Source organism: Coregonus clupeaformis, chromosome 6, assembly GCF_020615455.1.
Source record: "Coregonus clupeaformis isolate EN_2021a chromosome 6, ASM2061545v1, whole genome shotgun sequence".
NCBI classification, from domain to species: Eukaryota; Metazoa; Chordata; class Actinopteri; order Salmoniformes; family Salmonidae; genus Coregonus; species Coregonus clupeaformis.
Genome location: NC_059197.1, coordinates 20,177,016 through 20,284,745, shown reverse-complemented (window position 1 = coordinate 20,284,745; position 107,730 = coordinate 20,177,016). Strand labels below are relative to the sequence as shown.

General features: G+C 43.8%; 6 protein-coding genes and 1 pseudogene across 6 annotated transcripts; 4 read left to right on the top strand and 3 right to left on the bottom strand.

The window, feature by feature from the left end:
* The first annotated feature begins 885 nt into the window (after nt 1-885).
* On the top strand, nt 886-23,363 carry LOC121568106 (annotated as a pseudogene).
* Nucleotides 23,364-27,785: 4,422 nt separating this feature from the next.
* On the top strand, nt 27,786-35,200 carry LOC121568327 (glia-derived nexin-like). The gene is made up of 9 exons (XM_041878881.2): nt 27,786-28,072; nt 29,585-29,877; nt 30,256-30,483; nt 30,732-30,929; nt 31,785-31,983; nt 32,393-32,490; nt 32,813-32,899; nt 33,062-33,145; nt 34,911-35,200. Exons 2-9 carry the CDS (start codon nt 29,613-29,615, stop codon nt 34,946-34,948), a joined length of 1,197 nt encoding a protein of 398 aa, XP_041734815.1. The 5' UTR covers nt 27,786-28,072; nt 29,585-29,612; the 3' UTR covers nt 34,949-35,200.
* Nucleotides 35,201-46,414: 11,214 nt separating this feature from the next.
* Nucleotides 46,415-62,174, top strand: LOC121567716 (WD repeat and FYVE domain-containing protein 1). Its single transcript, XM_041877946.2, has 12 exons — nt 46,415-46,621; nt 48,974-49,041; nt 49,183-49,256; nt 49,472-49,526; nt 50,287-50,437; nt 50,574-50,686; nt 55,667-55,793; nt 56,179-56,284; nt 58,025-58,126; nt 58,509-58,639; nt 58,876-58,984; nt 60,039-62,174. The coding sequence occupies exons 1-12, from the start codon at nt 46,485-46,487 to the stop codon at nt 60,096-60,098; spliced, it is 1,233 nt and encodes a 410-aa protein (XP_041733880.1). The 5' UTR covers nt 46,415-46,484; the 3' UTR covers nt 60,099-62,174.
* Nucleotides 62,175-63,277: 1,103 nt separating this feature from the next.
* On the bottom strand, nt 63,278-74,855 carry LOC121567714 (dehydrogenase/reductase SDR family member 12). The gene is made up of 11 exons (XM_041877944.2): nt 74,766-74,855; nt 69,689-69,887; nt 68,201-68,334; nt 67,947-68,029; nt 67,746-67,841; nt 67,213-67,294; nt 67,072-67,133; nt 66,822-66,926; nt 66,027-66,117; nt 65,624-65,761; nt 63,278-64,632 (listed from the first exon to the last, which is right to left on the bottom strand). Exons 2-11 carry the CDS (start codon nt 69,757-69,759, stop codon nt 64,517-64,519), a joined length of 978 nt encoding a protein of 325 aa, XP_041733878.1. The 5' UTR covers nt 69,760-69,887; nt 74,766-74,855; the 3' UTR covers nt 63,278-64,516.
* On the top strand, nt 70,380-74,492 carry LOC121567715 (AP-1 complex subunit sigma-3). The gene is made up of 5 exons (XM_041877945.2): nt 70,380-70,499; nt 71,117-71,295; nt 72,440-72,548; nt 73,595-73,732; nt 73,827-74,492. The coding sequence occupies exons 1-5, from the start codon at nt 70,497-70,499 to the stop codon at nt 73,860-73,862; spliced, it is 465 nt and encodes a 154-aa protein (XP_041733879.2). The 5' UTR covers nt 70,380-70,496; the 3' UTR covers nt 73,863-74,492.
* A 50-nt stretch (nt 74,856-74,905) lies between the features above and the next one.
* On the bottom strand, nt 74,906-78,865 carry LOC121567713 (secretogranin-2). Its single transcript, XM_041877943.2, has 2 exons — nt 78,698-78,865; nt 74,906-77,338 (listed from the first exon to the last, which is right to left on the bottom strand). The coding sequence occupies exon 2, from the start codon at nt 77,324-77,326 to the stop codon at nt 75,311-75,313; it is 2,016 nt and encodes a 671-aa protein (XP_041733877.1). The 5' UTR covers nt 77,327-77,338; nt 78,698-78,865; the 3' UTR covers nt 74,906-75,310.
* Nucleotides 78,866-102,081: 23,216 nt separating this feature from the next.
* LOC121568326 (potassium voltage-gated channel subfamily E member 4-like) lies at nt 102,082-103,374 on the bottom strand. The gene is made up of 2 exons (XM_041878879.2): nt 103,298-103,374; nt 102,082-103,056 (listed from the first exon to the last, which is right to left on the bottom strand). The coding sequence occupies exon 2, from the start codon at nt 103,018-103,020 to the stop codon at nt 102,484-102,486; it is 537 nt and encodes a 178-aa protein (XP_041734813.1). The 5' UTR covers nt 103,021-103,056; nt 103,298-103,374; the 3' UTR covers nt 102,082-102,483.
* Nucleotides 103,375-107,730: the final 4,356 nt, after the last annotated feature.

Sequence of the window (107,730 nt, the reverse complement as noted above, 5' to 3'; positions counted from 1 at the left end):
TTTTACTTTTGCATGTCTGTGTGTCCTTTGTGACGTTTTAAAAAAAGTTAACAGAAAGTAAAGAGAAAGAGATACATCTTCTAATGATGGCATTAGGGAAAAGGTAAACCTGTCTTTCAGCAGCAATGGATTACCCAAAAACCAGTCGTGGAAAAAGTACACAATTGTCATACTTGAGTAAAAGTAAAGATACCTTAAAAGAAAATGACTCAAGTAAAAGTCACCCAGTAAAATACTACTTACATTTTACATTTTAGTCATTTAGCAGACGCTCTTATCCAGAGCGACTTACAGTTAGTGAATACATTTTTTTTTTTATACTGGCCCCCCGTGGGAATCGAACCCACAACCCTGGCGTTGCAAACGCCATGCTCTATCAACTGAGCTACATTTACTTGAGTAAAAGTCTAAAAGTACTTGGGTTTAAATATACTTAAGTATCACAAGTAAATGTAATTGCTAAAATATACTTCAGTATCAAAAGTAAAAGTACCAGTATAAATCATTTAAAATTCCTTATATTAAGCAAAGCACATTTTTATTATTTTTTATTTACACAAAGCCACTCCAACACTCAGTCATCATTTACAAACAAAGCATGTGTTTAGTGAGTCTGCCAGATGAGAGACAGTCGGGATGACCAGGGATGTTCTCTTGATAAGTGTGTGAATTAGACCATTTTCCTGTCCTGCTAAGCATTAAAAATGTAACGAATCCTTTTGGGTGTCAGGGAAAATGTATGGAGTAAAAATTACATAATTTTCTTTAGGAATGTAGTGAAGTAAAAGTAGTCAAAAATATAAATAGTAAAGTACAGATACCCCCCAAAACTACTTAAGTAGTACTTTAAAGTATTTTTACTTAACTACTTTACACCACTGCCAAAAACTGGCCCACTTCAAAGTTGCAGACAGTCGAGTGTGGAATCAAGTAAGTTCTGACATTTCCTTCTATTCTTATTCGCACTGCAGTAAATGGAGAGATCACTTACCTGTGAGATTTTCAGTCTACTGTCTAGGTGTGATCAAGTGTGTTAGTTCTTGCATAACACAACATACTGTTGCCAGAAATTCCTTGTAACTGAGACGTACCACAGAGCTGGAGGACCCGTGGTTTTGATGATTGGCGGAGGAACCAATCAACGACGGATAGATGGCGATTAACCCCGGGTCGGCCTGGCTTCCTTATACCAAGAAGCTCCGCGACCTCTGTCTTATGGTAGAGCACCGTTTCGATGGCGACAGTCGTCCCACGGCGTAAATTTATATTGGTTGGTTTTATGTATGTTTACATTTGTGCTAGTAATGTCTATTGCGCTTCTATCACTATATTATGGTGGCTGTTGTTCATCAAATTAACCGCTAGGTGACAGTGTTCCATTTAAATGTGAGCCCCCTGTCCAGAAGTGTCCTGTACTCTCTCAATCTGAACCTCATTAGACTGATCTGTTATTATTTGTATCTGGCTAATTCAAAGAATCAAGTGGGATGGATTGACGTGTCGTGCATGCAGACTATATAAATAGTCAACCAGGTGCTGAGTGAGGCTCTCAGACTGGCTTCCTCCTGACTTGATTAACCCCTTGTCTGTCTGGTCCCTTACAGTGACCTGAGCACAGAGAATCTGCGGTTTCTCAGCAGTCAATAAGCTCTGGCCGACCTGGCTCACTTCCGCACTGCCATCACCAAACAACGGGGCTTGACCAACAGCAAGTGGGTGGCATTAGGCGGGTCTTACCCGGGCACGCTGGCAGCCTGGCCCCGACTCAAGTACCCCCACCTGATTCATGCTGCCGTGGCAAGCAGCGCGCCTCTCCACGCCACAATCAACTTCTCAGGTAATAATAACACACACAGTAATCCTCCTTTCTCTCTGTGATCTGTCAATTCTCTCTCTAATTTTACCTGTACTCAGGCTTGTCCATCTCCCCATCTCTCTTTCTCTCCTCTCCATGACCAGTGTGGGGGAGTTTCAGGGCATTACAGGATACCTGGAGGAGGGTATCCCTTAACCATTTTAACGTTTGTCTGAAATAAACTTAAGCAAATCACTCAATAAACAGCTGAGAGGCATAACAAAAAGTTGAGCCTGGATTGGCCCGGAGTTTCCTGGACTTGCCCTTTACCTCCCGGCGAGTATTCAGGAGATCCCAATGTTCTGAATGTTTCACCTTGCTGAATATAGACCCCAGGCAGATCCTTGCTATGGAATAATGAACTGGAAATAGTCGTGCACTGACTATTAGTCGGTCACTATCAGTGAAGGCTGCTGAGGGGAGGACGACTCATAGTAATTGCTGGAAACCACGTTTGATACCATTCCAGCCATTATTATCAGCCGTCCTCCCCTCAGCAACCTCCACTGGTCACTATGTATATTTGAGTTGAGGATAATGGCCAGTATGAAAAATGTATGCACTCACTAACTGTAAGTCGCTCTGGATAAGAGCGTCTGCTAAATGACTAAAATGTAAAATATACCCTGGAGGGCAGATAGAGGAATAGGTGAGGATGGGGAAGAGTGAAGGGTGCTCTCTAGGTTGTTGTCTTTGACTTTCTCTTCTCTTGTCTCACTGGTTTCTTGAGGAAGACTACAAGGGTGTCACCAAGGCAACAGTGTCTTAGAACATGGACATCTATAACAACACACACTAATCCCTTTTGATGAGACTGGGAACATTTAGAGATCAACCAACACACACAAACACAGAAGCTCAGTTGGGAATACTGCAATGATGTCAGATACCGTCATATTTCTCCCAGTCCACGCAAGTTTCTATTTCCCAACAAGCAGCAGGTCATTGTGGTTTAGTGAGTGTTTTCACTTGCTTGTCTAAACAAGGCCTACTTTCCCCACTGTAAAGATGATCATTTTTTAGAAAGTCATAAAAGGTTATTATTGTGGTAACCACACATGGAGCTGGCCTGTGTCCGTACTGAGATGGAGACACTGCAACATGTTTGGAAAACTCTTCTAACTCTGAACACTGTATGACATTCTAAATAAGATTCAGGTTATTTGAATGATACTCCTACGCACTGTTTAAGTATAACATTGGGAGGCACTTAGAGACTGGAGGTGGAAACTGTCCTCTTAGGCCTCACTCCCTCCTATCTGAGATACCTACTGCAGCCCTTATCCTCCACATACAACACCCGTTCTGCCAGTCACATTCTATTAAAAGGTCCCCAAAGCACACATCCCTGGGTCGCTCCTCTTTTCAGTTCGCTGAAGCTAGCGACTGGAACAAGCTGCAAATAACACTCAAACTGGACAGTTTTATATCCATCTCTTCATTCAAAGACTCAATCATGGACACTCTTACGGACACTTGTGGCTGCTTCGCATGATGTATTGTTGTCTCTCCCTTCTTACCCTTTGTGCTGTTGTCTGTGCCCAATAATGTTTGTACTATGTTGTGCTGCTGCCATGTTGTGTTGCTACCGTGTTGTTGTCATGTAGTGTTGCTACCATGTCGTGTTGTCAGGTGTTGCTGCCATGCTATGTTGTTGTGTTAGGTCTCTCTTTATGTAGTATTGTGGTGTCTCTCTTGTCTTGATGTGTATTTTGTCCTATATTTTTATTTTATTTTTAATTTTTAATCCCAGCCCCCGTCCCCACAAGAGGCCTTTTGCTTTTTGGTAGGCCGTCATTGTAAATAAGAATTTGTTCTTAACTGACTTGCCTAGTTAAATAAAGGTTAAATAAATACAAATAAAAACTCCCTCATTCAGTCATTCACATCTACTGGTTTAGTAGAGAATAGAGTTACAGTAAGAAGAATAACTATATAGTAGAGATTGACAAAGAATACCACAGAACAGGTGTGTGGTGTGGCTGAGGACAAACAAGTGTGTTATTTAATTGGGGTCAATTGCCAGGACATCATCCAGTCACTCCTCTCCTAACTGTCCTGTCCTAAGAGTGTATGTGTGTTGATGGTGCTGGTCTGAGATGGGTCTGGCAGCTTCAGATATCGGAATGTCGGACACGCTCTAGAATCCGTCGGAATGCCATGGCATCCGCTCCGGTCTCTTTGAGTCTCTCGGACAAAGGAATCACTCTCCACCTCTTAATTCAGTCCCTCTCCCTCTTATCCTTCCCTCGCCCTCTTATCCTTCCCTCACCCTCTTATCCTCCCCTCTCCCTCTTATCCTTCCCTCTCCCTCTTATCCTTCCCTCTCCCTCTTATCCTTCCCTCTCCCTCTTATCCTTCCCTCTCCCTCTTAATTCAGTCCCTCTCCCTCTTATCCTTCCCTCGCCCTCTTATCCTTCCCTCTTATCCTTCCCTCTCCCTCTTATCCTTCCATCTCCCTCTTATCCTTCCATCTCCCTCTTATCCTTCCCTCTCCCTCTTATCCTTCCCTGTTATCCTTCCCTCTCCCTCTTATCCTTCCCTCTCCCTCTTATCCTTCCCTCCCTCTTAATTCAGTCCCTCTCCCTCTTATCCTTCCCTCACCCTCTTATCCTTCCCTCTTATCCTCCCCTCTCCCTCTTATCCTTCCCTCTCCCTCTTATCCTTCCCCTTCCCTTTCCCTCTTATCCTTCCCTCTTATACTTCCCTCTCCCTCTTATCCTTCCCTCTATTATTATTATTGGTGTGTTTGTAGACTTGGCAGTGAAAGGGTTTTAATTAAGTTTGTTTGTGTGTGGGTGTGTGTATGCTGTCCTTGGGCACATTGGTCTTTGGCTTTATGGGCAGTCGCTTATTACTGCATGTTCTCTATGTGCTTGTTCCAGGTTGTCATAGTGACTGTATGGTCATTTTATTTGGTGAACGGGTGGGCTGAGACTGCTTTATTAGTCTGGCTACTGCTACTGATGTCAGACTGACACATACACCATACATTTGTCTGGGCAGCACCCTGACCACACTGTACAAGCGCATACACACACAGAAATGTACACACATGTAGGCCATGTCTCCGTCTGTCCAGTTTTCTAACCACCAGATACCTCTGAGAAACAGTGTCTGTGTCACAGTTCTGTCCTGAGGCGCTCTGTCATGGGTCACCTCCAAAGTCAACATGTGACCTCAAAACTAGAGGGTGGGACCGGACCCTCTGTGACTTGGACAACAGTACCTCACACTAGGGCTTTTGGATGACTGTAATTGGCCAGCCAAATGACCATGGTCACCAAAATAACTGTTAGAATAGCAAAAAAAATTTATTATAATAATTAAGACGCACATTTTCTCTTCCTCTGCTCCTGACTGCATGTGCTGCCATAGAAATAGAATGAATAGAACGGGTGTCCCCATTCAAGACAATGATGGCTTCCTCTGTAGCTCAGCTGGTAGAGCACAGCGCTTGTAACGCCAAGGTAGTGGGTTCGATCCCCGGGACCATACACAAAAATGTATGCACGCATGACTGTAAGTCGCTTTGGATAAAAGCGTCTGCTAAATGGCATATTATTATTATTATTATTATTAATGGGTGAACTAGTGGCCATTGCGGGAAGTAAAAGCAGGAAGTAAAAGTAGGAAGTAAAAGCAGGAAGTGTACCCATCAATATGTGCTGTGATGTGTTGATTCAACTCAACTGACATTACAAAAATTACATTCCATTGCGTGAGCCTCATCAGTTAACATCATTTGAATGAACATTTCACCATGGAAATTCTTACATCACAATACCAGGCAGCCATTTTTTATTTTTTATTTTTATTTAACCTTTATTTAACCAGGTAAGCCAGTTGAGAACAAGTTCTCATTTACAACTGCGACCTGGCCAAGATAAAGCAAAGCAGTGCGATAAAATCAACAACACAGAGTTACATATGGGATAAAACAAAACAAGTCAAAAATACAACAGAAAATACATATATATACAGTTTGTTCAAATGTAGCAAGTTATGGAGGTAAGGCAATAAATAGGCCATAGTGCAAAATAATTACAATTAGTATTAACACTGGAATGATAGATGTGCAAGAGATGATGTGCAAATAGAGATACTGGGGTGCAAATTAGCAAAATAAATAACAATATGGGGATGAGGTAGTTGGGTGGGCTAATTTCAGATGGGCTGTGTACAGGTGCAGTGATCGGTAAGGTGCTCTGACAACTGATGCTTAAAGTTAGTGAGGGAGATAAGAGTCTCCAGCTTCAGAGATTTTTGCAATTCGTTCCAGTCATTGGCAGCAGAGAACTGGAAGGAATGGCGGCCAAAGGAGGTGTTGGCTTTGGAGATGACCAGTGAGATATATTGCAAGTGTACCCATGAGTTTACCTGTCACATTGCCTGGGTTAGGGTGTAATATGAATAGAATGACAGTAAAACAGTTATGCTATGTATTTGCTGAGTAGTTAGCTGAAATTCAATGTGATTGTGTTCATTTTTCACTTTGATGGCAACATTTCTGTACTGCTACCATTCACTCCCAGTCATTTTTGCTCCGTCCCTGGTCCAATGAATTTGTTTATTTTCAAATGCTTCTGCATGGAATTATTACGTGGTCTTAAACTTTTATCTTCAACCTAGCTGACGGGATGGGTCAAGTGTTTCTTTATGTCAGTCTGTTGCAACATAGCACTTATATCAATGGAGTGCATTCAGTACCACCAAATACAGTGGGGGAAAAAAGTATTTAGTCAGCCACCAATTGTGCAAGTTCTCCCACTTAAAAAGATGAGAGAGGCCTGTAATTTTCATCATAGGTACACGTCAACTATGACAGACAAAATGAGAAAAAAAATTCCAGAAAATCACATTGTAGGATTTTTAATGAATTTATTTGCAAATTATGGTGGAAAATAAGTATTTGGTCAATAACAAAAGTTTCTCAATACTTTGTTATATACCCTTTGTTGGCAATGATACAGGTCAAACGTTTTCTGTAAGTCTTCACAAGGTTTTCACACACTGTAGCTGGTATTTTGGCCCATTCCTCCATGCAGATCTCCTCTAGAGCAGTGATGTTTTGGGGCTGTCGCTGGGCAACACAGACTTTCAACTCCCTCCAAAGATTTTCTATGGGGTTGAGATCTGGAGACTGGCTAGGCCACTCCAGGACCTTGAAATGCTTCTTACGAAGCCACTCCTTCGTTCCCCGGGCGGTGTGTTTGGGATCATTGTCATGCTGAAAGACCCAGCCACGTTTCATCTTCAATGCCCTTGCTGATGGAAGGAGGTTTTCACTCAAAATCTCACGATACATGGCCCCATTCATTCTTTCCTTTACACGGATCAGTCGTCCTGGTCCCTTTGCAGAAAAACAGCCCCAAAGCATGATGTTTCCACCCCCATGCTTCACAGTAGGTATGGTGTTCTTTGGATGCAACTCAGCATTCTTTGTCCTCCAAACACGACGAGTTGAGTTTTTACCAAAAAAGTTCTATTTTGGTTTCATCTGACCATATGACATTCTCCCAATCCTCTTCTGGATCATCCAAATGCACTCTAGCAAACTTCAGACGGGCCTGGACATGTACTGGCTTAAGCAGGGGGACACGTCTGGCACTGCAGGATTTGAGTCCCTGGCGGCATAGTGTGTTACTGATGGTAGGCTTTGTTACTTTGGTCCCAGCTCTCTGCAGGTCATTCACTAGGTCCCCCCGTGTGGTTCTGGGATTTTTGCTCACCGTTCTTGTGATCATTTTGACCCCACGGGGTGAGATCTTGCGTGGAGCCCCAGATCGAGGGAGATTATCAGTGGTCTTGTATGTCTTCCATTTCCTAATAATTGCTCCCACAGTTGATTTCTTCAAACCAAGCTGCTTACCTATTGCAGATTCAGTCTTCCCGGCCTGGTGCAGGTCTACAATTTTGTTTCTGGTGTCCTTTGACAGCTCTTTGGTCTTGGCCATAGTGGAGTTTGGAGTGTGACTGTTTGAGGTTGTGGACAGGTGTCTTTTATACTGATAACAAGTTCAAACAGGTGCCATTAATACAGGTAACGAGTGGAGGACAGAGGAGCCTCTTAAAGAAGAAGTTACAGGTCTGTGTGTCAGGTGGCGATGGTGAAATGCGGTATTCGAAGTCAAACGCAGGACACAGAGCTTACTGGAAACGTACTTTACTTTACAGTAACCAGGAAAGAAAACCATCTCCATACAAGGAGGAAAACAACCCGCACACTAACACTGCCGAAGACGAATACAATAACACACAACACACAATGCACGACAGAGGGTTAAATAGGGGAAACAATACAACATTATTGGGAACAGGTGTACACAATCAGGACAAAACAAATCAAACACCGAAACATAGATCGGTGGCAGCTAGTACTCCGGGGACGACGAACGTCGAAACCTGCCCGAGCAAGGAGGAGGAGCAGCCTCGGCTGATTCCGTGACAGTACCCCCTTGACGCGGCGGCTCCAGCCCGCGCCGACCCCGGCCTCGGGGACGGCCAGGAGGACACGGAGCAGGGCGAGTCGGATGACTCCGGTGGAAGTCCCTCAACATGGAGGGATCTAGAATGTCCCTCCTGGGGACCCAGCACCGTTCCTCCGGACCGTACCCCTCCCACTCCACGAGATACTGCAGGCCCCCCGTCCGACGCCTTGAATCCAAGATGGAACGGACTGAGTACGCCGGAGCCCCCTCGATGTCCAACGGGGGCGGAGGAGCCTCTCGTACCTCATTCTCCTGGAGTGGACCAGCCACCACCGGCCTGAGGAGAGACACATGGAACGAGGGGTTAATGCGATAATACCTGGGCAGTTGTAACCTATAACATACCTCGTTCAATCTCCTCAGGACTTTAAAGGGCCCCACAAACCGCCGACCCAGCTTCCGGCAGGGCAGGCGAAGGGGCAGGTTTCGGGTCGAGAGCCAGACCCGGTCTCCCGGTGCATACACCGGAGCCTCACTGCGGTGGTGATCGGCGCTCGCCTTTTGACGTCTGATGGCCCGCTGCAGATGGACGTGCACAGCGTTCCACGTTTCTTCCGAGCGCCGAAACCACTCGTCCACCGCAGGGGCTTTGGTCTGGCTCTGATGCCAAGGTGCCAGAACCGGCTGATACCCTAACACACACTGGAAAGGCGTAAGGTTAGTGGACGAATGGCGGAGGGAGTTTTGGGCTATCTCTGCCCAGGGAATATATCCCGACCACTCCTCTTGCCGGTCCTGGCAATATGACCTCAGAAACCTACCCACATCCTGGTTAACTCTTTCCACCTGCCCATTACTCTCAGGGTGAAAACCTGAGGTAAGGCTAATCGAGACCCCCCAGACGTTCCATAAATGCCCTCCAGACTCTAGAGGTGAACTGGGGACCCCGATCAGACACTATATCCTCAGGCACCCCATAGTGCCGGAAGACGTGTGTAAACAGGGCCTCAGCAGTTTGTAGGGCAGTAGGGAGACCTGGCAGGGGAATGAGACGGCAGGCTTTAGAAAACCGATCCACAACGACCAAGATCGTAGTGTTCCCCTGGGAGGGGGGAAGGTCCGTGACAAAATCTACCGATAGGTGAGACCACGGCCGTTGTGGAACGGGTAGGGGTTGTAACTTCCCCCTGGGCAGGTGTCTAGGTGCCTTACACTGGGCGCACACCGAGCAGGAGGAAACATAAACCCTCACGTCCTTAGCTAAGGCTGGCCACCAGTACTTCTCACTAAGGCAGTGCACTGTCCGACCAATACCCGGATGACCAGAGGAGGGTGACGTGTGAGCCCAGTATATCAAACGGTCGCGAACCTCGAGCGGCACGTACCTCCGACCCTCTGGACACTGTGGAGGAGTAGGGTCGGAACGTAACGCCCGCTCGATTTCCGCATCCACCTCCCACACCACCGGTGCCACTAAGCAAGACTCCGGGAGTATGGGAGTGGGCTCAATGGACCTCTCCTCTGTGTCATATAGTCGGGACAGGGCGTCTGCCTTAGCGTTCTGGGACCCTGGTATATAGGTGAGCTTAAATACAAAACGGGAAAGAAACATTGACCACCTTGCCTGGCGAGGATTCAGCCTCCCCGCTGCCCGGATGTACTCCAGGTTACGATGGTCAGTCAGAATGAGAAAAGGGTGTTTAGCCCCCTCAAGCCAATGTCTCCACACCTTCAGGGCTTGAACCACAGCCAGCAGCTCCCTATCCCCCACGTCATAATTGCGCTCCGCCGGACTGAGCTTCTTAGAATAGAAAGCACAGGGGCGGAGTTTAGGTGGCGTACCCGAGCGCTCAGAAGCGCCCACCTCCACCTGGAATGCGCCGAGGTAAACAGGTCCTTCAGACGTTTAAACGCCCTGTCCGCCTCAGCTGACCACTGCAGGCGCACCGGACCCCCCTTTAGCAGAGAGGTAATGGGAGCTGATACCTGTCCAAAGCCCCGGATAAACCTCCGGTAGTAATTGGCAAAACCCAAGAAGTGCTGCACCTCCTTTACCGTGGTGGGAGTCTGCCAATTACGCACGGCAGAAACGCGGTCAATCTCCATCTCTACCCCTGACGCGGACAACCGATGTTCCAGAAAGGAGATGGACTCCTGGAAGAACAGACATTTCTCCGCCTTCGCATACAGGTCATGCTCCAACAGTCTACCAAGCACTCGACGCACCAGGGACACATGCTCGGCTCGTGTAGCGGAATATATTAGAATGTCATCAATATATACATTTTACATTTACATTTTAGTCATTTAGCAGACGCTCTTATCCAGAGCGACTTACAGGAGCAATTAGGGTTAAGTGCCTTGCTCAAGGGCACATCAACAGATTTTTCACCTAGTCGGCTCGGGGATTAGAACCAGAGACCTTTCGGTTACTGGCACAACGCTCTTAACCACTAAGCTACCTGCCGCCTCATACCACAACACCCTGTCCATGCAAGTCCCGGAAAATCTCGTCCACAAATGATTGGAAGACTGAAGGAGCATTCATTAACCCGTATGGCATGACGAGGTACTCATAGTGACCCGAGGTGGTACTGAATGCTGTCTTCCACTCATCTCCCTCCCTAATGCGCACCAGGTTGTACGCGCTCCTAAGATCCAATTTTGTGAAGAATCGCGCCCCGTGTAATGACTCCGTCATACTAGCAATCAGAGGGAGAGGATAGCTGTATTTGATGGTGATCTGATTTAGACCACGGTAATCAATACACGGGCGTAAACCCCCATCCTTCTTCTTCACACAAAAAGAAACTTGAGGAAGCAGGGAAAGTAGACGGCCGTATGTAACCCTGTCTCAAAGATTCGGTGACGTAGGTTTCCATAGCGGCCGTCTCCTCCTGAGACAGAGGATACACATGACTACGTGGAAGCGCAGCGCCTACCTGGAGGTCTATCGCACAATCCCCCTGTTGATGAGGTGGTAATTGAGTCGCCTTCTTCTTACTGAAGGCGAGAGCCAAATCGGCATACTCAGGTGGAATATGTAAGGCGGGAACTTGGTTCGGGCTTTCCACTGTCGTTGCCCCTACGGAAACGCCTACACACCGCCCAGTACACTGATCAGACCATCACTGGAGAGCTCTCTGCTGCCATGAAATGTTGGGGTCATGAGCTGTTAACCAGGGAAGCCCCAACACCACGGGAAACGCAGAAGAATCAATCAAATACAAATCTCCTCATGACCCTCCTGCGTTTTCATCCGGAGAGGCGCCGTGACCTCCCTAATCAACCCAGACCCCAACGGGCGGCTATCTAGGGCATGAATGGGGAAGGGCACATCAACAGGTACGATAGGAATCCCTAACTTATAGGTGAACTGGCGATCAATGAAATTCCCAGCTGTGCCTGAATCTACTAGCGCCTTATGCTGGGAGTGAGGAGAAACCTCGGGAAACACCACTTTAATACACATATGATCAGCAGAGAGCTCTGGGTGAGTTGGGTGCCTACTCACCTGGAATGACTCATCAGTGCGTCGCCCACTGCCTCGATTCCTAGGAGACCCTCCCCAGCACCGACCAGCAGTGTGTCCTCTGCGGCCACAGTTGGTGCAGGGGACGGCCTCCCCTCCTGGTCTCCCTCCTGGTCTCCCTAGCACCAGCACCCCCGAGCTCCATAGGGGTCGGCTCGGAAGTGCTGGGGGATGGAATGGACGGCCCCGAATCCGGACGTCCGCGGGTAGCCAACAGGGTATCCAGGCGAATCGACATGTCCACCAGTTGGTCAAAGCTGAGGTTGGTGTCCCTGCAGGCCAATTCCCGACGCACGTCCTCCCTCAGGCTGCATCTGTAGTGGTCGATGAGGGCCCTCTCATTCCATCCCGTGTTGGCTGCTAGCGTCCGGAAGTCCAGCGCAAACTCCTGCGCGCTCCTCCTCCCCTGTCTAAGATGGAATAGACGCTCACCCGCCGCTTTACCCTCTGGGGGATGATCGAATAATGCCCGGAAGCGGCGGGTGAACTCTGCATAGCTGACCATAGCGGCGTCTATCCCACCCCATTCGGCGTTGGCCCATTCCAGCACCTTGCCGGACAGACAGGAGATGAGGGCGGAAACGCTCTCGTATCCCGAGGGCGCCAGGTGAATGGTTGCTAGGTAGAGTTCTACTTGGAGCAGGAAACCCTGACACCCGGCCGCGGTGCCATCATAAGCCCTCGGGAGCGAGAGCCGAATCCCACTGGACTCCGGAGATGGAACGATGGGTATGGCTGAGGGTGGTGGTATTGTTGGAGGAGGTGTGGGCCAACCTCCTCTCTCCCATCGGCTCAAGGTGTTCATCACATCTTGCATGGCGGTGCCCAGTTTCTGGATCATGGCGTCTTGGTGGATTACGCGCTCCTCCAGTGACCCCGTTGGCACCGCTGATCCTGCTGACTCCATGGGAAGGTGTGTTATTCTGTCAGGTGGCGACGGTGAAATGAGGTAGGCGAAGTCAAACGCAGGACACAGAGCTTACTGGAAACGTACTTTACTTTACAGTAACCAGGAAAGAAAACCATCTCCATACAAGGAGGAAAACAACCCGCACACTAACACTGCCGAAGACGAATACAATAACACACAACACACAATGCACGACAGAGGGTTAAATAGGGGAAACAATACAACATAATGGGGAACAGGTGTACACAATCAGGACAAAACAAATCAAACACCGAAACATAGATCGGTGGCAGCTAGTACTCCGGGGACGACGAACGCCGAAACCTGCCCGAGCAAGGAGGAGGAGCAGCCTCGGCTGATTCCGTGACACTGTGAGAGCCAGAAATCTTGCTTGTTTGTAGGTGACCAAATACTTATTTTCCACCATAATTTGCAAATAAATTCATTAAAAATCCTACAATGTGATTTTCTGGATTTTTTCCCTCAATTTGTCTGTCATAGTTGACGTGTACCTATCATGAAAATTACAGGCCTCTCTCATCTTTTTAAGTGGGAGAACTTGCACAATTGGTGGCTGACTAAATACTTTTTTCCCCCACTGTATGTATTCTGCTTACACTTCCAGGTAGTTTTATGTTTAATGTGTGTATGTTTCCCCTTGCACAAAAAGGAGTAGATAGAAAGCAGCGAGCTAGTGTCAAATTGACTCTAAAACAGAACAATAGTGTCCTAGTGTAGAAGATGAGGTTGTTTAGACAAAGATAAATACTATTGTACCATGCCTCTAGAGATACTATCTCTTTCATTGTGTCACGCTCTGGCTCCGGGACTTTGTATGTTGAGCCAGGGTGTGTTCGTTTTGTTGTGTTTTGGTTGGTTGTCTTTGGGTGTGTTGTCTTGGTTGTTCGTGTGACTCCCAATCAGTGGTAACGAGTGTCAGCTGTCGGCTCGTTATCTCTGATTGGGAGCCATATTTAAACTGTGTGTTTTCACCTTGGGGTTGTGGGTTTTTGTTCCATGTTCTGTCAGTGTCACAGAGGACTTCACGTATCGTCATTTGTTTTGTTGTTTCGTGGTTGCTTTAATTGAATAAAGTCAACATGTTCGCTCAACACGCTGCGCCTTGGTCCGTTTCCTTAGACGATCGTGACAGAAAAACCCACCACAAAAGGACCAAGCAGCGTATACAGGAACACCCGCAGGAGAGAACGCTGGTGGATGTCCTCCTCGGCTGGGGACATATTACGCAGGAGGAGGCCGTCCGGTACCGGAGGGCGATGAAGGGGGAGAACCTGGCAGGAGAGGAGCAACGGCGTCAGCAGGGCCATCGTCGGAAGGACGAGAGGCAACCCCAAAAAGTTTTTTGGGGGGGGCACATGGCTTGGGCGGCTGGGCAGCAGGAGGCTGCCACAGGGAGACGTGGAGAGAAGGCTACCGGATTACGGGAGCCATTGGCGAGTAGAGGGAGGGAAGTTGTTGTGGCACGGCGTGAGAGACTGAGGTGTGTTACCAGTCCGGTCCGGCCCGTTCCTGATCCCCGGTTAAGGCCAGTGGTGTGTGTTCCCAGTACGGACCGGCCTGTTCCTACTCCACGCACCAAGCCCACGGTGTGCGTCGCCAGTCCAGCCCGGCCGGTTCCTGCTCCACGTACTAAGCCTACGGTGTACGTCGCCAGCCCAGCCCGGCCTGTTCCTGCTTCTCGCATCAAGCCTACGGTGTGCGTCGCCAGCCCAGCCCGGCCTGTTCCTGCTCCACGCACAGAACCTACGGTGTGCGTCGACAGCCCTGCCCGGCCTGTTCCTGCTCCACGCACCAGGTCTACGGTGTGCGTCGCCAGCCCTGCCCGGCCTGTTCCTGCTCCACGCGCCAAACCTACGGTGTGCGTCGACAGCCCTGCCCGGCCTGTTCCTGCTCTACGCACCAAGTCTACGGTGTGCGTCGACAGCCCTGCCCGGCCTGTTCCTGCTCTACGCACCAAGTCTACGGTGTGCGTCGACAGCCCTGCCCGGCCTGTTCCTGCTCTACGCATCAAGTCTACGGTGTGCGTCGACAGCCCTGCCCGGCCTGTTCCTGCTCTACGCACCAAGTCTACGGTGTGCGTCGCCAGCCCAGCCCGGCCTGTTCCTGCTCCACGCACTAAACCTACGGTGTACGTCGCCAGCCCAGCCCGGCCTGTTCCTGCTCTACGCATCAAGTCTACGGTGTGCGTCGACAGCCCTGCCCGGCCTGTTCCTGCTCTACGCACCAAGTCTACGGTGTACGTCGACAGCCCTGCCCGGCCTGTTCCTGCTCTACGCACCAAGTCTACGGTGTGCGTCGACAGCCCTGCCCGGCCTGTTCCTGCTCTACGCATCAAGTCTACGGTGTGCGTCGACAGCCCTGCCCGGCCTGTTCCTGCTCTACGCACCAAGTCTACGGTGTGCGTCGACAGCCCTGCCCGGCCTGTTCCTGCTCCACGCACGAAGCCTACGGGGTGCGTCGTCGGCCTGGTCCAGCCCGTTCCTGCTACTCGCACCAAGCCAGGGGGTGCGAGTCGTCAGCCTGGTTCAGCTCGTCCCTGCTATTCGCACCAAGCCAAGGGTGCGAGCCGTCAGCCTGATCCAGCCCATTCCTGCTACTCGCACCAAGCCAGGGATGCGAGTCGTCAGCCTGGTGAGGCCCGTTCGGCTCCACGCATCAAGCCTAGGGTGCGATCGTCAGCCAGGTCCGGTCCGTTTCTGCCTCACGCGCCAAGCCAGGGTGCGGTCGTCAGTCCAGATCCTACCAGCTGGGTCGGATCGGACCGGGGCGCTACGGGGGATTGAGGAAGGGTGGTGGTCAAGCCCGGAGCCGGAGCCGCCTCGAGGAGCAACACCCACCCAGCCCTCCCCTGTTTGGGGTTTTGAGGCGCGGTCGCAGTCCGCGCCTTTAGGGGGTACTGTCACGCTCTGGCTCCGGGACTTTGTATGTTGAGCCAGGGTGTGTTCGTTTTGTTGTGTTTTGGTTGGTTGTCTTTGGGTGTGTTGTCTTGGTTGTTCGTGTGACTCCCAATCAGTGGTAACGAGTGTCAGCTGTCGGCTCGTTATCTCTGATTGGGAGCCATATTTAAACTGTGTGTTTTCACCTTGGGGTTGTGGGTTTTTGTTCCATGTTCTGTCAGTGTCACAGAGGACTTCACGTATCGTCATTTGTTTTGTTGTTTCGTGGTTGCTTTAATTGAATAAAGTCAACATGTTCGCTCAACACGCTGCGCCTTGGTCCGTTTCCTTAGACGATCGTGACACATTGTTACCCAACGCTTAGGTTTACCTCCACTTTACTCATATCCTTCCATATCCTTGTCTGTACATAATGCCCTGAATCTTTTCTATAACACCCGGAAATCTGCCCCCTTTATTCTATGTACCCAACGCACTAGAAGACCAGTTCTTAAAGCCTTTAGCCGTATCCTTATTCTAGTCCTCCTCTGTTCCTCTGGTGATGTAGTGGCTAACCCAGGCCCTGTAGCCCCCAGTATCACTCCTACTCCCCAGGAGCTATCATTTGATGACTTCTGTAATCGCAAAAGTCTTGGTTTCTTGCACATAAATATCAGAAGTCTACTTCCTAAGTTTGAGTTATTCACTGCGTTAGCACACTCTGCCAACCCTGATGTTCTAGCAGTGTCTGAATCCTGGCTCAGGAAGGCCACCAAAAATTCTGAAATTTCCATCCCCAACTATAACATTTTCCGTCTAGATAGAACTGCCAAAGGGGGTGGAGTTGCAATCTACTGTAGAGATAGCCTGCAGAGCTCTATCATACTATCCAGGTCTGTGCCCAAACAGTTTGAGCTTCTACTTCTAAAAATCCACCTTTCCAGAAATAAGTCTCTCACTGTTGCCGCTTGCTACAGACCCCCTCAGCCCCCAGCTGTGCCCTGGACACCATATGTGAATTGATTGCCCCCATTTATCCTCTGAGTTTGTACTGCTTGGTGACCTAAATTGGGATATGCTTAATACCCCAGCCATCCTACAATCCAAGCTAGATGCCCTCAACCTCACGCAAATTATCAACGAACCTACCAGGTACAACCCTAAATCCTTAAACATGGGTACCCTCATAGATATCATCCTGACTAACATACCCTCTAAATACACCTCAGCTGTCTTCAACCAGGATCTCAGCGATCACTGCCTTATTGCCTGCGTCCGTAACGGGTCCGCGGTCAAACGACCACCCCTCATCACTGTCAAACGCTCCCTAAAACACTTTAGCGAGGAGGCCTTCCTAATTGACCTGGCCCAGTTATCCTGGATGGATATAGATCTCATTCCGTCAGTAGAGGATGCCTGGTTGTTCCTTAAAAGTAATTTCCTCTCAATCTTAAATAAACATGCCCCATTCAAAAAATACAGAACTAAGAACCGATATAGCCCCTGGTTCTCCTCAGACTTGACTGCCCTTGACCAGCACAAAAACATCCTGTGGCGTACAGCATTAGCATCAAATAGCCCCCGCGATATGCAACTTTTCAGGGAAGTTAGGAACCAATATACACAAGCAGTCAGGAAAGCAAAGGCTAACTTTTTCAAACAGAAATTTGCATCCTGTAGCACTAACTCCAAAAAAGTTTTGGGACACTGTAAAGTCCATGGAGAATAAGAGCACTTCCTCCCAGCTGCCCACTGCACTGAGGCTAGGAAACACTATCACCACCGATAAATCTACAATAATCGAGAATTTCAACAAGCATTTTGCTACAGCTGGCCATGCTTTCCATCTGGCTACCACTAACCCGGCCACCAACTCTGCACCCTCTGCTGCAACTTGCCCATGCCCCCCCCGCTTCTCCTTCACACAAATTCAGACAGCTGATGTTTTGAAAGCGCTGCAAAATCTGGACCCCCTACAAATCAGCTGGGCTAGACAATCTGGACCCTTTCTTTCTAAAACTAGCCGCCGAAATTGTCGCAACCCCTATTACTAGTCTGTTCAACCTCTCTTTCATAACGTCTGAGATCCCCAGAGATTGAAAGCTGCCGCGGTCATCCCCCTCTTCAAAGGGGGTGACACTCTAGATCCAAACTGCTACAGACCTATATCCATCCTGCCCTGCCTTTCGAAAGTATTCGAAAGCCAAGTTAACAAACAGATCATCGACCATTTCGAATACCACCGTACCTTCTCTGCTATGCAATCCGGTTTCCGAGCTGGTCACGGGTGCACTTCAGCCACGCTCAAGGTCCTAAACGATATTATAACCACGATTGATAATAGACAGTACTGTGCAGCCGTCTTCATCGACCTGGCCAAGGCGTTCGACTCTGTCAACCACCGCATTCTTATTGGCAGACTAAATAGCCTTGGTTTCTCAAATGACTGCCTCGCCTGGTTCACCAACTACTTCTCAGATAGAGTTCAGTGTGTCAAATCGGAGGGCCTGTTGTCTGGACCTATGGCAGTCTCTATGGGGGTGCCACAGGGTTCAATTCTTGGGCCGACTCTTTTCTCCGTGTATATCAATGATGTCGCTCTTGCTGCTGGTGACTCTCAGATCCACCTCTACGCAGACGACACCATTTTGTATACATCTGGCCCTTCATTGGACACTGTGTTAACAAACCTCCAAACGAGCTTCAATGCCATACAACAATCCTTCAGTAGCCTTCAACTGCTCTTAAACACTAGTAAAACTAAATGCATGCTTTTCAATCGAACGCTGCTAGCACCCGCCCACCCGACTAGAATCACCACTCTCGACGGGTCTGACCTAGAGTATGTGGACAACTACAAATATCTAGGTGTCTGGTTAGACTGTAAACTCAACTTCCAGACTCACATAAAGAATCTCCAATCCAAAGTTAAATCTAGAATCGGCTTCCTATTTCGCAACAAAGCCTCCTTCACTCATGCTGCCAAACATGCCCTCGTAAAACTGACTATCCTACCGATCCTTGACTTCGGCGATGTCATTTACAAAATAGCCTCCAACACTCTACTCAGCAAATTGGATGTAGTCTATCACAGTGCCATCCGTTTTGTCTCCAAAGCCCCATACACTACCCACCACTGTGACCTGTACGCTCTTGTTGGCTGGTCCTCACTACATGTTCGTCGTCAAACCCACTGGCTCCAGGCCATCTATAAATCACTGCTAGGCAAATCCCCGCCTTATCTTAGCTCATTGGTCACCATAGCAGCACCCACCCGTAGTCTGCGCTCCAGCAGGTATATCTCACTGGTCATTCCCAAAGCCAACACCTCCTTTGGCCGCCATTCCTTCCAGTTCTCTGCTGCCAATGACTGGAACGAATTGCAAAAATCTCTGAAGCTGGAGACTCTTATCTCCCTCAATAACTTTAAGCATCAGTTGTCAGAGCACCTTACCGATCACTGCACCTGTACACAGCCCATCTGAAATTTAGCCCACCCAACTACCTCATCCCTATATTGTTATTTATTTTGCTCTTTTGCACCCCAGTATCTCTATTTGCACATCATCTCTTGCACATCTAGCATTCCAGTGTTAATACTATTGTAATTATTCTGCACTATAGCCTATTTATTGCCTTACCTCCATAACTTGCTACATTTGCACACACTGTATATATATTTTCTGTTGTATTTCTGACTTTATGTTTTTTTTACCCCATATGTAACTCTGTGTTGTTTTTATTGCACTACTTTGCTTTATCTTGGCCAGGTCGCAGTTGTAAATGAGAACCTGTTCTCAACTGGCTTACCTGGTTAAATAAAGGTGAAATAAAAAAAATAAAAAAAATAAAAAATAGCATGCCAGGCTTACTTATACAGAGGTCTAGTTCCATGAATGCCTATACTGTCATCAGCAGTGGCCCTCAGTCTCTGTAACGCAGCACTCTCTCTGTCTCTCACTCACTCTGTCTCTCAGCTTATGTTCAAAACTGCAGATCTAGTCAGAGAAGGATCGGGCATATATCCTAGATGCCCTGGCAGACAACATTATGAACACAGTCCAATACAACAATAACAATAGAGAATTTGAGGTAAGAGAGGTTTGTGGACAGTAAATCATTTCAGGGTATAAGGAGCCTGGTTGACCTAGGAGAGGAACCATTTTGAGTGAGAGTTAGGGTAGTTTGGGGGTGAAATGGGGTTGGGGAAGAAGAGACAGGTAGCTCAAAGCTGAAGCCCAAGGTAGGAAATTTAACCGCCATTGTTCAAATGCGAGACGCCCAGGGTTGTGGCCCAGAAAAGAGGCTCTCCTGGGGGTTCACTGGGCTTTCATGCACCCCTATTCGAAAACCGTGCCCCCTCTCATAACCAAGTAGTGTCTGTCTTTCCCTCAGGGAGGGGGGCCAGGGAGGGGGGTCCGAGCTTAGAGATGGGGTATCTGACCATTTTCCCAGAGGTCTGTTGTGGTCACCATGGTGATTCTCTCTGTGGCCTGTTGCCAGTGGAGATGTGAGTGCATTTACCAATAAGCTGATGTGGAAATGGCACAAAAGAGTCTTTAGATTCATACAGGCTCCAGTTTCCTTCCCTCAGAGCAGAGAGCTGCTTTAAAAGGAGTGGTGTTGTATGACCTCTACAGAACAACACACTAATAGAATGATTGGTAGGCTCCAGCGCCCAGAGGGATGGATAGGGGCTGGCTACACTGGGGGTTCAGGTACCACTGAGGAATTTGAATAGGGATTAAAACAGATAGGGGTGTGTAATCTAACCAGATAATCTAATACCCTGCATGGTTGAGCAACGTGTGGCTCACAAAATAGGAAGGAAACTTAATATAGCTGTCACGACTTCCGCCGAGGCCTCCTGGTTCGGGCAGGCTTCGGCGTTCGTTGTCACCGGAGTACTAGCTACTGCCGATCCCATTCTCATCACTCCACTTGTCATGTCTTGTCAATCACACACACCTGGTGCTCATTCCCCTAATTAGTATGTGTATAAGTGTTCCCTCTGTTCCCCTTGTCTTTGTGAGTGATTGTTTGTTGTGAGAGCGTGTAGCTCGGTTGAGCTACTATTCACTGTGTTTATGCCAAGGTGGATGTTTTCCCTTGTAATAGTTTAGTTTGACGCTTTGGGCGTTTGATTTATGTAAACGGAATAAACTCTGGACTTCGGTATTTTACCTCCTGCGCCTGACTCCTTCATTCACACCTCGTCACAATAGCAGAGATACAAATATGGACTTCTTGTGATGGTCACAGGTGGGGTTAATTAATACAGGTCTGTGTAGAACCCAGTTGTAGTAAATATGTAACTAACTAAATATCTCATGTGTACCTTAGCTGTTTAGCATACTAAGTATTGCTCTGTATGATGCCAGTGAAGGAGAGACACAGCGGTAGTCAATGAGATTCTACAGACTTCCACCCACAGTTGTAGTAAGTAACCATTATGTTTGTGTCATTGCAGCATGTGTTGGACACCAACTGCACCATTAAGACTGTGTGTGGGGTGATGTTCAAGGCCTCTCTGGGAGACCCCTACCACCACTTCACTTATTTTGTTCGCCTCAGAACCAGGACCACCTTCTTAAGCCCTGTTTTAAAGGCCTCACCTACAACGTCAACCTTCAGGACCTCAGGAACACATATTATAGCGAACCCCACAGCGGGGAGGGTGAAAGGGGGAGAGGGGCAAAGGGGCAAAGGATCCCACTGCGGGGGAGGTGAGGAGGGAGAGGGGCTGGAGTGGTGTTTGGGGGAGAAGGGGTGTGGAGAGTTGAGGGGGAAGGGGTATAGCCTGTCTCTGGGGATGTATGTCAATATCCACAATAAAACCAATTCTGTACAATGCCAAGGGACAGAAGAATCCAAACCTGCTTTATCAGCAGTTAACACCCTGATGAACACACAGGCCGTCACTCAATAACACCTAGGCCGTCACTCAATACTGGTCCAGGGGACCCTTGTCCATAAGGCTTTTATTTGCATTGTTATTTTCACAATTATTTGCTTTGCTAAATTTGAATGGTGATCACTATTTGAATGGATTACCTCTTGCTATATCTTTTGTCAAGAAAGAGATGAAAATGAAGAGTATAAGTGATGGCCTGTAGCTAGAGCATCTTCGGCTCCTTTTGCCTCTGCATCATGCAAAGTGTGTTTTATAGACTTGTAATAGTGTTATTCAGCAGTAAAGAAAGATCCCTCCTTGTTATACTGCTCGATGGTAGAGTTGTGTGTGCGCGTGTGTTTGTGTGCATGTGCGTGCATGCATTTGGAAAGGCAGTGCTAAGACAGGCGTTTTACACATCTTCCTTTTAGTTTACAGTGGAAAGTGAGTCTCTCTATATCCTCTGATCCAGAACTTTGGTTAGAGCCCTGTCGTAGGTTGTGTTCGGTTAGTAATAATGACTTTGCATGTTCAACCAGTTTCCATGTTGTGCTCTGACCTTTGGCTGTGGCCGTGGTTCCCAGGGCTAGTTTCCTAGACTGGGAGGGTGTATTGGTTTAGTGGGGATCATAGGAAGTGGGCTTTTAAAGAGCCGCCCGGAGTGTCTATAAACCACCCACTCCTCTCTCTCTCTCTCTCTCTCTCTCTCTCTCTCTTTCCTTTCTTTGTCTTTGCTCAAAGGCACAAAAAGGAACAGTAAATCGTTTTTTACTCAAACTATTTTTGACTGATTGTTGACCTAACCTGTGTCATTCAAGTCTTGTGGTATTAATATGTAATTTAAGCAATGAAGTTGAAAGTTAATATTTGTTCTAGTGAGACACATATTTGCTCTAGTGAATCAGACGAGATGAAGTCACCAGAGACGTACATACAGATGATGATTGTCCCTACTGTGTGTCTGTACGGTATGTATCTTTGTATCCAGGGAGACAGTGGACGTACCAGACCTGCACTGAGTTTGGCTACTTCCAGACCACTGACTCTCCTAACCAGCCCTTTGGTGGCTTTGGCCTCCATTGAGTACTTATTTAATGCTGACAAGTATTCTCCTCCAGGTGTGTGTGTGTGTGTGTGTGTGTGTGTGTGTGTGTGTGTATTAGTGAAGGAATGTCTATCTGTGGTATGACTGGATCAATGGGCCTCTCTCCTCTCTCATCCCCCTCTCCCTCCTCTCTTTCCATCCCTTCCCTCTCTGGCAGGTACCATGTGGAACAGTGTCAGGACAATTTCAACATCAGCGCTAAGACACTACTCTGGAATAGACCAGACCAAAAAGAATTACAGCAGCTACAACATCCGTGCCACCAGAATAGTCTTCCCCAACAGTTCCATCGACCCCTGGCATGCCCTGGGCATCACCTCTAGCATCTCAGATGACCTCCCTGCCATCTTCATAAAGGGTGAGGGTTCAACGTTGGTCCTTCTATCCTTCAACTGATGTCTATGGTGTCTTGTGACTACATTCAGGTCCTTTCAGCATCTGACAAACGCTTTGCAGATAGTTATTCTTCCATACTGTATGTACAGGAAGAGGTCAAGAGAGCAGCTGTGTCATATCACTGTATAACAACAATGCTGTATAACAATAATCTCTATCTCACTCACGCGCTCTGATCCAGGAACAGCCCACTGTGCCAACATGTACCCTGCAAGAGCTGAGGACCACCCCCAGTTGACCCTGGCTCGGGAACACGTCTTCCAGCGCCTACAAACGTGGCTGAAGGAGAAGTGATAGACAGCCACGGTGGCCAATCAGGCTAGGCTGAAGGAGAAGTGATAGACAGTGAGATGATTTTACTTGGATCTTACAGTACATTCATTAAAAATAAAAAGTGTATTTCCCAATATATCTGAATTGTTTTTTTCCAGACAGTCAGTGCACTTCACAATGTCTGACTGTCTTCTCTTGTGAAATATTGGCAGGAAAATGCATAAATGATGCTCTCTCTCTTGGCACTATGACAGTAGGAGAACTATGATTATGTCCTACAAAAAGACCAGAAGATGACGTGTCAAACACAAACATTCTGGAAATACAGTCACTCTACAGCAGAGGAGCTGTGTTACAGTATATCATCCAGACCATATACAGTTGAAGTCGGAAGTTTACATACACTTTAGCCAAATACATTTAAACTCAGTTTTTCACAATTCCTGACATTTAATCCTAGTAAAAATTCCCTGTCTTAGGTCAGTTAGGATCACCACTTTATTTTAAGAATGTGAAATGTCAGAATAATAGTAGAGTGATTTATTTAAGCTTTTATTTATTTAATCACATTCCCAGTGGGTCAGAAATTTACATATACTCAATTAGTATTTGGTAGCATTGCCTTTAAATTGTTTAACTTGGGTCAAACGTTTCGGGTAGCCTTCCACAAGCTTCCCACAATAAGTTGGGTGAATTTTGGCCCATTCCTCCTGACAGAGCTGGTGTAACTGAGTCAGGTTTGTAGGCCTCCTTGTTCACACACGCTTTTTCAGTTCTGCCCACAAATATTCTATAGGATTGAGGTCAGGGCTTTGTGATGGCCACTCCAATACCTTGACTTTGTTGTCCTTAAGCCATTTTGCCACAACTTTGGAAGTATGTTGGGGTCATTGTCCATTTGGAAGACTAATTTGCAACCAAGCTTTAACTTCCTGACTGATGTCTTGAGATGTTGCTTCAATATATCCACATAATTTTCCTTCCTCATGATGCCATCTATTTTGTGAAGTGCACCAGTCCCTCCTGCTGAAAAGCACCCCCACAGAATGATGCTGCCACCCCCGTGCTTCATGGTTGGGATGGTGTTCTTCGGCTTGCAAGCAACCCCCCTTTTCCTCCAAACCTAACAATGGTCATTATGGCCAAATGGTTCTATTTTTGTTTCATCAGACCAGAGGACATTTCTCCAAAAAGTACGATCTTTGTCCCCTTGTGCAATTGCAAACCGTAGTCTGGCTTTTTTATGGCGGTTTTGGAGCAGTGGCTTCTTCCTTGCTGAGCGGCATTTCAGGTTATGTCGATATAGGACTTGTTTTACTGTGGATATAGATACTTTTGTACCCGTTTCCTCCAGCATCTTCACAAGGTCCTTTGCTGTTGTTCTGGGATTGATCTCTAGGAGACAGAACGTGTCTCCTAGAGATTAACGTACTTTGGTGCAAAAAGTGCAAATCAATTTTTTTATTTTTCCTATTTATTTTATTTTCTTGACCATTGCTGGCCGTGATGGGTTCATATTCCTGAAGTGGCCATACAACAAATGACCATGCACATCATTTATTTAAACCTAGTAAATAGAAATGCTATATGTATTTCAAGTTTTGCAATCCCATAGGCAGCGCAGTTTATAATATACAGTCAAGTTTAACAGGTGAACAGTTGATATTTTACATTGAAGTAGGCCTATGTATGCTACTATAACTAGGCTACCCTATTCCCAGTGGGCACACACTGGTTAAATAAATAAAAAATCCACATCATTTCAATGACATTACATTGAACCAATGTGGAATAGACGTTGATTGACGTCTGTGCCCAGTGGGTGTAATTGTATTTCTTTACAATGTTTCAGAATTCACAGGGAAATGTTGATATAAACCATTGTTGAGTTCAAACATTCTGCTGACAGGCCACAACAATTTACCATTGTTTTCTCCTATAGAAACTGAAACAGTCCTTTTGAAGATACAGCATAAATTACTGCTAAAGATTAAAACATCCTGCCAACACAGTAAATAGACCGGTAGTTTATGCTAAATATTTGACAGTATGGGTAATCTACGGCATTGCTATGCGATAAGAGCAGGACATCATTGCCTATTTCATCTCAGAGCCTATACCAAGGCAGGACATAGAAACCCAATAATCTATTGATAGACAACAATTTATCTTTTGCATAGAAGTGTGGGCTGTAGCGTTTATCCTACTTTTAAATTGTTTCGAATATACAATCAATCTTGCAGAATGCACGAACAGGCACTCGCTATATAGGCAGCATGCATGTTTAGTTTGGAAAAAGTCACTACAAAATATCAAAACATTCTGCCCACACCTCTACAGAAATGTGATTAAAATTGCCATTGCTCTTTCTTTTAGAAACTGCTGTGGCCTAATTCCAATAGTTTTAAAATGATACAGCAAATAAAGGGCGTTATTAGCACCATAAAAGGTGAATGGAGGGCGTTTTCCAGGCGGGGTTTTAATGCTCGTTCATGCACGCACAGTCTCCAACTGGGCAGAGGAGCAAAGGCTATGTCCGCGGGGTCTATTAAAGGGAAGGACAGAGAGGGCTCCAATATCTACTGTAGATATAGAGTAAGGGTCTATTAAAGGGAAGGACAGAGAGGGCTCCAATATCTACTGTAGATATAGAGTAAGGGTCTATTAAAGGGAAGGACAGAGCGGGCTCCAATATCTACTGTAGATATAGAGTAAGGGTCTATTAAATGGAAGGACAGAGAGGGCTCCAATATCTACTGTAGATATAGAGTAAGGGTCTATTAAAGGGAAGGACCGAGAGGGCTCCAATATCTACTGTAGATATAGAGTAAGGGTCTATTAAAGGGAAGGACCGAGAGGGCTCCAATATCTACTGTAGATATAGAGTAAGGGTCTATTAAAGGGAAGGACAAAGAGGGCTCCAATATCTACTGTAGATATAGAGTAAGGGTCTATTAAAGGGAAGGACAGAGAGGGCTCCAATATCTACTGTAGATATAGAGTAAGGGTCTATTAAAGGGAAGGACCGAGAGGGCTCCAATATCTACTGTAGATATAGAGTAAGGGTCTATTAAAGGGAAGGACAGAGAGGGCTCCAATATCTACTGTAGATATAGAGTAAGGGTCTATTAAAGGGAAGGACAGAGAGGGCTCCAATATCTACTGTAGATATAGAGTAAGGGTCTATTAAAGGGAAGGACAGAGAGGGCTCCAATATCTACTGTAGATATAGAGTAAGGGTCTATTAAAGGGAAGGACCGAGAGGGCTCCAATATCTACTGTAGATATAGAGTAAGGGTCTATTAAAGGGAAGGACAGAGAGGGCTCCAATATCTACTGTAGATATAGAGTAAGGGTCTATTAAAGGGAAGGACAGAGAGGGCTCCAATATCTACTGTAGATATAGAGTAAGGGTCTATTAAAGGGAAGGACAGAGCGGGCTCCAATATCTACTGTAGATATAGAGTAAGGGTCTATTAAAGGGAAGGACAGAGAGGGCTCCAATATCTACTGTAGATATAGAGTAAGGGTCTATTAAAGGGAAGGACATAGAGGGCTCCAATATCTACTGTAGATATAGAGAAAGGGTCTATTAAAGGGAAGGACAGAGCGGGCTCCAATATCTACTGTAGATATAGAGTAAGGGTCTATTAAAGGGAAGGACAGAGAGGGCTCCAATATCTCCTGTAGATATAACCTACAGTTGAGCATCTGTTATTAGCGTACATGACTCTGCAGTCTGCAGGATCTGCTCTGCTTCTAGTTTCAGCAGCCTTTTGAGCAGGACATTTAAAAAAAAAGATGCCTCCCTCACCTGCTTACATAACCAAATCCCCCCTTATTGAGCACACTGCCTCTTGATTACATGTACCTTCCCTCTTATTTAATCTCCTGTAACTCAATCCCCCATACATCCACTAACTCTTAAATAATCATGTATTTTTATTATGGCAGAGGGGGTGTAACTGAGGCAGGGCCCCTCCTGTATGTGTGTGTGTGTGTGTTTGGGCAGCACACAGGTGAACAGAGGCACCAGGTGGTCCTTTTGTCCTGCCAACAGTTATCTGGGGGACCCATACAGGGGCCACAGGGGGCAATTGACTTACAATACAAGCTTTCTTACAATGTCTCCATAGTGAGTGGGGGAGAGGTGAAGTTTGAGTAGGCTACTTATAACTTTATGTTACAAACACTCTCTTCTGGGTCTGACATGTCATTGCTGGGTGAGAACACACCACTCCCTTGTGTTAGCATTAATAAAAATGAGTAAAAGCAATTAAGCAAATGTTTAAAATAGGACACCCACCACTATCACATACACAAAGCTAAATTAAATAAATGAACCATTTTGAATCCCAAATGGTAGGCTAGCAGTTAAGACAATTATTTTTAACCGTGAAATAACAAGGACTATTCAATGTTGCGCGACATGTTCATTGTCACTTCCTGTTGACAGCAGCCTACTAATTTAATAGTAGTATTAAACATTTGCAAGTTGTCACTTTATGCGTTGTTTTTTTCTTCTCTCATCAACCGATCTCCGATTCGAGTTTCACTCTCGGGAGGGCGGAGTTCAACTCACCAAAACCCTCCATATTATAAACTAAGTGTCAGACAGAATCTTTACCTTTGGGACAAACGTCGACGGAGACCTTGTGCCTTGCTATTCACTCTTCTGGTAACTCGAGAGAGGCTGGTGTCGTATTTGTATTGAGTTACTAACCGGAACAGTTGTATGCTCAAATAACGTTTTTGGACCGTTTACATCCAAACTATTCAAGTAAGGATCTATTATCTCCACATGGAGACGCGATATACACTTTAAAAATGTATGTAGGATATGGCAATGTAACTATGTTTCAGGCTAGCCTATGTCTTATGTTCTTTGTAGAGTTCGAGAGAGATGAATGATGTGAGGCTGCATTTTGCCAGCCAGGATGGACGAATTTTAAACTTCAAGTGCGACTCTTCAAAGTGTAGCTATTCTAATTAGCTACATCGTAAACAATGATCATCATTGGTAAACACTTGGGTCATATTCTCATTTGTCTCGACTTCACGGTTAAACGTCATGTACTGTTAGCAAAGCCTACTCGATTTCCATAACTGAAATGCAGAATTATACGGCTGTTGTTTTTTTGTTTCAGCCATGGATAGTGTTTCTCAAAGTAGATGTCAAGGTGATTTAGTAGGCTGCTTGTCAACTAATTTCTTTATTCACATTTCCAGACTGGCGTCCTTCACTTTTGTAACCAATTTTAATGAATAATGAACAGTAGGGTAGGCTTTAGCCTACGATTTCCTAGCCAAACACACACAGCTCTGAAGGAGCTCTGTTTACAGTCTGTCCGTACATGTCTGAACTGGAGTTAGTTTAATTAACTTGTGGAGGAGACTCAGGAGAGGCAGGGGCAGGTTGTCACCACCTTTAAATACCTTGGCTGCAGGAGTCTATGACTGAGCACTATGACTGAGTGTTGTTGATAGTTGGGCTATCTTGTTCAATATCTCAGTCAGTAGCCTACTGTTCCAAGGGCTTTTTCTTTTACTAACAGTTTCAGAATAAAGTAACTGTGATGAGGATTAAACATCCCAAGGAATGTCCGAGAATTCCAATGATTAGCTTGGTAACTTAGTTGATATACTGTAGGCCATTGTGTAGAGACAAACGCCTTACTTATATTATTTAATATTTTTTATAATATAATTAACCCACCCCATCTGTTTCTCAATCTGCACTGAGACAATGGCTGTCTGGGTTTATTGCAAGCATAATTGAATTCATAAAGCCAGTATTTCCACAGGAAGGAGGATAGATATGATGTAGTCTCCTAAAAATGTTATGACTTTATATGAACTATAGAAATACTGGTAATGAGGTGCCAATAACAGGATAAGTAGTGCACTACTTGGTGCTGGTTTTGGGGGCTGACAGTATCCATTAGTCATGTTTAGACAGCATGACTAACCTTACATTTTAGTCATTTAGCAGACGCTCTTATCCAGAGCGACTTACAGTTAGTGAGTGCATACATTTTTCATACTGACCCCCCGTTGGAAACGAACCCACAACCCTGGCGTTGCAAGCGCCATGCTCTACCAACTGAGCTACAGGGGACTTCATTTGACAATGGCGATACTGAAGCCAGTGCCATAGGGGCACAGCACCTTTCAGCTCCTGTCAAAACCATTCGGAACAAGGACATGCTTGGATTATGGTGAACCACAGTGAGTCATAATCCTACATGCAAATTACTTCCATGACTCTCTCTCCCCCTCAACCCTCTTCCAGGTGTGTCAGTCAGTGAGTGAGACCTGAGATGGGCCTCCCCTCGTTACTGTGCCTGCTGGTGACACTGGGTGTCCACCGGGGGGTGCTCTCCCAGGCCCCCTCCACCCGCTCCTATGGCGAACGGGGCTCCGACCTGGGGCTCCAGGTGTTCCAGCAGGTGGCCCGCTCCAGACCCCAGGAGAACGTGGTGCTCTCCCCTCACGGCGTGGCCTCTATCCTGGGCATGCTGCTGCCAGGCGCCCATGGAGAGACCCGCAGGCAGCTCCTCACAGCACTCCGCTACAAGAAGAATGGTAAGACTCCCTTAATAATAGTCCTTTCATAGCCTCATCCAGTGTCTCTCATTAAAGGGATACTGCGAGATTCTGGCTTACCCAGAGTCCGATGAACTCGTGGATACCATTTTTGTGTCTCTGCGTGCAATATGAAGGAAGTTGTAGGTAGTTTTGCAAGCCAATGCTACAGTAACTAGTGTTAGCGTAATGACTGGAATTCTACAGGTATGCTAGCGTATGCTACTGTACCTGTAGACTTCCAGTCATTGCGCTACCCAGAGGAACAACATGATGATGACTTGAATGACTTCCAGCCATACTCCTACCCCGAGGAACAACACTGTTTTCAGAAAATCCCAAAATATCTCATTGAAATTCCCCAACTCTTCTTTCCAGGCCCTTATAAGATGTTGAGGAAGCTCCACAAGACGCTGACGGCCAAGTCCAACCAGGACATTGTGACTATCGCCAATGCTATGTTCTCCCAGCAGGGCTTCCCTATGGAGGAGGCTTTCATGTCCTCCAACAGGGCCAACTTCCAGTGTGAGAGCCGGACCTTAGACTTCACTGACACCCAGGCTGCTGCAGCCGCCATCAACGACTGGGTCAACAACCAGACCAAAGGTGAGACTGCAACTGGATTCAAACTTACTGTAGGACAGTCAATTAAAACATGACCATAGATCTCTAATGGTATGTAATTAGGTTACATTCTAATAGCACCAGACTTTATTTCACTAGGTCTTGTGATGATTTTACATTCAATGGGGGTATCTAACTTGTCCTATTCAATTCATTAAGGTTTATATTGGTCAGTGTGTCATTGGTGTTGGAATGATACATTTTTCTGACGGCTGTGTTCTAATTTACAGGCCACATCCCCACTCTGGTCAAGGCAGACATGTTGGATGGAGCTCTGACCCGCCTGGTAGCCGTTAACGCCATCTACTTTAAAGGCCTGTGGAAGTCCCGCTTCCAGACAGAAAACACCAAGATGAGAACCTTCAACGCGGGAGACGGCAATGCATACAAAGTCCCCATGATGTCCCAGCTGTCGGTCTTCAACATTGGTGAGTTCTGCTCTGAGACCTAAGACACCACTTTGAACCCTTCTGACCTTCTCACTGGGATAATATTTTGACCTGCATGTGAAATGATATACTGTCTGCTGTAGTTAGACCCCATAATTCCATCTTGACTGTAGTTTAGCCTATTAAGTGACGTGGATAGAGTTTGCCATGTAGGCTTAAGAGTAGTCGAGTTGGGTATTTATCAATGCCTTACAGCTTCAGCACAGAATAGCTACTCTCTGGACTGTCTGGGATTATTTCCCTGACAGTCTAGTTCATTTCTGAGAGTAAATTGTGAAAGACTCTTGAATAAAATTACTGCAATAAAACAATGCTCTTGGGAATCATATTTTCATCCTCCATTTACAGAGAAAATACTACAAAGCAACACATTTGGCAAGCATACTTCTCAGACATAAATGACAGATTAAATCTCTTTTGATATTTGAGTATAATGGGAAACATATTGTTGCTTTAGTACAACATGTGGAGTTCAGCTTTGATTACTTGTTGTATGGCTGTTTCACAGTATGACTATATGGTCCTGTCTATAAATGCTTGTGTTGTTGGATTGGTATCACTGTGGTTTTGGCATTTTTGTCTTGCCACATCCCACCACAGATTGTTCTGGGAACCAACAAACGCCATCCTTGTCATTATGCAACTAAAGTCAAACTAGGCTAGAAAACTAACATATTAATGTCACTATAGAGGAGAGATATAGTATTTATTCACAAGATGACTATCCTCATAAAGGTGTTGAATAATGTCAGAATTTCAGATGGACCATGAATACAGTAACACTTCTTAGCCTACGGTATGAATATCCCTCACCCCTGACCCCTTATCTCCTAGGTCTGGCCAGCACACCCCAAGGGCTGAATTATAAGGTCATCGAACTACCGTATCACGGCAACAGCATAAGCATGCTGATCGCCCTGCCATCAGAGGAGGACACGCCCCTAGGTGATGTCATCCCTCACATCAGCACAGCCACTGTACAGAGCTGGTCCAAGCTGCTGCACCAGAGGAAGGTCCGCTTGCTGCTGCCCAAGTAAGACCCGAACACAACAACCCACTCACTGGTTCAAAAACCCTTACCCAAGATCCTGTTCAGGAGGGTGCAATGTTCTTAACACATTGCAGTTAAAAATATATTGTATAGAGCTGACGTTATTGCCCACTACATGACAGAGAAGCGTGTTGGTAATGTTGCACCCCAATGACCAGGTAACTTCCAGGTACTGTTGCAGGGACAGGTCAAAGACAAGACACACCCACTCCTGGCTCTTATGGCCAGGAAGCACTTCCTATCACCTGCTAACACTCATCATATGTCACACTTAAATGACTAACTCCTAGGTACAACATTGTGCAATCTTGCTATTTGTTATGTGTATGAAAAGTCTTCACTAATTGGTGAAGGAAATGCTCATTACGTCATTGGCCTGTGTTGTGTGTAGGTTTACAGCTGAAGCCGAAGTGGACCTGCAAGCCTCCCTCTCAGCCCTGGGGATAACAGACATCTTTGATGAGGGCAAAGCCGACTTCAGACACCTCAGTGAGTGGCACTGGGATCATAAATCAAACATCACATAGAACTGTAATGTCTTCTTTCTGACAGTGTATCAACCATTGACACAACAATGACTGGTGCTAATATATGAAAGCATCGTTGACTGTTTACTGTAATGAGAGCTCCAAATAGCCATGATTCATGTCTAGCTGTCCGGTGTGAAGTGGCCTTATATCCTTATATAATGGACCAGAATTAATATGTGCATAATAATTGGGTTGTCCTGTAGCAACACCCAGTGGGACATTGTTTTTATCAATGGAACTTTACAGCACTTTAATATTTTGTCATCCAACTTTTCCCTCAGGTACAGAGCCTGTGTATGTATCTAAAGCTCTACAGAAGGCCTTGATCGAGGTCAATGAGGATGGAACCAAAGCAGCTGCTGCCACGAGTGAGTGTTTGTTGGTTTAGTCATTTTTGCTTCTGTTTGTATTTAGTTTAGTGTGTGTGAATTGAGTTTTGCATCTGTGTGGATATTCTCTCTGAATATGAGAGGAGATAAGGCAGGTTGAAGACTTCAGTGTTTTTGTTTGTATTTCTCATTTTTCTCCAGCTGCCATCTTAATGGCCAGGTCTTCTCCACCTTGGGTCATTGTAGACCGACCCTTCCTCTTCCTCATTCGGCACAACCCAACAGGTACAGCATGCCGCCTGTCTCTGTCAATCTCTCATTTTTCTATTACTTTTAGAATGTACTCTAATGGTTTCAAAAGACTGACATCCTATTTGGCAAAGATCACTAGTTGTTGAACTAGCTGTTGTGTAATTGACATGACATACACTACCAGTCAAAAGTTTGGACACACCTACTCATTCAAGGGTTTTTCTTTATTTTTTACAATGTAGAATTATAGTGAAGACATCAAAACTATGAAATAACACATATGGAATCATGTAGTAACTAAAAAAGTGTTAAACAAGTCAAAAATATATTTTGAGATTCTTCAAATAGCCACCCTTGATAACAGCTTTGCACACTCTTGGCATTCTCTCAACCAGATTCATGAGGTAGTCACCTGGAATGCATTTAAATTAACAGGTGTGTCTTCTTAAAAGTTAATTTGTGGAATTTATTTCCTTCTTAATGCGTTTGAGCCAATCAGTTGTGTTGTGACAAGGTAGGGGGGGGGGTATACAGAAGATAGCCCTATTCAGTAAAAGACCAAGTCCATATTATGGCAAGAACAGCTCAAAAAGCAAAAAGAGAAACGACAGTTAATCATTACTTTAAGACATGAAGGTCAGTCAATACGGAAAATTAAGAACTTTTTAAGTTTCTTCAAGTGCAGTTGCAAAAACCATCAAGGGCTATGATGAAACTGGCTCTCATGAGGACCACCACAGGAATGGAAGACCCAGAGTTACCTCTGCTGCAGAGGATAAGTTCATTAGTTACCAGCCTAAGAAATTGCAGCCCAAATAAACGCTTCAGAGTTCAAGTCACAGACACATCAACAGTTCAGAGGGGACTGTGTGAATCAGGCCTTCAGGGTCGAATTGCTGCAAAGAAACCACTACTAAAGGACACCAATAAGAAGAGACCTGCTTGGGCCAAGAAACACGAGCAATCTCCAAATTTGAGATTTTTGGTTCCAACCGCCGTGTCTTTGTGAGACGCAGTGTGGGTGAACGGATGATGTCCGCATGTGTAGTTCCCACCGTAAAGCATGGAGGAGGAGGTGTTATGGTACTTTTCTGGTGACCCTGTCTGATTTATTTAGAATTCAAGGCACACTTAACCAGCATGGCTACCACAGCATTCTGCAGCGAACGCCATCCCATCAGGTTTGGGCCTAGTTGGACTATCATTTGTTTTTCAACAGGACAATGACCCAACACACCTCCAGGCTGTGTAAGGGCTATTTTACCAAGAAGGGGAGTGGTGGAGTGCTGCATCAGATGACCTGGCCTCCACAACCCCCCAACCTCAACCCAATTAAGATGGTTTGGGATGAGTTGGACAGCAGAGTGAAGGAAAAGCAGCCAACTAGTGCTTAGCATATGTGGGAACGCCTTCAAGACTGTTGGAAAAGCATTCCAGGTGAAGCTGGTTGAGAGAATGCCAAGCGTGTGCAAAGCTGTCATCAAGGCAAAGGGTGGTTATTTGAAGAATCTCAAACAAAATATATTTGGATTTCTTTAACACTTTTGGTTCCTACATGATTCCATATGTGTTATTTCATAGTTTTGATGTCTTCACTATTATTCTACATTGTAAAAATAAAGAAACTCTTTGAATGAGTAGGTTTGTCAACTTTTGACTGGTACTGTACAATCGGGAAGCAGGTCAGGTCATATTCTGTCTTTGTTTTTCTACTTATTGACATGTTGACCATGTTAATTTCCTTCAATTTGCTGTAGAATTACTTGTTTATTATTATTGTTGTTTCCTTGGTCCTCAGGTACGATCCTCTTCATGGGCCAGGTCAATCAGCCTTGAGCCTTTCCTGCCTGCAGATATCCCTTTCACTGGAATGTGCCTTCAGAGCTTCAAAATAATACATTAATATACACAGCAAACACTTCCTTGCTCACATGCAAACACACCTATACAACACTTGCACACAAACAAAATTCACATTCATACTCAGACTTGTATTTGTGTACAATGTGGACATACAGTTTTTCTCAGTCGCTTTGGTGCATTTTTCACATCATCCCTAACATGTGCAAAATAATAAGTGCATTTCTCAGAACAATTTGTACAAACTGCAATATACAATAGATATGTTTCTAAAGCTAGTCAGTCACTAAAAATCCTTAGTACATCTCTCAAAAGTAAATATTCATGCCAATGATCATGTCAGTGTCATCAGAATGATAAGTCATTGAGTCATTGTTCACGAACAAGGTTGTCAAAATGTTTAGGCATGTTGTCAATGGAACTGTGTACTTTGACAGTATTACCTGATGTAAACTTAGGCTACAGTTTGGATGACAGTTACTGTATTGAAAATGCACAAGGCTGCACTTCTATGGCATATATCAATTTCAACAGTACTATTTACATATTACTGTATGTGGGTTATTGATTGAAAGAGACTGGACAACCCAAGGGGCACAAAGGAAAAAAAACTAAATTAGAAAGAAACACAGGAAACCACCCCTAAGGCACAACTCGCCCACAGCACTGTTCTAGTGCTGTCTCTACACATCCAGACGTTCCTGTCTGTCAGCCCACATATTCTCATCCACATCACACCGGATATTTTCCCTTCCAATGCAACGTGGAAAGAATCTTTTGGAATGCCTTATCCATCCTCTGCAGGCGTCTACTGTGGTGTCCTCACATGCTGCATCCATTGCAGCCAGCAGGGTCATCTGTGTGTGTGGCTGACGATCGTACACCTTCCACCTCCATGCTGAAAATAACTCCTCAATTGGGTTAAGGAATGGTGAATAAGGTGGGAGGAATTCTATGAGCATCCTCGGGTGGGTCACAAACCATTGCCTTATGATGTTTGATCGATGGAAACTCACATTATCACAAATGACCACATACTTTGGCAAATCCTCTCTAAACAGACCCCTCTCATCATCAGGGATGAGAGCCCTGTAGAGTCTCTAAAAAGTTGAGTAGATGCTGGGTGTTGTATGGCCCTAAAAGGGGGATATGGGTTAGGACACCATGCTCCGAAATAGCAGCACACATGGTGATATTTCCTCCCCGTTGGCCTGGCAAATCCACAGTAGCTCTGTGACCGATGATATTCCGACCCCGCCTTCTGCATTTGGTCAGGTTGAAGCCAGCCTCATCCACGTATACAAAGTTGTGAGAGGGTTCACTTGATTCCAACTCCATTATACGCTATATCCCAGAACACACAGTTGAATTTGTTTTGGTAAGGAAGAGTGACATAAAATGTACATATATTGCATGTTCCTTCCACAGCAATGGAAATGTGTGCAGTTTATGCTTACTGTACTATGTAACACTATAAAATGTTGCTGTAAAGTAGTTACATAGATATATGTTTTACCTGTACATACTGGTACCGTAGCTCCTTAACTCTGTCCTCATTCCTTTGGAATGGTACACGGTACAGCTGTTTCATACTCATCTGGTTTCTATGCAGCACCCTGTCGATGGTTGAGATGCTAACCGTATGGATGTTTTCAAAGACATCGTTGTCTTCTATAATGGTCCTTTGTATTTCCCTGAGTCTCATGGCATTGTTTGCTCGGACCATGGTGCAAATAGCCTCCTCCTGTTGAGGTGTGAAAAGGCGTCCTCTGCCACCGGTTTGAGGTAATCTTGCAGTCCTATGTGTGGAAAAATGCAGTGATGCATCGCACACTTTCACATAGACAAAAACTATGCGAACACACATTTTACTGTAAAACATACAGGTGGGTGCATGTAAGGTGCAGTATGTATCTGTATAGAGTAGATTTCTGTATGCTGTGAAATACAAGTGGACTACTGTAATATGAAGCATTGTAGGAAGTATACAGTATACTGCTTATATACAGTAACAGTGCACTGTACATTGGTGGACATACCTGTTCTCTCTTGAAACGTTTGTACTATTGAGGACACGGTTGATCTCCCAATATTCGGCTGCACCCTTCGACCCGCCTCAGCCATTGTAAGGCCATGATTGACAACATGGTCTACAATAGTGGCCCTTATGTCATCATATATGCGCCTATGTCCTCTTCCTCTGTTTTGCCTTCCACCACGCATCCTTGCTCCTCTTCTTCCTCCTCTTGGCTGTTGACCCTGTTCGTTTCCTGGTCCATCCATTATTGGAAAATTGCAACTCTGTGTTGTGGTCTGTCTATATATGCTTGCCAATTGATTCTTCATGAGATGCACCTTTGAGCAATTTAGACAACTGGTTGATTGTTGGTTGAACTAACACTTTACATTCCTTCATGAGTGAGGGTTAATTTCACCTGCACGATTCAGCAATTTACGTTTTTGTACAAAAGGTCTAATAGAAATGTGTAAAACTATGCTTGACAGTTTATGACAAATAGTTCAAAAATTTTGCATGTAATGGCTTATGCAAGGAACTAATGCCTAGGTGTTTTGAGGGGTAAGACTATTCAACAGAGAACCATCTACTATATTTTGATCAACATGACATGAGCAATTGAAAATGTGGAAAAAAGCTGACACTTGTACATTATCAATTGCAATATGTACAAAAGCAATTGCAATTTGTTCAAAGGAATAAGAAATTGCTTTAATGATGTGCACAAGTGACTAGATGATTTGGAATTTGTACAAGTAGTATCAAGAATTGCACTTTTGATCTAAGAAATGCACCAAAGCGACTGAGAAAAACTGTATTATGATGCTATTTGTTTTAAATGTTTGCATTTGATTTGACTTTTATTATGGTCCATAATATAGTGTTCTGCCAATGAGACATTAAGTATCCTCTGTATACTTTCTAGAGTATTTGCTAGCTTTTTTATATGACCCTGAATGTCAAACGTGTATATTATATTGAGTACATTATATAGTGTACATTTCAGTTTGAATTAATGTTATTGGTGGTTTTACATGTTCATTTTAAGATTGGAAAGTTACACTTCAAGTCCCTGAATTAATTTAGCCACTCAAACCCATGTTTTGATATGTCAATCATTTGCATTAAACTCTGTTTGAGGACTCCTATACTTTGAATGAATTTTTTATTTTTTCATATGTAATGTAACAATTACCATCTGTTGTTGAGGTGGATGAGTTGGTATTTTGACAAACTTAAAATATTGAGGGGTGTGCTTAAATAAACACTTTTTGTATCAAATATACAAAACGTTCTTTAAAGTAAATGCATATATTTATAAAGTTCTAGCTATATGTAAAGGATACCTTCTATTATTGAAAAGTACCTTTGATGTGCATTTGACTGGGGGAGATTCACATTTGGAAAAAGACAGTCTGCTCCTCGACTCCTCCGTGACCTGGAAACCACTCAAGTGGTAGAGGAGCGTGTCAATTAGTTAGTAGGCGAATGGAGGAGTGTCCTTGCCTCCCTCGCCGACGAAGCACAAGAGTAATGTGAGCTAAAGTTTTGCCGCCATGGAGAGGCTAGAGATAGGCAGCCTTGTAAATTGGGCTAAGGAATAGAAGGTGCGTATTGAAGAAAGGCCATCCGTATGTGTTCTACAAACAGTACAGCGGATGAAGGCACGGCATGAGCGTGGTGAACGGATATATATGGTTATGGACAGCGAGGAAGAAGGAGAAGAGCCGAGTGCAGTAGGAAGGTGTGTGTTGAAGTACAAAATGTATTCTGATGGCTCAGAAGTAGAACCCGACAAGAGTGAGAATGAATTACCTGTGGTGGCAGGTGTGGTGAAGACCTCTGAGTCCGAGCCTCACCCAGATGGTCATGCAAAGGATGATTCGGGCACAGTGGAAGTGGATACCTGCCTTTTGGCTGAGCCATATGTAGTCTCAGACTGGGTAGAAATAAGTTGAGTACTGTTAAATCGGTGAAGGTAGCTCGAAGTGGACTTGTGATGATTTTATATGCTTCTTCAGTCCAGAGGGAGCGGGCACTTCGCGTCACGCACCTAGGGACAGTGGTGAAAAACCTACCCAATTGTTATACTTGAGTTGTGACGAGATGTGATTGACGGAGTCAGGCGCAGGAGGTAAAACACAGAAATCCAGAGTTTATTCAGTGTACATGAATAAAGCGCAGCAAGCGTCAAAACGAAACTAGCACAAGGGAAAAATCCACCTTGGCTACATACAAGGAAAGCGTAGCTCACCCGAGTTACTCACAAGGGAGCAGAGGGAACACTTATACACAGACTAATGAGGGAATGAGTACCAGGTGTGTGTGATTGACAAGACAAGACAAGACAAATGGAGTGATGAAAAATGTATGCACTCACTAACTGTAAGTCGCTCTGGATAAGAGCGTCTGCTAAAATGACTAAAATGTAATGATAAATGGAGCGGTAGTGGCTAGTAAGCCGGTGATGACGAACACCGAAACCTGCCCGAGCAAGGAGGGGCATGAGTAAAAGTAAAGATTCAAGTAAATGGGGAAAGTCACCCAGTAAAATACTACTTGAGTAAAAGTCTAAAAGTATTTGATTTTAAATATACTTAAGTATCAAAAGTTAATTGAATTGCAAAAGTACAAGTACAAGTATACATCATTACAAATTGCTTATATTAAGCAAACCAGACGGCACAATTGTCTTGTTTTTTAAATTTATGGATAGCCAGGGGCACACTACAACACGCAGACATTGTTTACAAACGAAGCATTTGTGTTTAGTGAGTCCTCCAGATCAGATGCAGTAGAGATGACCAGGGATGTTCTCTTGATAAGTGTGTGAATTAGACAATTTTCCTGTCCTGCTAAGCATTCAAAATGTAACAAGTACTTTTGGGTGTCAGGGAAAATGTATGTAGTAAAAAGTACATTATTTTCTTTAGGAATGTAGTGAAGTAAAAGTAAAAGTTGTCAAAAATATAAATAGTAAAGTAAAGTACAGACCCCCCCAAAACTACTTAAGTAGTACTTTCAAGTATTTTTACTTAAGTACTTTACACCACTGCCTAGGGATAAGACCTGTGACTTGCTTTGCTCCCCAGAGCAGAGTGCCTTTGAAAGGAGTGATTACTGGGGTGGCGTTAAGTGTTGAGGTGGAGCAACTGAAAAAAAAAAATCCCTGTGTCTGTAACGCCCACCATTTGGTGCGAAGGCAGACCCGGTGGTGAAACTGAGATGACACTGTCTTTCCTTTTGAGTTTTGAAGCAGCCTTTACCTGATAAAGTCAGTTATCCCGTGAGAGCTTTTGTGCCAAACCCACTATGGTGTTTCAGATGCCAAGCTTATGGTCATGTTGCAGCAGTGTGTAGGAGGTTGATTCCAAGATGTGAGAAGTGTGTATGAGGGCATGGGACAAAGGAATGTGTAGTATCAGTGGAAAAAACAGTGTTAATTGTGGGGGTGCCCATGTTGCTGGGGATCAGAAGTGCCCGGTGCGAGAGAGATAGGTTGGGTTGCCAGGGTCAGAGTATAACAAGGTGTTGCAAGCTGAGGCAGTGAAGAGAGAAGAGGATGATGAGTCAAGGGTGAGTAGTAGGCCTAGGCCAATACAGAGTGATACAAATTTGTGCTTCGGTAAGGTTGGCATCTTAGCATTCATTGCCATGGTTATCAACTGTACCACAGAAATGGAACGTAAATCACAGAAAATAGATGTTGTGGTGGCAGTTGCAGAGAAGTACTTGTGTGTACGAGGTTTTACTGCAGAAGAGTTACAAGGTGTGTTGAACGAAAGAGTCCTGTCCTCCCAAGCCATCGGCCTGGTGTAGGATCAGTTAGGGTAGTAGAATGGGGTGGTGATTTATATTTTATTTTATTAAATAGTGGTATAAAGGTGGAGGGTTAGTTGGTGGTATGTAATAGTGGTATATAGGTGGAGGGTTAGTTGGTGGTATGTAATAGTGGTATATAGGTGGAGGGTTAGTTGGTGGTATGTAATAGTGGTATATAGATGTTAGTTGGTGGTATGTAAAAGTGGTATATAGGTGGAGGGTTAGTTGGTGGTATGTAATAGTGGTATATAGGTGGAGGGTCAGTTGGTGGTATGTAATAGTGACATATACAGTGAGGGAAAAAAGTATTTGATCCCCTGCTGATTTTGTACATTTGCCCACTGACAAAGACATGATCAGTCTATAATTTTAATGGTAGGTTTATTTGCACAGTGAGAGACAGAATAACAACAAAAAAATCCAGAAAAACGCATGTCAAAAATGTTATAAATTGATTTGCATTTTAATGAGGGAAATAAGTATTTGACCCCTCTGCAAAACATGACTTAGTACTTGGTGGCAAAACCCTTGTTGGCAATCACAGAGGTCAGACGTTTCTTGTAGTTGGCCACCAGGTTTGCATACATCTCAGGAGGGATTTTGTCCCACTCCTCTTTGCAGATCTTCTCCAAGTCATTAAGGTTTTGAGGCTGACGTTTGGCAACTCAAACCTTCAGCTCCCTCCACAGATTTTCTATGGGATTAAGGTCTGGAGACTGGCTAGGCCACTCCAGGACCTTAATGTGCTTCTTCTTGAGCCACACCTTTGTTGCCTTGGCCGTGTGTTTTGGGTCATTGTCATGCTGGAATACCCATCCACGACTCATTTTCAATGCCCTGGCTGAGGGAAGGAGGTTCTCACCCAAGATTTGACGGTACATGGCCCCGTCCATCGTCCCTTTGATGCGGTGAAGTTGTCCTGTCCCCTTAGCAGAAAAACACCCCCAAAGCATAATGTTTCCACCTCCATGTTTGACGGTGGGGATGGTGTTCTTGGGGTCATAGGCAGCATTCCTCCTCCTCCAAACACGGCGAGTTGAGTTGATGCCAAAGAGCTCGATTTTGGTCTCATCTGACCACAAAACTTTCACCCAGTTCTCCTCTGAATCATTCAGATGTTCATTGGCAAACTTCAGACGGGCCTGTATATGTGCTTTCTTGAGCAGGGGGACCTTGCGGGCGCAGCAGGATTTCAGTCCTTCACGGCGTAGTGTGTTACCAATTGTTTTCTTTGTGACTATGGTCCCAGCTGCCTTGAGATCATTGACAAGATCCTCCCATGTAGTTCTGGGCTGATTCCTCACCGTCTCATGATCATTGCAACTCCACGAGGTGAGATCTTGCATGGAGACCCAGGCTGAGGGAGATTGACAGTTCTTTTGTGTTTCTTCCATTTGCGAATAATCGCACCAACTGTTGTCGCCTTCTCACCAAGCTGCTTGGCGATGGTCTTGTAGCCCATTCCAGCCTTGTGTAGGTCTACAATCTTGTCCCTGACATCCTTGGAGAGCTCTTTGGTCTTGGCCATGGTGGAGAGTTTGGAATCTGATTGATTGCTTCTGTGGACAGGTGTCTTTTATACAGGTAACAAACTGAGATTAGGAGCGCTCCCTTTAAGAGTGTGCTCCTAATATCAGCTCGTCACCTGTATAAAAGACACATGGGAGCCAGATATCTTTCTGATTGAGAGGGGGTCAAATACTTATTTCCCTCACTAAAATGCAAATAAATTTATAACATTTTTGACATCCGTTTTTCTGGATTTTTTTGTTGTTATTCTGTCTCTCACTGTTCAAATAAACCTACCATTAAAATTATAGACTGATCATTTCTTTGTCAGTGGGCAAACGTACAAAATCAGCAGGGGATCAAATACTTTTTTTCCCTCACTGTAGGTGGAGGGTTAGTTGGTGGTATGTAATAGTGGTATATAGGTGGAGGGTTAGTTGTTGGTATGTAATAGTGGTATATAGGTGGAGGGTTAGTTGGTGGTATGTAATAGTGGTATATAGGTGGAGGGTTAGTTGGTGGTATGTAATAGTGGTATGTAGATGGAGGGTTAGTTGGTGGTATGTAATAGTGGTATATAGGTGTAGGGTTAGTTGGTGATATGTAATAGTGGTATATAGGTGTAGGGTTAGTTGGTGATATGTAATAGTGGTATTTGGTGGAGGGTTAGTTGGTGGTATGTAATAGTGGTATAATAGTGGTCCTCTGTAGCTCAATTGGTAGAGCATGGCGCTTGTAACGCCAGGGTAGTGGGTTCGATCCCCGGGACCATCCATACGTAAAAATGTATGCACACATGACTGTAAGTCGCTTTGGATAAAAGTGTCTGCTAAATGGCATATTATTATTATTATTTGTTGGTGGTATGTAATAGTGGTATATAGATGTTAGTTGGTGGGATGTAAAAGTGGTATATAGGTGGAGGGTTAGTTGGTGGTATGTAATTGTGGTATATAGATGTTAGTTGGTGGTATGTAAAAGTGGTATATAGGTGGATGGTTAGTTGGTGGTATGTAATAGTGGTATATAGGTGGAGGGTTAGTTGGTGTTATGTAATAGTGATATATAGATGTTAGTTGGTGGTATGTAATAGTGGTATATAGGTGGAGGGTTAGTTGGTGGTATGTAATAGTGGTATATAGATGTTAGTTGGTGGTATGTAATAGTGGTATATAGATGTTAGTTGGTGGTATGTAATAGTTGTATATAGGTGGAGGGTTAGTTGGTGGTATGTAATAGTGGTATATAGGTGGAGGGTTAGTTGGTGGTATGTAATAGTGGTATATAGGTGTTAGTTGGTGGTATGTAATAGTGGTATATAGGTGGAGGGTTAGTTGGTGGTATGTAATAGTGGTATATAGGTGGAGGGTTAGTTGGTGGTATGTAATAGTGGTATATAGGTGGAGGGTTAGTTGGTGGTATGTAATAGTGGTATATAGGTGGAGGGTTAGTTGGTGGTATGTAATAGTGGTATATAGGTGGAGGGTTAGTTGGTGGTATGTAATAGTGGTATATAGGTCTAGTTGGTGGTATGTAATAATGGTATGTAGATGGAGGGTTAGTTGGTGGTATGTAATAGTGGTATATAGGTGTTAGTTGGTGGTATGTAATAGTGGTATATAGGTGGAGGGTTAGTTGGTGGTATGTAATAGTGGTATATAGGTGGAGGGTTAGTTGGTGGTATGTAATAGTGGTATATAGGTGGAGGGTTAGTTGGTGGTATGTAATAGTGGTATATAGGTCTAGTTGGTGGTATGTAATAATGGTATGTAGATGGAGGGTTAGTTGGTGGTATGTAATAGTGGTATATAGGTGTTAGTTGGTGGTATGTAATAGTGGTATATAGGTGGAGGGTTAGTTGGTGGTATGTAATAGTGGTATATAGGTGGAGGGTTAGTTGGTGGTATGTAATAGTGGTATATAGATGGAGGGTCAGTTGGTGGTATGTAATAGTGGTATATAGGTGGAGGGTTAGTTGGTGGTATGTAATAGTGGTATATAGGTGGAGGGTTAGTTGGTGGTGCATTTTTTTCCTTTTCCCCCTTCCTTGTTTTTGTATCACAAAATGTAACGTGATCGACCACACACTACCGCACAGTAGATGGCGGTATGCACAAACAAAATATGCGAACGCCATAATACCAGAGAAGAAGAGGAAGCTAAAGAGTATCCTGCCTGAGTCCTTCACGGAAGAGTTTAGAGATCCGCCACGTCCCCTTGAATCAGCTGTGGTTTACTCATAGGAGAAAAGCAGGCACATATTTAATAATGATATGCTACTTATAATTGTATCCATAAAATGTCTAGCACAACTAGCTAAATGTCTTTTTACCTCGTTACACATTTAATTTGGGATTCCACCCCTGTAAACATCATTTGCATGATCAAATCAAATCAAATTGTATTTGTCACTGAATATAACAGGTGTAGACCTTACAGTGAAATGCTTCCTTACAAGTCCTTAACCAACAATGCAGTTTTAAGAAAAATAAGTGTTAAGAAAGTATTTACTAAAATAAACGGAAGTAGAAAAATAGATAAGTAAAAAAAATTGTAAACAAATAATTAAAGAGCAACAATAAAATAACAGTAGTGAGGCTATATACAGGGGGTACCGGTACAGAGTCAATGTGCGGGGGCACAGGTTAGTCGAGGTATTTGAGGTAATATGTACATGTAGGTAGAGGTAAAGTGACTATGCATAGATAATAAACAGAGAGTAGCAGCAGCGTAATAGTCCGGGTAGCCATTTGATTAGCTGTTCAGGAGTCTTATTGCTTGGGGGTAGAAGCTGTTAAGAAGCCTTTTGGACCTAGACTTGGCGCTCCGGTACCGCTTGCCAAGCAGTAGCAGAGAGAACAGTCTATGACTAAGGTGGCTGGAGTCTTTGGCAATTTTTAGCGTCTCCCTCTGACACTGCCTGGTATAGAGGTCCTGGATGGCAGGAAGCTTGGCCCCAGTGATGTACTGGGCCGTACACACTACCCTCTGTAGTGCCTTGTGGTCGGAGGCCGAGCAGTTGCCATACCAGGCGGTGATGCAACCAATCAGGATGCTCTCGATTGTGCAGCTGTAGAACGAATTGTTGATGGGAGTGAAGTGAAGAAAAATAGTCTCATTTTATACAAGCTTATTTGTTTCCACATTTCCTCTACTCGGTTACGTTTGACCCTTTTCAAAAGGAGTCGAGGAGAGGATGGATGAGTTGAGTAAACCAATTGAGAATCTCCCTAAGTGTGACCATAGAACAGTGACAGCAGCAAAGAGTGGTGCGCCCTAGTAGACAAGGCATTGGCTTTGGATGGACAGTTGAAAAACGTATATTTCCATTTTCTATTTGTAATAAATGTGCAAAAATGTCTGAAAACCTGTTTCGGCTTTGTCATTATGGGGTATTGTGTGTAGATTGATAAGGGGAAAAAACGATTTAATCAATTTTAGAATAAGGCTGTAATGTAACAAAATGTGGAAAAGTCAAGGGGTCTGAATACTTTCCGAATGCACTGTATAATTGATATTCGTGCTCCACTGGGTAGAAGTGAGGCCAAATGTAAGATTAGAGCCATTATGATAGATGGGACTCAGAGCCCAAGGGCCGGCATTTATATGCCCTCCAAAGAAAGGTTGGTGGACCAAGATTCAAGGGTCAGGTTAGTAAGGAAGAGGTGGTGTTTGCTTTGTTGCGTGTAGGACATTGTACTTTGAACTCGTCATTATATCTGGTTGACAAGCATGCAAATGTGTATGTTGTGTATGTTGATGAAACAGTGAAGCAAGCATGTGTTGATGCATTGTTGTAAGTACCGTTATGTGGAAGAGAGGGAAAGATTGATGTGTTGGGTTATTGAGATTGGACGGGGATGGGGGAGGGTTTGATAGAAGTTAGTAGGGCTATACTTTTTTTCTTAGTAGTACAGGATTAGATAGGAGGGTTTAGTTTCTCTTCATGTTTATTTCTTTATATTCATTTAGTCTGTAAACTGTGATGACTACACACTCCAGTACAGTAGGTTGCGCAATGCACGTTTGTTTACGGACCGCCATAATATTATAGTAGAAGAAGAAACAAAGTAGTGCGCTGCTATTCTAGACATTACGGTAATCCCACTAACCCTCCATAGCTGTCAGCTGATTGTCGAGTTGGGAGGAAAAGAAAACATAGCCATGGCGGCAGAGATTCATTCGAGGCCTCAAAGCTCAAAACCAGTTCTTCTAAATAAGATCGAAGGACACTCGGACGCGGTCAATGCTGCAGTTTTGATACCGAAAGAGGACGGAGTGATCACGGTTAGCGAGGACAGGTAGGTTGGCTGACGCCCCATTAGCTGTTATCCAGACCATGATCTAGCTATTAGCCAGATAACGGTAGCTGGCTAGCTTGTTAGCCTGCTTACTAGGTTATCGTTTGCCTGGGGACCAGGCGGTGCATTTCTAAATAAACCGTCTGGAACATCATGACAGTGTTTGATTCTGGAAATGGTACTCTCAGGTTCTCCACAAGCCGGAATGTTGAATGCAATTCTATTTGAATTTACTCTGCCGATTGTCCGTGATGATGTTGGTCCTTCAGCTGCTCGAAATTTTAGACAAAATATCCACAGGAAAGTATCATTTAGTCGACTTTTCAGAGCACCGGTACTGAAGTTTTAAATGTATATCACCTGGTAGATGCGCAAAACCATGTAAACACCTGCAAGACCATAGAGATCATATTAAATTACTAGAGGGGCTAGCTACAAAGATTTGTATAACTAACCCAGAGCCTATCTTTCCAATGGGAGCAAATTAATCATAGTGGACAGAACAAGTAAGGAGGTGGGCAGAGCCAAGCAGGAGCTAGTGAGATCCTATTGGCGCGTTTTAGCCTTTATTTGAATATTTCCGATAGGGAAGGCCTACTTTGTGAAGTGCGCGTGTGTAATAACTCAATTCGCCCTTGCACTCCTTCTAAACAAAGCAAATTTTTTGAATCTTTGGGAAAAGTCTACAAAAAGCAGTCCACTCTGTTTGCCACAGATTCTAGTTTTGGAAACAGAAAATGTATGGAGATGAAATGTTTCATTGAATGTCGGGCAAAATCCATCTTGTTCCATCTACTCCCACTGGGCTTCCACTCATCACCATATTTGGTAGTGCGTGGAAACGTCAACCGGATGCTTCACATTTATACATCCGGTGAAATATATGGCTCATTGTTCTTTATGTGCTAGCTATGTCATAAACCCTCAAAGTTCCATATAAGGGCAAAAAAAGCCATCTTCCTCTGGGAAAAATCCAAAACCCGTCTAATTGGAATGAATGACATTAGAGGCAAATATTTGTATAACTAAACCAATATAGACCACAGCTTGTCGTTTCAAATTGGAACAAATGAGCCATAATGGGCAGAACAAGGAAGGAGGTGGGCAGAGCCAAGCACGAGCTAGCGAGATCGTATTGGCGCGTTCTAGGTTACTTTTGCATATGTCCATTGGGGAACGCCTACTCTGTGAAGTGCTCGTGTGCAATAACTACATTTGCCTTTGCACTCCTTCTAAACAACACCATTTTTTGAAACTTTGGCAAAGGGTAAAGTCTACAAAACTTAGTCCACTCTGTTCATAACAGATTGTAGTTTTGGGAACAGAAAACTGTATTGAAAACAAATTGGCTCCCAATGTATAAAGAAGATGGAGAACAAGCTATGAAGGAATACTGGAGTTTGGGTGCAGATAGAGCCATCTAGCGCAAAATAATATTACGACGTTGTTAAAACTATATAATATATTGTCAAAAATACTATCCCGATATGTAACTGTATCGATTTTTTTTAAATAAAAAAATATATATTTATTTTTTATTTTATTTTTTATTACTACTACATACCCAACGGTCACCATTATTTGAGACTTTAACTTAAGGGTATGCACTGTGTGAAGCAATTGACTAGTGAATCAATTGACAAGTGTTACTGCCACCTCCAACCCCAATTGCAGTTGAACATTGTTTTGTTTTCAGTCATTTTGTACACCCCCTGACCCCTAACCACACAAAAGAGATGTAGGCTATTAACACCTTCCTCCAAAAAGTAATGCATAAATGGTGAGGAAGAGAGGGTAGCATGGGAACTGGCTCTAGAGCGGGAGGCCATCCTCTTCTGGTAAACTTTAGGCAACAGGCCTAGATCAGAGCAAATTAATGTGGTGGTCATGCTTGGTCAATTTGTACATTGAGTAGCAATATCCTGAGCAAGGTATAGAGACAATTGAAATTTCTGGAGCGATACCCTTCCCTGCCCCCAATAGGATAAGCTTCTGGTGGTTGAAGAGAAAATGAATGTTTTTGAGGAAGGGAGAATCAAGTAGTATTAGATGTTGGTTCAGGATTATTTTTTTATATCTCTCATGACTGGACTGTCGTAATGGCACTACTCTCCTTTTGTGTCACGAGTCACAATGATCTTGTGGCTTGAGAATTTCATGGTGTTATAAAACTGTATTGTATTGCAATAGAGGAACTGATGTTTTTACACAGATATTTTTCTCCCAAGTAGCCCAAGGTCTAGTACTGTGATCCCTATTCACATTTGAGACTTATTATGCTGCACTTTCAGGAACAGTGCCAAGAGAGGCACTTGAAGTTTGAATATGACATTTCCTGTGTCCTCTGTCCAGAACTATCCGGGTATGGCTGAAGAGAGACAGTGGACAGTACTGGCCCAGCATCTACCACACAGTCTCCTGTAAGTACCACAACCGATTAGAAGTAGCCCTCAGTTGAAACATCCACTAGGTGCTAAAAATAGCTGAAGCGTATACTTTTGAATCAAAACATTGGCCATACGCAATTGTTTTTCAATACATAGTTTTATTCTCTGTACTAGCGCCGTGCTCCTGTATGTCGTACCATCACGACAGCAGGCGCATCTTCATAGGGCAGGACAACGGAGCCATTGTGGTGAGTGAGCTGAATGAAGCCTTAAAGATTACCTCATGCTTAAACCCCAGTCTGCCTGTGTTTGACTGGACTCATAACATGCCATTCTGGTTCACACTGACCCAGTTTCAAATGTTTCTCTGCTTTGAATGAGGAACAAGCTAGAAGTATGAAGTTACATGGAATAAGAGTGGGACTGGTAATTGATTTTTACTATTGTTTGGTGGTCCTAACAGGAATTCCTTCTGTCTGAAGATTTCAACAAGATGAACCATGTGAAAACCTATCCTGGTGAGATCTGAGTGGGGGTTTCCTGCCTTTACAAAGCCAATGAGAACTAAGAAGCCTTGGTGATGTAGACATGATATTATCTCTAGTGTTCAGTAATGCAGTCCTGTGTATCAGGAACAGTATACTGCAGTGATAATGGCTCTTTAGTGTGCATTAGTGTGTCTACTGGGCTGTGTTCTGCAGTCCCGCCCAGTCCCATGAGAAATCATCTGGTCCCTACCAAGCATGCCTCTGGGCAAATGTCCCTCTGTGGACTCGAACAGGAAATCGAGGCTGATGTCATTGCTGCTTAGAACACATGCATGCATACACTCACAGAACCAGACCCACAGTGTGAGATGAGAAAGTAATTATTGTCCAAGCAATCATAACTTGAAGATGATCCACCACCACTTCATATTGGCTGATTTACTTGTATTATTCTGTTATTACAGTCCCCTTCCCCCAGGCTCAGAGAATATGATCTATATGACTAACAGCCTAGCCATGCAGCCTGGACCCTGCTCTCATCACTGGTAAATCCCTGCTTTGGGAAACTTGAGAGTTTTAAGCATTAGATGCCAAAAAACAGATGTCACTGTGGAAGTTTCCAGCAGTTCTCTTCCAGCAGAGAAAATGAGCCCAGAACAGAAAAGCTCCATTAAGTAATTTATAGTCATTCTACTTACTCAAACCTTTTGCAGAAAGAGAAAGTTGAGTGGAGAATGAATTTGTGTGTGCGTGTATTTAACCCATTGTGGTTGTCTGTGTGTGTGTCCAGCCCATCAGAACCGTGTGTCAGACATGGTGTTTTCTCTGGAGAGCGAGTGGGTGGTGAGCACCGGACACGACAAGAGTGTGAGCTGGATGTGCACCCAGAGCGGCAGTATGCTGGGACGCCACTACTTCGGCTCCTGGGCCTCCTGTCTACAGTATCCTTCTCTGTTTGCATGAGAGCTGGACAGGTGTCAGTTTATTGTAATGTTCATATTCCTAAGAATTACTTATTGTGTCAAAGGTAACTTCCTATGTGCCCTTCCTGTGTATCTTCCTTGACTCTGTGTGTAGGTATGACAACGACACCCAGCATGCCTTTGTAGGGGACTACTCAGGACAGATCACCCTGCTGAAACTGGAGAGAGAGACCTACTCCACCATCACCACACTGAAGGGCCATGAAGGTAACACACATACCACAGGAGGTTGGTGGCACATTAATTGGTGAGAACGGGCTGGTGGGAATGACTGGAGTGGAATGGTATCAAATACATCAAACGCATGGTTTCCAGGCGTTTAATTCCATTCCATTTACTCCGTTCCGGCCATTATTGTGAGCCGTTCGCCACTCAGCAGCCTCCTGTGACACACGGACACACGTATACTGTACATCTGCCTATGCATGGAAACGGACACTGCAAACTGCTCAGATGCCATCTCTAACTGGCAATCATTTTAAAAGAGGAAATGTTGCTAGCAGATTGTATGGTGCTATGCTATATCGTCATGCAATGTGGTAGCAGTTGTGTGTGTGTGTGTGTGTGTGTATATATACACATACACTGGTCAAACGTTTTAGAACACCTACTCATTCAAGGGTTTGTCTTTATTTTTACTATTTTCTAGGTTGTAAAATAATAGTGAAGACATCAAAACTCAGAAATAACACATATGGAATCATGTAGTAACCAAAAAAGTGTTAAACAAATCAAAATATATTTGAGATTCTTCAAATAGCCACCCTTTGCTTTGATGACAGCTTTGCACACTCTTGGCATTCTCTCAACCAGCTTCATGAGGTAGTCACCTGGAATGCATTTCAATTAACCTCTACGGGATCGGTGTCCCGTATATGGGACGGTTGAGCTAACGTGCGCTAATGTGATTAGCATGACTGTTGTAAGTAACAGCAAACTTTCCAGGACATAGACATGTCTTATATGGGCAGAAAGCTTAAATCCTTGTTAATTCTTGTTATATTCTCCTACATTAATTTCACATTTCCACAAACTTCAAAGTGTTTCCTTTCAAATGGTATCAAGAATATGCATATCCTTGCTTCAGGTCCTGAACTACAGGCAGTTAGATTTAGGGCTGTCATTTTAGGTGAAATTTGAAAAAAAGGGTGCGATCCTTAAGAGGTTAACAGGTGTGCTTTCTTAAAAGTTAATTTGTGGAATTTCTTTCCTTCTTAATGCGTTTGAGCCAATCAGTTGTGTTGTGAAAAGGTAGGGGTGGTATACAGAAGATAGCCCTATTTGGTAAAAGACCAAATCCATATTATGGCAAGAACAGCTCAAATAAGCAAAGAGAAACGACAGTCCATCATTACTTTAAGACATGAAGGTCAGTCAATCCAGAAAATGTCAAGAACTTTGAAAGTTTCTTCAAGTGTAGTCACAAAAACCATCAAGCGCTATGATGAAACTGGCTCTCATGAGGACCGCCACAGGAATGGAAGACCCAGAGTTACCTCTGCTGCAGAGGATACGTTCATTAGAATAACTGCATCTCAGATTGCAGCCCAAATAAATGCTTCACAGAGTTCAAGTAACAGACACATCTCAACATCAACGGTTCAGAGGAGACTGTGTGAATCAGGCCTTCATGGTCGAATTGCTGCAAAGAAACCACTACTAAAGGACACCAATAAGAAGAAGAGACTTGCTTGGGCCAAGAAACATGAGCAATGGACATTAGACCGGTGGAAATCTGTCCTTTGGTCTGATTGCTTCCAACCGCCGTGTCTTTTTGAGTAGATGAACAGATGATCTCCGTTTGTGTGGTTCCCACGTGAAGCATGGAAGAGGTGTGATGGTGTGGGGGTGCTTTGCTGGTGACACTGTCTGTGATTTATTTAGAATTCAAGGCACACTTAACCAGCATGGCTACCACAGCATTCTGCAGTGATACGCCATCCCATCTGGTTTGCTCTTACTTGGACTATAATTCGTTTTTCAACAGGACAATGACCCAAAACACACCTCCAGGCTGTGCAAGGGCTATTTGACCAAGAAGGAGAGTGATGGAGTGCTGCATCAGATGACCTGGCCTCCTCAACCCAATTTGAGATGGTTTGGGATGAGTTGAACCGCAGAGTGAAGGAAAAGCAGCCAACAAGTGCTCAGCATATGTGGGAACTCCTTCAAGACTGTTGGAAAAGCATTCCAGGTGAAACTGGTTGAGAGAATGCTTTGAAGCGTCTAAAACAATTAATCGATTTTGATTTAACACTTTTTTGGTTACTACATGATTCCATATGTGTTATTTCATAGTCCCTTTTTCCACATTTTGTTACGTTACAGCCTTATTCAATTTTTGTTAAATTTAAATGTCACTCATCATCTACACACAATACCCCATAATGACAAAGCGAAAACAGGTTTTTAGAAATGTTTTGCAAATATATTAGACATAAAAAACAGAAACCTTATTTACATAAGTATTCCGACCCTTTGCTATGAGACTCGAAATGGAGCTCAGGTGCATCCTGTTTCCATTGATCATCCTTGAGATGTTTCTACAACTTGATTGGAGTCCACCTGTGTTAAATTCAATTGATTGGACATGATTTGGAAAGGCACACACCTGTCTATATAAGGTCCCGCATTTGACAGTGCATGTCAGAGCAAAAACCAAGCCATGAGGTCGAAGGAATTGTCCGTAGAGCTCCGAGACAGCATTGTGTCGAGGCACATCTGGGGAAGGGTACCAAACCATTTCTGCAGTATTGAAGGACCCCAAGAACACCGTGGCCTCCATTCTTAAATGGGATAAGTTTGGAACCACCAAGACTCTTCCTAGAGCTGGCCGCCCGGCCAAACTGAGCAATCGGGGGAGAAGGGCCTTGGTCAGGGAGCTGAACAACAACCCAATGGTCACTCTGACAGCGCTCCAGAGTTCCTCTGTGGAGATGGGAGAACCTTCCAGAAGGACAACCATCTCTGTAGCACTCCACCAATCAGGCCTTTATGTTTTAGTGGCCAGATGGAAGCCACTCCTCAGTAAAAGGCAAATGACAGCCCGCTTGGAGTTTGCCAAAAGGCACCTAAAGGACTGTCAGACCATGAGAAACAAGATTCTTTGGTCTGATGAAACCAAGATTGAACTCTTTGGCCTGAATGCCAAGCGTCACGTCTGGAGGAAACCTGGCACCATCCCTACGGTGAAGCATGGTGGTGGCAGCATCATGCTGTGGGGATGTTTTTCAGCGGCAGGGACTGGGATACTAGTCGGGATCGAGGGAAAGATGAACGGAGCAAAGTACAGAGAGATCCTTGATGTAAACATGCTCCAGAGCGCTCAGGACCTCCGACTGGGGCAAAGGTTCACCTTCCAACAGGACAACGACCCTAAGCACACAGCCAAGACAACGCAGGAGTGACTTTGGGACAAGTCTCTGAATGTCCTTGAGTGGCCCAGCCAGAGCCCGGACTTGAACCCGATCGAACATCTCTGGACAGATCTGAAAATAGCTGTGCAGCGACGCTCCCCATCCAACCTGACAAAGCTTGAGAGGGTCTGCAGAGAAGAATGGGAGAAACTCCCCAAATACAGGTGTACCAAGCTTGTAGCGTCATACCCAAGAAGACTCAAGGCTGTAATCGCTGCCAAAGGTGCTTCAACAAAGTACTGAGTAAAGGGTCTGAATACTTATGTAAATGTTATATTTCTTGGTATTTAATTTTTAGAAAGAAATACTAAAAACCAGTTTTTGCTTTGTCATTATGGGGTATTGTGTGTAGATTGTTGAGAAATACAATGTCATCCACTTTAGAATAAGGCTGTGACATAACAAAATGTGGAAAAGTCAAGGGGTCTGAGTACTTTCCAAATGCACTGTATTTGACGGGGTACCAGTTCTGAGTCAATGTGCAGGGGTACGAGGTAATTGAGGTAGATATGTACATATAGGTAGGGATAAAGTGACTAGGAAACAGGATAGATAATTAAGCAATGAGGCATGAGGGGCTGTGGTATATGGTCAATATACCATGGCTAAGGGCTGTTCTTATGCACGACATAACACGGAGTGCCTGGATACAGCCCTTAGCCGTGGTACAGTATATTGGCCATATACTGCAAACCCCTAAGGTACCTTATTGCTATTATTATTATTATTATTATTATTATTATTATCATCAACGTAATTAGAACAGTAAAAATACATATTTTGTCATACCCTTGGTATACAGTCTGATATATACCACGGCTTTCAGCCAGTCAGCATCCAGGAGCCAAACTACTTGGTTTATAATAAACATTATACCATGGCATTGTTGAATACTAATTTCTGATTGGCTTGAAGGGCATTCTAGAGCGTGTATTATTTCCCTATAACGCATGGTATGTCAGCACGGTAGAATTCAATGGCTGTAGTTCATTCTTACAAGTTCTATGTTTGAGCTGCTTTTGAAAGCAAAAGTCGAATTGAAAACATTATTGGTATTGTTGAATTTGATTTTCATAATAGCAATAGGGCTGATGGTTTGGTTAGCTAAACTTGCAAGCCTGTTTGTTTGATCACCAAAGCAACTAGCTACTGAACTATCTACTCTAGTAAACTTGCTGGTTACTTCAGTGGATGTTGAACACATTTCTACATGCAAATGAACACATTTCTAGCGGAAAATGTGGTAAATTATACACCTTCCACATCGTTCATTATTTTCCATAGAATGCATAGCCCCTCGTTGATTATCCCATACGTAGCAGCATCGTAAGTGATGAGTCAAAAGAGTGCAAAAAGGGTCAATGCAGATAGTAGCTATTGGTTAACTATTTAGAAATCCTATGCCTTGGGGGTAGAAGCTGTTAACGGTCCTATTGGTTCCAGACTTGGTGCATCGGTACAGCTTGCCGTGCGGTAGCAGAGAGAACAGTCTATGACTTGGGTGGCTGGAGTTTAGACAATTTTTAGGGCCTTCATCTGACACTGCTTGGTATAGAGGTCCTGGATGGCAGGGAGCTCTGCTCCAGTGATTTACTGGGCTGTACGCACTACCCTCTGTAGCTCCTTGCGGTCGGATGCCAAGCAGTTGCCATACCAAGCGGTCACACTACCAACCACCCGTCTGTTGTCATAACTTCCTGTTCTCTCTCTTGCTTCCTCTCTCTCTCTCTCTCTTTCTTTCTCTCTCTCTTTCTCTCCCCCCCTTTCTCAGGTAGTATTGGAGCTCTGTGGTGGGATCCTGTTCAGAGGCTTTTGTTCTCAGGAGCGTCTGACCACAGTGTCATCATGTGGGACATCGGGGGCCGCAAGGGACGCACACTACTGCTCCAGGGACACCAGTAAGAGGGAGTGTGTGTGTGTGTGTGTGTGTGTGTGTGTGTGTGTGTGTGTGTGTGTGTGTGTGTGTGTGTGTGTGTGTGTGTGTGTGTTATCCAGTGCATATGCTTATCGGAAGCAAGGCTCTGTAGGTCAGTACCAGCTGTCGCAGGGAGCTGTTCACTTCGTAGTGTTTTATTTTTATGCATGTTTTACCATATGTGAGCTCCCCAGATGGCGTAGCTATCAGACCAAGTCAATGGAGTTCCTCTGAAGTTCTATCATTATGTTACTACATTAAACAATTTATGTCTGGAATTCTTTGAAAGATTACTCTATTTTCTACATTATTCCTTCCTCCTTTTTTTCCTCACCCCTCTCTCTCTCTCTCTTCCTCCCCGTCTCCAGTGAACGAGTGCAGGCGGTGCGCTACCTGCAGCTGACCAGGCAGCTGGTGTCCTGTTCTGCAGATGGAGGCGTCACAGTGTGGAACATGGACACACCCAGAGAAGAGGTAGGTACAGTGCATTCGGAAAGTATTCAGACCCCTTGACATTTTCCAAATGTTGTTACTTTACAGCCTTATCCTAAAATGGATTAAAAATATATCCTCATCAATCTACACACAATACCCCATAGTGACAAAGGAAATTGATAAAAATACAAAACTGAAATATTTACATAAGTATTCAGCACCTTTGGCAGCGACTACAGCCTCAAGTCTTCTTGGGTATGACGCTACAAGCTGGGCACATCTGTATGGGGAGCGTCGCTGCACAGCTGTTTTCAAGTCTCTCCAGAGATGTTTGATCGGGTTCAAGTCTGTGCTCTGGCTGGGCCACTCAAGGACATTCAGAGACTTGTCCCGAAGCCACTCCTGCGTTGTATTTGCTGTGTGCTTAGGTTCGTTGTCCTGTTGGAAGGTGAACTTTCGCCCCAGTCTGAGGTCCTGAGCGCTCTGGAGCAGATTTTCATCAAGGATCTCTCTGTACTTTGCTCTGTTCATTTTTCCCTCGATCCTGACTAGTCTCAGTCCCTGCCACTGAAAAACATCCCCACAGCATGATGCTGCCACCACCATGCTTCACCGTAGGGATGGTACCAGGTTTCCTCCAGATGTGACGCTTGGCATTCAGGCCAAAGAGTTCAATCTTGGTTTCATCAGACCAGATAATCTTGTTTCTCATGGTCTGAGAGTCCTTTAGGTGCCTTTTGGACAAACTCCAAGCAGGCTGTCATGTGCCTTTTACTGAGGAGTGGCTTCTGTACCATAAAGGCCTGATTGGTGGAGTGCTGCAGAGATGGTTGTCCTTCTGGAAGGTTCTCCCATCTCCACAGAGGAACTCTGGAGCTCTTTCAGAGTGACCTTCGGGTTCTTGGTCACTTCCCTGACCAAGGCCATTCTCCCCCGATTGCTCAGTTTGGCTGGGCGGCCAGCTCTAGGAAGAGTCTTGGTGGTTCCAGGCTTCTTCCATTTAAGAATGATGGAGGCCACTGTGTTCTTGGGGACCTTCAATGCGACACAATCATGTCCCGGAGCTCTACGGACAATTCCTTCGACTTCATGGCTTGGTTTTTGCTTTGACATGCACTGTCAACTGTGGGAACTTTATATAGACAGGTGTGTGCCTTTCCAAATCATGTCCAATCAATTGAATTTACCACAGGTGGACTCCAATCAAGTTGTAGAAACATCTCAAGGATGATAAATGGAAACAGGATGCACCTGAGTTCCATTTCAAGTCTCATAGCAGGGGTCTGAATACTTATGTAAATAAGGTATTTGTTTTTTATTTTTAATAAATTTGGCAACATTTTTAAAACCTGTTTTCGCTTTGTCATTATGGGGTATTGTGTGTAGATTGATGAGGGGGAAAAACAATGTAATCAATTTTAGAATAAGGCTGTAACGTAATAAAATGTGGAAAAAGTCAAGGGGTCTGAACTTTCCGAATGCACGGTATATCAGGAGCCAGGAATACATCTCAATGCCTCTCTGCACCCCCTCCTCTCCTTACAGCAGGGGTGGGTAAATCCTTTTGCCCCCCCCCCAAAAAAACAAGAACAAAAAACATGCCGTAGTATGCCCACCCCTGCCTTAGAGGCTGCTGTATTCCCAATCGCCTTGGTTAAGGACCGTCACCAGCTCTGTACTACCCTCTGGTGTTGAAAGTTGAACATTGCTACAAAGTATCATCACTCCCTCTCTACTCTGTCTGTAACTCTCTCTCTCTTCCTGCTTGACTCTCTACAGGCTCCTCAGTGGTTGGACAGTGACTCATGTCAGAAGTGTGAGCAGCCTTTCTTCTGGAACGTCAAACAGATGTGGGACTCAAAGACCATTGGACTTCGGCAGGTGAGAGGGCAGGCAGCCTCTGGTATAGTCCAGAGCCTTGTATTGAGAATATAATACAAGGCTCTGACATAGCCATTACTGTTGTAAGAATTGCCTTGTAACTGTATAATAGTCATGGTAGAAATACAGGAACTAGGAGTGATCAGTCCATATTCTTTGATCCTTGGCTAATGCTGATATGTGATTCTAAGACCATTGGGCTTCGGCAGGTGAGAGGGCAGGCAGCCCCTGGTGTAGCCATTACTGTAATACAAATATCCTTGTGACTGAATTGTAATAGTAGTGGTAGAAATATAGATACAGGCATATAGAAATACAGGAACTAGGAGTGATCAGTCTTTATTCTTTGACCCTTGACTAACCCTCGTGTTTCCTGGTTCAGCACCACTGCAGGAAGTGTGGCAAAGCGGTGTGTGGGAAGTGTAGTTCCAAGAGCACTACATACCCTGTGATGGGCTTTGAGTTCCAGGTGCGAGTGTGTGACACCTGCTACGACACCGTTAAGGACGAGGAGTGAGTATGATACACTAGTAATAGAGCATAATAGAGTAATAAAAACATCCCAAAACAATCTAAGTAAGTCTCTCTGGATAAGTGTCTGCTAAATGACTTAAATGGAATGTCAATGTAATAATACTGTAATGGAGTATAATAAAAATGTGACTCAGATTTACTTTTGTCTTCTTCATCCCACCCCCTCATTCCTTGCTACTTGTTGTCCTCACGTACCACTTTGTCTCGTCTTCCAGTCGTACTGCGTTAGCAACGTTCCATGAGGGGAAGCACAACATAGCCTTTATGGACATGGACCCTTCCAGAGGCCTGATGGTGACCTGTGGCAGCGACCGTGTCGTCAAGGTCAGACATACTATCAGCCCTGTTCAGAAAATAACCACTATATTTTATTACAGATAAGGTCTTACAGAGTTTTTGTTGCATCAAGAAATTACTTTATTAAAGTTTCAACAAAGCCGATACCAGTCTGCAGAGTGCCCCCCCTTACGGTCTCCCTCCATTTTATATAGTCCTCTTCAGTTTTCCCGCTCTTTTATTGCTCTGCCCACTTCCTTTGTCTCTGAGAGCGGCTAAACTCAACATTCATTAAGTTCAGAGTACTACACTCAATCAATCCTTATCTTGCAAAAACACTCATGTTTAGTTTAAACTCTGTTCAACCCTGGCTCTTTTCACTGTGTTTGAAGACAAAAACAAACGTCCCAAGCCAGTTTCAGTCTTTGATATGATAAGACAACCATGGATCTAAGTAAGAGCAAGCACTCTGACCCTAGGGCAGATTCCCTCTCTACTCACCCACACAGTGAAATTAAATGACCCAATACAATTCCTGGCCCAGTAACAAAGAATTATAACTTTATGCTCTTGATTAACCCAGTTCTACCTCATAGTCCATTAAACTCTACAGTTCATTAATAATAATTCACCACAGTGGTCAGATAGACAGTCCCTGATCAATGGGGATTAGACCCAATACTATTAAATGTTTTTAATATGCTTGGAAAGCGGAAACGTTCTAGAACGTCAAAAAGTAAACATTACTGGAGACATCTTGCCGTTTTGGAGACAGCATTGCCTTTGCTAGCAAATCTTGGCTAATTAACAGTAAGTAAGTGAATTGTTTCGCCCCAAAGTTAGCCAAGATTATTAGCTAGTCAGCTAAAATTGTTTACAGTTAGTTAGCAATCGCTTCTACACTATTTTGCTAGCTACAGTAGCACTGCCATGTCAATAACCTGTCTCCAAAAATGATGAGGTGTTGGTTGATTACATTTTACCATTGTGACGTGCATTAATGTGTATCCACTTTCTATGCGTATGACTCATCTTTGCATATTCATCTGTCTGTTTTTCATCTGACTTTACTGACTCTCTGATTGGCTCTTTCTTTCCACAGATATGGGACATGACGCAAGTGGTTGGCTGTAGCATAGCAACAGGCTTCTCCCCACGTTGATTAACCCCCGCCCCCTCGGCCCCCAAACTCTGTCCTCTACTCTACTGACAGGTGTCTCTGTCCTTGGGACTGCTGTTGCCATGGCAACTCCTCTGTCTTCTCATCCTTCTGGCTCCTCTTCTGTCTGGCTGCTTCTGTTCTCTCATCTCCCACTGGACGTTTGGATGAAGATACGTATGTGTGTGTGTGTTGTGTAAATGGGTGGGTACTAGTGTTGGTAACCCTTCGCTTGATTTGGTGTCAGTTTTGTACGTGAGAAGTTGAGTCTCAAATGTGTCTCAGGTCTAACTTCCAGTGTGTACCCATTCAGCGGAGCTCCAAGCACAATGTTATGTTCTAATATGTGTGTGTGTGAATGGAAGGAGCAGTGTTGGTGTTTGTGTTTACGTATGTTAGACTTCTGTCTGGTTTCTTTGACATAGTGGGTCAGCTCTAATTCCTCTTGCACTGTAACATTGGACTGCTAGACCCCGATAATCCACTAAGCCCTGCCCAACAGACACACATAGGGCTCTCCTATTGGCTGCTTACTTCAACTTTCTACATTTTTAAATATCGCAAATGCTAACCACGACAACACAGCTTTTATATATCAATATGCATAGTGTGTACAGTATGAGATGTAGTGTGCTTATCGCTGTATATCCCTCACTGATCATGAGGTCAGTTTCTCTCTTTCCTCGCTAGTCGTTATTTCTCTCTTTCTCATTCTCTCTCTTCACTAGTTGGCCTTAAACTCACTCGTTTGTCTCAGGAGGAGGAGATGGAAGAGTCATTAGAGGGCATGGCTGTGTGTGCCGTCACCATGGCAACCCTGGCCGAGCCGTAGCCACAGCTGTTCTCCCACAGACCTTGTCCAACTTCACCTCAGACACACCTAAAACATATTTCATCAATTTACACAGCTGTACAGATATCACTTCTAGCCCTGATAACCAAGACCCCATACTCTGTTGCCTTTGCGTTAAGTTAAGATGAATTTGCGTGTAATGAAAAACGGTGTATGGTTTTGAACAAGAGGTTTTTATTTGGCTTTTGCTCTCTTTAGACAGGCACTTAGGTACTGAAATGGTACTGTATAAAAGTCAATGTAGCACTATAGTTCCCATGCACTCTGATGTTTTACGCTGTCTCATCTCTCACTGTGGGATTGTGGGTAAAATTTGAAGCTGCTTGCATTTCCTCTAAGGCCTTAAGAGAGGGATGCATCAAGCCTTCTAGATCCTTCAAAACTCTCACGACTGTTCTCTCACACGTACACACTTACACACACACACACTACTCTGTAGCATAGCTGCGTTTTTCTCTCAACCCTCACCCATGAATACTTAGCATTCAACACTATTGACTAGTTTCTCTGTCACTCTCCCACGCTGTTCTGTTTCCAGAGCCCCATAAGGTTCTCCACTGCACTGAAATGCACTAATTGTGGTTTAGAGAGCAGATGGGCTGTGCATTTTATTTTATTTTTACAAGTTAGATTTTTTGGAGATTTGATTTGTTACGTCTTGAGTTGCATAGCATCCTTAAACTGGTAAATATTTGGCTAATTTGTGGTAGGTTAGACTAACGCTTGCCTTAAGCTAAAAACGGAACATAACGTGGAAGTTCCGATTTTCAAATGTAGTCCCATTCCAGTTTTGATCACCTAGTATATCATATTTATATTTGTAGCAATGTGTTTGATTGTTTCTGGTTGTTTACTTCATGTATAGGATGGTGGTGGTAGTGGTGAGATCACACAGACAGGATGATGTCACAGGATGAATTGGTCACAAGATGTGCTGATGTCACTGAGAAATCTGTCACAGGTGTGCTTGCCATGTCATGTCAGAAACATGATGACATGTTTATGTCACAGAGGCGTTGACATCATACATAAATATTGTGACATCACAGAGATTCAGAGGTGTTCATGTTACACATAGATGTCATACAGAGAGGAGTTAATATCACACAGAAACATGCTAATATCACAGAGGGACATGGTGAGGTCACAGAAGCTGCAGGTAGCCTAGCTGTTAAGAGCGTTGGGCCAGTAACCGGAAGGTCGCTGGTTCGAATCCCCGAGCCGACTAGGTGAACAATCTGTCAACATGCCCTTGAGCAAGGCACTTAACCCTAATTGCTCCTGTATGTTGCTCTGGATAAGAACGTCTGCTAAATGTAAAGTACAGTCATCAGGGATGTGCAGTGTTCTTGGGGACACTTTTGCTACAGTACAATCAAGGCTCAAGTTCAGCTTTTTTTTAAATTGTGTTAGATCAAAATAATTATCTGGTGCTCTGTAAACACGACCCTAACCTTAACCCTCTGAATTATAGAGGATACCTGGGACAGTTAACTGGAGTACCAGTGATTTCTGTTTCCAACTAGATGAATTCCATTATGAGGAGTAACCGAGAGCCACTAACGTTTAGAGGCTAACATTTGTGATTCCCTCCACAAATTATTGTTCCCACCACAATTGTGATCAATACAATTCTATAGGTATGTTGGTTTGTAATGAAGTATAAGTCAGTTTTATGGGTCGATCCCATGAAGAAGAATTTATATACTTTTTACATTATTATTAGTTTTACAGTTATTTGTAATCTCTTTGGTTATTTTCATCATGGCGGTCATATGTAATTTGACTAAACCCCATCCACGTTTTCACACAGATATAAAATAGTAAGATCTCAAACTGGAGCCATGTCTAGCAGAGGCTAGTGGGAGGAGCTATAGGAGGACAGGTTCATGGGATGGATGGAACGAAGTCAAACGTGGTTTCCATAGGTTTGATGTGTTTGATACCGTTCCATTTATGCCATTCCAGCCATTACATTGAACCCTTCCTTCTATAGCTCCTCCCACCAGACGCCTCTGAATTCTGCAGAATAGATTCTCTACTATGTTAACCTCTATGATGTTGTTTGTAATTTGATAATGTCATACTGCTTGTAAAATAATCTTGTTGTATATCTCTGATAATTGTATTTTTAAAGAGAAACTCTTGTTGATAATGTTGACAGTACTGACTTTAGCCTCCCTGTGGCACTCTGTTCTGTCACAGGGAGGAAATAAATAAAAGCTTAATAAAGATATACATTCAGACCTGTTATTAAGTCTATAACTCTTGTGTTGGATGCCTCCCCCATCTGCAATATAGTAACACTCAGAAAATACTTTACATCAGCTGGGTTTTACATCGGTGTATTTTTTTATTTATTCAAGGATGAAATCACAAAATACATGACTGCCACAGTTTAGTATTGCCTCATCAATAAGCATATATATATATATATATAGCTTATTACTTCCTCAAACTGTTTAAGTGCCCCTTAAACAACAACATTGTTGCATAAATATACCTTGGCTGTATTGTACATGTCAGGTAATGCGGTGGTTCCCTCATGTACCTCTGGTCTGAATAGGTAAAAGGCCCATCTACCTGCTGATAGTGAGAGGTCTCTTCATGCCTGGGCTCAGCATAACCACCCAGAGGGGTATACTACAACGCAAGATCAATGATTTTAGCCAGCTAACTTGCCAACATATTCTGAAATCACTTTTTTTGGGGAAAGATAAGCATGAAATGGGCATGGTCTAATTGGCTTTACAACCAAAAACACATATCTACGTTTAGGTTTCAATAGTTGTTTCTGGTTGTTAATCAAAGTTAGTTGGCCAACTCTGATCCTGCTTTGTAGTATATCCCTCTGGTGTTTGCCATCCTCCTCATGTTGTCATTTTGTTAATGCACACCAATACATTTCATCCGTTATGTACACAAGCTTTGTAGACTTTTCATGGATCAACAGACAACTTCATAAGGTTGTAATACTCAAGAAGCACTTGGGTAATATAGTTTGAACATCTTCAAAGCAGAGCAAACCAACCAACCATGTGTTGTTAGGCTGGGCCCATAGCAACATGCTGTGATGTGATTGGTGGATGGATAAGGAGGTGACTTTGGTCACATCAGATTCCCATCTGACTGACAGCTTCCATTGAGTCACTGCGTGAAGTGGTAGAAAAACAATGTATTGTGTTTGTTGGGTTAAATGTTTAAAGAACGGAAAAGTGCTTTCCCTATCAGCAGCTCAAAGGCAACAAGGTAAAGAACCCTTTTCAGGGAACCCCAAATCAGCATCATCACCATCAAACACTGTTCTGTTTTAGCCCTCAGTGCAGGAGTTTTTAGCCTAGAATATTAAGTGTTTTAAGCCATGTAGAGGTTGTATATTTAAAAAGTGCTCTAGTTCGATAAATATCTCAACTGTTAAAGTAGTGCAAATCAAATCTAGTAGGACCCCCCATCTCCCCCTTACAGGTATGTGTAAACTGTTGTTAGCTATGCTGAACTGGTTCCCAGTATACGGCACTGGTTCCAGTGTGTACTATAGTACTGGTATGGTACTTGTGTGGTAGTGGTCTCAGTGGGGCTGGAAGGTCTTGGCCAGATCCTCCATCACACTCATGAACTTCTGCTGCTCCAACTGGGAACTGTGGGTCCAGGCCAGGGGCAGGTGGGCCGACACCATCCTCCGATCTGACACAGACACACACACACACACATACAATACAATCTGTTTTACAACCTGGTTGGATAAAATATAAGCATTTACTATTCACATTGTGATTGATCCATCCTATAGCCATTTCAATGAAGTTAGCTAGAAAATACAGTTAAGCCAAATCAAAACGTAGGCCTAGCTGTTGACCCCAGATCCCCTGACATGCATTGTGTAAACGCAGGCCCAGAGATGAGGGGGTGTCTGTGTTAGTGACTATTGAAGTGTTTCTTTTCAATCCCGCTGTGCTGGGGAAGGTTACTGAGGTCGCCGCATTGGAGGGAGAGGGTGTGTGTCAGAGGGGGGTTCCACTGTACTCTCTGGCAGTATCTAGTACCGAGAGCTCCAGCTGCAGTGGACCAACGCCAGAAACCCAGCCCAACCCACCCCCGCCCGCCTGCTATCTCCAACCTCTCCCATCCTCTCATGCCCTCAGTCCAACCCACACAGACAAACACTGCATTCAGACAGCACTCATCTTCTTTCTCTCTCTCGTCTTCCCCTCTCTCTAAACCCCTCCCATATGCTTGAAATATCATCTCTCCTCTCTTTCCCTCTCTGTCTCGCTATTCTTCTCTCTCTCCTCTTTCCCTCTCCTTTGGTCTCTCTCTTCTCCAATTCTGACTGAGGTCCACTGTACCGAGAAGCCTAGCTGTTTTAAAGAGCTCTTGTTTTCTCCAGAAGCACAGATTGAGAATGGGTTGTGAGGAGAGGGAGTGTGTGTGGATATGACCGTTAACCCATGACACTCCACACTAGACCTCATTTTGCTGTCTTACTGTATCTTTCTCTCTCTCTTCTGGTCATGACCTCAGATACTTTACCATAAAACATGTATTAAATCGCTCCCTGTAATTGGTAAACAAATGGGGGCAATCCCATTCTTCAGACAATGCTTCACTTTTGTTTGTGATACTTAATTTAATAGATAACTTGTGGTAAGTGTGTTCCACGTTTCTTACTGCCTACCCTGGAAGAAGCTTCCGCTGGGCTTGGTGGCGGCGGCCTCTGAGATGGCCAACCACACCGCGGTGTCAGCCCCCTGCTCCGGGGTCCGCAGACTGCCCTCCATAGACTGGTGGAAGTCAGGCATGGCGTTGGCCACCGCTACAACACCACAGAGAGAGACGGGTCAGTAACAAAGTTATCTTCTTTTAATAATAAATTGTTTATCAGAGTGTATTATGTTTAAAACTGTATTTAGACTATTAGATTTGTATTAAAACAGCATCGGATTTATGTACTGAAATAGTAAATCTCAATAGTAAATGTCAATCTCCAAATGTGGATATGTGTTTACAATGTTGTCATACTCAGAACCAAAGCTGTTTGTTGCTGGTGATTATGTAGCTGTGGTGTATTGATACAGTACCCGGCGTGTCCACCCAGCCAGGGTGCATCACTGAGAAGTGAACGTTGCTATGGGTCTTGGCCCACTGCTCTGTCATCACCACCTGTTGCCTCTGAAACACACACACACACACCAGCAGCTGGGACCAGTTCAAACACAAATCTCAAACACAACATTTCTGACCAAATAAAATCTGCCCTAGACCATGTGACACAAGCACAGACCAGCAAGAGACCACCACATCATGCATTTAATGGAATTGTCTCCAACCCTGTATGGTTCACTGGGGCCAAGCTTCCTCCTGCCATCCAGGACCTCTATACCAGGCGGTGTCAGAGGAAGGTCCAAAAAATTGTCAAAGACTCCAGCCACCTTAGTCATAGACTGTTCTCTCTGCTACTGCACAGCTTCTACCCCCAAGCCATAAGACTGCTGAACAATTAATCAAATAGCTACCCATTGTATTTTTTATTAATTTTTTACACTGCTGCTACTCGCTGTTTATTATCTATGCATAGTCACTACTCCTACCTACATGTACATATGACCTTAATTACCTCGACTAACCTGTACCCCCGCACATTGACTCGGTACCAGTACCCCCTGTATAAAACCTCGTTATTGTTATTCTATTGTGTAACTTTTTTTAAACTTTTGTTTATTTAGTCAATATTTTCTTAACTCTTGTTTTCTTAACTGCATTGTTGGTTAAGGGCTTGTAAGTAAGCATTTGTATTCGGCGCATGTGACAAATAAAATTTGATTTGATGTCTGACCCAAAACAAAATGTGATGTGTGTGCCACTGCTCCCCTCACCTTGTGCTGTGCGTAGACCATGGTCCCGTCATAGCGACCTATTTCTGTCTGCAGGTTCCCTGTCCTCAGCTTCTGGACCAGCATCCCTCCAGATGAAACTGTGATCTGAGGAGGAGGAGGGAGACAGGAAACATGAAAGAATCATAAACGGGACACACACTAAAGTACATTTTTTTGTAATTTAGTAAAATTACATCTAAGAGAATAACCCCAGGTGGTGGTGCCAGTGGGTTGTGGGTTTCAAACTCACCACTCTGGGCTCTGCACTCTTCTCCAGTAAGGGAATCAGGCCCTTGGTCAGGATATACACACCTAGAGAAAGAGAGAGATGTGTGTCTTTCAAGGGGTTTTGAGACTGAAGTATTCACATTCACCTCTCTCATTGACTCACCCATGACGTTACTGGCAAAGCTCTTCTCCAGCCCCTCTGCGTTCACATCCCTCTCACTCATGATGCAGCCTGCATTATTTATCTGTTCACATCAATCAGTCAATCAATAATCCTACATTATAAATACTGTACGCATGTAATAATACATCAAACATGGGAAGAACCCCTACATTATGGGAAGGATGAAAGAGAGAGAGAGATATGGGGAGAGAGAGAGAGAGAGAGAGATATGGAGAGAGAGAGAGAGAGAGAGAGATATGGAGAGAGAGAGAGAGAGAGCTATGGAGAGAGAGAGAGAGAGAGATATGGCGAGAGAGAGAGAGAGAGAGATATGGAGAGAGAGAGAGAGATATGGGGAGAGAGAGAGAGAGATATGGAGAGAGAGAGAGAGAGAGAGAGAGAGAGATATGGAGAGAGAGAGAGAGATATGGGGGGAGAGAGAGAGGATGATGAAAGGCAGGGTGATGACTAGAGGGAGAAAAATATATGTTACAGGGTTATCACTTTGATTCAAACATATGTTCAGCACTCACCAGTACGTTCAAGGCTTTGTACTTCCTCTTGAAGGCCTCTGCAAACTCCCAAACCTTCCGTGTCTCCGACAGGTCCAGAATGTGGACGTATATTTCCTGAAATTACATGATTATTACACTCTGGTTTATAATATCCAAACAGTGTAAAAAGTCCCCCACACAAACATTTTGAGGGTGAGAGAGAGGCCCAAACTCACTCACTTTATTTCCTGACTCCTTGACAATGTCAGCCCTGGCCTCCTCTGCTTTGTCCTTGTCCCTGCACACCATATGGACCGTACCACCTGTAGAGGGGATGGGGGATAACAGTAGAGCAAGAGTGGCTGAACCAGGGGTGTATTCAGTGCGGTGAAACGTGATGATTCTCTTCCTCCAAAGACACACATGCACGCACTGACTCACACTTACACACACACACACTCTCTCTCTCTCTACTCTACAGACACACACCATACCTCTCTTGGCGATGGCCATGGCTGTAGCTCTCCCTATGCCACTGTTGGCCCCAGTGATCATGAAGACCCTGCCTGCCATGGACACCTCCAGGTCCTTTTCCACAAAGCGCTTGGCTGCAGAGAGGAACGCACTCCTGCAACACACACGGGTAGACAGACAGCAGTCAGGTGGAGGATATTCATCCACTGCTCCACTCCACAGGGTGGTAGAGGGTGACTGAGGAGCTCAGTAACAATACACCCCTTTCGACTTGAAATAATTGATTGAATGATTGATTGAAAACAGATTAGAAGAAAGTAGGTCAGTGCCAGTGCACATAGATGTCCTGGGGTCAGATAGGTTCCGAGCAGGGAGACCGCATCTAAAATGAAACAAATTCCAAAGAGTTTAGATATTCAGTCAGAAAGACAAAGGTCTAACAAAGAGAAAGACTGTCACATCATCTCTTAGGTAATGTGAGAAGGAGAGAGGAGGTGGTTCTGAGGCCACCGCTGTGGACAGCGACAGCGGCCTGTGGGCGGCGTCAAGGGGTTCAATGGCTGCCATTGTTCCCAATGGGGGGATTAAAGGAGCGAGGCGGCGCCGTGCTTAGGGATTGTTTTGGGCTAAATGCATGCTCTGTTTGGTGGTGTCACGCAGCGTAAACACTAGTGGAGTCCAGGGTCAGAGAGACTGGTTGGTCTCTGCAAGAAAACACAACATTGAACAAAGGAAGTGCTGAACAAATGACAAAGGCATCTCTTCAGTTGGATTGGATTGTTGTTTAGAATGAGGAAGGGCAGTGTGTGGTCTGATGCTATTGGTAAGCCATTTATCAACAGTTCCACATGATGGCCTTGCCTTGAGCTTGTGGATTTCCAAATAAGATTGTAAGCTTTCTAATTAGCATTGATGACCCAATTTATTTAGTAATATGATGGCAAAAAGTAAACGGTTCTTCAACAGTTTTGTCCATTTAGTGGTTTTGACATCACACAGCAGTAAAGGCCCAGGCACTATTTTGCAGATCTTGGATCAGTTTTGCCTATCTTGATTCTTAATCAATGAGGGTGGAAAAATCTAGAATCTATCTGAACCACTGTGATGTTCACTGTGATGAATTGAATACTATCATGCCAAAGGATGAACACCCATAGAAAGAGAGAGAGAGAGAGAGAGAGAGAGAGAGAGAGAGAGAGAGAGAGAGAGAGAGAGAGAGAGAGAGAGAGAGAGAGAGAGAGAGAGAGAGAGAGAGAGCGAGCGAGAGAGAGAATATACACATTGTTCTGGAAATAGGAAAGATGTCTTTTGAATCATTCAGTTTTATACATTTGATTGATTTAGTGGGATTTGATTCCATTAAATAACCGAATCAACCATAACACATCTGTGCGTATGGACCCAACAGGTGGGGGACCACTGATCAATTGCCTACAGTCCTCCAGAGTAAATATAAAAGCATCAATGCTATGATGATGACAAAAACACCATAGCGGAGCAAATCTTACCTGGTGAATTCAGTCATTCCTTTCAGAAACCAAGCGGAGTTGCGGTAAAGAGACATCGTTGTATTACCCATGGAATCCTCTCGTCCCGCCGTCCCGTTATTGCACGCTCTCCTCCGGTTTTAACTTGGGCCAAACCCACGTGTTTGAATTGACATTGGATGACACCTTCGGCCACCCAGCGGCGAGTAGGGAACAACAACTGAAGCACAATCAAATTCAGTGTCAACTGGTGTCAGCTCGACACTTTCCTTGATGTCTATAGGCTTGAATTAATGAAATAAAATATATTTCCTACTGAATCTTCAATAGGCTTACATGGCAAATTCAGGAGTTGCATGCACAGTATTTGTAATTTCAATTTCAACAACCGCATATTTCAGTAACATAAGAACATTTTATCAGGGAATTATTGATAATACTTCTGGGGGAAATTAGGCTATTTTAGGCATGTAGTCTACAAAAAAAAAAAAAGCCAAAAGAACACGCAATATGTCTGGAAATGAAAGATTAGACCCACATAATTTGGTTTGACAAACAGGATGGTATCTACATTTGATCATAAACCAGAGTGTACAGGACACTACAATGCACCTTGCCCAGGAAGCTCCTGTGACAGGTGTGAACCAATCTCGACAAAGCAAAGCAAATAACTGGGCGCGACACAGTCTAGAGGTGTGGTTTCGCAATTTAACCCACAGCATTGTGGGAAGGTTGACGATGCCCGTCCATATGAATCGGTTTTACGCAAGAGTTTAGATAACATATTTTCGCTCAAGTGTCGGCCTTAGCCTCATATTGCAGCTTCACGATGGTGAGTAAAATGTCGGCTTTTGGTGTCATGTTCAAGTTTGGACATATTTTACAGGGCAAGTAAATTCTCTCTGTGGAACATGCACCTGTCCAAAAGGTGAGTAACTATGTGGTCTATGGCGGTCAGTCTGCGCATAACGACTATTAAAGCTAGCACTTGCACACAGGCTACGCTACAGCACACTCAGTTCCTTTGGCTTGTCCTTGCACTTGAGTCTTGTCGTCTCCACCTGTTTGCCCGGAGGCTACAGTAGCCTAAAGAAGCGTTGCTAGCTGGCACCACTGAAACCACCTCTCCCACTTGAACAGTTGTGCCTTCTGTCTTGCTTAAGAAGCTCTTTATCAATGGGTTGTTGCACAATGTCTTGTTTTTATATTAGAACATCTTGAAAGTAATGTGTAAGTATGTATCAGTGTATTTCTGTGTATGTGAATATGTATTAATGCAGTTACTGATTAACTAGGCGTTAACAACATGGTTTGACCTGAGTGACACCAGAGAGAACCTAATGAACAAGAGGAACTGTTCTGCTTCAATCTGTTGCCTGCAATAATACCCATTCTATTTCTATGATTTGGGTCCCATGCGGGTCAACTTCCTGCCCCCTCTCCCCACAGATGCGCTTCCTGCTGCTGTTCAGCCGGCAGGGGAAGCTGCGACTGCAGAAGTGGTTCACTCCGGTGACGGAGAGAGAGAAAAAGAAGGTGATCAGGGAAATGACTCTGATGGTGTTGGCTCGCCCTCCCCGCTCCTGTAACTTCCTCCACTGGAGGGACCTCAAGATTGTTTACAAGAGGTGACTGAGGAAGAAGAATCTCTGTTTGAGTCTGAGCTGGATCTGTCTGTGGTTTACCTTCGATCGCTTTCTCTTATACCCCTTCTCTCTGTCTCTGATTTGCTTTATTTGGCAGATTATTTGTTTTCCTATGTTTGACTTCTGTCTTTTCTTCTTTTGTCTGTTTCTCTGTTGACCCCTATTGCTGTCTGTGTTTCTCTCCCTCTCACTATTGTCTCTGGGCTGAAACAGACTATGGTGCCTGTGTACTGTAGGGGTGTGGAGGGAGGGAGGTGAGGGATGGGGGAGGGAGGGAGGGAGGGGGGAGGGAGGGAGGGAGGGGGTAGACTAGAACCATCCTTGGCCATGTTATTAGTGGTTAATGTTTAACCTCATAAACCCATCCTCCTCACCAATCCTTCTTACACACACATGCAAACACACACAAAAAAAACATACGCGTGCACACGCCCAAGTTAAAGTTAAATATACACTGAGTGTACAAAACATTAGGAACACCTTCCTAATATTGAGTTTCACCCCCTTTTTCCCTCAGAACAGCCTCAATTTGTCAAAGCATGGACTCTACAAGGTGTCAAGCGTTCCACAGGGATGCTGGCCCATGTTGACTCCAATGTTTCCCACAGTTGTCAAGTTGGCTGGATGTCCTTTGGGTGGTGAACCATTCTTGATGCACACGGGAAACTGTTGAGCGTGAAAAACCTAGCAGCGCTGCTGTTCTTGACACACTCAAACCAGTGCGCCTGGCACCTACTACCATACCTCATTCAAAGGCACTTTCACCCTCTGAATGGCACACATACACAATCCATGTCTCAATTGTCTCAAGGCTTAAAAGTCCTTTAACCTGTCTCCTTCCCTTCATCTACACTGATTTGAAGTGGATTTAACAAGTGACAATCAATAAAGGATCAAAGCTTTCACCTGGATTCACCTGGTCAGTCTGTCATGGAAAGAGCAGGTGTTTCTAATGTTTTGTACACTGCGTACATGTTAAACACATAACAGACGAGCAGATTGTTCTACCCTTACAGTCACTATATGGCTTAACCTTAAGCATTAACCTCTATGGTAAAGTGATTTGCATATAAACATAACAACCGTAACCCTGTTCCTTGACCTCTGACCCCTTGCTCCCTTGAAGGTATGCCAGCCTCTACTTCTGCTGTGGTCTGGAGGACCAGGACAATGAACTGTTGACCCTGGAGGTGCTGCATCGATATGTCGAGCTGCTGGACAAATACTTTGGCAATGTAAGCATAATGTACAGGCAATGTAAGTGCTATTCATTGGCAGGTGAAGGTCTCTGGGGGAAAGTTGAAATAGAACACAGGGAAAGTATAGGTTAAATTGGTGAATAGAAACTAAATGTTAAGGTCTATGTGCTTTTACAATATTTTCAACATTGTATAATCTTAATGGTGTCTATTTCCTCAGCGATGTGCTGTTGTGTCGCCCTGTCTGCTCTGTGTCGCCCTGTCTGCTCTGTGTCGCCCTGTCTGCTCTGTGTCGCCCTGTCTGCTCTGTGTCGCCCTGTCTGCTCTGTGTCGCCCTGTCTGCTCTGTGTCGCCCTGTCTGCTCTGCTACAGGTGTGTGGGTTGGATATCATCTTTAACTTTGACAAGGCCTACTTCATCGTGTGTGTGCACGTTTTAGTCCCCTCAAGAATAGTAAACCAACTAAAATTCAGAGAAGTGTGGACATTTTGCCGGTCCTCAATTGTAAAAAGGCTATTTTAGGTTTAGGGGTTAGAGTTAGGATTAGGGGTTAAGGTTAGGGCTAGTGTTAGGTTGGGGGTTAAGGAAAATAGGATTTTGAATGGGACTCAATTAATGGTCCCCAAAAAGTCCTGTGTCTGTGCGTGCGTGTGGTTATTAGGGAATTACATGAAAAGTGGAGGCTTGTGCTGAAAGTAAAATGATGTGTTTGGTCTATCAGTAAAATACATCAACAGACACACTGAGACTCCACTCTAATCTATTGTTACAATGACAAAACAGAAGCGATCTGAAAGTGTATCATGAATCAGGATCCATAGTAAACAAATCATGCTACCATACTCATCTATCGGAGTGCTGACTCCCAACGGAAAATGTATGAATGAAAGTGACGGCGTCACCCTGATGTGCGCCAGACAGGACTCGACAGGCAACCAAAATATAAGACCACTGGCTGACGACAGCCCCGTCACAGGCACCTCCCGTAGCGCACGGTCTCTTTCTGCAGTCCCCTGCAACCCTGCCTCATTCTTTGGTCCAACGATGGAATTTAACTATGGACATGTGCATGCGCGCTGCAGGTGTGTGAGCTGGACATCATCTTTAACTTTGAGAAGGCCTACTTCATCCTGGATGAGTTCCTGATGGGAGGAGAGATCCTGGAGACCTCTAAGACAGCTGTGGGCACTGCTATAGAGGAGGCAGAGACACTACAGGAGGTGACACACACATACACATGCACACACACACAGTCACTTAAGTGTGACACACTTGCCTAAATATTTAAATATGTTTTTTCTGTTCTCTCAACAGACAATGGAGGAGTATATGAGTAAGCCGACCTACTGAACCTATAACAGGGACGTGAGTCGAATCTTGAGACTGAAGAATCCTTTCCTCAATCGCCATAAGTGCCAAAACATTTAAACGATTAAACTGTAGTACACTCTTCCATTCAGACAGCATACATAGTCTGTTGTTTTATATAAGCACCTTCTAAAAGATGCATTAGGAGTTTTTATAATTTAGGAGTTTGTTTTAAAACAGTTTTACTTTTTTAACTTTGAGATCTTTTCAAATGTGTTTTTAGTTTAAATTATTTGCTAATTACATTATATTTGATAGGATCATACGTTTTAAAATAATTGTAGCCTACTTTGCCTTATGTGATTTTCAAGCAAATCAATGTTATTTTAGAATATTGCTGCTGCATTTTCAAATGTTTTAATTCAGTTGTGAGTTGATCCAAAGGATTGTAACCACAACTTCTTACCATTTTGAAAGTCACATTTATTATTGTAATTCTATGTTGGCTAACGTAGCCATTGCCTACACAAGCATAGTGCCTTAGTGTAATATTTCTCAGTAGTCAAGCTATAGCCAGAGGGTTCTAAGACTGAAGCTAAAGGTGGATGTTTTGGAAAGTGGTGCCTACTCACAGTACCGTTAAAGTCTGAATAAATAGTTTTTTAAATGTTAGTTAGGGTATGTTGTTTCCAACTTTTGTAAATGGATTATCGCTACTTTATTAGAATATATCTCTTGGTTTTATAGCTGGAATTGACAAGGACTACCCTGCTTACCCCAGGCTAAGAAATGTGTTGTCTTAGTTCGTTGCGACCGGAGCTGTCCATGGTGCTAAAATCATAGAAATAGAATGTCATTCCATGTGGCTGAAATGCCCAACTTCACGTTTGCTCATTATTGTAGCTTCAAATTGCCCAAATTGATTACAATATACTAATAGCTTACCTGTCAAACTAAGATGTTTGATTGATCGAGGCTACATATCGTTGTTGCTGACACATCGAGGTAGATGGTGTTTTGAATGTGATATTCTGCAGCTTGTTCACCATCTTTGCGCTCCAAATGAGTAAACACTACACAGTAAGGAAAAAATAAAGTCAATGCTTTATTAACCTCATACGTCACACATTACCGAACACATGTACGAAATATAATTTACGAGGAAGAACACAAGTGGATGTAAAGAATCAAACACTGATTCGGCTGTATGTGCGCTGAAATGTACGGCTAGTATAAAGTGGTGTGTTGTTTTAACTAGCCTATCAAAAACATTGAATATTATGCAACACACCCAGTTACAACCACGAATAGGCACTCCCTTGTAGCTACATCAGATCAAGTTCATGTATAAATTGGCTATTAAAGCATGAGCTTTAATAAATCTACTGAATAGACTAAACTCCATTGCATGTATTTATTTTTCAAAATACTTTATTATGATTTCCCCCCCTTCAAAACAATTATATAATATGTATCTGCATCCCCACCATCTACATTCCTTTGACAGTTTTGGCATAAAGGTCCTTATCTTCGCCCTCTTCGGTCTCTGGGTTCAGATAGCCTAGAATTTTCAGCAGCGTGTCGTCATCCAAGCCCTGCGTTTGTGAAGCATCGCCTGTATCCTCCTCGGGTTCTGACTGTCTTTTCTGAGGCGGGCTTCTGTCTGAGTCCATTTGGTCAAAGTAGTCCTGTATCGCCTGCTCAAACTTTCCCAGCACAAGCTGATCATCTTGTGAGCGAGGCTGCGAGGCACGCTTTTTTTGGTCTGCCTTGTTTGCTACCTGCGGATACTGCACCAACATCTGGGCAGCCAGATACGTTGATAGCTCGTCTTCATCGACAGTGTTGTCGTAGTCGTCCTTTCCTTTCTCTGGGACATTTGGCTCAGAGAACATGTAGTCTCTCTGCCTTCCAGCTGGCGCGTAAAACCTGGACGGTGGGCTTGTATGCTGTTTCTGCTTCTTAAGCGCGTGTGCGTTCTGATTTGCCACGCTTCCCAGCCCGAGGATTTTTAGAATGTCTTCTGTGTTTATTTCTTCCGGGACGTTGCTTGTTTGGGTCTCAGGCAGCCGTCTGTTGAAGAATGTCTCTGGAGGGATCTTATTTTTCTTAGAGGAAATGTGAGTTAGTTTGTCCTCTACCTTGGCCAGATCGTTGGGTGTCTGAGAATGTGCTTGTGTCCTCAGTGGTGTCCTGGCCTGTTTTGTCATCTCCCCACTCTTCAGCATGTCCATCAGGTCTTCTGGTGGGATCTGTAGTTTCTGGGAGATTTGGATGAGCTGGTAAATGGCCTGTGGATCTACCTTGTCGCTGTGCTGAGTTTGAGCTGCCCTCCTCTCTTCCCTCTCCTCCTCCTCCTCTTCTAGCTCTCTCTTCCGCTCCTGCTCTGTTTTCTCCAGCACCTTCAGAAGGTAGTAGTCGACCAGTTTGGTGATGTCATCTGGGTCATGTTCTCCCGGACCCGGCTGGCTCGATCGCTTGACCTCATCAATCCCCTCTTCTTCATCATCCTCTTCATCATCCTTCAAGCCTCTGTTGAACGCCTGCCTGTTGTCTCTCTCCTCTTCCTCCATCTCCACCTGCTCCTCTAAGGGCGTCCAGTCCTCTCCCCCCATCACATCCTCATAGGCCAGGTTCCTCACCCGGAACATGTCATCATCATCATCATCCTCCACTTCATCATAATCATCCTCATCATCCTCAGTCTGGCGTTTGTGTCCAGCCTTGGCGTTGGCTATCCTCCCCAGTTCCTCAAACACAGACTGCAGGTTGGCCAGGTTCTGGGGTGTGTACTTCCCCTCCATGTTCTCATTGGTGCGTTTGAAGGGGCTCTCGGGGCCCGGGGCTCTGCCTTCTTCCTCACCGTCCTCATCTTCAAACATCAGCGGGTACTTCCTGTAAGACCGGCTGGCATGCTGCTGCTGCGACCATGGATACGCCACGCCCTCTCCCACCTGGCTCTCCTCCTCCTTCGCCGGTCTCCGCCCTTTGCCTAGAGCCTGGCGGGCTACACTGGGCCTCACAGGGGCTGGCTTGGGGCCCTTCTCGGTCTGCTGGAGGGTACTCAGCACCGCCTGCAGCCACTCCTGAGTCTTGTCCTCCTTTTTGCGCTCCCCTTCCTCATCCTCCTCATCATCTTGGTCCTGGCCGATCTTACTCTGACTGGTCTGGGTAGGAGAGGCTAGCCTCAGCATTGAGCGGAGTTTCTCTGAGTCTAAGTCTATGTTGGTGGTGTCGTAGTCTGGGGTGAGGGGAGCCTGATCCTGGGGGGCTGACACCACTGCCCCGGTACTCTGGCGGAGGCTCTCAATGTACTCCAGGGCCTTGAGCATGTCTGCGTTGGTGGGGAGGTAGGGGGCGTCTCTTTGCTGGGGGTCCAGCTCACTGCCCCTCAGTCTGTGTTCTCTGAGAGAGGCCCCCTGGACACTGCCAGAGCCCAGGAGGAGGGGGAGCAGGGAGAGGAGGAAGGCCATCCCTGCCGAGGAGAGCTTGGGGAGTGACGGCATGGTGTCTTCAGCCTGGAGACAGACACAGCAGGGAGAGAAGTGTCAGAGCTGACCTATTTATGTTTAGGATAAGATTTTTCACTGGTCAGACCGTTATGTACTTATTTCTTTCAAACAAGAATATGTTAAAGGATTGTGCAGTCAAAATCGTGATTTTCCTGTGTTTTTTATATATATATTTCCACACTGAGGTTGGAATAATCCTATGATAATGCTCTTTTTGGTGTAAGAGCTGTTTGAAAAGACTGCCTGAAATATCAGCCTGTTTTGGTGGGATGGAGTTTTGGCCACCCTGGTGACATCACCAGGTGGTAAATTAGTTAATAGACCAATAAGAAAGAGTTCCAAACCTCTCTACCAATAACAGCTAGTTTTCAGTTTTCCCCTTCTCACTCCCAGACAGTCCTAGCAAAATTCATGCTTGAGAAATTGCTCTTTACTAAGAAGCTATTTTTGTTTCTTTTTACCATTTTAATTTAATATAATCCCAGTAAGATACTTAACTGTTACCCAGATATTATTTCATATTAAGATCAAAATGGCTGCATTGGACCTTTTTTAATGATAAGGCCAGTTTAAAGGCTTTTGGAATGATCAGCTCTCATGATCCTCATTGAAATTCTAAAACCTTTCATTTTCAGACCTGCCATTTATTCCCGTTTGATGCTTCAGCTGTATTGCTATAGCTTACTAGTGGTAGTTATCTGAAATGAGGTTTTGTCACTCTAGAATTCTGCCAGTAGCTGCAGTTTTTATCCAGAGAATGAAAATCACATCTGTTGAAAGCCCAAATGATTGTTTGCGGAGCAGTAATACCATGGGCATTCAGCTCGCCTGTTAATCTCATTAGTTTTCATATTGCTGCCTTCCGGAATGAGTCACAATCTAGTTGTCTAGGTAACCCTTCAGCTGATGCTGGCTGCTGTCGAAACACAACTACCTACACCCAAAACATCTCCAGCGGACTAAAACGCTATTGTGTTGCACAAGCTTTTTACTGAGAAAATGCAATGGAACTTTATAATCATACACCTAATTTGGATACATTATAAACCAACTAGTGGATTAATTGGTTTTGAAATCAAATTGTTTAAATTAGGCTACTTATCTGCTTAGCCTACATAATAAAAACTACAACTTACTTTTGCAAATCACTAAAAACGAAAAGCATAATAAACTTGAATAGTTAATATAAAACAGATTTTGCATCTCTTCACTGCGGCAGACCTGTTTGCAATGCATCAGGTTGGTTGCAAAGCTAAACGGATTTTAAAATGGACAAACATATTAAAATAACTGAAAATAGTGACATTGAATTCCATTTTCTCAAAACAAGTATAATTTCGATGTAGGCCCTATATAAAGTCTTACCTCTGCAAAATAGTTTCAAGTGATAGTCGTGAGTGAATTTAGCTTCTCTTTCTCAGTGTGAGCGCGAGCAGGGATTCTCTGTGTTCAGCACCGGGGACAGCTCCTCCCATTATATGAGGCGCCACCTGACTTGTGCGTCACTGCGACATACGCAATACTAGATCCAAAGAAACAAACAAACATGATTAGAACTGGTTCACATTTGTTCAATTATTTTCTAATCTCTTCACCTCAACTTTCAATTGGAAATGCTTATGTTATCACTGTTTTGTTATCATGTCTAATTATGTTGGTTGTTAACCAATAGCATAATATAATATGCCATTTAGCAGACGCTTTTATTTTACATTTTATTCATTTAGCAGACGCTCTTATCCAGAGCGACTTACAGTTAGTGAGTGCATACATTATTTTTTTAAATACTGGCCCCCGTGGGAATCGAACCCACAACCCTGGCGTTGCAAACGCCATGCTCTACCAACTGAGCTACATCCCTGCCGGCCATTCCCTCCCCTACCCTGGACGACGCTGGGCCAATTGTGCGCCGCCCCATGGGTCTCAAAGCGACTGACAGTCATGCGTGCATACATTTTTTGTGTATGGGTGGTCCCGGGGATCGAACCCACTACCTTGGCGTTACAAGCGTCGTGCTCTACCAGCTGAGGTACAGAGGACCACATGACTAATATATCTAATATCTGGACATTTTAAGGGCATGATTAATTAGCTCACAGCACAATGTCTATTTAGATGGTCATAGACCTATACAACCATGCCTACGGGTTCTCCAGATAGAGTATAGGCTAATTATAGATTATAATACTTTGTGCCATGGATTTAAGCCTACATGAGGCATTTCGTATGCAAATTAAACATTTGTGTAGGCTATTACAGAAACGCTGCACAGCATTTTGGATAATAATGTGGGCCAGGCAAGGAGAAATGCAACATCTATTGATTTAAAACATATTGGTAGAGATCACTTCCTGTTCCCGTATCCTCCTAATCAGGTAGCCTACCATAACTGCTGATGTTCGCAGTAAATTGTGATTTATACCTATGCGTCAACAAAAAGGCGCTCGCGGGCGTCCCTCGCGACAGAGAGTAAAGTCCATCGATGACTCACTCACGCCCAAGATCGGCCAAAGAATGAGGCGGGGTGATGAGGACTGCAGAGAAACCGTGCGCTACGGGAGGTGCCTGTGACGGGGCAATCGTCAGCCAGTGGTCTTATATTTTGGTTGCCTGTCAAGTCCTGTCTGGCACACATCAGGGTGACGCCGTCACTTTCAATCATACATTTCAGTTGGGATTCGGCACTCAGATGTGTACGGTAGTATGATTTGTTTACCTGATTCCAGATACGCTTTCAGATATCGCTTCTGTTTTGCCATTTTAACAATTAGATTAGAGTGGTGTCTCAGTGTGTCTGTATACGTCTGTTGATGTATTTGGCTGATAGACCAACCATATTTTAAATTCAGCACAAGCCTCCACTTTTCATGTAATTCCCTAATTACCGCATGCACGCAAGCATGCGCAAACATACACACACACACACACACACACACACACACACACACACACACACACACACACCAAGCAGTAAAGGACGTAAGACTCAAGCAGCTTGGCTAATTGCTTGTGGTTGTGGCGGTGCTCCGGGTAAACAGAAACCAATTACCACCCAGTTCCACCCTCTCCCTCCTCCTACAGCCCATCCACCCAAAACACGGGCCTTTAGGGTCAAATAGAAACTTTCTTGCTGGCATTTAATTAGCAGCAGTCTCAAGTGTAACTACAGACATACACATATTGGTGTCATATCTTTTGTAAGTAGTATTTGCATATGTTCCACCATCTGTTTGATGTGATATAACATTGTATCAGCCTATTAGAGAGACATAACCTGCTGTCTCCAAGTGCCTCAGATACTAATCAACCTGCTTCATCCTAGGCCCTGGCTGTAGCCTAAAAATGCTTTCTGATTTCAATAAGATAACATCAGTGAATTTCTGGCCAATTTGTTCTTAATGCTTGTTTGGCATCATACAGACATTGATCTGTAGTAGGCTATTGTTCTGTTCAGTATCAGTAATACACAGACATCTGACACATCTATACTAATCCTATTTGAATTGATCTAATCGATCAAATTGATTCCAATGCCATACCAATTATTCATATCACTGAAGATGTCATATCATAGGGAAACTGCATCATGACAATGATACTGCTCGTTAACCCCAGCTGTCAATGTCCTGGCAGGGTGGATCGAGAGGGGGAGAGAGACCAGAGAGAGAGAGGCAGAGAGATACAGGGCGAGAAGGATAAATTGTATTGGTCTAGGAGCTTTGTCATCAATGGCTCAATTTACAGGTAGGTCATGTCCCTCTTTGTGTGTGTATGTATGATATGGGCTGGTTGTCTCAGCAGTTGTCAGCATGTGTGTTATGACAAGTTTCTCTGGTATCGAGTACTTCAGGATATAAGAGAATATGGGACACAGATGGAGAGTTGATTCAGTCATTATTTAATGCAGTACTGGATTCAATGACGGGTGGTACAGACGTAGCCTCTTGTCATCTGAATGAATTACATAGAAAATCTCTCAGTTTATATAATGCTCTCCGAGCTACTTCTGTCCATCATCTGCCAACCATCATTGAGTGTCACACATCTCCTACAATAGTATCCCCATACATGGTATCGTGTGGCACCCTAGCCAGGCCATTCCATCACATACTCCTTCTAAGATTATCACAAGTGGCCCCCAATCTATTTTGGCTCACCGACCCTCTGTCACTCACCAGTGACCTCTATAACACATGGCGTTTCCTTGTCCTCTCTCCCACATGCAGCTCAGGAGTTTACAAACATGAATGAATCCTGTATCAAAAGTTGTTATATCACTGTGTTTGCATATTTCTCTGTCTGTGTGGGGGGCATGAACATGAGTCACTGAATTCTGTACATCTGTGGCAATGGCAATGGCAATTTGCTTCAGATATACATATTGTGTGTGTGTGTGTGTGTGTGTGTGTGTGTGTGTGTGTGTGTGTGTGTGTGTGTGTGTGTGTGTGTGTGTGTGTGTGTGTGTGTGTGTGTGTGTGTGTGTGTGTGTGTGTGTGTGAGTGACGCACTTGAGTGTGGGAAGACTATTACATTCTTTCAATATGCTCCAGCCTCCAGAACGCCATATGCACGCTCATCAATGTGGCATAGGCCTTATAATTGTGAGGGGATTTACAGGTAGATTACAAAAGCGTCAGTATTATCAAGGAGGTTTTAATGTCACGCGCACAAGTACGGTGAAATGCCTTTCTTGCAAGCTCTAAACCCAACAATGCAGTAATCAATAACAATTTAATACTAAAAATAACATAAGGTAGAACAAGAACACAAGATAAATAAAAATAAGAAATAAGAAGAACAGGAGAAATGAAGTAAGCATACTATATGAAGGGTCAGTCAGTTCCAGTACCAGATGGATCCTGGATCGATAGAGGTAGATATGTATAGGGGTAACATGTCTAACCTTATATATGTGTAATTTGTGAGGCGTTTGTTGATGTAGTTGTACCTCGACATACTACTCTTACATAAATGTACCCTTTTTTTATTTTTCTGTTTTCATCTCCCGCTAAAAAAGGAACAACATGTTTTCATTTCTACAAGAGGATGAGTCAGACAGCTTTTTTTACAGACAGATGAGAGAGAAATCAGAGACATGCAAACATCCTCTGCTGTTGTTGGATGTGAGATGCAAAGAGATGAAAAGAGATTTATTTTCAAACTAGAATTATGAAGTAAATTATAGAAAAAAAGTGCATTAGTTTGGACGTTTTTAAAATGTGTACGAGAGGATTGACGAGGGTGATTCAGCGATGGAGAGGTCAAGGAGGGATGTACAGCACAGAGCCCTGAGGAACCTGACCAATTAAAATATGTTCTTTAAACAATCTAGATGTCTCTGCTTTTGTTTTTGTAGAGTGCTCCAACTCCTTTCTACCTCGAATTAGTCCTTTTGGAATACAGAAGATAGCCCCATTTGGTAAAAGACCAAATCCATATTATGGCAAGAACAGCTCAAATAAGCAAAGAGAAATGACAGTCCATCATTACTTTAAGACATGAAGGTCAGTCAATACGGAACATTTCAAGAACTTTGAAAGTTTCTTCAAGTGCAGTCGCAAAAAACATCAGGCACTATGATGAAACTGGCTCTCATGAGGACCGCCACAGGAATGGAAGACCCAGAGTTACCTCTGCTGCGGAGGATAAGTTCATTAGAGTTACCAGCCTCAGAAATTGCAGCCCAAATAAATGCTTCACAGAGTTCAAGTAACAGACACATCTCAACATCAACTGTTCAGAGGGGACTGTGTGAATCAGTCCTTAATGGTCAAATTGCTGCAAAGAAACCACTACTAAAGGACACCAATAAGAAGAAGAGACCTGCTTGGGCCAAAAAACATGAGCAATGGACATTAGACTGGTGGAAATGTGTCCTTTGGTCTGGAGTCCAAATGTGAGATTTTTGGTTCAAACCGCCGTCTCTTTGTGAGACGCGGTGTGGATGAACGGATGATGTCCGCATGTGTAGTTCCCACCGTAAAGCATGGAGGAGGAAGTGTTATGGTGTGGGGGTGCTTTGCTGATGACACTTTCTGTGATTTATTTAGAATTCAAGGCACACTTCACCAGCATGGCTACCACAGCATTCTGCAGCGATACGCCATCCCATCTGGTTTGAGCTTAGTGGGACTATCATTTGTTTTTCAACAGGACAATGACCCAACAGACATCCAGGTTATGTAAGGGCTATTTTACCAAGTAGGAGAGTGATGGAGTGCTGCATCAGATGACCTGGCCTCCACAATCCCCTGACCTCAACCCAATTGAGATGGTTTGGGATGAGTTGGACGGTAGAGTGAAGGAAAAGCAGCCAACAAGTGCTCAGCATATGTGGGAACTCCTTCAAGACTGTTGGAAAAGCATTCCAGGTGAAGCTGGTTGAGAGAATGCCAAGAGTGTGCAAAGCTGTCATCAAGGCAAAGGGTGGCTATTTGAAGAATCTCAAATATAAAATATATTTTGAATTGTTTAACACTTTGTTTGGTTACTACATGATTCCATATGTGTTATTTCTTAGTTTTGATGTCTTCACTATTATTCTACAATGTAAAAATAAAAATAAACCCTTGAATGAGTAGGTGTGTCCAAACTTTTAACTTGTAGTGTAAATGTCAATGCAAAACAACTGAAACAAATTGAAAGGGAATGCTAGTTTAATTTGACTGTGTTAGCTTTTGTTTACTGTTGTTTTCGAAAATCCCCATTACACTCTGGGGTAGGGATAGAACTCTCACCCATTTTTAGTAAAGGGTTCTTTAATCTCATCCAAAGAACCAAAAGGTTCTATATAGAACCCCAAAGAACCCTTTTTTCTAAGAGTGTAGGTAATGCTCAGTCTTCTAACAGATGATGTTTACACACTACAGTAGTGTCTATTCTGGGCTCCTTCTCCATCCAGTGCTGTCATAACACATCAGACCACAACAGGACTTCATCACAACCACGCTACAGTGGTGCCACATCTTTCCTTCACATTACTTCCAATATATTCCTTTTGTTCCTCACCCTGTCTCCTTTGCCTAAGGAAGCTAACAAGCCAATGGAAGAGTCGGGGGGTGATTGGCAGATGCTTTGTGATTGGCACAGAGAAGGAGACCCACAGAATTTCCCAAAAGAAACATCACATTACACTTTAATACTGTACATACCCACAACAGGGAGGAGAAAACAGGAAGAAAGGACAAAGAGGGAGATAAGCTGTTCACCCCAGTAGAGCGTGTCTGTGTTCATTTCAGTGAAGCACATGCAAAGACACTTCTCTTCAGCAACTTGGCTCCCGTTTCAGCCCACTGAGTCCATAATCAATTTAGAGGAAATTCAACCTCCTTCCAATCCCCATCTGAACTGAAACCAAGCTGACACTGGAGGAAACTACCATGGTACTATATGCTAATTAATTATTAAGTCTCTTTTCTCCCAAACACCACTGGTTTCTTTGATCCCATTCCAACCTTCTCCAACGTTCTCATGCCACAGGTGTCAAAAGAGACTTAATATTGACATCACAACTAACAGCAATTTGGCCACCAAGATCTATTTCCAGACCTCTAACATGTTGATTTAACTGACCCTCTTGTGTATAAGGAGGAGGTTAAAGGTTATGTTGTGAGAACTAGGACTTTTTGTTTTTGTCCCAGTGTGCCTGGCTTCCTGTAGCGGTGACGTACGATTTCCCTAATTGACAGTTCAACATGCCGCGCACCTAGCGGTTGCTAAGTGCCCATTGAGACAGGAAGCTGCATAGGCCACGGCTGTCTGCTCTAGTAAAGCGTTTGTCTGTGAGATCCCAGAGAGAGAGGGATGGAAGAAGAGAGAGGGGGGGAGAGAAGGGAAGAGAGATAGAGAGGGAGAGAGACAGCAAAGAGAGATATTAGAGTTTGAGGGAGGAGAGAGATGGGCTGGGGGGGAGAGGAGGAGAGAGAGAGAGAGAGAGGGGAGAGGGAGGGGGGAGGGGAGAGGGTGGGGGGAGGGAGAGGGAGGGTGTATGGAAGTACAGCCAGCATGACTCATAGGTCAGATTTGAATGAGAGAGCTAGAAAATGTATGTGTGTGTGTGCAGACATCTTTGCCTGTATGTGTGTCTTTGTGTGTGTGCGTGTGTGATTGCGCTTCTTGTGATATGTGAGAAATAAGAAAAACAGAACCACCTGATTTTATCTCCCTCCTAACCCATGGTACCCAAAACACCAGCGTCAGTTAGAGAGTGTGAATCATCATGCCCGATCGCTCTATAAAAATAAGTGACGGATATGACAGCAAGAAGACTCAAGGCTTCGAGATAAGCATGAAACCTAAAGTAATTATTTTCCATGAAATGTGGTTTCTACTATTATACTGACCCAGCTAGCACATACAGTGGGGAAAAAAAGTATTTAGTCAGCCACCAATTGTGCAAGTTCTCCCACTTAAAAAGATGAGAGAGGCCTGTAATTTTCATCATAGGTACACGTCAACTATGACAGACAAAATGAGAAAAAAATTCCAGAAAATCACATTGTAGGAATTTTTAATGAATTTATTGGCATATGATGGTGGAAAATAAGTATTTGGTCAATAACAAAAGTTTCTCAATACTTTGTTATATACCCTTTGTTGGCAATGACACAGGTCAAACGTTTTCTGTAAGTCTTCACAAGGTTTTCACACACTGTTGCTGGTATTTTGGCCCATTCCTCCATGCAGATCTCCTCTAGAGCAGTGATGTTTTGGGGCTGTCGCTGGGCAACACAGACTTTCAACTCCCTCCAAAGATTTTCTATGGGGTTGAGATCTGGAGACTGGCTAGGCCACTCCAGGACCTTGAAATGCTTCTTACGAAGCCACTCCTTCGTTGCCCGGGCGGTGTGTTTGGGATCATTGTCATGCTGAAAGACCCAGCCACGTTTCATCTTCAATGCCCTTGCTGATGGAAGGAGGGTTTCACTCAAAATCTCACGATACATGGCCCCATTCATTCTTTCCTTTACACGGATCAGTCGTCCTGGTCCCTTTGCAGAAAAACAGCCCCAAAGCATGATGTTTCCAACCCCATGCTTCACAGTAGGTATGGTGTTCTTTGGATGCAACTCAGCATTCTTTGTCCTCCAAACATGACGAGTTGAGTTTTTACCAAAAAGTTATATTTTGGTTTCATCTGACCATATGACATTCTCCCAATCCTCTTCTGGATCATCCAAATGCACTTCAGACGGGCCTGGACATGTACTGGCTTAAGCAGGGGGACACGTCTGGCACTGCAGGATTTGAGTCCCTGGCGGCGTAGTGTGTTACTGATGGTTGGCTTTGTTACTTTGGTCCCAGCTCTCTGCAGGTCATTCACTAGGTCCCCCCGTGTGGTTCTGGGATTTTTGCTCACCGTTCTTGTGATCATTTTGACCCCACGGGGTGAGATCTTGCGTGGAGCCCCAGATCGAGGGAGATTATCAGTGGTCTTGTATGTCTTCCATTTCCTAATAATTGCTCCCACAGTTGATTTCTTCAAACCAAGCTGCTTACCTATTGCAGATTCAGTCTTCCCAGCCTGGTGCAGGTCTACAATTTTGTTTTTGGTGTCCTTTGACAGCTCTTTGGTCTTGGCCATTGTGAAGTTTGGAGTGTGACTGTTTGAGGTTGTGGACAGGTGTCTTTTATACTGATAATAAGTTCAAACAGGTGCCATTAATACAGGTAACGAGTGGAGGACAGAGGAGCCTCTTAAAGAAGAAGTTACAGGTCTGTGAGAGCCAGAAATCTTGCTTGTTTGTAGGTGACCAAATACTTATTTTCCACCATAATTTGCAAATAAATTCATTAAAAATCCTACAATGGGATTTTCTGGATTGTTGAATGATAGAAGGATACTGCTATCATGCTGTCTCCCTGTTGACCCTATGGCTGGATGACTAACGTGTTGGTCTGTCTCCTATGGCTGTGTGACTTCTTGGTCTGTCTCCTGGGGGGGGGGGCTCTTTAACTGATCTGTGACCTGTCTGTTGGGCCAGTGAGGATTTTCAGCTTGAGAGAGCAGTGTGTGGACAGTAGACTACACACTGATAGGCAGACTACAGCTACTTTCTCCTTTTGAGATCGGAGTGTTAGAGCAGCAAACACACACAGTCACCTGGGACAACTGGGCCTTAGTGTGGTGGGAAGTCTCAATCAATAAACTGCTCAGGCAGATGAAACAGACTGAGGTGTGTGAGTGTCTGAGTGTGTGAGTGTGTTTGTGTGTGTGTGAGTGTTTGTCTGTTTATTGTGTGGGCGGCTAGGTTAGTGAAGATTGGTAGGTTTAATGTTATTGGAAGCAGCTCTTGATCTCCCTCGTCATTGAGTCCTCTTGCTCTGCTACATCTACATTCTGCGTCTGATTTGTTGTGACTTTAACTACTATAACCATTACAACAGACAGAAAAATACTAATCTTTTTGATCAACTGGTTTGGGCTTAGATAGAAGGCAGACTATGAAACTGATGAACCGTGTATCACCATAGAGCTTTCTCTAAAACAGGTATTTCCTGACAGGCTCAAGGCTTGCTGTAATGTCTTTTATCATTCCCTAGGATAGAGGAACAAGGCAATTGTCTTCTGTCAACCAGGATGTCATTTCCTGGCGGCTCTGACAAACTGCCCGCGACAGCCAGACAAATTAGCCCCTTTCCTGGGTCATAGGAATCCACACAGCCCGGAGCCAGGGCCACTTCCCCTCCCCTGTCTCTCTTTATCACCCAACGACTATAAGACACGCGACGGGGCAAAGGAGAGGTGAAATATGCTTAGCCCCCTATTTATTTGTCCCATCATCTCTCTCTCTCTCTCTCTCTATAGTATACACATCTCTCTCTCTCTCTGTCTCTCTCTATAGTATACACATCTCTCTCTCTCTCTGTCTCTCTCTATAGTATACACATCTCTCTCTCTCTCTGTCTCTCTCTATAGTATACACATCTCTCTCTCTCTCTGTCTCTCTCTATAGTATACACATCTCTCTCTCTCTCTGTCTCTCTCTATAGTATACACATCTCTCTCTCGCTGTCTCTCTCTATAGTATACACATCTCTCTCTCTCTCTCTGTCTCTCTCTATAGTATACACATCTCTCTCTCTCTGTCTCTCTCTATAGTATACACATCTCTCTCTCTCTGTCTCTCTCTATAGTATACACATCTCTCTCTCTCTCTGTCTCTCTCTATAGTATACACATCTCTCTCTCTCTCTGTCTCTCTCTATAGTATACACATCTCTCTCTCTCTGTCTCTCTCTATAGTATACACATCTCTCTCTCTTTCTCTCGCTCTCTGTCTTTTGGGCAGGGGTTGATTTGGGAAGTGTCAAAAGAACAGGCTTATCTGAACTGGGTTAACAGAAGTATATTCAAAATTCAACGCTGTATTTCCCTGTCATGCAGGCAGCTAGCTACACAATGGATCAGACAAAACGTTTGATTACAAGGGAGAAAAATGTCTGCAATTATACAGGACTAGGAGTTCAGTGTGTGTGCGTGCGTGCGTGTGTGTGCGTGCGCATACGCACACGCGCACGCGCACGCAAGCAATCACACACACACACACACACACACATACACTGACCTATGCACATCAACACACACATCACCTTACATCCGTCCACCACTTACCTCAACCTCACATCAACACATGCACACATTCACACGTACACTCTGTCACACCTGTTGGTATTGAATCTCTTCTCTCATCTATTTGCTCTTTGTCACTTCCCCTGCAGAGAATACCACTTGGCTTTTGTGAGCGGTGGTATCCATGGTGACAAAGGAAGTCGCTCAATTGGTGAATGGCCCCCTCAGGAGCAGGTGATATGAAGTGGCTTTCAACTGGCTTTTTACTGCTTATAGCACCGTGAGACATTGTGACATTGTTACCCTCGGCAACAGGGGTCTCAGTGCAGTGGAGACATGCAGAGAAGTCACATAACTCAAATAAAAAACAACAAAACATAATTGATCACTATCAACATTCAACAACACAATGTAGAAAGACACACATCGATATAAACGTCACTGATATAATCATCTGCCTTATACACTCAGACACATTCCACTAACATAATACATCTATTTTACTAACATAAACATATACTTTGTTGTGAACAGTAAAGAAAGCAGTATAGAATATCAGAAACACACTCTTCTTTATATGTCAATGAAGGAGAAGGTGCAGTAGAGGATAGGGAGAGATGTGTAGAGGACCAACAACCAACAGTATTTATAGTTTATAGCAATACCATAAAAATAGATACAGATGATGCAATATGCTTTCCTGCCTCTGAAGGACATGTTTTTTTTATTTAACCTTTATTTTGACAGGGAGTCAAGCTGAGACCTCTTTTACAGATGAGCCCTGTAATTACATACAGTGCCTTCAGAAAGTATTCACAACCCTTGAATTTTTCCACATTTTGTTGTGTTACTGCCTGAATTTAAAATTGATTACATGTTTTGTCACTGGCCTACACACAATACCATACCATCCCAATATATCCCTTTGAGCATGGTGAAGATATTCATTACACTTTGGATGGTGTATCAATACACCCAGTCACTACAAAGATACAGGCGTCCTTCCTAACTCAGTTGCTGGAGAGGAAGGAAACCGCTCAGGGATTTCACCATGAGGCCAATGGTGACTTTAAAACAGTTACAGAGTTGAATGGCTGTGATAGGAGAAAACTGATGATGGAACAACAAAATACTAACCCAATTGACAGAGTGATAAGATGGAAGCCTGTACAGAATAAAAATATTCTAAAACATGCATCCTGTTTGCAACAAGGCACTGAAGTAAAACTGCAAAAAATGTTGCAAAGCAATTCAAAAAAAATTCTGAATACAAAGTCTTATGTTTGGGGCAAATCCAATACAACACGTTACTGAGCACCACTCTCCATATTTTCAAGCATAGTGGTGGCTGCATCATGTTATGTGAATGCTTGTTATTATTAAGGATGGGAGTTTTTCAGGATAAAAAGGAAATGGAATGGAGCTAAGCACAGGCAAAATCCTAGAGGAAAACCTGGTTCAGTCTGCTTTCCACCAGACAATGGGAGATTAATTCACCTTTCAGCAGAACAGTAACCTAAAACACAAGGAAAAATCTACACTGGAGTTGCTTACCAGAAGAAAGTGATTGTTCCTGATTGGCCGAGTTACAGTTTTGACTCAAATCTGCTTAAAATGTATGGTCCCCCCAAGTGGCACAGTGGTCTAAGGCACTGCATCGCAGTGCTAGCTGTGCCACTAGAGATCCTGGTTCGAGTCCAGGCTCTGTCACAACTGGCTGCAACCGGGAGACCCATGGGGCGGCGCACAATTGGCCCAGCGTCGTCCAGGTTAGGGGAGGGTTTGCCCGGCAGGGATGTTCTTGTCCCATCGCGCAGTAGCAACTCCTGTGGCGGGCCGGGCGCAGTGCACGATGACACGGTCGCCAGGTGTACGGTGTTTACTCCGACACATTGGTGCGCCTGGCTTCCGGGTTAAGCGGGCATTGTGTCAAGAAACAGTGCGGTTGGGTTGGGTTGTGTTTCGCAGGACGCACGGCTCTCGACCTTCACCTCTCCCGAGTCCGTACGGGAGTTGCAGCGAAGGGACAAGACTGTAACTACCAATTGGATACCACGAAGTTGGGGGGGGAAATGGGGAGAAAAAAAAACATGTATGGCAAGACTTGAAAATGGTTGACGAGCGATGATCAACAACTAAAGCAGCTTGAAGGATTTGTAAAAGAATAATGGGAAAATATTGTACAATCCAGGTGTGCAAAGCTCTTAGAGACTTACCCAGAAATACTCACAGCTGTAATTGCTTACAAAAGGTGATTCTAACATACAGTACAGTGGGGAAAAAATAATTTAGTCAGCCACCAATTGTGCAAGTTCTCCCACTTAAAAAGATGAGAGAGGCCTGTAATTTTCATCATAGGTACACGTCAACTATTACAGACAAAATGAGAAAAAAAATCCAGAAAATCACATTGTAGGATTTTATATGAATTTATTTGCAAATGATGGTGGAAAATAAGTATTTGGTCAATAACAAAAGTTTCTCAATACTTTGTTATATACCCTTTGTTGGCAATGACACAGGTCAAACGTTTTCTGTAAGTCTTCACAAGGTTTTCACACACTGTTGCTGGTATTTTGGCCCATTCCTCCATGCAGATCCCCTCTAGAGCAGTGATGTTTTGGGGCTGTCGCTGGGCAACACAGACTTTCAACTCCCTCCCAAAATTTTCTATGGGGTTGAGATCTGGAGACTGGCTAGGCCACTCCAGGACCTTGAAATGCTTCTTACGAAGCCACTCCTTCGTTGCCCGGGCGGTGTGTTTGGGATCATTGTCATGCTGAAAGACCCAGCCACGTTTAATCTTCAATGCCCTTGCTGATGGAAGGAGGTTTTCACTCAAAATCTCACGATACATGGCCCCATTCATTCTTTCCTTTACACGGATCAGTCGTCCTGGTCCCTTTGCAGAAAAACAGCCCCAAAGCATGATGTTCCCACCCCCATGCTTCACAGTAGGTATGGTGTTCTTTGGATGCAACTCAGCATTCTTTGTCCTCCAAACACGACAAGTTGAGTTTTTACCAAAAAGTTCTATTTTGGTTTCATCTGACCATATGACATTCTCCCAATCCTCTTCTGGATCATCCAAATGCACTCTAGCAAACTTCAGACGGGCCTGGAGATGTACTGGCTTAAGCAGGGGGACACGTCTGACACTGCAGGATTTGAGTCCCTGGCGGAGTAGTGTGTTACTGATGGTAGGCTTTGTTACTTTGGTCCCAGCTCTCTGCAGGTCATTCACTAGGTCCCCCCGTGTGGTTCTGGGATTTTTGCTCACCGTTCTTGTGATCATTTTGACCCCACGGGGTGAGATCTTGCGTGGAGCCCCAGATCGAGGGAGATTATCAGTGGTCTTGTATGTCTTCCATTTCCTAATAATTGCTCCCACAGTTGATTTCTTCAAACCAAGCTGCTTACCTATTGCAGATTCAGTCTTCCCAGCCTGGTGCAGGTCTACAATTTTGTTTCTGGTGTCCTTTGACAGCTCTTTGGTCTTGACCATAGTGGAGTTTGGAGTGTGACTGTTTGAGGTTGTGGACAGGTGTCTTTAATACTGATAACAAGTTCAAACAGGTGCCATTAATACAGGTAACGAGTGGAGGACAGAGGAGCCTCTTAAAGAAGAAGTTACAGGTCTGTGAGAGCCAGAAATCTTGCTTGTTTGTAGGTGACCAAATACTTATTTTCCACCATAATTTGCAAATAAATTCATTAAGAATCCTACAATGTGATTTTCTGGATTTTTTTTCCTCAATTTGTCTGTCATAGTTGACGTGTACCTATGATGAAAATTACAGGCCTCTCTCATCTTTTTAAGTGGGAGAACTTGCACAATTGATGGCTGACTAAATACTTTTTTTCCCCACTGTATATTGACTCAAGGGTGTGAATACTTATGTAAATGAGATATTTCTGTATTTTATTTTCAGAAAATGTGCTAACATTTCTAAAAACATGTTTTCACTTTGTCATTATTGGGTATTGTGTGTAGATGGGTGAGAATTTTTGTTATTTCATCCATTTTGAATTCAGGCTGTAACACAACAAAATGTGGAATAAGTCAATGGGTATGAATACTTTCTGAAGGCACTGTAAATATACACATGAATACACAAGCTAGTTTTGTAGATTGTTCCACAAAACTATAAACAGATTTACCTTACTCAGTGGATATTGAAGGAATCTCCAGAGTTAGCCATCCCTGAGAACGGGTCTGGTAGCTCACATAAATATACACATCAATACATTCCGAAAATAAAAACAGAGATACAAAATACAATCATAGAAAATAAATACATTCTTCAGGTTAACAATGAAGTAAGGAACGGCTGACGTTTGTTCAAGAGGGCTTTCTAAACAAAAAGAGTGCAATGCATTGATCTACAAGACTTCAAAGAGGACCCGCCCACTTTCTGATACAGAATGCATTGATGTGTACTAAACCTTTGCCCGTAATAAAGTGTATAGTGCTTTGATAAACTGCATCCAATGGCTTCAATACAGTGGCAGCTGCATTCATATAGACGTATTGCCATAATCTATAACTGGTATGAATGTTGACTGAATTATTTTGTTTTCTGCTATTTAACAAAAGGCATGACCTGCAGTTCAATGATCAATCAGCAGCTGACATTTCAAGAGCAAGAGCAGACTTTACAAAAGACTCAACTGCACTGCACAGAGGAACAAAACGTTTTAGGAAGTTTTGCTGAATGTTCTCATACCATTGTATTTACCCGTGTGCATGTGTGTGTTTGTATATATGTGTGTGTGTGTGTGTGTGTGTGTGTGTGTGTGTGTGTAAGCGTTCAGAGATGTTTTATGGTTTATGACGACTTTGTCTTGCTTCATTAAAGTCCCGTCCTCTCCTGGTCCTTCTATAAATATTCTGGCTAGGTGACTCATCATCCGCTCTACCAGTCATCCCTCCCTCCCTCCCTCCCTCCCTCCCTCTCAACCCTGTGTCTGTTCTCTTTCTCTCTGTCTTTGTCTTTGTCTCTCTCTCTTTCTCTCTCTCTCTCTCTCTCGCTCTCTCTCTCTCTCTCTCTCTCTCTCTCTCTCTCTCTCTCTCTCTCTCTCTCTCTCTCTCTCTCTCTCTCTCTCTCTCTCTCTCTCTCTCTCTCTCAGTTCAATTCAAATTTCAATTTAAGGGCTTTATTTCTCTCTCTCAGTTCAATTCAAATTTCAATTTAAGGGCTTTATTGGCATGGGAAACGTATGTTAACATTGCCAAAGGAAGTGAAGTAGATAGTAAACAAAAGTGAAATAAACAATAAATATTAACAGTAAACATTACACTCAGAAGTTCCAAAAGAATAAAGTCATTTCAAATGTCATATTATGTATATATACAGTGTTGTAACAATGTGAAAATAGTTACAGTTACAGTAAAATAAATAAACATAAATATGGGTTGTATTTACAATGGTGTTTGTTCTTCACTGGTTGCCCTTTTCTTGTGGCAACAGGTCACAAATCTTGCTGCTGTGATGGCACACTGTGGTTTTTCACCTAGTAGATAAGGGAGTTTATCAAAATTGGGTTTGTTTTCGAATTCTTTGTGGATCTCTGTAATCTGAGGGAAATATGTGTCTCTAATATGTTCAAACATTTGGCAGAAGGTTAGGAAGTGCAGCTCAGTTTCCACCTCATTTTGTGGGCAGTGTGCACATAGCCTGTCTTCTCTTGAGAGCCAGGTCTGCCTACGGCGGCCTTTCTCAATAGCAAGGCTATGCTCACTGAGTCTGTACATAGTCAAAGCTTTCCTTAAGTTTGGGTCAGTCACCGTGGTCAGGTATTCTGCCACTGTGTACTCTCTGTTTAGGGCCAAATAGCATTCTAGTCTGTTTTTTTTGTTAATTCTTTCCAATGTGTAAAGTAATTCTCTTTTTGTTTTCTCATGATTTGGTTGGGTCTAATTGTGTTGTTGTTGTTGTTGTTGTTGTCCTGGGGCTCTGTGGGGTCTGTTTGTGTTTGTGAACAGAGCCCCAGGACCAGCTTACTTAGGGGACTCTTCTCCAAGTTCATCTCTCTGTAGGTGATGGCTTTGGAAGGTTTGGGAATCGCTTCCTTTTAAGTGGTTATAGAATTTAATGGCTCTTTTCTGGATTTTGATAATTAGCGGGTATCGGCCTAATTCTGCTCTGCATGCATTCTTTTGTGTTTTTGTTGTACACTGAGGATATTTTTTGCAGAATTCTGCATGCAGAGTCTCAATTTGGTGTTTGTCCCATTTTGTGAATTATTGGATGGTGAGCGGACCCCAGACCTCACAACCATAAAATTCGGCATACCAATTAGGATCTGGCTAAAAATACTTGAATCAGTTATAGATCCCATTGCCCTTTATGTTCCTTTTGATGGCATAGAAGGCCCTTCTTGCCTTGTCTCTCAGATCGTTCACAGCTTTGTGGAAGTTACCTGTGGCAGAGGCATGGGTATGTATAGTTTTTTGTGTGCTCTAGGGCAATGGTGTCTAGATGGAATTTGTATTTGTGGTCCTGGCAACTGGACCTTTTTTGGAACACCATTATTTTTGTCTTACTGAGACCTACTGTCAGGGCCCATGTCTGACAGAATCTGTGCAGAAGATCTAGGTGCTGCTGTAGGCCCTCCTTGGTTGGTGACAGAAGCACCAGATCATCAGCAAACAGTAGACATTTGACTTCAGATTTTAGTAGGGTGAGGCCGGGTGCTGCAGACTGCCCTCGCCAATTCGTTGATATATATGTTGAAGAGGGTGGGGCTTAAACTGCATCCCTGTCTCACCCCATGGCCCTGTGGAAAGAAATGTGTGTGTTTTTTGCCAATTTTAACCACACACTTGTTTGTGTACATGGATTTTAGAATGTCATATGTTTTTCCCCCAACCCCACTTTCCATCAATTTGTATAGCAGACCCTCATGCCAAATTGAGTCAAAAGCTTTTTTGAAATCAACAAAGCATGAGAAGAGTTTGCCTTTGTTTTGGTTTGTTTGTTTGTCAATTAGGGTGTGCAGGGTGAATACGTGGTCTGTCATACGGTAATTTGGTAAAGTAGTTTGACATTTGCTCAGTACATTGTTTTCACTGAGGAAATGCACTAGTCTGCTGTTAATGATAATGCAGAGGATTCTCCCAAGGTTGCTGTTGACGCATATCCCACGGTAGTTATTGGGGTAACATTTGTCTCCACTTTTGTGGATTGGGGTGATCAGTCCTTGGTTCCAAATATTGGGGAAGATGCCAAAGCTAAGGATGATGTTAAAGAGTTTAAGTATAGCCATTTGGAATTTGTGGTCTGTATATTTTATCCTTTCATTGAGGATACCATCAACACAACAGGCCTTTTTGGGTTGGAGGGTTTGTATTTTGTCCTGTAGTTCATTCAATGTAATTGGAGAATCCAGTGGGTTCTGGAAGTCTTTAATAGTTGATTCTAAGATTTGCATTTGATCATGTATATTTTTTTGCTGTTTGTTCTTTGTTATAGGGCCAAAAAGATTGGAGAAGTGGTTTACCCATACATCTCAGTTTTGGATAGATAGCTCTTCGTGTTGTTGTTTGTTTAGTGTTTTCCAATTTTCTCAGAAGTGGTTAGAGTCAATGGATTCTTCAATTACATTGAGATGATTTCTGACGTGCTGTTCCTTCTTTTTCCGTAGTGTATTTCTGTATTGTTTTGTGATTCACCATAGTGAAGGCGTAGGCTCAGGTTTTCTGGGTCTCTATGTTTTTGGTTGGATATGCTCTCTCTCTCTCTCTCTCTCTCTCTCTCTTGCTCTCTCTCTCGCTCTCCTTCTCTTTCTCTCTCTCTCTCTCTCTCTTTCTCTCTCTTTCTCTCTCTTTCTCTTACTCACTCTCTCTTGCTCTCTCTCTCTCTCTCTCTCTCTCTCTAAATTGATGCTTCTGGAAATTACTTTGAAAGATTTTCTCTCCTTTCTAAAAGGTTATGTATGATGGGAGAGACATCTGTTCTCTCTACATAGTCAGAAATAAGACATTTAGTGAGCATGCTTCATCTATACATTGCACAGGAGGTTGGTGGCACCTTCATTGTGGAGGATGGGCTCGTGGTAATGGCTGGAGCGGAATCAGTGGAATGGTATCAAATACATCAAACACATGGTTTGATGCCATTCCATTCGCTCTGTTCCAGACATTATTATGATCCATCCTCCCCTCAGCAGCCTCCACTGATACAGTGACCCCTTACCACAGTCCAACTATACATAGGGGAAGTAGGCTTACATCCCTTCAATTACCATAGGACAAAGGTGGACACAGGTGGCCTTCAATTAGAGTTAATTACTATTCACAAGCTAACTGACTTCTCCTGTGTTGGGAGGCATTCCCTTTTTTACCAGCGACAACACAGACTCAAGCTACCCACTGCCTTCTGCCTAGGTCGCCATAGAAACGCTCATTAGAAAAAGGGTGAGATTGGCTCCTCTGTTGTTTGTTGATGAGAAGCAACACGGCCGCCACCTCTTTGAATGCAACGCAAATGTGATTTATTCACAAACCTCGTACTGGTTATTTCAGTTTTTAAACCACATCTTCTCCAGCTCTGGCAGCAAAAAGCCCTTTGGTCCTCAGTAGCAGAAATACATCCTATGTCTGTGTTCTCGCAATTTCTGAGTGGTTCACTTCATATTACTGAATATACAACAAAAGAGGACTATTGTTTTGATTAATGTATGATTTCTCTATTTCTGAGCTCTGGCTAACCACCCTTGATGATTACAGTAATATATTCAGCGGCCTTGGCAAGACTGACAGCATTTTCAAGGGAAAATCCAGAAAGGTCATGAACCACATTTCCTTTTAAAAAGCAGAGAGAAAAGAGCAAACATCAAATGCTCCTCCCTCTCTGGCCAAATGCTGAAGACCAATCACTATTTATGATGGAAGAATTATTAAATAATTACTCTCACTGTTCTTTCCGCTGTAAGGAAAGTAAAATAAATCACATTGATTTAATGATGTACAGTATTTACCTTCTGCCAGATCCATAAACTCTGAGGGAGGGGACTCTCTGTTGCCGGAAAGAAATAACCACAATAACAGTCAACAAATGTATTGGCCAATGATGGAAAAAACTGTGACTCACAACAGATCTAGCACTGTGTCAATAGTTTGACTCATAATTACCCCTACTGGTTTGTATTTAACCCTTATTTTACTGAGTGAAGATGTTGAGTGACTAAAAGAACAACAGACAGAGAAAGAAGGAGTGAAAGGATCCAGAGTCAATGACTCATTTAGCCTTCATTCCTTGTTTATATGTGGGGCAGGATGCAGGAGGACGCAAGAGGACGCAGGCAGAACTCAACCGCCTCAGCTCCCAGTGGTGGAGAAGGCTATTTAGACACATCCTGTTGTATCAAGCTGCTACGCATTGTCTCTCTCCCTCTCGTTCTCTCTCGCTCTCCCTCCCTCTCTCTCCTCTTTCTCTTTCTCTCCTTCTCTCTATTGTTTTAGTCTCTTTCTATCTCTCTTTCTATCTTTTTCTCACTGGCTCTCATTCTTTCCATTTCACACACTGCAGCTTCTACACTGAACAAAAATATAAACGCAACATGTAAAGTGTTGGTCCCATGTTTAATGAGCTGAAATAAAATATCCCAGAAATGTTCCACACACACAAAAAGCTTATTTCTCAAAAATGTTGTGCACAAATTTGTTTACATCCCTGTTAGTGAGCATTTCTCCTTAGCCAAGATAATCCATCCACCTGACAGGTGTGTCATATCAATAAGCTGATTAAACAGCATGATCATTACACAGGTGCACCTTGTGTTGGGGACAATAAAAGGCCACTCTAAAATGTGCAGTTTTGTCACATAACAATGCTACAGATTTCTCAAGTTTTGAGGGAGCACGCAATTGGCATGCTGACTGTAGGAATGTCCACCAGAGCTGTTGCCAGAGAATTAAATGTTAATTTCTCCACCATCGTTTTAGAGAATTTGGCGGTACATCCAACCGGCCTCAAAACCGCAGACCACGTGTATGGCGTTGTGTGGGTGAGCGGTTTGCTGATGTCAATGGTGGCGGCGGCGTCATGGTATGGGCAGGCATAAGCTACGGAAAACGAACACAATTGCATTTTATCTATGGAAATTTTAATGCACAGAGATACCGTGACAAGATCCTGAGGCCCATTGTCGTGCCATTTATCCGCCGCCATCACCTCAGGTTATAGCATGATAATGCACAGCCCCATGTGGCAAGGATCTGTACACAATTCCTGGAAGCTGAAAATGTCCCAGTTCTTCCATGGCCTGCATACTCACCAAATGTCACCCATTGAGCATGTTTAGGATCCTCTGGATCAACATGTACGTCAGCGTGTTCCAGTTCCCGACAATATCCAGCAACTTTGCACAGCCATTGAATAGGAGTGGGACAACATTCCACAGGCCACAATCAACAGCCTGATCACCTCTATGCGAAGGAGATATGTCGCGCTGCATGAGGCAAATGGTGGTCACACCAGATACTGACTGGTTTTCTGATCCACGCCCTTACCTTTTCTTTAAAGGTATCTGTGACCAACAGATGCATATCTGTATTCCCAGTCATGTGAAATCCATAGATTAGGGTGTAATGAATTTATTTCAATTGACTGATTTCCTTATATGAACTATAACTCAGTAAAATCTTTGAAATTGTTGCATGTTGCGTTTATATTTTTGTTCAGTATATAAAATGAACTACAAGCAGTGAGCGCGGTAAACTATATTTTTGTTCAGTATAGTTCCACTTCGATGTCCGGTTCTTTCTTTCACCAACCCGATCTCTCTGGTTGTCCCTTATTAAAAATACATCTACTACATGAACCCAAACATTCCTACAGCTGTAGTTCCACTTTATGGTGCACACTGATGTGTCTACACTATCAATCATTAGTGGAATAGCATGAGGTAGACAACAGCATTAACCCTGCCTCAATTTTCTTGTGTATAATGTATGAATTGTACCCCAAATTTAACTATTTCACATGAATAATTCAGTTATGTTTAAGGTGCTCAGGAAATAGGATTTAGTATGCCTCAACTAGTTTTTGTGATTGTATCTATGCCGAGAGAGAGAGAGAGAGAGAGAGAGAGAGAGAGAGAGAGAGAGAGAGAGAGAGAGAGAGAGAGAGAGAGAGAGAGAGAGAGAGAGAGAGAGAGAGAGAGAGAGAGAGAGAGAGAGAGAGAGAGAGAGAGAGAGAGAGAGAGAGAGAGAGAGAGAGAGAGAGAGAGAGAATTAGGCCAATGCCCACTAATTATAAAAATCCAGAAAATAGCCGTTAAATTCTATAACCACTTAAAAGGAAACGATTCCCAAACCTTCCATAACAAAGCCGTCACCTACAGAGAGATGAACTTGGAGAAGAGTCCCCTAAGTAAGCTGGTCCTGGGGCTCTGTTCACAAACACAAACAGACCCCACAGAGCCCCAGGACAACAACAACAACAACAACACAATTAGACCCAACCAAATCATGAGAAAACTAAAAGAGAATTACTTCACACATTGGAAAGAACAAACAAAAAAACACAGTAAACTAGAATGCTATTTGGCCCTAAACAGAGAGTACACAGTGGCAGAATACCTGACCACTGTGACTGACCCAAACTTAAGGAAAGCTTTGACTATGTACAGACTCAGTGAGCATAGCCTTGCTATTGAGAAAGGCAGCCGTAGGCAGACCTGGCTCTCAAGAGAAGACAGGCTATGTGCACACTGCCCACAAAATGAGGTGGAAACTGAGCTGCACTTCCTAACCTCCTGCCAAATGTATGACCATATTAGAGACACATATTTCCCTCAGATTACACAGATCCACAAAGAATTCGAAAACAAACCCAATTTTGATAAACTCCCTTATCTACTGGGTGAAAAACCACAGTGTGCCATCACAGCTGCAAGATTTGTGACCTGTTGCCACAAGAAAAGAACAAACACCATTGTAAATACAACCCACATTTATGTTTATTTATTTTCCCATTTGTACTTTAACTATTTGCACATTGTTACAACACTGTATATATACATAATATGACATTTGAAATGTCTTTGTTCTTTTGGAACTTCTGAGTGTAATGTTTACTGTTAATATTTATTGTTTATTTCAAAAAAATGTACTATCTACTTCACTTGCTTTGGCAATGTTAACATACGTTTCCCATGCCAATAAAGCCCTTAAATTGAATTGAATTGAATTGAGAGAGACAGAGGGAGAGAGGGAGAGACAGAGAGAGAGCGATGAAGAGAGAAAAATAGAGAGGAGGGGAGAGGAAGGGACAACTCCTGTGACCGCACACACACACACACACACACACAGAGCTTATTGCTTGAGAAAGATAAGACTCCTTATTGACTAAGACCCAGACAGGGGCCATTACATTCTAAATAGCTTCAAAAAATACATTCATTTTCTTTCACGCTATTGTTCTACCTAACTTTGGTTTGGCATGTTGTCAATGGAGTGATTTGTGTGCATTATGGCCTGAAGCGGGGCTGATATGGTAAGGTGTTTGGGTGGGTGGGAGCTTGGGAGGGGGATGGGCTGTAGTAGCGTTGTCGTCATTGCGATGAGGAGAAATCACATCATTCTCCGGGCTCGATTCCCAGGATTCCTATCGGATGGGAAGGTCTCCAGTGGGTGGGATGGTTTGGCCTAGTCTTACCGTATGATGACTTGTCAGATATACGTTACTGGTTCGAATCTCCGAGCCGACTAGGGGGAAAATCTGCCGATGTGCCCTTGAGCAAGGCACTTCACCCTGATTGCTCCTTTCAGTGGCTCTGGATAAGAGTGTCTGCTAAATGACATAAATGTAAATAAGTCAAAATCAATAATCAGCTAACTGCCTGAAAATATGGCTTCTAATTTGATCAATTAGTATGTCAACACTTCAGAACAAAACAATGCAAGGACAGGATGGGGGCGGCAGGTAGCTTAGTGGTTGGGCCAGTAACCGAAAGGGCACTGGTTAGAATCCCTGTGCCGACTAGGTGAAAAATCTGTCGATGTGCCCTTGAACAAGGCACTTAACCCGCTTGCTCCTGTAAGTCACTCTGGATAAGAGCGTCTGCTAAATTACTAACATGTAAATGCTGATTCTAATGAAATCACTGGTGTGCCTCAGCAACATGTGGTGTAAAACTACTGCAGCACTGCCCCCTTCTGGAGAAAAACTACATATTGCAACCTCCCTTTGATTTAAAAAAGAGAGGATACACTTTTTTCAACATAGAAACATTTATTCCAACATTATGCCTCAGAAGAGTAGAGAAGAACCATATATCTTAAACAGAGCATTCTTTTTTCTCTTCAATTTACACAACAACCCCAAGTAAACCTACATAGACATTATGAACATTGCACAGTGAAATCATTAGGCTACGTCTTAAGAGGGTTTCGTTTCAGAAAATATATTTCAAGTGGGTTCCAGGTACGTTTCAATGCTCAGAACCGGATGGTTAGAGAGCACTTTCTTTACCAGTCATTCCTTTCTCCACTTATTTCCTATATGACGTAGAGGGATGGAAAGTACAGTTTTTTTGCGTTTATTTCCACTCTCATCATCTGTTCTGAGCGTCACAGTTTATCTCCGAGTATCTGTATCTCGGCCGAGTCGTCGCTGTTGTAATTAGAGCTGCCCTTCAGGGTTTCGTCCGGCCCCACCGCCGTCCCGCTGTCCGACTCCTCCTCGATTGCGAAGCGCACGTCGGCGGAGGAGCACAGTGAACTGACGCTGCTTTGCTCAATAGAGCACAGGGCGCAGGCCAGAGGGGAGCTCAGGACCCTTCCTTCATAGAGGTCCTGGTTCCCGGTGGAGAAGGGAAGCGACACCTGGAAGGAGGGCATGGTGATGCTGTTCTTCTTTTGCAGCGCGCCCCATTCCCGCTGCTCCTCCTCGTGCACCAGGCGCGTAAACACGTTCGACCTTCTCTTCTCCCGCCTTTTGGAGCGAACGTAGCCCAGCATTATACCAACGAGGAAGACCCCATAGAAGGAGATTACTATGAAAATGTACACGTATGCGTTGCCATTGCTTTTGTCAATTTGGGACGCGTCATTAGCCCTCTGCAGGGGAAGAACTTGGGGCGTTGTGAAGTTGTCTGACCTCTCCATCCTCAGTGGATTTTATGAAGTGGACTAAAAAGTTTCCTTTAAAAATAAAAAAATGTACAGAGGTTATGATCTTGATTCTTTACCCACACTTTTACGCACACGCACACATTTAAGCACACGTTTAAGCACACCATTCCTCAATTGCAGGCTATAGGAATTATTTTATTAATCGTATAAAAGTATGCCTATTTAGCCAAATATTTTTTTATAAGACATAACTTAGTGAACAATGGCTTAAGCCTATTTTTACTAATGATACACTACTTATCCAACTTACCGAGCAACAGAGCTGTGGAACATGTGGACCCAGCTGTATGATCCGTGTCCTCGTGGGTGTGTGCGCCTCTCAAATTTAACAGGATATCCAAGTGCATGGGAATATTTATATAGCGACCTTGGGATGTCACCAATCACGTGGACTCTGTGGTCGAGAGGCACGTTTTGGCCCAGTGTCAAATGTCGAGTGGACACAGCCCAGACACAAATGTGACAAAAAATGGTTAACAGATTTTTATAAACTGGGTGGTTCGAGCCCTGAATCCTGATTGGCTGACAGCCATGGTATTTCAGACCATATACCATGGGTATGACAAAGCATTTATTTGTACTGCTCTAATTACGTTGGTAACCAGTTTATAATAGCAATAAGGCACCTCGGGGGGTTTGTGGTATATGGCCAATATACCATGTCTAAGGGCTGTATCCAGGCACTCTGCGTTGTGTTGTGCATAAGAACAGACCTTAGCCTTGGTATATTGGCCATATACCACACCCCCTTGGGCCTTATTGCTTAATTAGAACGCTATGTTCCAATTCTGTCAAGTTACTAAACTGACTTTTCCTTTTCTGATCAAATACAATATTTAACAGCTGTTTATAGAATTGATGCAAAATAATCTTCCATCGACATGTATTCATGTGAGTTTTTTGGGTGAGCAATGATTCAACTCTTGCACACAAATCCTGTCATTTCAATATTACACCTCCCAATATTGCACCTCCCGGACATTGAAAATACATATTTCCCAGACATTGAAATCAGGTAAATTTTCGTTTCTGGAAGAAATGTGAAAATACTTTTTTGGTCATTGATTCTATGGCCAAATTTCAACTGCACATACAGTACCAGTCAAAAGTTTGGACACACCTACTCATTCCAGTTTTTTATTTATTTATTTTTTACTATTATCTACATTGTAGAATAATAGTGAAGACATCAAAACTATGAAATAACACATATGGAATCATGTAGTAACCAAAAAAGTGTTAAACAAATCAAAATATATTTTATATTTGAGATTCTTCAAATGGCCACCCTTTGCCTTGATGACAGCTATGCACACTCTTGGCATTCTCTCAACCAGCTTCATGAGGTAGTCACCTGGAATGCATTTCAATTAACAGGTGTGCCTTCTTAAAAGTTAATTTGTGGAATTTCTTTCCTTCTTAATGCGTTTGAGCCAATCAGTTGTGTGTTAACAGAAGATAGCCCTATTTGGTAAACGACCAAGTCCATATTATTGCAAGAACAGCTCAAATAAGCAAAGAGAAACGACAGTCCATCATTACTTTAAGACATGGTCAGTCAAGGTCAGTCAATACGGAAAATTTCAAGAACTTTGAACGTTTCTTCAAGTGCAGTCGCAAAATCCATCAAGCGCTATGATGAAACTGGCTCTCATGAGGACCACCACAGCAATGGAAGACCAAGAGTTACCTCTGCTGCAGAGGATAAGGTCATTAGAGTTACCAGCCTCAGAAATTGCAGCCTAAATAAATGCTTCACAGAGTTCAAGTAACAGACACATCTCAACATCAACTGTTCAGAGGGGACTGTGTGAATCAGGCCTTCATGGTCGAATTGCTGAAAAGAAACCACTACTAAAGGACACCAATAAGAAGAAGAGACCTGCTTGGGCCAAGAAACACGAGCAATGGACATTAGACCGGTGGAAATTTGTCCTTTGGTCTGGAGTCCAAATTTGAGATTTTTGGTTCAAACCACTGTGTCTTTGTGAGACGCGGTGTGAGTGAACGGATGATCTCCGCATGTGTATTTCCCACCGTAAAGCAAGGAGGAGGAGGTGTTATGGTGTGGGGGTGCTTTGCTGGTGACACTGTCTGTGATTTACAGTGGGGGAAAAAAGTATTTAGTCAGCCACCAATTGTGCAAGTTCTCCCACTTAAAAAGATGAGAGAGGCCTGTAATTTTCATCATAGGTACACGTCAACTATGACAGACAAATTGAGAAGAAAAAAATCCAGAAAATCACATTGTAGGATTTCTAATGAATTTATTTGCAAATTATGGTGGAAAATAAGTATTTGGTCAATAACAAAAGTTTCTCAATACTTTGTTACAGTGGGGAAAAAAAGTATTTAGTCAGCCACCAATTGTGCAAGTTCTCCCACTTAAAAAGATGTGAGAGGCCTGTAATGACACAGGTCAAACGTTTTCTGTAAGTCTTCACAAGGTTTTCACACACTGTTGCTGGTATTTTGGCCCATTCCTCCATGCAGATCTCCTCTAGAGCAGTGATGTTTTGGGGCTGTCACTGGGCAACACAGACTTTCAACTCCCTCCAAAGATTTTCTATGGGGTTGAGATCTGGAGACTGGCTAGGCCACTCCAGGACCTTGAAATGCTTCTTACGAAGCCACTCCTTCGTTGCCCGGGCGGTGTGTTTGGGATCATTGTCATGCTGAAAGACCCAGCCACGTTTCATCTTCAATGGCCTTGCTGATGTAAGGAGGTTTTCACTCAAAATCTCACGATACATGGCCCCATTCATTCTTTCCTTTACACGGATCAGTCGTCCTGGTCCCTTTGCAGAAAAACAGCCCCAAAGCATGATGTTTCCACCCCCATGCTTCACAGTAGGTATGGCGTTCTTTGGATGCAACTCAGCATTCTTTGTCCTCCAAACACGACAAGTTGAGTTTTTACCAAAAAGTTATATTTAGGTTTCATCTGACCATATGACATTCTCCCAATCCTCTTCTGGATCATCCAAATGCACTCTAGCAAACTTCAGACGGGCCTGGACATGTACTGGCTTAAGCAGGGGGACGCGTCTGGCACTGCAGGATTTGAGTCCCTGGCGGCGTAGTGTGTTACTGATGGTAGGCTTTGTTACTTTGGTCCCAGCTCTCTGCAGGTCATTCACTAGGTCCCCCCGTGTGGTTCTGGGATTTTTGCTCACCGTTCTTGTGATCATTTTGACCCCACGGGGTGAGATCTTGCGTGGAGCCCCAGATCGAGGGAGATTATCAGTGGTCTTGTATATCTTCCATTTCCTAATAATTGCTCCCACAGTTGATTTCTTCAAACCAAGCTGCTTACCTATTGCAGATTCAGTCTTCCCAGCCTGGTGCAGGTCTACAATTTTGTTTCTGGTGTCCTTTGACAACTCTTTGGTCTTGGCCATAGTGGAGTTTGGAGTGTGACTGTTTGAGGTTGTGGACAGGTGTCTTTTATACTGATAACAAGTTCAAACAGGTGCCATTAATACAGGTAACGAGTGGAGGACAGAGGAGCCTCTTAAAGAAGAAGTTACAGGTCTGTGAGAGCCAGAAATCTTGCTTGTTTGTAGGTGACCAAATACTTATTTTCCACCATAATTTGCAAATAAATTCATAAAAAATCCTACAATGTGATTTTCTGGATTTTTTTTCTCAATTTGTCTGTCATAGTTGACGTGTACCTATGATGAAAATTACAGGCCTCTCTCATCTTTTTAAGTGGGAGAACTTGCACAATTGGTGGCTGACTAAATACTTTTTCCCCCCACTGTATTTAGAATTGAAGGCAAACTTAACCAGCATGGCCACCACAGCATTCTACAGTGATACTCCACCCCATCTGGTTTGGACTTAGTGGGACTATCAGTTATTTTTCAACAGGACAATGACCCAACACACCTCCAGGCTGTGAAAGGGCTATTTTACCAAGAAGGAGAGTGATGGAGTGCTGCATCAGATGACATGGCCTCCACAATCCCTTGACCTCAACCCAATTGAGATGGTTTGGGATGAGTCGGACCGCAGAGTGAAGGAAAAGCAGCCAACAAGTGTTCAGCATATGTGCGAAGTCCTTCAAGACTGTTGGAAAAGCATTCCAGGTGAAGCTGGTTGAGAGAATGCCAAGAGTGTGCAAAGCTGTCATTTACATTTACATTTACATCATTTAGCAGACGCTCTTATCCAGAGCAACTTACAAATTGGTGCATTCAACTTATGATAGCCAGTGGGACAACCACTTTATTAATGTTTTATGGGGGGGGGGGCAAAGGGTGACTATTTGAAGAATCTCAAATATAAAATATATTTTGATTTGTTTAACATTACTACATGATTCCATATGTGTTATTTCATAGTTTTGATGTCTTCACTATTATTCTATAATGTAGATAAAAAGGTGTGTCCAAACATTTGACTGGTAGTGTATATGTATTATTGGATCTGTGCTGAGTTGGCTATTACTACACCTTCACCTACATGTTACATGTTCTTATTACAGATCATTAAACAGAGTATAAAACCACTTAAACAACACATTATCTAGGATAGTGCTAACGGGAGGGGTTTGGAAATTTGAGCCTCAAATAAGTAGGCTTTGACGAATGACGATCATGGGCACGATTGTTTAGTTTGATTAGCCTGGTCCGTTTTGACCTTATTGGATAAATGAAGTTCAAATACTTCGTTCTC

Bases quoted from the DNA above. Each gene is read 5' to 3' on its own strand.
- LOC121568327 (XM_041878881.2), top strand. From the start codon at position 29,613: ATGGGCCTCCCCTCGTTACTGTGCCTGCTGGTGACACTGGGTGTCCAC. The intron at 30,484-30,731 runs GTGAGACTGCAA...TCTAATTTACAG, and splicing joins GGTCAACAACCAGACCAAAG to GCCACATCCCCACTCTGGTC. The intron at 33,146-34,910 runs GTACAGCATGCC...CTTGGTCCTCAG, and splicing joins CATTCGGCACAACCCAACAG to GTACGATCCTCTTCATGGGC.
- LOC121567716 (XM_041877946.2), top strand. From the start codon at position 46,485: ATGGCGGCAGAGATTCATTCGAGGCCTCAAAGCTCAAAACCAGTTCTT. The intron at 46,622-48,973 runs GTAGGTTGGCTG...TCCTCTGTCCAG, and splicing joins ATCACGGTTAGCGAGGACAG to AACTATCCGGGTATGGCTGA. The intron at 58,985-60,038 runs GTCAGACATACT...TTCTTTCCACAG, and splicing joins GCAGCGACCGTGTCGTCAAG to ATATGGGACATGACGCAAGT.
- LOC121567714 (XM_041877944.2), bottom strand. From the start codon at position 69,759: ATGGGTAATACAACGATGTCTCTTTACCGCAACTCCGCTTGGTTTCTG. The intron at 68,030-68,200 runs GTATGGTGTGTG...TCCCCTCTACAG, and splicing joins CATGGCCATCGCCAAGAGAG to GTGGTACGGTCCATATGGTG. The intron at 66,927-67,071 runs GTGAGTTTGAAA...CCTCCTCCTCAG, and splicing joins AGAGTGCAGAGCCCAGAGTG to ATCACAGTTTCATCTGGAGG.
- LOC121567715 (XM_041877945.2), top strand. The intron at 71,296-72,439 runs GTGACTGAGGAA...GCTCCCTTGAAG, and splicing joins CTCAAGATTGTTTACAAGAG to GTATGCCAGCCTCTACTTCT. The intron at 73,733-73,826 runs GTGACACACACA...TTCTCTCAACAG, and splicing joins AGGCAGAGACACTACAGGAG to ACAATGGAGGAGTATATGAG.
- LOC121567713 (XM_041877943.2), bottom strand. From the start codon at position 77,326: ATGCCGTCACTCCCCAAGCTCTCCTCGGCAGGGATGGCCTTCCTCCTC.
- LOC121568326 (XM_041878879.2), bottom strand. From the start codon at position 103,020: ATGGAGAGGTCAGACAACTTCACAACGCCCCAAGTTCTTCCCCTGCAG.